Here is a 142,929-nt window from a genome sequence, read left to right as displayed (position 1 = left end):
GTTCACCAGTTAACTAGCAGAGCTTTGTGTGTTACCACCTCCAGCTGTTGATCAGAGGGATAGTGTGAACCTGCTGGCAACAAATGAAATCTCCGGCCTGCTTATGCATGAGCATGATGCAAAACAAGGCAGGGAGCTTCTTGTAGAAGTATTGCTCCATTTAGGGCACCAGCTCTGGTGATGTCGGATTATTGTGTCTAATCAATCCATGTGAAATATTGAATTACTTGTAGATTAGTGTGTGAATGGAGTAAATGGTATTTGTAACACTGAATTCGGTATCAAGAGGCGGCAGCGGTGTGTGTATTAGAGATCATAAAGATGTGCTTTGCTTCACATTTAGATTCTCTCTCCCTTTTTTTCCCCCAGACTAATAGAGATTAAACTCGCACATAATGCAGCCTCTGGGACTTGGAGAAACTGTGATATTTCAGACCAACTCATTCTGCATTCTGCAATCATCATTTCAATCTACAGACAGGCTGCGTTTCGTCTGCAAGGCCGACCAGGACAGCTAGTGTTATGTCTATTTTACTCTTTCATTGTCTGCTAAGGCATCTGTCCATCCCTGACTATTTGAATCTCCAGATGGATGAATGCAATTAGAGGTGATATGCTTAAAATAAAAATACATGTCAACACATTGTCCTCTAAAGCATTAGTGTTCACGTGTTGCCTCCATCTTTTCTGCCTGAGTGGTTTTGTCTCCATCCGGACCATGCAACATGGACCATTGAGTTTCTCTCATTAAAGTGAGGACGGCAACTATTTCTCCTTTTGTCTGCATCCACATAATAATTTGCATGTTCTCCCACAGTCCAAAAACATGCAATATGGGGATTAGGTAAATTGGACACTCTAAATTGACCGTGGGAGTGTGAGTGGGTGGTTGTTTGTCTCAATATGTGTCCATGTGATGGACTGGCGTCCTGTCCAGGGTGTACCCCGCATATATCGCGCAATGTCAGCTGAGATTGGCACAGCTCCCGCCCGTGACCCTCCTGTGGAGGATAAAGCGGTAAAAAATGGATGGATAATAATCCATTTTATTTATAAGCCCCTTTTGGACACTCAAGGACACTTTAACAGAGACAAAGCAATGAAACAACAGACAGCAGGACGACTCAGTAAACAGGAAATGGAATAGTGAAATGACAGAGAGAAAGCTATTTTGAACAGGTGAGTTTTGAGTGTGGATTTGAAGAGGGGGGAGAGAGTCAATGTTTACATTGTATATACAAATTTAGTACCCCATGGCTGTTCAAATTCATTTTTGAATGCTATTACATATATATATTTTCTTTTACTTTTCATGCTGAAAAAACAAATGTTGCATCAGTAATACATATTCAACATTTGCATTGTAACCTTGGAAACCTGAGTTAGATTGAATGGTTTCTCCCAGCCAGTGGAAAAGAAAGCCAGGGACCAGAGTGAGAGGAAGTGATGCGTAGGCCTGTCATCGTGTGTAGTTTCCCTCTCTCTGGGGAGCCACTTAAACACACATCTGAACCAGACAGCAGTTTTTAGGGAAGGAGGCAAGCAGTGGGTTCTAAACTATGGTTTGGGAGCAGTCATTTACACACCAGCAACACACAAGTTAAAATCAAATGACTTAAATGTACACAGCTCAAATTCATAGTTGCATTTTTTGTGGGCTTCTCTAGATCAATTGCATTTCTTGGAGGCAACATCACAGAGATGTAAACAATGTTTTCATTTTCAAGGGCAACCAGCACCCAATTATTATTTTTTTTTTTTAGGCAGTATACAGGGGCAATGTTCCGGTTTGTTACAGTCCTGTTTTCTTTAAAGAGAAAACAAAAGATTGACGTGCTGCTCTACATTTCCTGATGTACGGATGATTGGTTATTACAAATATGTTTGGCGTCCTCAGAAACCGTCCTTGGCTGAGATTATGATCCGCTGCCGATGCTACTTTCTGTTAACGCTGCTTTCACCCAAGAGCCAAGTGGGGTTTTATACGAAGGAGGTTCCTGTTTTAAATGTATCCCCCTGTTGTTTGTTGAAGCAGGTTTTCTTCAGTGGCTTTTAAGAGCTCTTGAGTTTTTTGCTGAAAAAGCTACTTGCTAAAGAAAATAAGCAGAGAAGTTATGGAGTCAAATCAATAAGTTGAAAGATTCTCAAATGCTCTTGAGTACTGGAAGGAACTGCGGAGTCAGGTGATATTTTTTATTGCTTAGAAAGCTTATATTACTAGAAGTAGCACTTTTCATATACAAGCAGGCATTTGATCCATTGTTAATACAAGAGAATTTAAAGGAGGGTTTATTGGCAGAAATTGAATATACTACTACTACTGTAATAGTTTGGTTTCCGTGGCCTTTCGTCCTTGATTTATGGAGGCCGCTATCATGAGCCAACATGTTTCTACAGCAAACTTTGAAGTGGATGCTTACTATATCAAATGTGGTGAATGGCTTCTTCGCCCACATTAACTCAACACATTAAAACAATGAAGAAGAGAGCGCAAACAGCAGAGACAGTGGGAAAGAAGAAATAGCTGCGAGTGTTTACATCCTCTCTGGTTTCGTAATTTGTTATTATATAACTTGTTTGTTGCACTCTGCAGTCTCGCCAACATTTAGAAGTCACATATTTCTACATGTGTGATTCCCTGCACTATTGTGTCACGACGTACAAAACAGTAAACATGACTCTCTTTGTTTTCTTCGTAGGTAAATACGTGTACCAGCCCATGACTAACGTGTGCCAGCTCCCTAGCACCACTGTGCCACCTGCTGGCTCAGAGTACAATAACACCATTGACCTGTCCATCTCGCTGGCTGAGCGCTTCCTGAAGCTTGCCCCCTGCTTCCAGTCCCCACCCCACTTGGAGTCGCCTAAATACTGTGTCATCGCTGACCTGTTCGTGGACGACTACGTTGTCAAACGCATCAGCGGCAAGATGTGCTACGTGCAGCGCCCCCCGCCTCCCTTACCAGAACCGCCTCGTCCTGCCACCCCTACCCCACCTACTCCGGCCACGTCTCAGAATCCCCATAATCCACCTCAATCTTGGCAACCGGTCAAACCAACGCTGCCAACCCAACATACAACTGCCCCTGCTCCTGTGCAGCCTGTCAAGCAAGTGCACAGTGAACACAAACACCCTTCCCCTGTGGATAAAATCAAAGGCCCCAAAATGGACCACTGCTTCTCTCCATCCAGCTCAGAAGACTCTGGCATCAATGCGCTTGGTCTGCACTACTTGGAGTCGTGCGAGGAGGAGAGTGAGGAAGAGGATGACGATGAGTTGAGCTCAGATGGAAACTCCAGCCCCAGCAGCCTCTGGGATCAAGACGAGTGCTCCGTGCTGTCTCCCTCCAAGTCCATGATAGAGATCATTGAAAAGATCGAAACAACTGTGTAACTGTCATAATATCAACATGGTCACTTACTGTCCAGAGATTTCATTAACACGGACCAGCCACTAATGTTTTTGGATTTGAATTCTGTTTTCCCGCAGGTGGTCGAGGACTGTACGTCACACAGCCTCTGCTCTGTCCACATATCCTGCATGGAGTGAATATTTACAACTTATTACAGAGCACAAGCATATGAAGCACACACACACACACACACACACACAGTGGCCCAAATCGACCACATCCGCATGGTTGTTACACAGTGAAAAATCCGAAAATGCAAAAGAATCTATAACGAGTGTGAGCTACTATTAGCTAAATTATGGGCGAACAGAGAAATTAGGAGCAGGTTTCATGATGAAAATCAGCAGTTATGTCATTTTTAGGGTTCTGGCAATCAGACTTTACTCTGAATCAACATTCATGTGGCAGAGAAGCGCACCATTTCTTGTTCTCCGGTCAGCGGCTCCACCCACACATTAGTAACTCTGACAGTTCAGCATAATCACCGCAAGGACAGCTACCTCTCATCGGCCCAAAGCACATCGACCTTTTAACCTGTTAATTACTGAACTCCGAGCTGCTGTGAAGAGTCTGCATTTATCACGTTAATAAAGAAAAAAAAAGTGTGTGTGCACTTTAGTGACACCAACACGAGGAGTAGTTAGTTAGGACAGTGTTTGACAATCAAGGATTACACAGAAGCACATTCCTATAATGTACCTGCCACTGAGGACCAGAGGACCAGATCAACCATATTGATCTGACCTTTTTTTTTTGTTGCCCCGGGTCGAGTTGAACTGGACTGGAGTGCCGTTTAATGTTAAATGGAGCGTAAAGCAAAACATGACTTTTATTGACCTCTATTAGCAGCCAAGAAACTAATTAACATGGACGTGTCTCTGGCACAGCTACAGTAACAACATGAAGAGACGAGTAAAACACCCAGAAAAGAGGGACTATATTGAATATTTACATATAAACTTTTTAAATCATATAACTGCATTGTTATTTGCTTTTGGGGCTTGAGTGGTAAACAATGGCGGCTTAAAGGGGATTCTGGGAGAAGTGTTTCAACTAGGTTAGACTTATGCCGTGTTTCCACTACATGGTCCGAGCTCGCCTCGCCTCGCCTCGCCACGGTTTGGTTGTGTTTCCATTACAATATAGTACCTCCTCAACGTGGGTGGAATCATCGCAGCGCGGCTGCATGAAACTGCCGTTCGTTTTACACATGCGCACACAAACAATAACTACTGAATCATTAGAATCAGTTAATTAAAAAGATTAGTTCAGTACTTCTGACACAGTCACTGAATACAGGGACAGGGCTCGTCGGTCAGGGTCTCCTGCTTTCAGCAGTGCTGTCGCTAAATACACCAGACTCCTCCGTTAAATGATGAGATTTTAGACATTTCCTTGGTAATTGTTGGAGATTAACCCACGTTTTCATGATAGCCACTGACCTATCAGTGGCCAGCAGTCTGACGACATCACACATAGTGTCAGCTTAGCTCGGTTGGAATCTCACCAGAGCAGGTACTTAAAAGTACCAGGTACTATCGCTAATGGAAATACAAAATAGCCGTGCCGTGCCGTGCTGAGGCAAGGCGAGGCGAGGTGAGGCGTGCCATGCTAGTGGAAAAGGGGCTTTAATGTCACAGTTATTGTGTACTATGGGCTGGGAAATTCACATAATACACCTTTACAAGAAGATAACAGTAGGTATGGAATAGGATGTTATAGGTGTTTTGATGTTGTGATGGACATAATGTTATACGCTCAAATATCCAATTAGTGAACCAGCCCATGATTAGTGAGGTAGTCAAATGAAGCTGGGCTGGCTCTTCTTTGTTTTATTTTATACTCTGTGTTTAAAGACTTATTTCCTGCAGAGATAACATCAAAGTTCACAGATATGTATTGCCACAATGCTATAAGCACTAGATGTAACGAGAAAATGATTTTTGCATGACTGCGTTCAGTCCCTCATTTATACATATATATATATATAAATATATATATACAATCTGTTTTAACAAGTCTGTATTCAAAGAGCACAAATCCTGTATCTGCTAAAATCCACTCAAAATGTTTGACATTCAGTGACGGCACATGGCATTACAATGAAATCAGTCTCTCCTAATGCAGTTAAATATGTCTTACGTTCCTATTATTGTTATATTATTTTCATATGAATAAATCCTAATGAAAGTCCTTTCCCCTCCCTTGATTTGAAATGTGTGGACGTTTTCTACAAAGAGAAAGTTTAACCCGTCTTCCCCCTGCTGACTCAGAGATGACTAATAGTCCACAGAGGTTTGGTGAAGCAAAGTGAAATGAGACATACACTCAAACTGAATCACTACAGTCGCTGTTGTTGCTCGTCTCCTCGGGAATGTCTTAAAGAATGTCCTTTATTTCTTTTCGTTTGTGTCGGCAACAGCTGTGTCCCGAGGTGTTATGTTTTTGGGTTCATCCCAGAACATGATACCTCAGGAATTTTTTAGCCTCTTGAATATTAAAGCAATTTTTCAGTCAACAAACTTCATGTTATATGAGTCTGGAAAAAGAAAATAGACTGAGAACTGTCAGCAGTGACTCTGAACTGTGGGTTGCTTTTTTTGTCACCTCCTTTGTAACCTTAACTCTGCTGCACAGGCTCAGAATAATCAGTTTTTAACAGAAAAACAAGACAGGAAAGGTGTTAGGATGACCTGTACCTTTATTTATTATTGCATACACACCTAAAGAAACAAATAATAAATAAAGCATTGGTTGCAGTCACACGGCCGCGCCTTTGACTCTGATTGACTTATTGATTCACACTTACGACAGGTAAAGTTCCCTGAGTCTCCAAACAGTCTTCTCGGGCCAGGGACTCCCTGGAGTCTTCAGGTCTTGTCCACTCTGGTGTCTGGAGCAGCTAATTTTCTTAAGAGATCAGGCAAATGCCATTCTCACCTTAACATCCAGCACCGATTGATTTCCCCTTGCTGCTACTTTTCTCCCACGTTGTGTCTATCGATTCTTTGTAGCCCAACAGTGTGAAGAGAAAATCCAAGGCTGGGATGAAATCTGTTTATATATAAACACCTATTCTGCTTGGTGATAAAGAGGCGTGAGCAGTGAGGAGAGGAGAGGAGAAGAGATTTTCAAAAGTACTTGTGTTAAAGAAATTCAGGAAGAAAGAATAAATACACTGCAATGACATCACTGTAGAGACTCTTGTCATTGAGCAATAGAAAATGTAAAAGTCTTGTAAGAACTCACTTGAAGGTTTGAACATTCATATTTAAAAAAATGATGTAATATTCAGGTTTTGGGCGAGGTTTTATGTTCTGTGACGGGGGAAGGAGGATATTTGTTAATTTCTCATTTTCTTATCTTTTTTTTCTTTTGAGAAGAGACGAGAAGAGGAAATCGTGCAAACGTGTACGGAGGTAGTGCAGACAGGGGCACACCAAAGGAGGCTCAATTAAAAGAATGATGATGCAAGCACATGTAAAATATTTGGATGGACTGTGTGTGTGTGTGCGCACGCGCTCAGCTGCAAGTATTTCATTTTTTAATAATACATTTTTTAGACGCTACAGACAGATTTCATGAAGAGATAGTGTGACTGTTAATACCTTACAGAGTCGTTTAGTTGGCAGTCACCTTGAGCAGTGGAGATATCTCACTCTCACGCATCCACACACACACACACAGGTTTGCACAGCTCTTCCTTGTAGGACACTGCATTGGCTTTCATTCATTTAAACAAAGCGTTAATCCTAACCTTAACCTCAACCACAATTCAAATCTTAGCCATAAACAACAAATCAGGGTGTAGGACATCATTATGACCAGGTTTCGGTCTCCATGAGGACTACTGGTCCTTACAAGGTCAGTGTTTATGCCAGAAAAAGTCCTAACGTGGTAACAAATTACAATTGCGAACACTCACCAAATCAAAAATTGTCATACGACAGCACAAGTCACACAGGCTGCAGAGAGAGATGTTTTGGGTGTGCACAAACACATTTACCTTCTGAGGAAGTTTACTTTTAATTCCATACAAATGCATTTCCTCTCCAGAGGCAAATTATTAGACGAGCAAAGCCCAAACACCCGCAGGAGATTTTAGGAGACAAAATAAAAACACGTATTACGAGCAGCAGTAGGAGGAATTGCATCATTCACAGACTTGTCTCTCAAATATGTCTTCTCCACCTTCAAGCTCCAGTGCATAGTTTCTGCCTCTTTCTCTCTGTAAAAGAAATGTTTGTTTTAAACATTTTTATTGATTCAAGACTTTTGACAATCCTCTCCAAGTGTTTAGAGAGCAGGCCTAAACTGAAGTATGTTATTGTTTCGTATCCATGTGGTTGTTATTTCCCATTTTGCCTCATTAGGCTCCACAGAGCACACAGTGATACTGCAAATAGCACGAGCCAGTGATAGTGATTCATGACTAACATGAGTAATTGTGTTGTGGGTATGTGCCATTTATTAGGCCCGTTTTGTCAGCACTTCGGTATATGTGAAGGACTTTGTGAAATATAATGGCCTGTGTTAAAATAGCAAAACAGACTAAAACACTACAATTACTTTGTGAAATCCTATTCACATCCCACAATATATGACCCTTGCAGTACTGCACCAATCATTTCATTCACACAGAAGGAGCTGGCTATACCTCCACATTCCCTGTCTGAGCGCCTGCAGCAGCTTCACAACTGTTTTATTTTTTTGGTAGCTTGTTATTGCTACTTTTTCCAGACTTACAAACCCTATAGTTTCAAATCCATAGAACCTGATTTAAATCTTTCTGCTGTGTGGCACTGGATGCATCAATTAATCCATAACAAAGATGGTGCCTTGAGTTTGAAAATAATAATGTTTAATTACCCACTTAAGCAGTTGTTCGGAAAGGGAGGCGCCCCAGAGTCGTGAATGAAATACTGCTGAACATTGTGAACTGAACGAAACCCAGCATCTTTATCTATTTCTGTGATATTATTAAAGGAGATGCAGGTAAAAAATGGGCTAAATAAAGGGAGTGGTGAGCTCTCTTTTCATATCAAAAATCGTATTGTATTCTTGAAACCACGTACTCTTATATTTTTGTTAAAAAAAAAAATTCACCCAGGCGTTGCCAAATAAAGGATGTTTAGGGGTTCACACACTCGGTGTTGAGTGAAAGAAGCAAACAAACAAACATCAGTCAGACACATGTGGAGCCCGTCTTCCTCCTCCTCCTCCTCCTCCTCCTCCTCCTCCTCCTCCTCCTCCTCCTCCTCAAGATGTAATGATGGAGACATCCCCTTATGTGCATCCACAAAAAATAGGGAAACTGAAAACAATCATATTAACTCATATTACATAATAATATTTGGTATTGTTACACATGTTCTGCTATTTAGCTGCAGGCTAAATGTGTTGTTCACCCACGAGTAAAATCATTCGGTGTGCAGTGGTTTTTCCACTATTGATGCTTATAATATATATTATTTAATACAGTTGTGGAACAAGCTGATGCCTGTCTTCTTCAAATTGTGTGCGATACCTTTAGGCCAGGTTGAAAAAGACGGGGTTTCTATTTTAACTTCAAAATTGTTGGGAACCTGAACGTTAAGGAGTTAATGTATTCATAGTGTCAGTGTTCACATGAAAGAAATCCATACTAGCTCCCTACAGGAAATCAGCACTGTATTGCAGCTATACTGTATAGCTTCCTCGTATAGCTGCACTCCAATCTGAATCATTCCGAGATGAACTTCAACAGCAGCACTGCCTTTCAATGGAGCATTTAAATATCCAATTTACAGCATACTATCTGTTTGATTGGCCCGATGCAGGTGATGCGCACGGTAAAATGGGGGGAACTGGCAGGTTCGCGGCTAAACAATCAGACACATGGCTCCTCCACGGGCTTTCCTCGCTGGGTGATAGGTTTCTGATAAACTGTAAAAATGCAAGTGTGTCACCTGGAGTGCAGCTCTGCACTCAGCGCCTGTAAAATATTCATTACTTTTCCTCTGTCACTGTCTGCCCTCGTGTTTGAGATGAATTTGGAGCACTTTTCCCTTTTAGACACAGAGTGTGCATGACTTCCTGCCAGCGAACTCCATTCGATTTTAAGTCTTGATACGCTGCACTGTGCTGTATGTTTATGCAATGAAAATAACTCAGATTGGTATACCTTAATGTGATTAATTGGCTTTGTTGCTTTTGATTAGTCTGTATTAGCGGAGGATTCTTTAGTTGGAGGAAAATACCAGCAAAGAAAGGATCACATAAAACTGCAACACCCCCTGAATGTTTAAAATATCAGATTTTCCACTTCTCACTTATGCATGGTTTTGATGGAAAGGATCACTCACAATGATCCTGTATTAAATTTGATTTTTACTTTGTTTCTCAGTAAATCTATAGTATTTTTCTTCTCTGCCATTTCATGGTTTTGAGTTGACAGTGGCCATTAGCAGAGCAGCAGTTTTTTCTGGGCACCCAGTGAAGGACTGGATCCATCTTAATCACATAAGAGTCAGAGGATGTCAAGGATACTCCTCCAGTGTCTGCTTTTATGTTCGTAAACCTCTCCTAAAAAATATGATTTCTGTCTCTTATCATTTTTTTCAAAAACAGGACAAATGGAACATTAACATCTGTTTTGTTATCTGTCTTATTATCTGCAGTTTGTACAAAAACAAGTTTAGTCCTGTCTTCTAAGACCAGAATCTTTGCTTCCAAGTGTGCTGTGTAGCTACTAAACCATCCAACACATGTGTGCTGCTTATCCTTTGAGAGTCACAGGGGTAGACTGAGCCACTCTTAGCTGACATTGGACAAGAAGCAGGATAAACCCAGCCTGTCACAGGGCCAACATACAGAGACAACCATTTAAGCTGAAATGTACACATATGCTAACTTTTTTTTAACATTTTAATTGTAATACTGAATGTGATAAAAAAAAAGGGATTATTTTTTATTATTTGTATCCACATCTCACTGACAAAACCACACAAACATCAAGAGAAAGGTCCTTAGAGTTTAAGCCACTTAGTTGAGAACCCAATCAAGTGTGCAGTGGGGGATTTACAATCACTTGACTTATAATAAAGTACAGGGTACAATTCTAAATCATGCCACGACTTGCACACACCAAGAACCCACGTCCAGACTACAGAGAAATTACAGATGTGTCATTAAGCATTAAGAGGCTGCAACATCATAAAACTCTACATTCACAAGATGTCATGCCTCCGCTCTCTCATATCACTCTGGACAGATGTGACTGTCATCTGCCAGAGTATTTCATAATGCTGCCTCTCAAAAATTGGATTGTTCTCCTTTGTTTAATACTTTCCAAAGGGTTGCCCAAAATAGAGGTAGAGAACTGGGACAGCACTGGACCCAGATTGCTTCGAGCAGATATGAGAGAACGAATATGGGACATACACTCTCTCAGTGTAAATGCCTGCTGTCCATCGAGCATGACAAATATTGGTTTAGGGGCAAATGTTGCATTATGAAGTTTTAGCCATTATGCCACACTCGGTCAAGCTCCATTAATGGTGTTGCCAGATCTTGAAGGGAAATGTTGTCCTCGAAAAACACAGCATGGTCCAAGTCAACGATGAAAAGTGCCGAAAGGTTTTAAGGACTTTCGACTCTTTGTACTTTCCTTATACAGAGTTTCTAAAATATCACTGTGTTTAGTGTTCCACCTAACAGCACACGGTAATTGCTTGTTTCACAGGTGATTGGTGTTGTTATTTCAATCACGGCTCTATGAGGCTATTCTTGGGCGTTCTGTTTATTTTCATTTTGGATGGCTAAAGTGACAGCACACCCACGCCAGCCTCTGAATAAGATATAAATGGAGGACATTGCCCCTACACCAACACGCAGTGACAGTGTGGAAGAGAAATGAGAGTTGCTTTGCTCTCAATAGAATAGAATAAAATCTCTTTGTTGTTATTGTATGAAAAATAAAAATAAAGCATTTATCAAAAAAAAGAATAAATGGTATAATTTAAAACGAAGCAAACACGTTCTCAAACATTCACCCTGTGTAACGTTAGCAGGTATGCACCGCAACACAATGTGTTCATGAGCACATTATTACAAAGAAACACACCACACAATATCCGAGTGTTTCCACTCATAACACATACAGATGTCCACAGACGGAAACAGACAAGCCAAACAAGACAGTTAAGGGAGCGACGGAAAGAAGCTGCACAACAACAGCAGCTCTGCTCTATGAAATCTGACAGACTCATTTGTGTGTGTGTGTGTGTGTGGCAGAGAGGTATAAGAGTGGGTGAGGAATGTCCCACAGACACATCTGATTAAGCAGTGTGTAAATGGACCGGCTTGCTGGACCAGATGAGGACCAGCAGATGGTTTTCCACACCTAAATGTTGTATTTTGCTGTAATACAACCCCCCCCCCCCCCCCCCACAAAAAAGATCCTGCCTGTAACATCACATGCCCCCCTGCTATGGTCCCATTTTCACTGCCTCCACTAACACTATTACCATGTAAATGACAGCTGCTCCCTTTCGCCCATGGGTGCCGACGGCTGCAGCAGGCCACCATTTTCTCAGTGCATTGATGTTATTTTCATTGTTGTGTTGTGGGAATATGTGGGGGTGGCTGTTTCTTGTTGTGAGGTCAGCTTGACTTGAGTTATGGTTTGAATATCAGAGGTCCTTAAGTTGTGTAGAGAGTCAAACCAGAGGCAGCAGTAAACTGAGGAGTCGCTTCCTCAAGGACACAGGTTTTGTGTCTTCTGTATCGCAGAAGTCACGCAGGAGACAGTCTTCTTGCTCTGTTTAATGTAAAGTGGGACTAAACAGAAACATTCAACCAAGAGTGGAGGAGTATGTTTCTATAGTGCAGCCAATTCCATTTGCTTTTCAAGCGATTTCTTTAGCACAAACACTACACAGTATTTCAGGCAGGTTGAAGAGCAGCTTAATGCTGTGAAGTCTCCAGTCATACGTATGCAACATACAATCATTCTGCATTGTCAGGTCAGGACTCAAGGCAGGACTCAAATGCAGAGGAAGTACTTGGTAATCACACTTTATTGCCTCTGATTTTAGTGAGAGCCTCTTCCCAACGACAAAATAATCAGGCACAATGAAACAATGCTATGATAAACAAAATCCCTATCAATGAGGCTAGACTACATATAACGTAATAGGTTCTACGTAACAAAATGTATCAACAAAAAACCTCACTTGAAACAAGGAACACAGAATCAGAACCATGGCAAAGAGCGAAAAACAAGGCTATGGCGTGGACAAGGAAGCTCTGGCACTAGACTAAAGGAAACGCAGACGCTAAATACACATGAGGGTGGGGCCACAGCTGGAAACAATCAGGCAATCAAGGGAAACATCAGACTGGTGACACATGGAGGAAAGGCAAGCGACCTGAAACGAGAGGAGAGTTACTCTTTCAAAATAAAACACAGGAAGTCACAAGACAAAGACAGGACAGGCCTCACTGCGGTGTGACATGCATACAGTTATTTTTGATTTCACCGTGTTTAACACAGCTAATTTGTCTTCATTTCCTACTTCACTTCCTGATTCTCTTGCTCGATGTTAACAGCAGTTACAATAAATGATATTGATTGCTGAGTATTAGGCTTAATTTAGTCAAATGCTGCAATGCTCTCTGAACCAAAGCAAGCATTGGGCTGAAAAGAAGCTACAATATACATTAACTCTTTCCAATATGAAAGCCAAAAGCATGTGTAACATCCGTCCATTCATCCATCCATCCATCCATCCATCCATTTTCTACTGCTGTACAGTGTGTAACTGCCACTTTTGTACAAGTTAGGTAATAAACAGACAGCCGTACAGCAAGAACCTTGCTGTACTTGTACCTATATTTCTGCTATTACTTGTTGTGTTTGCAACTTTCAACACACACATACTCACATACCTCTTCCTTGCAACAACTGCAAACAACTATGTAGCGCAGCGGTGTCAAATTTAATTACAGAGTGGGCCAAAATTAAAAACTGTGTTCAAGTCGAGGGCCAGATGAGGTCCAATAACAAAAAGTTGTGCATTTCCATTTGTCTTGCCTGATTTTCTCTGCTGTATTTCAGTAGAATAGCACATACAGGCCTGTAGTCACATGTGTCCACATGAGCTGCAACTAACGATCATTTTCATCATCGATTAATCTGTCCATTATTTTTACAATTATTCAAGTAATCGTTTGGTCCATAAAAAATGTCAGAAAACGTTAAAAGATGTTGATCAGTGTTGTTTGTCAAACCTGGAAATGATGATGTTCTCGAATTTGTCCACAAACCAAAATGATTCAGTTGTTAATGATTTCTTTGTAATGTGGAGCAAAGAAACCAGATAATATTCACATTTAAGGAGCTGAAACAATCAGAAATCTTGAAAAAAGCTTCAAACCGATTAATCAAAAATAGGTGACAATTAATTTAGTTATCGATTAATCAAGAATTTTTTTCAGCTCTAGTGTCTTCGCTTCTTAATAATTGGCTGTACTCAATCATTTTACTAGATGCATGAAGCTAAAAGAGAGAAGGCCAAATAGAAATGTGTGCTCTGTGTTTTCAAAGTCCGCATTTAATTAATTAATTAATTAATTAATTAATTTATTTATTTATTTATTTATTTTACTGGCCGAGGTAACGTGATAAGTGTGGTACTAATCAGTGAATCAGTGGAGAAAAAAAAGCAGGAAAGACGTCTTTTCTCGTGGGCCAAATACAACTGCATGGTGGGCCGGATGTGGCCCGCGGGTCTTGAGTTTGACAGCTGTGATGTAGAGGGACAATGAGTCAAGCGGTTTAGGTAACAGGAGATACAATACCATACATTTTACCCAGCAAATGCCTCTTCACTGCTCCGAGCTTTATGTGGCTTCCCTAAATTATTTAAGAGACAGCAGTCAACTGCAAGGAAACCCATCAGACTCTCTTCTATGGCCCATGAGCCCAAGAAGAGGAAGGCAAGGCACAAGGGTAGCTGGGGCAGCACTGCCGGAAATAGCATGGCAGAGAAAATCTGGCTGCAGTGGCTTTGTTTACATGGCTGGTATCTGGTTCAGACATCTGTGCTTCAAATGAAGCTGGTGATGGCAGAATAGTGGAGACAAGGTCTCCAAACAGATGTGCGAATATAGAAACGGTTTCTCTCTCAGGTGGTGCAGGAGCACAGAGGACAGATGTGCGGCCAAAGAACATTTCAGAGAGGTGAGCACAGCAGGGGCCAACTGAAAGCCGCTCAGCCATTGTTTCAAACTCTGTCACCTCTGTGGCTGCACACACACACACACACACACACACACACACACACACACTTTATCTGTGTAAAGTGCCAGTTCATCATTTTTCCCACCCTCAGGCATGACCAATCAACCCAGAGAGGAATGATTGATGATCATAAAGTCTTGTCTCTCCTGCTCCCAGCACCTTACCTTTGTAATCCATCTGTTATCCTGCAAATCCATGTGTACAGAACTTTACAGTCTATCTTTTTTCTTTAGAACCCATAGCACAGCACATGGAGTATATTTGTACTTTACAGGGATATATCTATCTATCTATGCAAGAACAACAGGTCTACAGAGCTCATAGAAATAACCTACTAATGTCATGCTAAGATTTAGAAAGCATAATTGAAGCCACTACACAAAACACATGAAACTCCATACTGTTTCTGAAGAGCTATGTGATCATAGCATGGTACTATATGTGTGAGTGACAGGCACAGTGGGTTGTTCACATCCGGTCTGCTGTTCTTTTAAAGGAATATAAATTCCTTTGTGGGACTAACATACCTGGTTATGCGATTCATAGTCTGATTACTCCTACAATTATATGATTAGGCGAGTGGTTCTCTATTATTTTCTGTCATGCCCCCCCAGAGGACAGAAATGTTTTCACGCCCCCCCAAATTGAAATACTATTGAGAACCTGATTCTGATTATTTATCTGTAAAAACCACTGAATAAGTTGTCCTGCCCTGCCTCTCACGCCACCCCTGATATCTCACCGCCCCACTACTTGAGAAGTACTATATGTTGTCCAAAATCTTTCCAAAAAGTCATAATATAGTATGTCGTCCAAAATCACTCAAAAAAGTCATAGTATAGTATGTCGTCCAAATCAGTCAAAAAAGTCATAGTATAGTATGTCGTCCAAAATCGGTCAAAAAAGTCATAGTATAGTATGTTGTCCAAATTCAGTCAAAAAGTCATAGTATAGTATGTCGTCCAAAATCACTCAAAAAAGTCATAGTATAGTATGTCGTCCCAGATCACTCAAAAAAGTCATAGTATAGTATGTCTTCCAAATTCAGTCAAAAAGTCATAGTATAGTATGTCGTCCAAAATCACTCAAAAACGTCATAGTATAGTATGTCGTCCAAAATCACTCAAAATAGTCATAGTATAGTATGTCATCCAAAATCATTGAAAAAAGTCACAGTATAGTATGTTGTCCAAAATCACTCAAAAAAGTCATAGTATAGTATGTCGTCCAAAATGTGACAAAAAGTCATAGTATGGAATGTCGGCCAAAATGAGACAAAAAAATCATAGTACAGTATGTCGTCCAAAATGAGACAAAAAAGTCATAGTATAGTATCTCGTCCAAAATGTGACTAAAAAAGTCATAGTATAGTATGTCGTCCAAATTCGGTCAAAAAAGTCATAGTATAGTATGTCGTCCAAAATCACTCAAAAAAGTCATAGTATAGTATGTCGTCCAAAATGTGACAAAAAAGTCATAGTATAGTATCTCGTCCAAAATGTGACAAAAAAATCATAGTATAGTATGTCGTCCAAACTCGCTCAAAAAAGCCATAGTATAGTATGTCGTCCAAAATCACTCAAAAAAGTCATAGAATAGTATGTCTTCCAAAATGAGACAAAAAAGTCATGGTATAGTATGTCGTCCAAAATGACACAAAAAAGTCATAGTATAGTATATCGTCCAAAATGTGACAAAAAAGTCATAGTATAGTCCGTCGTCCAAAATCAGTCAAAAAAGTCATAGTATAGTATGTCGTCCAAAATGAGACAAAAAGTCATAGTATAGTATGTCGTCCAAAATCACTCAAAAAAAGTCATAGTATAGTGTGTAGTCCAAAATCAGTCACGAAAATCATAGTATAGTATGTCGTCCAAAATGAGACGAAAAAGTCATAGTATAGTATGTCGTCCAAAATGAGAGAAAAAAGTCACAGTATAGTATGTCGTCCAAAATCAGTCAAAAAAGTCATAGTATAGTATGTTGTCTAAAATCAGTCCAAAAAGTCATAGTATAGTATGTCGTCTAAAATCAGTCAAAAAAGTCATAGTATAGTATGTTGTCCAAAATCGCTCAAAAAAGCCATAGAATAGTATGTCGTCCAAAATCACTCAAAAAAGTCATAGAATAGTATGTCGTCCAAATTCGGTCAAAAAAGTCATAGTATAGTATGTCGTCCAAATGAGACAAAAAAGTAATAGTATAGTATGTCGTCCAAAATGACTCAAAAAAGTCATAGTATAGTATGTCGTCCAAAATCAGTCAAAAAATTCATAGTATAGTATGTCGTCCAAAATCACTCAAAAAAGTCATAGTATAGTATGTCGTCCAAAATCAGTCAAAAAGTCATAGTATGGAATGTCGGCCAAAATGAGACAAAAAAATCATAGTACAGTATGTCGTCCAAAATGAGACAAAAAAGTCATAGTATAGTATCTCGTCCAAAATGTGACTAAAAAAGTCATAGTATAGTATGTCGTCCAAATTCGGTCAAAAAAGTCATAGTATAGTATGTCGTCCAAAATCGCTCAAAAAAGTCATAGTATAGTATGTCGTCCAAAATGTGACAAAAAAGTCATAGTATAGTATCTCGTCCAAAATGTGACAAAAAAATCATAGTATAGTATGTCGTCCAAACTCGCTCAAAAAAGCCATAGTATAGTATGTCGTCCAAAATCACTCAAAAAAGTCATAGAATAGTATGTCTTCCAAAATGAGACAAAAAAGTCATGGTATAGTATGTCGTCCAAAATGACACAAAAAAGTCATAGTATAGTACATCGTCCAAAATGTGACAAAAAAGTCATAGTATAGTACGTCGTCCAAAATCAGTCAAAAAAGTCATAGTATAGTATGTCGTCCAAAATGAGACAAAAAGTCATAGTATAGTATGTCGTCCAAAATCACTCAAAAAAAGTCATAGTATAGTGTGTAGTCCAAAATCAGTCACGAAAATCATAGTATAGTATGTTGTCCAAAATGAGACGAAAAAGTCATAGTATAGTATGTCGTCCAAAATGAGAGAAAAAAGTCACAGTATAGTATGTCGTCCAAAATCAGTCAAAAAAGTCATAGTATAGTATGTTGTCTAAAATCAGTCAAAAAAGTCATAGTATAGTATGTCGTCTAAAATCAGTCAAAAAAGTCATAGTATAGTATGTCGTCCAAAATGAGACAAAAAGTCATAGTATAGTATGTCGTCCAAAATCACTCAAAAAAAGTCATAGTATAGTGTGTAGTCCAAAATCAGTCACGAAAATCATAGTATAGTATGTCGTCCAAAATGAGACGAAAAAGTCATAGTATAGTATGTCGTCCAAAATGAGAGAAAAAAGTCACAGTATAGTATGTCGTCCAAAATCAGTCAAAAAAGTCATAGTATAGTATGTTGTCTAAAATCAGTCCAAAAAGTCATAGTATAGTATGTCGTCTAAAATCAGTCAAAAAAGTCATAGTATAGTATGTTGTCCAAAATCGCTCAAAAAAGCCATAGAATAGTATGTCGTCCAAAATCACTCAAAAAAGTCATAGAATAGTATGTCGTCCAAATTCGGTCAAAAAAGTCATAGTATAGTATGTCGTCCAAATGAGACAAAAAAGTAATAGTATAGTATGTCGTCCAAAATGACTCAAAAAAGTCATAGTATAGTATGTCGTCCAAAATCAGTCAAAAAATTCATAGTATAGTATGTCGTCCAAAATCACTCAAAAAAGTCATAGTATAGTATGTCGTCCAAAATCAGTCAAAAAGTCATAGTATGGAATGTCGGCCAAAATGAGACAAAAAAATCATAGTACAGTATGTCGTCCAAAATGAGACAAAAAAGTCATAGTATAGTATCTCGTCCAAAATGTGACTAAAAAAGTCATAGTATAGTATGTCGTCCAAATTCGGTCAAAAAAGTCATAGTATAGTATGTCGTCCAAAATCGCTCAAAAAAGTCATAGTATAGTATGTCGTCCAAAATGTGACAAAAAAGTCATAGTATAGTATCTCGTCCAAAATGTGACAAAAAAATCATAGTATAGTATGTCGTCCAAACTCGCTCAAAAAAGCCATAGTATAGTATGTCGTCCAAAATCACTCAAAAAAGTCATAGAATAGTATGTCTTCCAAAATGAGACAAAAAAGTCATGGTATAGTATGTCGTCCAAAATGACACAAAAAAGTCATAGTATAGTACATCGTCCAAAATGTGACAAAAAAGTCATAGTATAGTACGTCGTCCAAAATCAGTCAAAAAAGTCATAGTATAGTATGTCGTCCAAAATGAGACAAAAAGTCATAGTATAGTATGTCGTCCAAAATCACTCAAAAAAAGTCATAGTATAGTGTGTAGTCCAAAATCAGTCACGAAAATCATAGTATAGTATGTTGTCCAAAATGAGACGAAAAAGTCATAGTATAGTATGTCGTCCAAAATGAGAGAAAAAAGTCACAGTATAGTATGTCGTCCAAAATCAGTCAAAAAAGTCATAGTATAGTATGTTGTCTAAAATCAGTCAAAAAAGTCATAGTATAGTATGTCGTCTAAAATCAGTCAAAAAAGTCATAGTATAGTATGTCGTCCAAAATCACTCAAAAAAGTCATAGAATAGTATGTCTTCCAAAATGACACAAAAAAGTCATAGTGTAGTATGTCATCCAAAAGCACTCAAAAAAGTCATAGTATAGTATGTCTTCCAAAATGAGACAAAAAAGTCATAGTATAGTATGTCTTCCAAAATGAGACAACAAAGTCATAGTATAGTATGTCGTCCAAAATGTGACAAAAAAGTCATAGTATAGTATGTCGTCTTAAATGAGACAAAAAAGTCAAAGTATAGTATGTCGTCCAAAATGTGACAAAAAAGTCATAGTATAGTATGTCGTCTTAAATGAGACAAAAAAGTCAAAGTATAGTATGTCGTCCAAAATCACTCAAAAAAGTCATGGTATAGTATGTCGTCCAAAATGTGACAAAAAAGTCATAGTATAGTATGTCGTCCAAATTCGGTCAAAAAAGTCATAGTATAGTATGTCGTCCAAAATCACTCAAAAAAGTCATAGTATAGTATGTCGTCCAAAATGTGACAAAAAAGTCATAGTATAGTATCTCGTCCAAAATGTGACAAAAAAATCATAGTATAGTATGTCGTCCAAACTCGCTCAAAAAAGCCATAGTATAGTATGTCGTCCAAAATCACTCAAAAAAGTCATAGAATAGTATGTCTTCCAAAATGAGACAAAAAAGTCATGGTATAGTATGTCGTCCAAAATGACACAAAAAAGTCATAGTATAGTATATCGTCCAAAATGTGACAAAAAAGTCATAGTATAGTACGTCGCCAAAATCAGTCAAAAAAGTCATAGTATAGTATGTCGTCCAAAATGAGACAAAAAGTCATAGTATAGTATGTCGTCCAAAATCACTCAAAAAAAGTCATAGTATAGTGTGTAGTCCAAAATCAGTCACGAAAATCATAGTATAGTATGTTGTCCAAAATGAGACGAAAAAGTCATAGTATAGTATGTCGTCCAAAATGAGAGAAAAAAGTCACAGTATAGTATGTCGTCCAAAATCAGTCAAAAAAGTCATAGTATAGTATGTTGTCTAAAATCAGTCAAAAAAGTCATAGTATAGTATGTCGTCTAAAATCAGTCAAAAAAGTCATAGTATAGTATGTCGTCCAAAATCACTCAAAAAAGTCATAGAATAGTATGTCTTCCAAAATGAGACAAAAAAGTCATAGTGTAGTATGTCATCCAAAAGCACTCAAAAAAGTCATAGTATAGTATGTCTTCCAAAATGAGACAAAAAAGTCATAGTATAGTATGTCTTCCAAAATGAGACAACAAAGTCATAGTATAGTATGTCGTCCAAAATGTGACAAAAAAGTCATAGTATAGTATGTCGTCTTAAATGAGACAAAAAAGTCAAAGTATAGTATGTCGTCCAAAATCACTCAAAAAAGTCATGGTATAGTATGTCGTCCAAAATGAGACAAAAAAGTCATAGTATAGTATATCGTCCAAAATGTGACAAAAAAGTCATAGTATAGTATGTCGTCCAAAATGAGACAAAAAAATCATAGTATAGTATGTTGTCCAAAATGAGACAAAAAAGTCATAGTATAGTATCTCGTCCAAAATGTGACTAAAAAAGTCATAGTATAGTATGTCGTCCAAATTCGGTCAAAAAAGTCATAGTATAGTATGTCGTCCAAAATCACTCAAAAAAGTCATAGAATAGTATGTCTTCCAAAATGAGACAAAAAAGTCATAGTATAGTATGTCGAGTAAATGAATCAAAAAAGTCATAGTATAGTATGTCGTCCAAAATCACTCAAAAAAGTCATAGTATAGTATGTCTTCCAAAATGAGACAAAAAAGTCATAGTATAGCATGTCTTCCAAAATGAGACAAAAAAGTCATAGTATAGTATGTTGTCCAAAATGTGACAAAAAAGTCATAGTATAGCATGTCGTCCAAAATCACTCAAAAAAGTCATAGTATAGTATGTCGTCCAAAATCACTCAAAAAAGTCATGGTATAGTATGTCGTCCAAAATGAGACAAAAAAGTCATAGTATAGTATATCGTCCAAAATGTGACAAAAAAGTCATAGTATAGTACGTCGTCCAAAATCAGTCAAAAAATCATAGTATAGTATGTCGTCCAAAATGAGACAAAAAAATCATAGTACAGTATGTCGTCCAAAATGAGACAAAAAAGTCATAGTATAGTATCTCGTCCAAAATGTGACTAAAAAAGTCATAGTATAGTATGTCGTCCAAATTCGGTCAAAAATGTCATAGTATAGTATGTCATCCAAAATCGCTAAAAAAGTCATAGTAAAGTATGTCGTCCAAAATTTGACAAAAAAGTCATAGTATAGTATCTCTTCCAAAATGTGACAAAAAAAGTCATGTCGTCCAAAATGTGACAAAAAATTCATAGTATAGTATGTCGTCCAAAATCAGTCAAAAAAGTCATAGTATAGTATGTCGTCCAAATTCGGTCAAAAAAGTCATAGTATAGTATGTCATCCAAAATTTGACAAAAAAGTCATAGTATAGTATCTCGTCCAAAATGTGACAAAAAAAGTCATGTCGTCCAAAATGTGACAAAAAAGTCATAGTATAGTATGTTGTCCAAACTCGCTCAAAAAAGCCATAGTATAGTATGTCGTCCAAAATCACTCAAAAAAGTCATAGAATAGTATGTCTTCCAAAATGAGACAAAAAATTCATAGTATAGTATGTCGTCCAAAATCAGTCAAAAAAGTCATAGTATAGTATGTCGTCCAAATTCGGTCAAAAAAGTCATAGAATAGTTTGTCGTCCAAAATCACTCAAAAAAGTCATAGTATAGTATGTCGTCCAAGATCACTCAAAAAAGTCATAGTATAGTATGTCGTCCAAGATCACTCAAAAAAGTCATAGTATAGTATGTCGTCCAAAATGAGACAAAAAAGTCATAGTATAGTATGTCGTCCAAAATGTGACAAAAAAGTCATAGTATAGTATGTCGTCTTAAATGAGACAAAAAAGTCATAGTATAGTATGTCGTCCAAAATCAGTCAAAAAAGTCATAGTATAGTATGTCGTCCAAATTCGGTCAAAAAAGTCATAGTATAGTATGTAGTCCAAAATCAGTCAAAAAAGTCAAAGTATAGTATGTCGTCCTAAATCACTCAAAAAAGTCATAGTATAGTATGTCGTCCAAAATGAGACGAAAAATTCATAGTATAGTATGTTGTCCAAAATCAGTCAAAAAAGTCATAGTATAGTATGTCGTCCAAAATCACTCAAAAAAGTCATAGTATAGTATGTCGTCCAAAATCAGTCAAAAAACTCATAGTATAGTATGTCGTCCAAAATCAGTCACAAAAGTCATAGTATAGTATGTTGTCCAAAATCAGTCAAAAAAGTCATAGTATAGTATGTCGTCCAAAATGAGACGAAAAAGTCATAGTATAGTATGTCGTCCTACATCAGTAAAAAAAGTCGCAGTTTAGCTCACTCGGTTGTGCTGTTGCCCCATGTTGAACTTCCAGTTCTCACTGCAGGCGGCACTGGTTCAAATCCCACATCAGGCAGCTCTTCCATTCACACTCTCTCTCACCACTCTACTATTGATTAAAGGCAATTAAAAACCTGAAAAAAAACGAGAAGTCATAGTATGCCTGTTTTATGTCGTCCAAAATGAGACAAAAAAGTCATAGTATAGTATGTCGTCTTAAATGAGACAAAAAAGTCATAGTATAGTATGTTGTCCAAAATCACTCAAAAAAGTCATAGTATAGTATGTCGTCCAAAATGAGACGAAAAAGTCATGGTATAGCATGTCGTCCAAAATCACTCAAAAAAGTCATAGTATAGTATGTCGTCCATAATGAGTCAAAAAGTCATAGTATAGTATGTCTTCCAAAATGAGACAAAAAATTCATAGTATAGTATGTCGTCCAAAATCAGTCACGAAAATCATAGTATAGTATGCTAGTCCAAAATGAGACGAAAAAGTCATAGTATAGTATGTCGTCCAAAATGAGAGAAAAAAGTCACAGTATAGTATGTCGTCCGAAATCAGTCAAAAAAGTCATAGTATAGTATGTTGTCTAAAATCAGTCAAAAAAGTCATAGTATAGTATGTCGTCTAAAATCAGTCAAAAAAGTCATAGTATAGTATGTCGTCCAAAATCACTCAAAAAAGTCATAAAATAGTATGTCTTCCAAAATGAGACAAAAAATTCATAGTATAGTATGTCGTCCAAAATCACTCAAAAAAGTCATAGTATAGTATGTCGTCCAAATTCGGTCAAAAAAGTCATAGTATAGTATGTCGTCCAAAATCACTCAAAAAAGTCATAGTATAGTATGACGTCCAAGATCACTCAAAAAAGTCATAGTATAGTATGTCGTCCTGCATCAGTAAAGAAAGTTGCAGTTTAGCTCACTCGGTTGTGCTGCTGCCCCATGTTGAACCTCCAGTTCTCACTGCAGGCGGCACTGGTTCAAGTCCCACATCAGGCAGCTCTTCCTGCATGTCATTCACACTCTCTCTCACCACTCTACTATTGATTAAAAGCAATAAAACGCCTGTAAAAAAAGGAAAAGTCATAGTATGACTGTTTTATGTCGTCCAAAATCACTCAAAAAGTCATAGTATAGTATGTCGTCCAAAATCACTCAAAAAAGTCAAAGTATAGTATGTCGTCCAAAATCACTCAAAAAATTCATAGTATAGTATGTCGTCTAAAATCAGTCAAAAAAGTCATAGAACAGTATGTCGTCTTAAATGAGACAAAAAAGTCATAGTATAGTATGTCGTTCAAAATCACTCAAAAAAGTCATAGTATAGTATGTTGTCCAAAATCAGTCAAAAAAGTCATAGTATAGAATGTCTTCCAAAATGAGACGAAAAAGTCATAGTATAGTATGTCGTTCAAAATCACTCAAAAAAGTCATAGTATAGTATGTCGTCCAAAATCTGTCAAAAAAGTCATAGTATAGAATGTCGTCCAAAATCACTCCAAAAAGTCATAGTATAGTATGTCGTCCAAAATGAGACGAAAAAGTCATAGTATAGTACGTCATCCATAATCAATCAAAAAAGTCATAGTATAGTATGTCGTCCAAAATCAGTAAAAAAAAGTCATAGTATAGTATGTCGTCCAAAATCACTCAAAAAAGTCATAGTATAGTGTGTCGTCCAAAATCAGTCGCGAAAATCATAGTATAGTATGTTGTCCAAAATCAGTCAAAAAAGTCATAGTATAGTATGTCGTCCAAAATCAGTAAAAAAAAAATCATAGTATAGTATGTTGTCCAAAATCAGTCAAAAAAGTCATAGTATAGTATGTCGTCCAAAATCAGTAAAAAAAAAATCATAGTATAGTATGTCGTCCAAAATTAGTCAAAAAGTCATAGTATAGTATGTCGTCCAAAATCAGTAAAAAAAGTCATAGTACAGTATGTCGTCCAAAATGAGTCAAAAAGTCATAGTATAGTATGTCGTCCAAAATGAGACGAAAAAGTCATAGTATAGTATGTCGTCCAAAATGAGTCAAAAAGTCATAGTATAGTAAGTCGTCCAAAATGAGACGAAAAAGTCATGGTATAGCATGTCGTCCAAAATCACTCCAAAAAGTCATAGTATAGTATGTCGTCCAAAATGAGTCAAAAAGTCATAGTATAGTATGTTGTCCAAAATCACTCAAAAAAATCATAGTAAAGTATGTTGTCCAAAATCAGTCAAAAAAGTCATAGTATAGTATGTTGTCCAAAATCATTCAAAAAAGTCATAGTAGAGTATGTTGTCCAAAATGAGAGAAAAAAGTCATAGTATAGTATGTCGTCCAAAATCAGTCAAAAAAGTCATAGTATAGTATGTCGTCCAAAATCAGTCAAAAAAGTCATAGTATAGTATGTCGTCCAAAATCAGTCAAAAAAGTCATAGTATAGTATGTAGTCCAAAATCAGTCAAAAAAGTCTTAGTATAGTATGTCGTCCAAAATGAGACAAAAAAGTCGTAGTATAATATGATGTCCAAAATCCCTCAAAAAAGTCATATTATAGCAGTGGTTCTCTATTATTTTCTGTCATGCCCCCCCAGAGGACAAAAGTGTTTTCAGGCCCCCCCCCCCCAAATTGAAATACTACTGAGAACCTGATAAATTTTATTTATTTATCTGTATAAACCACTGTATGAGTTGTCCTGCCCCCCCCCCCCCACACCTCACCGCGCCCGCCCCACAATTTGAGAAGGACTGTATTAGTCGGACTGCTGTCGGACTTGGTGTTCAGCGAATGCACCAAAATTTCCTCTCAGAAGTAGAAGGAGACGACGTATAAACTGCAGTACGGCGGTGTCTTCCTTCGGACAACATAGCAACCACACAAATCATGTTCGATTTTCTTTGATTTTCTGGTCAACAGGATACTGATTCAATACGCACTAGCTTATAGAGAGATACAGCGTCACTGACAGAGGCATAGTCGGACGTACACGGCCAATAAATTGATTTTCTTCTCCACATGTATACTTTGACTCGGCCTGTCTTAGGCACTATGGCCTTAGCTTGATTAAACTGTGCATGGAAATGTACTGAGTCTGACAATAAATGGAGAAAGCAGCATACTGGTTACATAATGGTTTTGCATGTTTAATCACAGAAAACATTATTCCCCAGTCCATATTGTAACTGCACTGAGCGGATGTAGCATTTATTCAGGCTAATGCTAACTAAGTGTCAGAGCAACAGGATTTGTGCCATTATGCCCCATGATCAATTCATCCAGGCAGAGAGACGGGGGAAGGTAGATGGATTTCCTTGTTTCTTATGGCATCATCTTGTGAATGCTCTTGATTAGTGCATGAATTAGACAGTTGACCTTTTCTGTTTTACACATTGCCCCTTTAAACGGCTCAACACCTGTCCACACACATAAGTAGACAAATGGCTGCATTTCAGCTAGGTTTCTTTTCATCATGCTACTCACAAACTGCAGATAAAAAAAGCTATTTTATTTTATTTATTCAACTTAAATTGCAACAAACACACCAGTAATTTTGTCAAATAAAAGAAAGGTTTTTATTGATGTTACAGTGCAGTAAGTCTTTACATACATGCATTTTAACATTGATAATACGTGTAAAAACGTGACGATCATTGTAAGTTATGTTTCCCTTAAGTTGGGAAGCTGAAAATCCAGATGCTAACTTCAGCATTGTGATGAGTTGAGTGTGTAGCAGTGATCCATCTCTGTCCTCCACAGGATCTTAAGTGATCCACTAAAATTCTCTCTAATTAACCTGGCCCCACACAGTGTCATTGCCTGCCAAAATGGCAATTGTGTGACGACAGCTTCCAGAGCACTATGGAATAATTACATTTGAACACAAAATGACATCACAAAATTCATAATTGAAGTCACACCTGCGCACACGTACACACAATGTGCTGTCAGTGTATCCTTTACAACTGACAAAAAGAAGATGTCTGGAGGCTTCTATTATTCTTTTCCATCTTCTTCTTCTCAGTTTGCGTCCATCCTGTCAAGCCTCTCATCTGCGTTCCTCACAACGGGCTGTGTGAGAGTGCATATTGCGAAGGTTGCTGTAATGTGAAGCAGCAAATTCTGTCCCTGAGTGACCGTTGGCTGAAAATTTACACACTTAATGATAACCAAAGTGTTTCAGTCTGTGTTGGAATGCAGAATGTTTTCTCATCCCTCTCTGACTGCTGACTCACATGGCTCACAACGCAGCTGCTCTGAGAGAGAAATCTGTTAGACAGGAAAAGACACCTTCCCCTTATTTATCTGTCTCTCTAATGTGTCTCCTTTAATTAAAACCCCAGTATGTAATGCTGTATGTGTTGGCATGTGATCTAATTTCTTTAATAAGTCATGGAGATTTGCTCTGGATGATAAGGTTCACAAATTGCAGCAAGGCTATTTTTCCTGCTGAAATGTCAGACTCGTTTTGTTATGTGGTTGACATCTTGCATTGCCTGTGCTCATTGCAGAGAACAGACACATGGGACCATTGTTAGCGCTGTCTCAATTTGTCTCTCACATCATTATAGGCAGACTGGAGCTGCAAAAGTACAGCTAAATAAAAAACAGCCAGGACGAGGAAGCCACATAAAAGTGTTTAGTGTATAAATCCTGGAAATCCTTACACCTCGTCGAAGTAGGTGCAGAAAACATCTTATGTGAAAATAAATATGAAAATCATCTCCTCACACTCCATTACCCGATTTAATTTCCCATTGTCTTTAGCTGCGAGTCTCTTAGATTTATTCTCTCATTCTGCACCATCATGCATCATTACAGATGTTGTAATAAACCTCCCAGCATCTCTCTGTCTTTCATTTACTTTCTCATCCATGGCTTGAAAAAAAAACTGGTGTTTTTATGTTGTGCTGCAGACATTATGGGCAACACCAGGCCTATTACTTTATACCAACAAATAGGGGGCTGACTCCAGCTGTTTTCTTTTTGCCTTCCTCTGCCACCCACGATGGTTTTAGATGCTCACTAATGAAGAAAAAAATAACAAGAACCAGGAAGTCAGTAAATGAGAAATGATTTCCAAAGAAATTAGTTTTTCTTTCTTCGCAAACACCATGGTACAGTAAAGAAACCTTTTGGATAATTCATGTTTACACATTTTGGGCATTGTTTTTGCTTAACTATGATATTACAGTGTACACACCAAGTCAAAACCCCAGATTTGAAAATGGTGCAACATCACTACAAACTAATATATTGGGGCAAGAAACATGAGCAATCAGTTGATCAGACAATTTATAAAATAGGCAATGCTGTAGCCAGATTATCAGATTATCTAACTCACTGTTTTTGGAAGTTAAACTCCAAAGTGACTAGACCTGTAACGTCAGTGATAATCCCTCATCGCCCGGGGAAACTGTGTCACTGCACAACTATGATAAATACACTAGGTCAAAGATGAGCCATGAGTTCAGTGTGTAAAATGTAATACATGTTTCCAGTCATAATTTTAATGTTTTTGTTTTTTTCTTCGTTTCCTCTTTTAAAACATATCTCCCAGAGATTAAGTTCACATACACAGCTAATTTGCAGCAGCAGATATCTATCAAAGCTAATGCCCATGAGATTTAGGAGGACATGTTCATTGACAGTTACAAATGATTATCACCCAGATGTTTACCAGCAGCATCTTGGTTGTCTCTTGGTTGAGGCAGACTGTCAGGTCTGATAGCTTTCAGATGAAGAACACAGCATATAAATAAGGTTACATTATTTCTTTTCACAGACATCAAACAAAGGCAGAATAACAACAACAACAAAGAAAAATCACCAAACGATGCAGTTGGAGGAAATCAGGGTGAAGCCGAGCTCTGTGAAACATAATAAAGCTGTTGCGAAAAGGTACAGTATGGTGACTGGTGTGTGGGTGATAGTGTCACATTAGGATTGTACATTTAACATCAAATGAGCTCACTGCTCGTCATCCATCTCACCAACTGCAAAAAGACAACAACACGATGATTGGAGTTGGGGGAAGAGAGACAGGCTGATGAACAGCTGATTGTGGCATTGACAATCAGCGAGAAAGTGACAACGTGACAGCAGCAAGTACCTAAATGAAACCATGATCCAAGCGTGCAGTAGAGTAAACGCCTCCCTGACTGAACATACACTCCAGCTTCAGTTAGTGAAAATGGCATATTCTAAAATCAACCGTGTTGCTATTATATATATTTATATATATGTATATATATATATATATGTATATATATATATATATATACATATATATATATATGTATATATATATATATATATATATATATATATACATATACATATACATACATATATATATAGTAAATTGATAATATTAACAGCAGACATTTACTGTGGTACTGTCATATCATTATATCCATTTTACATATATATAGGCTACCTAGGCTATAGGTGTATATATATATATATATATATATATATAAAAATATATCATGTATAAATGTATAAATATATATTTCCATTGACCCATGATGCCAAGCACTGCATGGTTTAACCTTCCTGATTCCTTTCTTGCGTGGTTGCAAATTGCCGTGTCATTACATCTGCGGTGTCAAAACAGTTCTCTGCTTTCACTACGGGGGATTTGGGTATAAAAAGGTGACACACAAAGGCAAACTGAACTGTCCTTGGGGGGAGGAATCACACATTTTTATTGCTGAGTCTCTGCACCCTGCTCCCTTTAATGTTGCAGGTGACTGATATTCACCTGTCAAACTTACAGCTTGTCCTTTTCTTCTTCAAAAGTGACACGGGAAGTGTGCGCTCATCACTCTTTTTTTCCTGCAGTGCTCAGATGTTGTCTGATTTTTTTGCATCCCATGACGCTGACACTTGCAAAGCAGGGCTCGGCGTTAAGGAACAGAATCTCTGAGTCATAGCTTAGTGAAAGCCTTGGAAGGATATCATTAGCAGCTGCTGTAAATGTCATGTCAATAGAAGAGAAAACTGACATTAGAAGAAAAGGCAGGGGGGTAGTTGCCAGTATTAAGTACTGTGCTTGCGCAGTTTAATTAGTGCATTCAGGACTGCATGCTGTTGCAAAATAAAGCCATGTCGGTGACGTTCATTCTATTGTTGGCAAAAAAAAAACACACACCATGTACTCAGATTTACCCTGCTAACCTCTATGCTCTCACAACTTTCCTTTACAAAATCATCAGACAGTTCAATCATGAAGCTGACACTTTGAGGTTAAAGAGGAAGTCGTCTGTGGATGAACTGAAGAATGCAGATGAATTGGCAACAGAACTTAAGGTACAGAGGAACAGCAGGTACCACAGGCCCCAGTCCTCTCAGCTGGCTACGCTCCTGCATCTTCTTTGCAACAATTCAAAAGCAGCTTGCACAAATTAGACCCATGGGGAGAGAGAACAGACCAACGTGCAGCAAAATACCGTCGAACGCTGCTGCACCTTGTACCTGAGAGGGAGGAAGGGGACACTGAGCACATGAGGTGTTCAAGCATATGAATTAGTGAATGAGAGACAAGATGTTTCTCTATTGTGAGCCCTCCTCTCACTAGGAAATGATCTTGGAATTGCATTTATCTGTACTAATGTAAGAGCTTGGTAGTCGAGCATACCTATTCAAGAATTATCAAATGTTCTGTCTGTCTGTCTGTCTGTCTAGTTACAAAGGTGACAAAGATAGAGCCACAAAGGAAGAGACAAGCAGGTATCACCTTAGGAGCAACTGTGCAGCCTCTTCAGCGTTGTAGATCACAGGTGTTGTGTTCTGGAGTTACAGAAATGGCACACATCAGTGCAGACTGGCAGGGTGAACTGGCAGGTGTTGTCTTCGGGGAGTTGCATTAGCAAGCATGAGTTGCTGCGTGTGAAGTGGATTTGAGAAAAAGAACAAACCCTAATTTTGTCAACGCCTGCCTCTTTGTATTTATCGTGGTTCAATCTAGTGTAGTGAATTAAAAAACATACAAAACGCCTGCACAGCGCCCAGCTGCGTGTTAGTGTGTGCTGTTCAGTGGCATTTAGCTCATCCATTCTTTTGCTGTCATACAGGAGAACCTAAGTGGATAATGTGAAAGCAAAGTGCCTCTGAAGAGTCAGGGTTTGGTTTGATTTATTCCCAGCTACAGCAGAAACAGGGTGGTGCAACATGGTGGACTGATCCGAAGGGCTCATCACAAGGCAATAAAGCCAAACTAATTCTTGGTATCAAGTGATTATACACTATTAAATGAAACATATTAATGAAAATAATATTCCGTTTCTGCTAATAGATCCATCATATATCCTACACACTGAAACTCTAAACTGGATTTTAGACACCCATTGTATTTATCCATCATTGGACATTATGCAGTGAGATGGTGGATGAATGATCACTATGTCATGTCACGTCACGTTTTTGAACCATTCACATGAGTTGACGACATTATAATGAACAATTATAGCATATAATTAAATATACTGTATGTGCTGACAGGCTGACATGCAGGTCAAACTGGGGAGAGACTGGTGCACACTACAGCACTTTCTTCTCCTCTCAGTGCCCGTCTGTGATAAATGGCTTTCAGAGTGACTGGTCACAACAAGGCTGCAATGTCAACCCATTTCATGTGAGAGAAACAAGGGCACTGAGGCACTGGGGTTTGTTTTAAGGGGGGCACACCGGCATCACTGTCATGAAAAAAGCACTGTGTATTAAACACATACTGCAAATCAATTAGCATTAGGGATGTACTAAAAATATTGCAGTACTCCACTGCATGATATTATCTTGATTCTTTGAAGCACTGTATCTGTTAAGCTTTAGGTTCTGACTGGAGCATAAAACATAAAACAATTAAAGAAATGATAACGGTTACTTATTTTGTCTTAAAGGTAGAGTTGGAGATCCTGGAAAACTGTTGGAGCAAGCTTTTTTGAATTATAACATCCAAGCCCCTTTCTTCAGACTTCCCTCTGAAGCTACGTCTCCAGAGCACAGGAACGTGCAACAAACACATATTCACAAACACCTTTCGCAGATGGCAGTTTGATTGATGCATCACCATCCAATTCATTGATTCGGGCCGTTCAGTATGATTCCATAGCTGACTGACATTTTTAATTTACGGTGGTGAGAGGAGTGGTGAGGTATACTGATGACATCATCAACATACGGAAGTGCCGATCCGCTTCGCAGAGCCCAGGAAAACAAAAAAACCCTATTTTCTCAGCAGTGGCTGAACTGTTTGTTCTGAAACGTTAGGGTTTCATAAACGAGGTAATGACGCAGATACACACACAAACGCAGCGTTAATTGGATATCGCCTTTAAAAGACACCTGGCAAATGTTTGGAGGCAAAAGGAGGAAGTGGAGTTTTCAGGCCTGTGTTTATAGGGAGGTACAGTGGGAGGTCCTATCACATCTACTTCCTGGATACCTGGATGTTGAGGATAAACCTGTATTTTTTTTACAGTACAATTTTAATAATGACATAGTAAATCGTGATTTAGTGAGAATGAATAGTTTGACAGCCCAAATTATTGTCAACTAAAGGTCAGAGTAGGGCTCTGACCTTTAGTTGACAATATATTGCCTTGCATCACATCTCCAGATTCTTGCCAAAACTCTAATAAGAATACCGTGGACATGTTTGTTGATTCAAGAGGCCCTAGTTTAACCTTACCTGTTTGTCTGTCTGCCGTGTCAACGCGTTGCCACCTGAGGGGCTTCTCCTAAGCACTGTATCTGGCCTCCCACTGGGATTAGACAGATATAACAGATGCAACATCAGCCCTCAGCTCTCTCTCTCTGACTCTTTCTCCCTCTCATACTCACAAACACGCAAAGACAGTGAGCAGGCATAACGGCAGCAAGGGACAACTAGTTCCTGCCTGGGAGGAGGGGGGGTAGAGTCTTGCGTAATATGCTTTTAACACAACACTGAGTGGATGAATTTTTAATACCAGGCAAGAGAGAGGGAGAGAGGGGGAGAGAGAGAGAGAATTATCAAAATTAAGTATTTATTCTGTGCTGTTGCTTAGGCAGAGAGACAGAGATCCTACAGCAGCCCGGCATCCAGCATGGTACACAGGATAAGTACAGCTGTACACGATATGGATGAATGGGTCTGCGAGATACGGGGATGGAAAGATGGAGACCCCAGAACGAGAGGAATACTCGAAGAACGGCAAGAGAGTGAGGTGGAGAGAGTTTGCATGACTGAGTGAGCAGGAATAACTATGAGCAGTGTCAACACTGTGCTGGGGAACCTGAGGGAAACAAAGCCCAAATTTTCCACAGTGCAAAAAAAACATGCACAGACTCGTCTACCACACTGTTAGGCTGAGAGAAAATGTGATAATGAAATGAGAGCAAGAGAGAGAGAGAGAAATATATTAGCAAATAACACCGCATAATCTTTAACGGCTGTTTTGACTGAGAAATGTGTGTGAGATACTTGACCTGCGTGTATAAGACAGCAGCACATGGTGGTGATCACCTTTCATGATACAACAAAAAGGCATCAGGACAAGAAACTGAAAATGACATTCTGTGAATGTTAGGCACTAAAGGGCAGAGATAAGGTGGCGTGCAGGTTTCACATAGTGTGTGTGCAAAATAATCAAAAATCACATTTACTGCTTTGCGTATTTTATGTTGACGCCTTGTTGTTTTCACTCCCAGGAGAGCTTTATTCACAGCACACATAATATTTAGATGGATAGGACTTGCAACTATTTACAGCCTGGCAGGAGGGCCTCGTACACGGGGTGGTGGAAATAAATCTTTTTACCAAATTCAGCAAAAAATACTTTGTTTTTGGCAAGAAAAGATAGATATTAAAATGTGTCTCATAAAAATGTTATTTTTAGAGACCTGAATTTTTGGAAGCTTTCATTAACACAATATAACACACAATGAGGCTTTCTCTAAGTGTTTGTTTTTACTCTCATCAGACCACAGGAAAACATACAGAAAAAGTAATGTATTAAATGACCAGTAAATGTTGTACTTAGATACACATTTTGTGTTTTTTGGTCACTGATGGCTGATCAGCGTATGCGGAATAACTAGATTATTCATTTAAAACGCAAGGACTCTACCAAGGACTTAAACTAAATTGTTGCTGAATGTCGGCAAAATAATTTTACATTATACATTATAAATAATGATTATGTGAAAGGTTTTAATGCAGCTCACGCACATTCAGCTCATAAGGACAGAACATTCCTGTGAATGCATTCACCTTAGGGCATAGAAAATATAAAAATATATACAATTACTTAATAAACCCTTAAATGAAATATATTCAATTGTATCTTTTTCAAGTTGCATGTGGAGAGACTTGTGAAGAAGCTGAGGCTAAAATTGGGTTGTTTTGCTGCGACTCTTTTTGTCAGTGTTGGATTATGGAGATCTTTTGTATACGAATGCTTCTGCTCAATGTCCTCGGAAGCTTGACACTGTTTACCATGCATCCCTGAGGTTTATTACGAATAAGTGTCAAAACACCATTGCGAGTTATACTCTTCTTGGGTGGGATGGCCTGTGCTGGCCACCCGAAGGATCAGTCACTGGTAAACTTTCATACTCTATAAGGCAGGGGTCACCAACCTTTTTGAGACCGAGAGCTACCTGAAGGGTAGAGAATAATATGGAGGGCTACCATATTAACATTTTATGCAATTTACCATTTAAATGATGAATATTATGCATTTAATTGCATACACATTAAATCCAGTGCTTACTCCTAATGATTATCACAGTTTTTATAAACAATATCAGGACATTTTACTCAGTGATCATTTGGATACATGCAAGTGAGGTGAAGTGAAATGAGCCCACGGGCACCTCGCTGGCTGCTCGCGGGCTACCAAGTGCCCGCGGGCACCACGTTGGTGACCACTGCTATAAGGTAATACTCAGAAAACTGCCTACCTACACTGAGAAGTGCTCCTTTCTCTGTCTGTTCCATATGCCGTCACATGGTTGGTGTAGTGATAGGAAGACTCGGGTTCGAGCCCTGGTTGGAACAAGGGCCTTTCAGCATGGAGTTTGCATGTTCTCCCTGTGTGTGCGTGGGTTTCCTCCGGGTTCTCCAGCTTCCTCTCACAGTCCAAAAACATGAAATATGGGGATTAGGTCACTCTTAATTGACCGTAGGTGTCAATGGTCGTTTGTCTCTATGTGTGGTCCTGCAATGGACTGGAGAACTGTCCATGGTGTACCCCGCCTATCACCCTATGTCAGCTGAGATTGGCACAGCCCCCCCTGCGAGGATAAAGCGGTAGATAATGGATGGATGGATGTTCCATATGCTTTTGTCCATTCTGCACCTTTTGCATGGAATATGCTGCAGAAAGACTGCAAACTAACTGATTTAATTTCATTGAACACTTTCAAATCCAACCTGAGAGCTCTTGCACTTGTTTTTCATAATCTGCGTGTGCCTATCTCGGCCAGGACCCCCTTGGAAAAGAGTTTAAATAAAAAAACAACATACATATACCCTGAAGGTGAAAGAGCACTTCAGCTCTGTTTTGCCTTTAACGACTGGTTATTCTTCATCTTCCTCTCTTAATCCTCTTCTTCAGGGTGCATGCTGGTTTACTTTCACAGAGTCATTGTTGATGTGATTATGAACACCTGAACAAAATGGCTACCATGCAAAGACCCCATTTAGTTTTTTTCATACTGGTATTCTGCCTTACTTGTAAAGATTTTCTTTATTTTTGATTACTGTCTTAAAAAAACAACGACTTACATCAAGCTCCATGAATCACAGGCAATCACACTTCATCAGGGTTCTACTACTGATTCACTAACATGCATCGGGGCTTTACTGCATACATGCAACTTGTGCCAGGAGGACTAAAAATAGAAGAATGTGTGAATTAGCAACACATTTCCCTGTTGCTGGCTTGAAAACAATAGCAGGAACCAGAGAAATAAAGCATACATAAAACATCTTCAGATGTCAGAGAAAAACCTGCGTGCAGAAACCAGCTGGTGGGATGAATCCCACTGGGAATTCTATCTACCCTCTACCATTCTCGTGATTTTCCTCTCAGCATCACTGTTTCCTTCGCCACAACTTCAGAGAGAATAAGATGACAGAAAACAACCACACAGGCTGTTTGCCTAAAACTTCAAGGCAGTGGGTATCAATGAAATTCATGCGTTGTAGCCTCTGTAGTCTTTGTGAGCGTCGAGTGTTTGGTGCTGATGGAAGCCTTAAAAATGACAGATGGGCGATGAGAAGCTGGCTATCTTCAGCTTATGTAGCTTTACTGTATGAAGGGCAGAGAACTGGAATGTGATGAGGATTGTCGATTAGCACAAGTTGCTCTCTGTTGCTAATCCTCATCGCTCCCAGTAGAGGGACAGCGGTGATTAATGATAATTCAGACTGTCACTTATTGCTCATTCTATGACAACAGGACAAACTACATTTAAATATCATGAATTAACCTGGCGGTGAAATTCCTTCTGAGCTGCCTTTGACAGTTATTAATGGGCGATAAGTTATTCCAACACCTGCCATTCCCTGATAACTAGTCAAACTGGCATCTGCTGAGGAGACTTGTGAGAGAGAAATCATCACAGGTGAAGCACAATGGCAGACATTTAACTTTTAATGATGTCACATGATGGATTAACCACATTTCACACGTTAAAACATGTTTTTGTTTTTTTTAAAATCTGACCTACTTCTAATTAAATACCATGACACATTACACACAATCAGAAAAATCATGATCCACCTGTGAATAGGTTCTCATATTTATTCATAGTAGTTATGTGGAAGACATTCATAAACTGCTCTATTCAAACCAAATAAATTATTTAAAAAAAAAAACTGAATTTAGATTAATACACCTTTGAAGCCTCATTTAATACTGATCTGCTTTTGTAATCCCACTCGTTAGTGAATGGAAAAGGGAGATAAATTATATTATATTACACTGCATTGTTCAGTTTATTTGTACTCTAAGTTATATATTTTCTCTCTTTCTGTCACAGCTGGAGAGTGGCAGTGGTATCCTGGAGCATCAAACATGTTTTTATACAAACCCAGGGAGCATATCTTCATGCTGACTTTGCTGGTAGCAGAAATAAATTCAGAGGCCCATCAGTCAGAGAGATAGGTGTGATATTTCTTCCTCCACAGTTTCACACTGAGACTATAAACTGATCTCTGCCACCAGGGGAACAAAGCAGATTTAGCAGACAGTACAAAAGCAGCTGCACAATGCTGGGGCACAATCACTGCAATCTGTGGAGCCGTGTACTTTATTATACATCTGTGTTAATCAGGATTTGAGGAGATCGCCTCACAATGTGGCACATAAAGTCATGATGCCGTCACCCCTAAGAATCTGAACTCCCTTTGTGACGCCTCCAGATTTGTAATTTGGCCGGTGCCATGTTGACATTTTACAAATATTCCATCCATCCATCTTCGCTTTATCCTCTACACAAGGGTCGCAGGGGGCACTGTGCCAATCTCAGCTGACATCCTGGACAGGTCCAAAGAGATAAACATAGATATATCCACATAGAGAGAAACAATCATCCACTCATGGGGAGAACATGCAAACTCCATGCAGAAGGGTTTGCAAAATATTATGTGTGCACATTTTATTGTCTATTCTCCTCGAAATGGGAAATCATGTGCTATTAAAGTACACCCAAAATTAGCAATTGAGACCATTAACTTCTCAGGAAACTGTTTTCCAATAGACTGCCATTCAAAGTGACTTATTTCTACAACCAGTGGAGTTTCCCCCTGGTGGCTATTCATTATATTTTTTTCTTTCTTCTGCAGTGGCTTCCTCAGGTGAACTGGAAGACTACGTCCACACTTTATGCACGGTGTATGTCTCTAACGACACAACACACTGTGCGCAGTACTGTTCTGTCACATGTTTAGTTTGACCTACGCTGATGAGGAGACATGTCAAAGTCATCTTAAGACACCAGCAGGTCCTTAGCTTCCTCTTCCTTTCTTGTAGATAAGTTGTGACAGATGGACCCCAGAGGTGTGTGAGCTGCCATCCAGTCCTCGTCTGGCCCATGACGGACCCTGAGGCAAAGGCTGTCACCAGCAGAGCACACTTCTTGCTCTTGGCGGCGGTTTCCATTGGGATGAGGCAAGTTAATGGGTATATTATCAGATCAGTGTCTTCAGCCTGACACAGGCTGAGCCGCCAGCACATCTGATTTGACCTTTTCCCACCTGCTCTCAAGATGAACGACCAGGAGCTCCACACAAATAGAGTCACAGGAGGTCATGGATAGTGTATATTACAGTTTATATTGAATAACAAAAAGGTGAAAGCGGGAAGGGAATTTGATTTATGTGACACAATTCAGTTTCCAAGCTCTGTCAGTTTTAGTTTACGTTTTGCAGAATTTTCCACGTTGCTGGATTGATTGTTTAGAAAACAAACTCTGCTATTCAGAATACTGAATTGTAAATTGTTGAAGTTGTTTTAGTTGTTTCACTCTTTTCCTGTTTTTGTGCCAAAAAAAAAACGTGTCTGCATATTTGTTGTGTAGTTTTGAAATTTACATCTGTCCTAGGACTCCAAATGGTAAATAGCTTCTTGGCTAACTCTGGCATAGTGGTTGTCAATGCACACTGTCCCTGTTCAACTAAACTGATAAACAAAATAACATTTAAAGGGTCACAGCGGTGATTACGATTCACTCAGAGGGGACCGTGAATTCACCAGTTTCCATGGAAATCCGTCCAGAGGCATTTCACCAAATACAGCAACCTGCTGGTGTAACTACACAACAAATCACACATTTACTTTTCAAAGTTACAACAGGGCTGAACAGCAGCAGCAGCAGCAGGACCCTGAGACTTCAGGAACTGTCCCAGTTCCACTAATTGAGATTCAGTTTTTAATGAACATAATAGCAGCATTTATTCAAATCTTTCAGAAGAAAATCCTTCACAGTAAAATATAAACATCCATTACCAGCTCTGTACACCAAGAAATGCATCATTTCCCTTCACCAGAGAGACCCCAGAGGAAATTAGACTTGTTTATTGTTGTGCACTAATAGATAAGCATAATCATCACCATTGAAAGAGAGGTGTGTGTAGAGGCTCAAAACTAATTTTTATCTGTGAATAGTCATCTCCAAAATAGAGCTCTTCTATAATTTCGAAAGCCATATGCACACCATTAGTATGCACAATGAGGTGCACTTCATCCTTGCACACAGGGAGCAAATTAACTTCAAGCATTGTCTCTAGTGTTGTTGTGCAATGGTGGACACTGAGGATAAGTGCTGTGTTTCTGCAGCTGGTAACAGACTCAGGGAGGGACAGTGTGGCTGTAAATGTATACATATTTATCCCTGTATACAGTCGGTTGTTTCGGCAGAGAGGCACTATCCTTTAAAAAAAAATCTGTTTTCCAAATGCCATCCTGGAAAGTCATGGAGCATATGAATGCTGGAAACATGTTCCTCAAAACCTCAGACGATGACAGCTTAATGTCCTCTGTGACAGCTAATTTGGCTGTGTGGGAGTGAGAGAGACAGAGAGAGAGAGAGCGTTAGAGAGAGAGAGAGAGCTGCCAGGGTGTTTATTTCCCTCAGAATAATCAACATATCAGATCAGGTGGTGGGGAGACTCATTTTCAGGGGTGAGTTTTCTTTCGTGCCGACGGTAATGGCTGTTAGAGGTTGCACAAGATCACATGCCAGCGGTGTGCGAGTTTGACAGTTCTTCGCACAAGCCAGTGCGTAACATTTGGAATTGTTTATTGGCAAAATGGAATTTAATATTGTTTATATATGTGCATAATTGTGTTATCATTTTGGTTTGCCCCTTTTATATGTACTGGAGGAAAGGAACTTGCTTTACAGAGGCCTTATACCTCCCTGTCTTTCTACAGTGGCTCATGTTTTGTATGACTAAATATGATTGAATTACTTCAATTGGCTTTAAAAACTGTCGTTGAGCGTAATAACAAAAGCCAAATTTAGTATAATTTCATAATCATAGATGTTATTATTGTTATGCAGATGACACATAGCTTTATTTATCTAAGAGGCCGGATGAAATAAATCAGAAAATGTCTCAGAGACATTAAGTCCTGGATGACCTGTAACTTTCTACTTTTAAACTCAGAACTGAGGTCATTATAACTTTCCAACCACATTGTCACTTTAGATGACATTACCAGGGCTTTCAGTTCCACCTTGGAGTTATTATTGACCAGGACATGTCTTCATGACAGCCTTCTTCCACCTGCGGAACATGATGAAAACTAGAAACATTCTGTTCTTAAAGGACGCTGAAAAACGTGCTCATGCTCTAGATTAGATTACTGTAACTCCTTATTATCAGGATGTTCCAACAAGTGTGTTAAAACCCTTCAGTGTATTCAAAAAGCTGCAGCAGGAGTTCTGACAGGAACTAGAAAGAGAGAACATATAACTCCAGTGTTCGCTTCTCTACACTGGCTCCCCGTACAGTTTAGAATCCAATTTAAAATCCTCCTCCTTAATGATCTGAAAGAACTAGTTTTATCTTATCATCCTCACAGCTCACTTTGGTCCCAAAATACAGGCTTACTTGTGGTTCCCAGAGTCTGTAAGAACAGAATGGGAGGCAGAGCTTTCAGCTGCTCTCCTGTGGAACAAGCTCCCAGGGGGTTGTCCAGTTTATTGAGCAAACAGTGTAAAGACTTATTATTGACAAAATGTGAAAGCTGGTTAATGTCACAGCTCCAGTCAAAGCTGTAGATAGTGTTGCGGAGATTTGATTATCAAGTGAGATGACCAAGGATGGAGTCAGTGGACATAAGGAGATGTTAACAGTTGGGCATCCTCTGTCATTCTGCCGGTGAATCCCAGAGTTATAGTATATGTAAGGTTTGGGAGAAAAGAGCGAGAGGAGAGAGATACTGCTGATTCCTAGAGTCGACCTTGGGAAGAGCTGCGTAGATGAGATATCGGTCCTCTGTCCCAGTTGTGTTATGTACAACAAACATATAATGAGGCCCACTCATTACAGAGAGTTGCAGCAGGCCTTGTCCTAAGTTAGTTAGGTTTGTGCTTTTAACATAACAAGCTATGTCATCTCTCTCCATCTCATTTTTAGTTAATCATTCACTGTTATATGGTTTTAAATATGTAAGGCTACTTTTATTGTTTTTCCAAGAGACGAGTTCAAACAGAGTATATAATACTGTCTGAGGCTAGTTCCAAAAAATAGATACCAGACACCACCTTATATTATCACTAGTTTATATAAGACACAACATCCATTGTGTGCGTGACAAGATTAGATTGATTAGAATCCAATATCATCAGTGTTTCCACAGGTAAAAAAGAGGTGAGCTGTGACATTATTGTGCTTGTTTTGAATCACACCGAATCCCTTGGCATTTGCAGTGGCTGTCATATTTATTAACACCTCACACACAGCCTGGTGTCACTGCTGCCTTGAGTGGAAATACGTGGATATATGAAATACAGTGGAAGCCTTAAATAAGAAGGTGATAACAAACAAACCTAATAAAACACACTTCTTTGACTGCGGTTGACGCGCTGTAGTGTCACTTACAGAGAATTCTTTAAAATGTGTACTGTATTAATGAAGAGGTGTGAACCATGGATCATGTTGTTTTGGTTTCCCGACCAGCTGGTCGAGCAGAGCAGCATTTATCAGTTAAAGACGTGTTTTTCGAGACTCAAAAATGCACAATGTACAGACTAATGGGCACATTGGCTGGAAGTGATGGGGGAGGAATGGAGCTACATAAATGTGGAAAACATTTGGGTGGATTTCTGGTAATGGGACGGGCAATAGGTCATAACAGGTGTGTTTCATTGCCAATTTGTTTGTATAATAGTTTTTTATTGGGTTACAAAGGTTTTTTTTTTTGAAAGACTGAGTTGTTGAGAGGGCCAGGGATTGTGACAAAGGTTTATTCTACTATTCTACTGTCATTATTGTTATCGATTTTTGTTTAATAGAATGAAAAAAAGGTATTTTTTCCCCAAAAATTAGTTGAGGTCCAAATTATATTATAAGTCCAAATGGGAACATAAATGAAAGGTAATATGGTAAGATATTAGGTATAAGGTAATATAACAATTCAATCTTTTTCAAATGGCTTTTCATTGACTATACTGAATAACAAAAAAAATATTTTGCTTTCAAGTTTTGTTATAAAAATGTATATTTTATTCTTTGCTAGAGATTTGAATGAAATGACATCTAATTATTGATGTCATTATTGTATTATTATATTATTATGGGCTAACTATTGTAACTCAGGTTTGAAAGGTGCTCTATAATTAGAAATATTGCTAAAATGGTACATTTTTATTATCATTATTATAAAAACCTCATATAAAATATATAACAGGTTTAAAGAAATAACAATAGAGAGGGTGGTTTTAGAGGTCAGTCCACATGGGAACACTTCACCTCATTCAGTCGCTCAAGGCACCGTCAGTTTAACAGTCATTGACCAAAAATGATGAAAGCCAAGAGTAATTGGCTTCACAGCAGCCCTGAATGTCACAGTTGTCACAGCACTAGTGCAAACCACTTCACCTCAAGACTGGAGGAGCCCAGGGACTGTGTGAAGGTGATGGAAGGACAGTGTCTGATTCCCCCTGCAAACCTGGTAACAAGTTAGATTAATGTCAGTATGCACGACAGAAACACTCACACACAATGCACAATCAGTAATCAGTATCCTCTTTGTAGACTTTCTGTACATTTCGCCTTCCTGTACGTTAACCCTCATTAAAACCCTGGATGGTCTCATTACTCCGCTCTCACGGGGCCTGCGAGGATTTACATTATCCTTCATATAGTGAGGAATAATCAAGAGTAGCACGGCTCTCTGAGCTCTCGTTCCAACCCTGGATCAAATGTACATCCAGGAAATCCATGCAGCTGCAGATACATTTACTCAACTATACAGTATGTGACTTATAAATATAGAGCTGCACCAATGATATGGATAAGTGCACTGCGAATGCACAATATTCTACAGCTTCTATAATGTCATGGTATTATGGTGTTGTCAGATGCTTTTTTTTTTTTTCCTCAGCGTGAATTCAATTATTCATATCAAGGCAGAGGGGGAACTTTGAGGGATGCAGTCTCACAGTCAGTGGCTGAACTCATGCAGGCTACTGTGTGTGCTGATCATGAGCCCTGATCTGATGCCTGGATTATGAAGTTATAGCACTAAATCTTTTTAATATTATAATGCTGTATTCTTTCAACATGACCGACTGCCTCGAAAAGTCATGTGTGACACAAGCGAACGACCCATAACACATACAGTATACGTTATTATTACTCTGTGGCTTTGCAGTGATTTTGAGGGGATTGACGAATAAAAACGAAGACTGTTGAGTGTGGGAGACAGTGAGGTCAGGGAACTGCTGCACTCCCCGACTTGCGTGGGAGACACTTGTGTGGGCCCTTTCATGACTCATGACTCAAAAAATGCTGATTTATTCCTTCAAGAAACTAATAATTAACCTGAAATGAATAATGAACTCAAATATGTGACGACGACGCTGGTATATTAGTGATTAAATCAAGTGCAGCCTTGTCCCTGGACAACACAGCCAACGTGTTCTGTAAAGTAACTATCATGCAAGGTTCACTGAGTGCAAGTCAGCATGAAAACAAGTTGACACCCTAGAGCCAAAGAGAACAAAGCCACTATAGAAAAGCAACAAAATAAGGACTCTCCTAATACGAATGACTTTTAGCTTTCAAATGTCAACGCACACACCAACGTATCCAGAACTCTCCCTTTAAAATAGGCTTCCTTAACCAGGCCTGAAGAGGAATGCACAAGAACATCTGACAGTATTCCTCCAAGGCCGTAATAATAATATTAGGTCCTGGTGGAAGCACTTTTTAATTGCTTAGTCATGGCCGGAGTACTGTGAGAAGCATTTTACCTTGCAATCCGACTTCGCAGCAGAAGCTGGAAGGTCAAACACTTAAAGACAAAGAAATTCAAAGAGTCCCAACAGATCCACCTCTTCATTAAAAACTGTTTACCTAATGTTTTCCAGCAGTCCGGAAGGAAGTAAAATGGGAATGTTTAAACACTGTGAAATCCTCTTCAGCATCCTAAACCCATTTAGGAAGCATGTTGTCGCATCCTCATGAGCCAGATTGTGTTGCTAAATGTCATGGTAACAACCTTGCTGAGCAGGGTGCAGCCGCCCTGTGACACAGCTTCCTTTCTGACTTTCATCATTAAACGGCACATATGGGCACGGGGCTTTGAAAAGCCTGCCACTGTTGAGCACTATGGAAAGAAAGGCTCTTTTCATTTAGTGATCTACTGGAGATGATTTGCATTCAGGGATTTTGCTTGCTCTGTGTGATGTTCAACAGGCTAAGCTGCTCCAGAGAGCCTGCTCATCTCATCTGCATTGGTGATTGATGGCAGCTGATTGTCCCCTTGAACTTGCAGGGCGGAAGAGTTCAGAGCGCTGGATGCACTGTGATGTAAGGAGGGAGGGAGGGAGTGAGGGAGGGAGGGAGGGCAGGAAACAGGGTGGCCTCAAGGAGGACAAGCTCTTTAGCAGATGATCACGCAATCAGCCAGGGATGACTTTCGAAAAGGCTTGATTGTAGCCCGCTTTGATAACAGTTATTCAGAAATCTTCAAAATATGACTGTAAACACAAAACAGATCTATCATTCTATCATTAAGTACAATCATTGAACAGCCCTTTAAGAGCATGTTGTATAATTCTGTTGAGGCACGATGTATAGTCACACACAGGGAGAGTGTTTTCACATTTGTGGCATCAGTTCAGGAGTGAAGACATGGCAAATGTTCCCCTTAAAAATTACCTTTTCATGCTCTGTAAAAAGGTGTGATCCCTCCTTAAGTGTTTTCAGTAAACATAATTACAAAAATGTTGTAGTACTGCGGAGCAACATGGACAGTTGGTGGTGCTACTGTAATGCATCACAAAACAACAACGCCCCAACAAAGAAGAGTGTTAGAAGTCAACATCAATTCATTCATTCATTCATCTTCTACTGCTTTATCCTCCACATGAGGGTCGCGGGGGTGCCAATTGGTGCCAATCCCAGCTGACATAGGACAAAAGGACGGGTTGCCAGTGCATCACCGGGCAGTAAACATCTATGTTAAAATTTTGTTTTGCAAAGATTTAATCAGGAAGAAACTGCATTTTGACACATTGAAAGGATCTCAAGGTTACACAGGTTAGTGTTTACCTGCAACAAAACCTCCACATTATTCCTGCCAAATGTTGACCAAAAAGGTTCATGTTCTGGGATTTAGTGCTGGGGACAAAACTGAAGCATTCTACAGAAAAATGTTCGCAGGTATAAAGCCAAGACAGCGAGTCACCAAGTGTAACTGTCTTAAACATTACAAGCAGAGGACCAAATATACAATAACAGAGACGAATAGAAAACAACATCCTGTATTATCATTTCTGTCTGATGCTGGCTTTCTGCTGAGAACAGTCATTATCTGTTCTATTCTACAGGGGAGTGCTGTCTCTCTCAGTCCATATGATTTATTTGTCAGAACTATCTACCATCACATGATCTTCCTGAGCAGATAATTTAACAGTACTTTGCTCGTTTGTTATGGAACTGTTGAACCTTTCCACGATTCAGTTTTTCTGTGTCACAACAATATACATTTTATGTGAAAGGGAACCAATATTTTAAATCTTAAAAACAACTCACTGCAGAGACGTAAAGTTAAACGTCCTTTGATTCACAGCACATTGCTCATGTCCTTCTGTGTGCTACAGAATATTCAGTCCAAAACTAACACTAAAAAGTGCAGCTTCACATAATGTGCCAATTTTTAAATCTGTGTATAAAATTAGACACACTTGTGCAATATAGCAGCTGTTATCTTAAAGCTGTTTTAATCAACGGGGCCAAATTAACTATGGATAAGATAAGTGCATGTATTACGAAAGGTCTCGCCTGCATTCATGAATGCAATCTCAGAGAAATATCACACATTTCAGTCGGCCGTGATGTCCCCGACCTGCCCAGCATTAAACAGCACAGACACAAAGTTATGACAAGCCGATGAAAAGAGCAGAAACACAGCAGCTGAGGAGCCACATATTTCCCCCAAGACTCAGCAGAGACCAAACATTCATCAGGTGGAGAGAAACCTGACTCCAGATGAATGCAAATGCTGCTCTACGTCTGCCTAATCTATCAATGTGAAGCTCGTTCCTTTGATATAGAATACATGTGGTACACCACATTAACTTATGTTGCCTTGTATGCAGTTTGTGGCTCCGCCCCCAAGTGGCCAAAACAACAAATGAAATCTCTCTTCATCCGACATATAATAGTCATCAGAATAAAACCTTCACAAAAGTAGTGCTGTCTGAATGGTGTGACTATTACATATTCTACTGTGTTATATAACATAAGCCTTTTTTTATGAGGAGGAAAGAGAACCCTGAGGCAGTGCGATTACAAGCCTTGACAATAGTTCTCATACTATTCCGCTGTGATGTGTAGGGGAAAAAAAGTGCAGCTGGAAAACAAGAAATTGTAGCTGTGCAGGTAAAATGCATGGGTATTTTGTAGTTTTGACCTATTAAACACTCAAATTATGTCATGTCAAGGGTCACATGGTGGAATGGTGGGTTAGCATTGTAACTGATGGCAGAATATCTTACAATAAGCTATTCAAAATTACACACTAGAACTGCAATCACAATCAGTATAGTGCCAATTTTAAGTAGGCGTCAGTTTTCTCTCACATTTTGCGGGAACAGAATAACCTTTATTCTACAAATTAAATGTGAATCCAGAAGGGGTGTTTAACTGTTTTTGAGTAGAAATACAGCAATTGTGTTATACTAAAAGGGCTACAACCACCTGTCTACAAAAAACAAACAAAACCACAAACAAAAGACTATATCTGTACGTATCGATAATGTCATAATAACATGTTGTAAAACACCTGGGTGAAAACGTGTTTTGTTGTAAATTGAAGGCTCAATTAAACTGAGATTTGAAATAGTTTATAAATAATTATCATTCCCCACTGATTGTCTTTAAATTGGTACAAATGGATCTCTTTACGTGTTAGGTCACATCTAGTATGTGTGATCAACTAAGAAAGGGGATCCACTGAGGGCGGATACGTCAGCAGCTGCTTGTAGATGCAAATAGGAATCATAAAGCGTGAGGGATCATCAGTGCAATCAGCCATATTTTTTTTCCACCAAGCCTTTCCCTCCACTGTACGATATCGCTGTAATTAAATTCACCGCTGTGGAGTGGAGGATACCTTTAAATCCTGCAGCAGAGGAAGATAAGCTCAGCCCACAGACTTGGTGTTCTCCTAATACTGTTTACTGATAGATAAAAAAAAAAGAAAAAGAACCCTGCAGAATGCAAAACTTGACAGTCACTTTCGATTCACACTTGACAGACAAAGCTACCTCAATTACTCCTCATTTTGTGCAAAGACACTCGCTGACATCGACTGCTGACAAGAGAAAAAAGTCGTCTCTGTCCTGAAACTGCATTGATATTCCAGTGGCTCTCTAACTGGGGGTCAGGTCCCTCTGGGGTGAAAGGGTTAGTGTTGGTGTTGGCTGAAATATGGAGTGAAGCCACGTTAAAGGTCCGGTGTTTAATATTTAGTAGCATCTAAATTGTGAGACAGGGCTGAAGAGTGCAAATGCACTCCTCCACCCGTTTGTCAGGAACCTAGTGGGCTTTGCAAGCCAGAAATAATGTAAACACTCTGTCACAACTCTCCCCACTGTCTCACGCTATCTGCCAATTTCCTCCTTTTTTGTTGGTTCATGCATCAAATTTATGTGGGTGCAACTAATCCCAGCCCCTTGCTTTAAATCACTTTATTCAATATAGCTTAAAAAAAATATAGGCAAATATAGTGATAGGTTCTCCAAGATGTTATTCACTGGGCCTTTAACTGATTATTTATTTATGTATATGACTTATGGAAAATGTAAAAAAAGACTGCGCTGATGTTGCTTTATTTCACTAAATGCATCAACGATAATTTACTAGTAGTTGTTTCCCCTATCAATGGAATTAAGTGATTGAAAAAAGGTGGTATCACTAAGGCCTGCAATGACAGCTCATTTTGCTGATTAGGGCGTCTGAGCAGAACTGTAGGACGCGGGTTCTTGTGGTGGAAGTCCGTCCTCCACTCTGAGTCAGGCACATCATCTTGACTGCATTCGCTCTTTGAATTATGCATGCCAGCTATCCGCATGCATCAGCAACGGATGCACAAGCCTGGCATAGCACTTTTCCTCACAGCCAGACTGCAGACACCCCATCTGCACCCATCAACACTCAAAAAAAAAAGAAAAAACACTAAAGCAGCACTGCTGCAGCATCACATTAAAAGTTCAGCCTTCAATAGCCCCGTAGCAGAAGTGGACACTGCCTCCCAAGCGTTTCTGTTTTTGGAGTATTTTGTCAGCAGTGGATGTCGTGTCAGGAGAGCTACTGTACTCCACTCCCTCACTGTTACAGCATGAGCAGCCCACAGACATGCACACATATGAGAACTGAAACACTGGTGGTTGAGCATCTCATCTCTCTCTGCCTTTGGATGCCAAAGATCACAGAATCATGTTTCGTGCCATCAAAACCACTGAGGTTACAGTGCTTGTGTGCGCTCCTTTATCACAATCTCACGCTGAGGGGCAGAACCTCTCACAACCTCTTCAGATGCTCCTCTACTTGTTTCGTGACTTAGCATAGTTACAGTGTTCTTTCAGATACTAGGATTATGAGCTCTGTGTTTAACCCTTAGTGCTCACGTGGCACGGATCTGTGCCACAGGTGCACCCTTGGAAAACTGCAGTGGGACTAATACACAACTTTTATATGGACATCTCTAGGGGTGTGTGTTTTATAGGTCACATCTTCAGGCTTCTTATGTCTTATGTGTTTAAAATGTGGGAGCAGTGATAATTGTGTGAAAGTCACAAAACTTTGAAATGGGACGTATTTCCAAATTTCACAAATTCTATCTGATTTTTAAACATTTTGGCTCAGGTGTGTTTATATAGTTGGTGAAAATGGAAACAAAAGTCATGTCATCAGATTGCCTATAGGTTGTGCTCTATATTGCACATTCTTATAGCCTCTATAAATACTTTTTAACATAGTAATGGAAAAAAGCAGCCTAAATGCTCTGTGATCTAAGGGTTACAACAGAGGCATAATTCATATGTTATTCTTTTACACCAGTCCAAATAGATCTGACAGTCATGCATCCACAGCTGCCACGCATTACCTGTATGCCACAAACCGAAGGACTCGTTAGCGTCAGGAGTCTCTGCTCTCACTGGTCTTTTTTATAGTTGCATCACGTATTAAACAACGGACAGAACAACTGATAGGAATTGATGGAACCACAGTGTTTTTTTTTTCCATGGCTCACACTGGCTTCAAACAGCCTGCCGCTGTCAAATACATAAGAGCTACACTAATGTAAGAATCCCACAGAGCAATGTAAATGCAGAAGAGTATGTTACGCCGGAATAAAACATGTTATTAACACTACATTGAGTGTTACTCTCACAAGACCTGCAGACAAATGGACGCAGTTGAGAACTGACAAGAGTTATATCTGAGGGAAGTTAAAGCTTCAGAAGAAGCAGTCCATTATCTGTAATCATTGGGGAGGCTATTTCGAAACAAGACCTTTAAACCACAACCCACCCCTCCGGAGACCGTCTACCCACTAATAAACTGGCTTTTCAATTAGCACCTATCAGACATTACAACGATAACACCAAACCAATTACACACTGTGCTGCAGATAACTCGTAATCCACTTAATATGTCTGATTTGATTTCTTCTTCTCCCTCCTCCTCCATCATTTTGCTGGCCTGGAGCTTTTTTGTTCTCCGACCAGAACAAGGTATCGCTTTGAAATATCAGCGCGGAAGGCACCTCTATGATAACAGGCCAACCAATCATCTGGACTTCCTGATAGTGTGTTTTCATGTAGGTGTATGGGTGTCAACAAAGTAAAACATGACCACATGCACACAGACACACACATCACTGTGCTCTTTGTGTTTTTCCTCTCACTAATTACACCAGCTTTAACCTTTAATCTTCACACCCTCGGTTTGAGACTGCAACTTGATGTCTTTTTTTTTTTCTTTTTTTTGGGCTGAATTAAAATCACAGTTATTGTTAAGAATGCATCAAATGTTGTGTTTTAATTGACCTGACTGCACACGAACTATATCGTACATCTGCAGTATTATACACATGTTCTTGTAGACTGTTATATTTGATTCATTGATGCTTGTTCATCTAAAACAATTAAACATTTAAAATGGCATCTTTTGCTGGGTTTTTATGACACAATACTTATTATCACCTTTTTGAATCTTGCACCTGGCAAATACTCTAAAAACTAAACTAAAACTAAGCATTTACAAAAGATAAGAACCAATAAAAACTAACAAACCCGCTCTGAAAACTAATTAAAACTAAAACTAATGAAAAATCACAAGCTATTTTAACCTTGGTCTTGAGTAATGGCTTCAGTTTGCGATGTGTTACTATTCTGTCTTGCAAAGCACATACATAAAATGAATAAGAGCTTTGAAGATTTAAAACTATGGGATATTATTTGTACTTTCATGGAAATGAAAAATGGCCCTTTTATTGACTGATGTAAAGGATTGCCATTAGTGTCGTTCCGTCACCCCAAACATGGGGTGCTGGGGAAAAGATGAAATGAGGAGCAGCAAAGTCGAATTACATGTAGTAGACTGAGTGTCTGCAGCAATTACTCTGACGTTGATTTGGCTTTGACAGATTACAGAGAATTACTGCTAATGATGCCACAAAGCCAGATCAGCTATCTAGAGGACTTTTTAGACCAAGCACCACCTGAGAAAATATTCAGCTCTTGAAGTAACACCATTATCGCCTACGTTAAAATACAGTGGGCAGATTTAGTCACAATAAGATAATTTGCTATCTCATCATCCTTCTCTTCCTCATATATACAGTATACTTCACACACTGGTAGAGTGAAATTAGATTAAGATGGAGCGAGAGATAAGGTAATTATTATTTAATATTTTGGTCATTTGTTTCATTTTCTACACACTCAAAATTACCCAGCTCTAGTCCGATCACATACCCCAGTATGTACAGTAGAACAGTATTTCTGACTTTCTTCCATGGACCACCAGAGGAAGCGCACATACTACTGGTGGTACATGTACCACAGTTTTAGAACCATGGATCTGAAGCATGGGTGTCAAACTCAAATGACCTGGGGGCCAACAAGTGTCTAGTCTGGTCAAGAGGGGGCCGGTCTAGAGTCTAGGGTCGGCAATATCATCTTAAATTATAACGCCATATTCCACTATAATATCACAATAAAGATATTCATAGTGATATTTCACAGAATTCCAAAGTAAAAGTGCTTGTTTTGATATGAAACAATGTATACTTCACAACAGAAACATATTTATGATACAAAAGAAATCTATTTTTATATAAAAAACAGAAATAAATCAAAATGTACGTAAATAAAATGGTAGACATTTGTAATTTAAACATTACACAAGATTATATATGTGTTATTTAATGTTAAGAAGAGGAGGTTGTGGGCCATTTTTTCATTATAACATGATATCAAGAGTGGGCCTCGTGTAATTGATTGGGGGGCTGCATGTGGACCACAGGCCGCCAGTTTGACACCTCTGATCTAGAGCCTTCACTGACAGAAGAAAGAGCAGAACATCAGCTGCTTTGTTTAAATCAAACCAGTACTGCAGTTGGGCAATCAGATGCAGCAAGCAAATCAAAACAGTTCTTTAGAGACCGACACGGTCCACCAGATGTGAGACAAATTTCCCCGGTGCATCATACAGTCCACAAATCAATCACAATTTGCATCAAAATTAAATTTCAATGGAATCTTTCTCTCACTGCACGTTCCCCCCTTTTTAGGAAAGTCATTTTTGCTTCAGGGTGATTTGTACGAATGGGTAGGGGAGGAAAATAGATGTGTTTATCAAATATGGCAACTTGTTAATGGACTTTGACAAAGCCATTGGCGGTCCTTATTTAGATGCAGATGACTTCCTCCATACTGGCTTCCTCTGTCATTCTTACAGCCGCCTGTCAGGAAATAGAGGAAAAAGCGCCCTCCTCTTTCCACAGACTGACAATCAATATGCTGTCTCTCTTTCTCTCTCTCTCTCTCTCTCTCTCTATATATATACTGTATATATATATATATATATATATATACATATATATATACATATGAGACTGACTGCCTGTATAAAATCACCATTAATGCAGCAGAGATCAAATCATTTCCCAGCTAAACTGCTCAATGACTGTAAAACCACAGGTCATTGTTGTCACGGCGTCTAAGAAAAATGGGGATAGTTGGCTGAGGGGAACAATGAAAAGTCTAAAAATGGGAGTGTTTCATTTCATCTAGCACCGTATCACACAAAAGCACAGCTGCCACTCCTAAACTCGCAGCCTGGTGGAACGAGCAGATGGAATAATGTCTGTACTTGACATTATACACCATGACGTTCAACAAATATATCAGCAGAAAATGTAAGCTATTTCGTATTCAATTACTGTATTGCTTACAGGATAAATTTGAGGCCTGCAGGAGCTGATAAGCATAAAACCAGAATATTGAAAGTGCGGAGCTTTTCTGAATTTAAAAAAAAAAACAACTGCCAGCATAGTGTGTGTCTGTGTGCGTGTGTGTGTGTGTGCGTACTTGTATTTGTTGCCACTTTAGGGCCTTTACTGGCATAAACACTGACCTTGTCAGTACCAGCAGTCCTCATGGGGACCAAAACCTGGTCTTAATGTGGCAGAACTTCATTTCTAAAGGAAATGGTTCAGTTTGGGTTACCAATCTCCTGAGGGTGTCGAATAATTTCCTCTCCTCTGGATTTGTATGGAATTAAAAGTAAACTTCCTCAGAAGGTAAATGTGTTTGTGCACACATTACAAGAAACAAAGAGTGAAGCTGAAAACATCTCTGTCTGCAGCCTGTGTGACTAGTTTTTTGATTTGGTGTGTGTGTGTTCAGCTGTATTTGTTAACATTTTAGAACTTTCATGGAGACCAAAACCTGGTCATAATGATGTCCTACACCCTGATTTGGAAGATACGGGTTAAGTTTATGGCTAAGATTCGAATTGTGGTTGAGGTTAAGGTTAGGATTAATGCTTTGTTCAAATGAATGTATGCCAATGCAGTGTGTGACATTTGCATTTTGAGCTTTTTAAAGTAGAGTTTTATTTATTATTTATACTTTGCAGCAGTGCAGTGTGGCACTGATTATTTGGGTTAGCTAATCAACATGAAAAATAATCTGCAATCATATTTATTATGATATTTTTCATAAAGAATACTCCCTCTCCACATGAGTCAAAACATTTTGCTTTATGAGCTGGTACACTTTTATATTTTAGCCACCACACTGATTTTATATTTATCATTTCTTGAACTGAAACAAGGAGGTGTAGTGGCTCACACTGTTGCCTCACAGCAATAAGGTCTAGATTTGCAACCTGATCCGACTGAGGGCCTTTCTGTGTGGAGTTTGCATGTTCGCTCCATGTGTGCGTAGGTTTTCCTCCCACAGTCCTCCCAAAATGCAGAGGTTAATTGGACACTCTAAATTGAATGTATGTGTGAGTGAAAGGGTGAATGAGCGACCTCCTGTCCACGGTGTACCCCGCCTTTTGCCTTATGTCAACTGGCACCCCGCAACCCTCATGTGGAGGATAAAGAGGTAGAAAATGGATGAACGGATGATTAGCTGCAGCACTCATATCAGTTGTAAAAAAGAAAAAATATATATATCAGACAATAACAAACTAAGAGTTTGTTTTCCTCGTTTTGAGCAGTTCCTTAAAAACACAATCCTAAAGACCAAGTGGGATTTCTCCACCATTTGTCTCTGAATAATTAGACTCAAATCCTTTGGGCCTTGGCTTTGACGATCTTATATGGAAGCAAAAATAAACACAACAAATGGAGTCCTTTAATGAGGCTTAAAATTACTTTTGTGCTTAAGATGCGTTGACAAAGATTAATCTCCGGCGCTGTCATGGCTTCAAATCCTCAGTGTCTCTGTATTTCAGAGGAGAGATTAACAGAAATTCACCAGGGAAGATGATAAGTGGTTCTTCAAGTTAACATTGGGACTGAAAGCCTGCTTTATAACCTTTTGTACCAACACTGGAAGAGAACGCATCTCTAAGCAGCGTCCTTCAGATTCTGAGAAACAAATGATCAGTGACATGACGTGAACGTCTCCAGTCTAGATTCATTCCATCCACAGTCAGCGGTGATGGACTGGCAGACTGGCACATCTTTTATTTGATTTAATGGATGGTTATGAATCATTGTGTTCTGAGAGCAAAATATTAACGTCATATTGACTCTGAGACATGAATGAAGCAAACAGATACACAGACGTTTGTCAGTGGCAGCATCATGAGAGATGTGTGTTACTTTAAGAAGTGAGAACTGTGAGGATGCACCAGCACATCTGAAGAAAGTGTGCAACTGGGAAAGAATTCAATGCAATATGCAAGCTATAGTTCAGGCAGTCAACCGGAGCAGCATTTTAATATCCATCAGATACGCCCCACATACACTCACTCTCAATTTAGAGGGCTATTTAAGCAACATTTCCAAAGATTGCTACTGCCACTGCTATTGCTCCTGCCATTGCTACTATATGCTACGATGCTATTTTCGTGAAATTACATTTTGATTGGGGCTTCAAAAATAAAGAAATACTTCATCTTTAGTCACATCAATTACCACATTATCTTTAGCATCAGGACTTTGAAAAAATTGTGCAAGAAACTGAGTCTGTTTGGAAGAAAGAATCCCACAGACTGGGAGAAAATAGTTTATAAATGTCTGGTATAGTGGTTACACATGTGTAAATGTTAAATGTAAGAACAATACATTTCAGGCTGTTCATGAAAAATGTGGAGTTCTTGTTGTTTATAGGTGATTATCCTATTTTACATCTCCAGCCTACTTAAGATAAAAAGATAAAAGCTCCCTGAGACTAAACTAAAACTAAACATTTAAACTAATAAAAACTAGCAAACATGCTCCGAAAAAAAGAATTAAAACTAACACTTTTAAAAAACAAAAAGTCAAAACTAAATAAAAACTAGAACTAATGAAAAATCCCAAACTATTATAACCTTGGCTTCTCATCACTTCCGTGTATCTTACTGATGAAAAGTAGCACAGAAACATGAAGCTCACACATTAAACGCTGGCTGTATGAATATATCTGCGATAAAGGGTTGTGTCAGGACCTTGTCGCAGCAGCCGTGACAGAGGGGAGGTGACTGCTCTATCCATCTGGCTGCATAATGAGCTCGGAGTGAGACACAGGGTTACTAATAGGGACATGTCATACGGTACATACAGCAGTGTGCGGAAAACAAACGGTGCAGTTGTTGTTAATACAAGGAAGGGGCCCCGACATTTCTTTTTGAGTGTTTCCTTTTTATTATTCTCTTTCTCACTTACTGTCACAGTGCACTGCGATATGTCTCTCAACAAAATTGCTCTAATTGTGGGACTTGCTTTTCTGGGCCCACTTTGTGAGCGAGGTGTCTATGGAGCTGAACCACTTAAGTGCAGTAGTTCATTGATATTCATGAGGGAAGAACGTGCAAAAGTGGTGGGCGCTCTTTGAAGGTGTATCACGTTCCCTATTAAATGAAATGTTACAGTTGGGGGAAGCCTCTGACACTGAGAGCTTTACTATAGGCTGCAACCTACAGTAAAACCTAGGTCAAGGTTATTCTAATTAACAAAAACTAAAACTAAAATTGAAAAACATTTTGTTAACTGATTTAAAAAAAAATCTAAAACTAAAACTAAAATTGTGGTAAAAATGTATTATTTCATACATAATCCTTTTGGGTTCATATGAAGTGTATTTATTTTTTCTCTGCCAGCAATTTTGAAAGGCTGTATTTTCATTCATAATATAATGTTTTCAATTTTGTTTTTGTTTACAATGTGGGACACAAGGCTATAAGTTAAACATAACATTATTGGGTTGAGTTAGTTCATCTAAGTGAATCAAACCTTAAGTCTTTTATTGGGTTTATTGTTGAGATTGAGCTTCCTGAGACTCCTGGCTCATAAGCAATGTGATGTGTCTTATGAGGGTTATTTATTATTATTTACGTTGTCATGTTCATGTGTGTCTTTAGTCTGTTGGCTACTTGGTTTTTACCTGACACACTAACTGCACCCAACCTCAGCAGTATGACGCACATTTTCTTGTAGACTGTTATATTTGATTGATGGTTGTTCATATGTCCTAATACATTTTTAAAATTGCATCTTTTGTTGGGGTTTTTTTGACAAAATATTTATTATGACCGTTTTGCATCTTGCACCTGGCAAATACTCCATATTACAAAAAACTAACTAATAAAGACTAAACTTAAACTTAAACTTAAACTATTATAAACTAGCAAACCCGCTCTAAAAACGAATTAAAACTAACTCTAAAACTAAAAGTCAAAACTAATTAAAAACTAAACCTAATGAAAAATCCCAAACTACATTACGTCACCAAATTTACATAAAAGACACAAAGACACACAGTAACGTTAAATCTGTCATGTCACTGATCATACATCATTGATAACGATTAACTATTTTGTAGGTGCTTTACTTATGTCCTGTTTTACAAACTGAGAGTATGTTTTGCATCTTCTACCGCTTTATCCTTCACATGAGGGCTGCGGGGGTCGCTGGCGCTAGTGCCACCTGACATAGGGCGAATGACAGGGGAGCAATTAAAAAAATATTATTAACATGGGACAAAATAAAGTCACCTAACATGAAGTGGATCAGAAATAGAATAAACTGGAGATACTTTACCACAAAGCGTACTCGTCCTTGTCCTTATACTACACTTACTTTTAATTCCTGACTGCACTGTGACATTTTAGAATTTAAAGCACTTTACGGATATCAGCCCACAGAGTTTTCTGACAGAGAGTTATTTGACAGCATAATCTTTGAATAACATACTGTTTAGAAGTGCCTTACATTTACAGCTTGGAAAGTTCACAACAGCAAAATAATATTGGTAAAATATAATACAACTACAATTCAATGATTAAAAGTGCATTTGCACCCCATATTAGGCAGTGATGTATTGCTGTACATATACAGAGGGGAAAGCAATGATTTGTATGACACAAGAAAGAACCCCAACCTTGTTCAAAGTACATTTTATACAAGCTACTTTTTATTTTTTTTTACTTTGAGTACATTTTAGACCAGTACTTTTAATTGTACCTAAGTTAATTTGATAAAATTAGTGGTACTTTTACTTGAGTAGAATATTTCAGTAATCATTCCACTCCTGTACATATACTATATTTTTATTTTTTTAATTTTTTTAATGTGAAATATTTTAATAAATAAAATAAATAAATAACAGGGGACTCCTCAAGATGGTATAACTAACCGTGATAAAATGAATGAAAGAATGAATGTAAGAAACAGGTGCAACATCCAGGTAACTCAAAGTTTTATGTACAATAGTCGCAGTACTGATGACGACCGATAGGGGGCAGTAAAAAGCAGAGCAGAGAGGAAAAGATTGTTGTAGCTCCCACTCATTTAGCACATGTGCCATTAAGCTAATTCATTTTAGTAGCGAACAGAAAACACATTAACACACTTGGCATTCATTCACAATAACACAAAATGTCACTTTTTGTACGCAACAAACGTAGCTACAGGAAGCGGAAAGTGCCGTTGCTTAGCAACCAGGCGGGTCAAACAACCGTGAGCAGCATCTGAGGAGTTTGAGAACGTGGCATATTTTCGACTCAGTCAATTAGCATTTCAGCGCTTTGAGATAAAAAAAAATAACGAACACTTTAAAGTTGACAGGTTAAACAAATGGCAGGAAAGAAGAAAGAAGCGAGTTTGCAGGTAGAACAGCACACACACACACACACACACACACACACACACCTTTAGTAATGTAAACATTTACATTGGTTTTCTTTTGCAGGCGTCTGTCACAAACCAGGAACAGTGGGAGGAAATGCTTGCAACCAAAGGTTTAACTGGTAAGATCAGTCAAAAGTTGTGTTTTTTTGTTTAAACTATGAAAGTGAATCATGAGCATCACATCAAAACATCAGCCAAATACTGTCTGTGAATTAGCTTTTTTTCGCATTTAGTTAGAGTTCAGAACCAATTCAATTTATCGTTACACAACGTTCTCCAATCACAATATAACAAATGTTTAGTCTAACATTCAAAATACATATACATAAGTTATACATCAGGTAATGTTTAGACCAATAAATTAAATCAATAAAGAAAATGTTTGTCTTCATTATACTTATATACTGGATACCATGTTTGTTCCCCACCACGACACCACAGAAAATCACTGTAAGTCAATACCTACTTAGTAATAAAACAGATTCCGATTGCGATTATTAAAAAAAAACAAAAAAACACATAAAGATCAACCATTTAGAAGGTTCTCAGTTATTATCTATTAAATTGTAAAGTCTTGCAGCAGTATTCTTCTTTATTAATTTCAAGTGCCAAAATATAATGATATAGTTCCTTGAGAAGGATGAAGTTTGGCTCAGTTTTTAGGAATCTGTTCTTACGCAAAAAATATTATGAGTGTATTTCTTGAAATTATACCAAAACTGATATTTTCTTTTGTCAGTGTGGGGAATCTGTCAAACTAAGGGAATTAACCGGTCAGGTAGATCTTTCCAAAACATCTGCAAATGTAAATCTAAATGTTCTTTTGTTCACATGTGTTCCTGCCAGAAGGTACAGTTGTTATCATCGATCAAATGAAGAATTTTAAAGTGCACTTCCTTTGCAGTGAGTGGAATTGGAAACCTTTTTTGGTTAATAAAGGCTTTCTAAGCTGCAGATCCAATTTTCTTTTAAAAACCAGTTTTAAGACATCATGATTATAGGCTGTTGGATTGCTCGTAGGTCTGAGTGTGAGCTCTGACAATAATTTATTGTATGCTGCTGCTGCCCCACTGTGTTCACTGCAGTAACTGCAGATGAAATGCTTGGACCAGTCTGTCCTTGTTCCCTGTCTCTCACACACAAACAATTGTTTGTCTTTTTACAGTTGTCGATGTTTACCAGCAGTGGTGTGGTCCCTGCCGCGCTGTCGTCAGCCTGCTGCGCAAAATAAAAAACGAGCTGGGTGATGACCTGTTACATTTTGCTACAGTAAGGAAAAGACAGTGTATGTGAAAGTGAACAAGTTCAATTTGAAATGAATTTAAATTGTGAGGCAGCATCTGTGTGTGTGTTTGTGTGTGATGCAGGCCGAGGCAGACAGCATTGATGCTTTGGAAAGGTATCGAGGGAAATGTGAGCCCACTTTCCTGATCTATGCGGTAAGTATGTGTGTGTGTGTGTGTGTGTGTGTGTAACTGTATGTTTAAGATTAAGCATATACATTTGTCCAGGTAAAATAGTAAAATATTTTCTGGCTCTTACTCTCACATGTATATGTTTTTAGGGGGGGAAGTATGACTATAAAACATTAGGGGTGGGAATCATAGGGTACTTCACGATACGATACGAGATACATGGTCCACGATACCAATAATATCACGATACAGCGATTCTGTCATAATCAATATATCTCAAGATAATGATATAGTGATACTATCACAATATTTGTCTTAACTGAAGAAAACAAAATGTCTGTGAAAAGTGCAGGATTTCTCTATTTATTCACAACAAAGAGAATAAAGTGCATAAAGTCTATGTATTGAATGTTGATGGTGCATCTCTTAACATCATTTCTCCACCATTATCAGCAAGGAGACATGAAGTAGCGACGGCCGGCAACTGAAACTGGCAGTGACTGTTTACTTTAGATCAGTGTTTCCCAACCCCGGTCCTCAGGGAACACTGTCCTGCACGTTTTAGATGTTGCCCTGCTCCAACACACCTGATTGGTCAGCTCGTCATCAAGCTCTGCAGAAGCCTGATAACGAGCTGTTCATCTGAATCAGGTGTGTTGCCCTGCTCCAGCACACCTGATTTAAATGGTCAGCTCATCAGCAAGCACCGCAGAAACCTGATAACGACGAAGGAAACCTCTAAAACATGCAGGGCAGTGGGTCCCCAGGACCAGGATTGAGAAACCCTGCTTTAGAGCACCTTCATTTGTTAATTAAAATATTGACATTTCCCCTGGGGGCCACACGGTGGTGTAGTGGTTAGCACTCTCGCCTTGCAGCGAGAAGACCCAGGTTCGAGCCCCGGTTGGAACAAGGGCCTTTCTGCATGGAGTTTGCATGTTCTCCCCGTGTGTGCGTGGGTTCTCTCCGGGTTCTCCGGCTTCCTCCCACAGTCCAAAAACATGCAATGTGGGGATTAGGTAAATTGAACACTCTAAATTGACCATAGGAGTGAGTGTGAAAGTGAATGGTTGTTTGTCTCTATCTGTGTGTGGCCCTGCGATGGACTGGCGAACTGTCCAGGGTGTACCCCGCCTATCGCCCAATGTAGCTGAGATTGGCACAGCACCCCCCGCGACCCTCTGACAGAGGATAAAGCGGTAGATGATGACTGACTGACTGACATTTCCCCTGGTGTACTGATTATCTCATTGCACCAGGAAGGATATCTATCGCCAAATCAATAATCTGACCCACCCCTATAAAACATACAAAGAACAAGTGAGAATAAATTATACTGTGAGCAGCTGTACTAGAGAATTAATATATATATAGTATATATAAACTTTAATTTATCCTGTTTATTTATATAAAGCATAAACTACATGTTTTGTTTCACTCATTAACATACATTAGTGCAGTTTGTTGATTAAAATTCAAAATAGAAGAGATGCACTCAAAGTTCACCTTCAGGCCCTGCACTGGTACGAACCAGCAAGTCATTTATTTGTAATACCTGTTTCATACGACAAAATGACACAGTAAACTAACTCTGTACCTATAAAGAGTATTATTTATGCCGACTGGACAGGGCGGGGAGCTGGTGGCGGTGCTGCGAGGAGCCAACGCTCCTCTGCTCCAGAGAATGATTTTAGAGGAACTGAGCAAAGAGAAGTTGGTTCTGGAGCACGGTGGTGAACGTAAAGTGGTGAGCACTAAAACACACACTCACACACATATTCTTATTTTAAAGCAAATCATATAAAAGTAGGTTTTTTTTGACTTGTCCTGTATAAACATATCAGGTGTTAATGAAATGAATAGTGTCTCTCTTCTACCTAAATAATGCAGCAAACCATCAGAATAATATAAAGACCCAGAGCCGGAAGCAACTAAATATAAATCACTCAAAGTTAACTTAATTATTTACAGAATGTATTGATGCTGATGCTCAACTAGTCAAGTAATCAGTCTTTGGGGGGGGGGGCTTAACATTTTCCACAATTTCTTTTTATGAAAAACATTTAGCTGATAGTAGAAGTATTAACATAAGTAACCAGTCATAGATCATTCATGAAAGAGTTGATGCTTACGAGTGTTTACAGACTACAGCCATGTCTATTATCTTTTTTCTTTTTGTGTGTGTGTGTGTATGAGGTTAAAGACGACGGTCTGGTGAATGATGAAGAAGAGGAGGAGGCGCCTCAGCAGTCAGAAAATGAAGAAAGCATAACAGGTACGATGGAGTTCAACTTCTTAACCCTCAACAAAATGAAAACTGAAATTATTTTCATTTTTATTTTTATTTTAGTTCTTCTGACCTGTTAGATGATTCATTCTGTCACGCAGCTGTAAGGAAACTTTGTGTGATTATGGACAACACCTTTAAACTTAGAATAAGAATAAGAGAAATAAGCTCAGTAGTGAAAACAAGATTCTTTCAATTTTGTCCCCTTGCAAAGGTGAAGGCCTATATTCCCTCAAAAGACTGAGAGAGAGAGCAATTCAACCTTTCTTTTCAGACACTTACATGTTCTCCAAAATGCTGCTGCTCGCCCTCTGACAGGGACAAAACACTGGCCTCTTTACACGGGCTCCCTGTCTATTTTCCTATTACCTGCTTTTAAATGTCTCAATGGCCTGGCACCTGTGTACCTGACAGAGCTCTTGAAGCCACACACTCCAGGCAGATCTCTGAGGTCAGCTGACCGGCTGCTCTAACACATGCATAGATCACGGCTACAAAACAGGGGAGATCCAAATGTAATGGAACAGCATTCGTTTACATGCGAGGGCTGTCCAGAACCTCAAGCAATTAAAAAAAAACAACAAAGATATATCTCTTGCTTGGCAAGTCATGGAGTATTCTAATTTATTTTTCTATTGTTATTTGATTTCATCCTCCACTAATTGTTCTCCCCCTCTCTCTTGCACACTCCTGCTCCTGGTCTCTCCTCCTCTCTTGTCTCCCACCTCTTTTTGCCCCACCCCCGTTTTGGTTTTATTATGGAGGCATAGTCTGTCCTAGCTTGCCATCTGAATTTCATTGTTTTGTTTTTGTTTGTATTTTATCGTTTTGTTCTTTTGCTGTCAGTTTCTTGTTCACTCTTCCTCTTGTTCTATCGCTTTCCTCAAGTTTTATTGTTGATATGTTGATTTGTTGTCTCTGGCTCTCATCTCTTCTTGTTACTCTTTCTCTCTTTTTTTTCTACCCATCCTTTCTGTCCCCCACCTCTCCTTCATCCCCTATTTTCCCTCTCATCCCAACCGGCCGAGGCAGATGCTGCAGATCTTTGAGTCTGGTTCTGCGAAGAAATTTCTCCCTGTTAAAGAGAGTTTTTTTCTCTCCACTGTTGCCTAGTGTTTGCTCATTGTAAATAATAAGCCTTTTTATTTGTTATTCATCACTTGCTCTGCTCTCCTCTCCCATAGTTCCTGTCAGTAGATCCTACACAGTCGCCATCATCAAACCAGATGTCGTTGCTCATGGCAAAGCAAATGAGATTATTATGAAGGTACACGGAGACAAGAAACTGCTCACAGTCTGTGAGGTTTTGCTCGTTGAGGTGTGGTAACTTCCTGCTGATATTATTTCATCATGCTGACGTTATTCCCCCCCTCGCTAGATTCAAGATGCAGGGTTTGAGATTCTGGCCCACGAGGAGCGCACACTGACTGAGGCCGAGGCTCGAGATTTTTACCAGCACAAAGCAGCAGAGGTATGATGTCGTGAACTGAAGCATATGAGCATATGAAACGCTAACAAAGAGGAGGTATCATATTTATGTTGTACTCACGCAGTATGTTCAATGTAGACTTGTAAAGACTGTACATCTGACACATCCAGACAGTGGGTGTGATGAACTCTTTGTGTTTGTGCAGTTAGAATCCTCTGTGAACATCCTAATGTGAGAGAAGAGACAAAACAGAGCAACAATCATTTCAATTAGGTTGCATTACATCACACATCCATCTGAATATCTGCACAGGCTTCAAAATGGAGCCTTTTATTTTCCTATCTGTCTTTTATATAATCATTTTTCCTCGTTTCCCTGCCTCCTATATTCACTTTATTGACTGAATTATCCACATAACCTCACAGTAAGAGTAAGAGCCAGAATTCAATCAAACACTGACTGATGTAAAAGGACTTCAGTGCAAATCACATGCTATATATCTGTGTCTTCCTGTCTCTGTATGTGATTATGTGTATAGGCTTGCTTTGAAGACTTGGTGGAGTTTATGTCCAGTGGTCCCTCCCATATTCTGGTACTGTCTCAGGCGGAGGCCTCTGCCAACGTTGTTCCAGCGTGGCGTGAGTTCATCGGCCCAGCAGACATCGAGGAAGCCATAAGAGAAAAGCCAGACAGGTTTGTAACTTGAAATTGTTCATAAAATAGAAAAAAAAATCACAATTCAAAAAGAGAGTATAGGTATGATTAAAATGTTATTCTCGTGTCTTTACATAAACAGACATTTGTTTATAGAGCTATGTATTCGTGCAACAGTGTGCAACAATCTCAATCTAAAAATCTGGAAAGGAGAACGAACAGCACATTCTGGCTCGCTCCGTCAGACACACCCAAACATTATGTTTCTCTCTGGTTGAGCACCAGCAGAGCAGCCATCTGCTCTCCTCTCCTTACTCCCCTCTGGCTTCCTGCAGCTTACGGGCACAGTACGGCACACAGCCACTGTTCAATGCAGTGCACGGCAGTGAGGACAGCGACCAGGCCAGCAGGGAGCTCGCCTTCTTCTTCCCCAACTTTAGCACGGCCTTGGTAAAGAAGCAGGATGGGGAGGAAGAGCGTGTGGAGAGGACACTGGCTCTAATCCGGCCTGACGTTGCCAGAGAAAACAGAGGTGGGGCCCGCGCCAAATGGACAAGTGAACACGTGTGTGAACACGGACACACACTACAGAAAATCACTTTCTTGATAGAATTTAGCAACCATCTATATCCTATATGAATACTGTGAATCAATCTCAGGGACTGGGTTGTTTTGGGTTGCCAAATGAATTAGCTGAATTTAGTTTTCTAGCCTTTTGCTCTACATGCTTTAAATTACAATTAAAATGCTGTGATGCATTTGTTATATATACACTATGTGGACAAAAATATTTGGCCACACCTGTTAAGTATTGAATACAGGTGTTTTAATCAGGCTTTTGACTAGGCCTTTTATCTCCAATGAACGGTTAGGTCTAAACGCCTCTGCACACCAAGACATCTCGGACAATGCTATGCTTCGATGGCCCGTTTCTACTCCAACATGACTGTGCCCCAGTGCACAAAGCAAGAACTATAAAGACAAGTTTGGTGCAGAAGAACTTGACTGGCCCACAAAGAGCCCTGACCTCAACCCCATCGAGCACCTTTGGGATGAACTGGAACAGAGATTGAGATTTAAAAATATTGAGGAACGTCTTCCAAGAAGTGTGGAAGCTGTGGCTGCATAACAGGGACCAACTCAGTCTTGGATATGTCATTACAGTCCCTGTTGGTGTAATGTGAGGCGTCCCCATAGTGTCCATATAGTGTATATCTCTGAAATGTCTGGTTTACCTGTTCTAAATAATATTAGTGGTAACAGAAATGGCAGTCAAACAAAATCAGATTTCGATTTCAAGTGTGAGATGGGTCACAATGGTTTGTCATCTTTAAAAAGTTGGGTTTTTATTTAAAACTTTTGGGAGCCACTCACATGTCTGTGGTTCTGCAGAAGACGTCCTGGCCCACATTCACAATTCAGGATTCTCAGTGGCTCTTCAAAGAGAGGTGATGTTAACAGAGGAGCAGGTCAGACAGTTTTACGCCCAGCATATTGATGAGGACTACTTCCCTGCACTGATGAAGAGTATGACCAGGTAACTTCCATTTGATATTAAAGAATCGTTCGACTAATATTATGCTACTGGGGAAGTTTATTCTTTTTGTGTTTGTGTGTATCTACAGTGGACCAGTGCTTGCTCTGGCTCTAGCCAGGACAGGGGCTGTACAATCCTGGAGGAGCATGCTTGGCCCTTCTGATGTTAATAAAGCCAAAGAGGAGAATCCTGACTGGTGAGTGGTTTGTAGCTGGCCTGTCAGATTAATGAACATTTGTGCTTTAAAAAAAAAAAGGGAAATGCTTGTATTTTTATACTGACATTCGCACATGAAGAAAAAAAGCATTATTCATATTTGTATTTCTGGTTCCTGCAACTTTCATTACTCAGTCTGAGGGCCCAGTTTGCTTTGGAGAATGAGCCCATCAACCAGCTCCATGGCAGTGCAAGCCACGAAGAGGCAGAGCGAGAGATCGACTTCTTCTTCCCTCACCAGCGAACACTGGCAGTCATCAAACCAGATGCAATGGAGGATCACAAAGGTCATTTGGAACAAAATGGAGATGTTCAAAATGACCCTTGTTTATAAAGATAATGATAAGATCTAATTTCCTTTTTTATTTATTTCCTCTATCAGAAAAGATATTAGAGGAAATCCACTCTAGCGGTTTCTCTGTAACACAGCTGAAGGAGACGGTGCTGTCGAAGGAAATGGCTGAGGAGTTTTACAAAGAGCACAGGGGGAAGCCTTTCTTCGAGCAGCTGGTGGAATTAATGTGCCGGTTAGTTTCACATGTCGTTAAATTCATCCCCCAGTCCCAGGAGTCAGACAAAGTGACCACAAGTGACCCACTACGATTTTAATCAGAACTTTTAACAGTCATCATTGCACCTCATATTCAAGGCAGCGGCAGGAAAGTGGCCAGGAAGTCCATCTCAGTCAATTTCATCCTTTGTTCCACAGCACATGTAGATTTTTAGAGTTATTTCACGCTCCGATTAGATCCTTTACCTGCTAGTTACACAACTGCCCAGACACAGTGGGTGGAGATAATGGTGCAGCTGACACTCTTTCTCAGCCTAAGCTTGGGTTTAAACTTAACTGTACTTTTATATAAATTTTCAATTATTTGTTGGCATTTCTGCCTTCATTAGAAAGTCAGAGATCCCAGGAAATGAGAGGAGAGTGACAGAGTGAGAGTGAGAGTGAGAGAGAGAGAGAGAGAGAGAGAGAGAGAGAGAGAGAGAGATGGGGACTGACATTAGACAATGGTCCTGAGCCAACTGCTGACGAAGGACATTTCAGGGTGCAGTTAGTTGCAGTCACTGGTCACTGCGGAAAGAAAACACTCAATCTTTATCACTTTGTCTCAGACAACGCAGTTCAATCATTCACATATTATTAAAATGAGAAGGCTGGTAGATCACTCTTTCATACTGAGTTTGACATGCATTGGCCCAAATGCATCAGTCATGTCATACTGGTTAACACATACCAGCCATCAGCTATATATATATGTATATAACATACAGTGCACTAACAATTTTTGGATAGCGGTGAATTTGTGGTAATACCACCTTATTTCTACTGCAATTTCCAACTTGGTGATTTAAAAAAAATGGAGATATTATTACAGTAATACCATTTTTTTTCCTTGCAAATAGCTTGGTAATGGAAATTTATATAGAATATTATCATTATAATACCTTCACATGATAAAGTTGAAATCAATCCTCCCTTAAAGTGTATCACACATACGTTTTCCTTTTATATACTACTATACCATAAAAATAAGATGGTATTACCAAAATATGGCGTCACTTCGTTATTACCACAAATGTTAAAACCGTCACTGTAATGTAAAATGTTACAATTTTGTATGTTAAATGAACATCTTTGGTTGTTTTAGGGGGCCCTGCATGATGCTTGTCTTGACTAAAGAAAATGCCGTGGAAGAGTGGAGGGCCATGATGGGACCGACTGACCCCACCCAAGCTAAGGTGTCATCCCCAAAGTCTCTGAGGGCTCGCTTTGCCTCTGACATCCTCCACAACTCAGTCCACGGTGCCTCAGATGAGCAGCATGCAGATGAGAAGATACTTTTTATCTTCGGTGAAATCGACACAGATGAGAAGCCCAACCATGATGGAACCGTTTTAGGTAATCACACGACGTATGATATAAATAACACATTTCCCTGTTACAGATACAGCCAGAGAGAGATAGGAAATAAAACAAAGATCAATTTCTTTTCAGCAAAAGAGCAGTCAGGCAACACTGCCAGTGAAAACACAGTCGTCTCAAGATCTGTAGATCAGAATGAAGACATGCCTGATGACCATCACCAGAACGGTATGCAAGGATAACAGTGTCACTGATGTATCAGGTGACCAAATTAAAGGACATGATTCAACATCAAGTCTGATTCACATAGTCAGATGTTCGTCAGAAGAGCATGGATTAAACAACACAACATGAAAAACTCAGTCTTTTATCCTTATTATTAATAATAATAATAATAATAATAATAATAATAATCATCATTATTATTTTTTATAATTTACTTGCAAACAAATTGACAACAGCTTTGAATAAAAACATTGCTGCTGCCTCAGAATGCTTTGATTACAAGTAATCAACCAACTGAATTACACAAAACCATTAAAATATGAGGTAAAATATTTTACATAACTTTTTTATTTTTAATCCTCTACCTACCTCAAAATGTCGTCTTTCATGATGAAAGACGTTGAATTTGACAGTTTATAGTCTAATAAAGTGCCAGTACAAGCATCAAGTGCAATTTTGGCATTTACTTTATGATGATTTACTAAATCATTGTTTACAGACACTACGGCCAAAATGACTTGTTATATTTGACAGATTATAACTCACTGTTGAGAGTGAATACAATCAGTAAAATGGAGTTTTCACTTGCCAAAAATGTATTATAGCTCCTCATCATTTGGGGAAATAGTTATTTCTGGCTCCAAATGACTTCACAAGGGTTGTATTAGAAAGGATTATAGCCCACTCAGTTTTGTTTGCTTAACAGATTTCCTATAAATGGCCAGTACAGAACACTAAACAGCATTTTTTGCACTTGCCTCTGGAAGTTCCTTGATTGATTAGATTCAGGGTTATTGTTATTATACAGAAAAGTTGATAGAATTTTCCTCCTTTATATTGCAGGTGACCCACACAGTTCAAACACTAGCAGTCCACAGACAGGAGAGAATGACGAGCACTCAACCTGAATCAGCACAACTCAACTTATCTTTTTTTTTATGTGATCTTTCTCCAACATTGTAAGAGTGATACAATATGTCTTTTTATTAACTAAACAAATCAAGTTTATCAGGTCACATGGTCAACTACTGCTATGCTGTGATAATTTAAGCAGAAGTGATAAGGCTGGAGTATTAATGGCTTTTATCCGTGAGCATAATAATGATGAATGATGCATTAATAGCTTTGTTTACCAATTAAGAGTTGCATGTGTTAAGTATTTTATTCATTTGTTCATCTTCTACCACTTCATCTGGCTAGAAGATAGCAGGTGCCAATCCAAGCTGACATAGGGCGAAAGGCGGGAACACCCTGGGCAGGTCAATTTAGGCTGTCCAATTTGCCTAATCCCCAAATCTGCATGTTTTTGGACAGTGTGAGGAGACTAGAGACCCCAGAGAAATAAACTATTTTATTGCATAATTCAAATAATGGACTGCTTAACTTATACTTTCTTGACACTTCCATAAAAAGTAGTGTGAAAAGAAAAAGAAGAAGAAAAAAAACAACCTTTCAAATGTACGCCCAGTAATCCTAGTGGGCTGCCAGGTTTTCCAAAGATTATCAAAGCAGTCTTGAGTTACATTTACTTATTTTCTCTTATATATAGGTTTATTAGACTGTTATTTTACATTATAGAACAGAGGCAGAACAAAGTAAGTTTACATCTGTCATGATAAGTGAAAGTAATAATTCAGTTATCTGCTGAAATAATCAACCACGCGAGTTTGTCCAGTCATGTTGTGATGTTGTCCGGAATTGTTCTCAGTCGGAGTGTCGTCCCAGACCTCAGCAGCCTCCAGTAGGTCGCTTTCGTCTATGTCGTCATCTGCAGTGAAAGATCTCTGAAACATCTCTATGATGCTCCTCTGTTTCGGGTCCTGAACAAATCCATATTATCAGTTTAGAGATGCAATCATTTGACATGTATAATAAGCTCTGAACGCTCAAGTATCAGTGTGTACATGTGGTAATGTACAGTACCTTCGAGTGAAAGCTGGCACTGACTGCCTTGTCTGAGAGGTTCGACTCAGAAAGACCCACTTGCTCCAAGACATTCATTTTTTGTTGGATCATTGGCCTGCATCAATGCATAAATTAAACGTTTGGAACAGAGCAAACACATTTAAATTCCCCATTTCTTACACATACACACATGGACTAGACATTCCACATTGACATGTCTGGCTTACTAACCAGCAGCAGAGGGAGGATGGATGACTGTTATGGAAGGAAACAGACTGAATACCCATGGTGACTGAACATGTTGTCATTGACACATACCACAGGTGATCGTCAGCAGTTCCCTTAGCAACCAGGTAGTGAATGTTCACATTGCTGGTCTGTCCAATACGGTGCACCCGGTCCTCTGCCTGAATGAGAATCTGAAGGGGGAAAAGAAAATCATTTATTAAACAATGATAGCAAAATCATCTGAGGTTTATCAGTGTCAATATAAGACATTAAGAAATGAATCATTATTTTTTCAGACTTATAATTCAAGTGCTGTCAGTTGAATCTGACACACCATTAAGAGATTCCCTCTGGATTCGTCCCCTTGTACTCCCCAATTTTAGAATGGTCACCTTGCCTGTATTGTGATCCATGTCATATCTTCCCATCACTACCAGCTCCACTGGAGAGTGTGGAGGTGTGGACAAGCTCCTGACAGACACAGGTAGACTTATTTTCCCATGTGAAAATGTTATTTTGGGGGGGTGCTGTCAACTCTCAAATTGGAAAAAAAGGGGAAAACTGGCTGCCAAACAGAATGAAATTCTATTCTATACTAATTATGGAGTGCGAACAGTACTTTTCTCCTCATTTGCCCCTGACCGCTCACCGCTCACAGGAATACAGTTTCCTACACATTACCGTCAACAAACAGTGTCACTCAGGGCGGAAGCTGCAGATGCACAGCCTTGATGTTGTTGTTTTTTAAAAAGCCATTCGATGGCAGAAAAATATGAGAACAAATGGAGAGATACAATGATACATCATACTGGGATATAAAGCTATAATCACGAATATGTTGGCAGAATATTACACAACTGGGAAACAGAGAATAGCAGTCGTCACATGAATAATAATAAATCACAATTCACTTATAATTTAAGCTGAATTTTTGACTGCAATGAACTCAGAGAGAAATAAGTCTTTAGCTGCTAAATGCTAATGCTGTTACTTTCCTCACCAGCCACTCTATTTTACATTGGCATATCTCAGTCTTTATGTAAACACTATATAAAGACCTGGATGGAGGAGATGAACTGGGCTGGAACCGAATAGGAATATATTGTGTTCCTGATAAATTAATTTGAACAAATGTTAACAGATGCTGTGATGATGTGTCGTGGCTTACTCCGGGGTTCCAGAACAGCTCAGCAAAGATCACCAGGTCTGCAGAGTGCAGGGTCAGACCCATGTTAGCTGCAGTGATGGACAGTACAGCCACACAGGCTTTGGCCGTGAACTGGAATGTCTCGCACAGCTGCTGCCGCTCAGCTGATGGGGTGGCCCCATCGATACGAATGAAGAAGACGCCCTGTGGAGAACAAGTGAAAGGACATTTTGATTTACCAACAATTAACCCTCAAAACACCTTCCAAGCTGAATATTTTGTACAACTTAGACTTAGACATCCTTTTATTGTCATTGCACAGAAAACACAGCAGTGAAACTGGCAACGAAATTGTGTTGCTTGGCAACTGGAAAAAACAATAACACAGCATTGAATTGTGAGGTAGTTACTGTAAACTATGATTCAAGAAAAAATAAATAAGTGTATATGTATATAAATATATATATAAAAGTAGTGCAGTAGTTTGTAAAGAGTGACATCTGTATGTCCGACTGACCTTTTTCCCAAGTTCAGAGGTGATGTGATTCAGGACTAACTTATGATGTGCGAACACGAGAAACTTCTCCCTCCCACACTCCAGCATGTCTGTGATGTACTCCCTGCCGGTGACAAAAACAAAACACGGCTCTCTATTATGTTAAAGAACCACTTTAAAAACATCATCAATGTCGTCGTCATCGTCTCCATTCCAGTGCAATCACAAGATTCGGATTCATTTTCCATTTTCAACTCACAGTCCCACCGATCCTGAGACAATTCAACGTCACTGTTCCTCGCCATTACGGCTCATGCACTTACATAATAGCTTGTAACTTGGCTTCAGCTGTGTGGTTATAGAAAACGAGGAGGGCGTCCTTCTCCTCCGTTTTCTGAAAAAAGAGATAAGGAACAACCGGAGATAAGAACTGACAAGAGCATACTGTTTGATATGATAAGACTGCCATTAGTCTGAGAAGCAGTGTGATTGTGCCAGTCAAGCTCAGCATCTCGTTCCCACCCGACTGCATAATCACTTTTAAAAAAGGGCTTATAAACCAACTTTTTGGTTGATAAGTCCTTTGTGCTTGTGTGAGGCCACAGCAAGGTTCCTCAAACTTTTATTAACAGTGCTGCTTTGTAATTTGAAATTCAGAATACGATTCTATTTTCATTTTGAGGAAATATCAGGCTGTGCATGCTGCTGAAGGATTCACATTCTAACATGACATGACTAAATGCAAAACACTTCCATTTTCACATGTGTAACCTACATTGCGATGCCCCTTGGCCAACTCGTTGGCAGCAGCCGACAGAGCTGCTTTCAAGCGAGCGTTAATCCCGTCTATGGTCACCGTGACAACTTTGCGCTGTTTAGCGGGAAGCTGGGACAGGACCTCGGACTTCAGACGCCGCAACATCAGACACTCTTGCAGCAACAGCTTCAACTCCCCAAGATTAGACGAGCCGGAATAGTCCCAGCCCCAATTTGTCTAGAGAGGAGTGGAAGGAGAAAGACGTGGAGGAAGTAAATAACAAAATAATGGATAACACTGGGAGTAAGAGGTGGACAGACACATTATTCTCCTTAGGAGGCTAAAGGAAACACGGAGCACAGCACACAACATGGAGGGCTGGAAATGTTCGATTTAGAAAAAGCTGGAAATACATCAAATCATCTTAGAGCTGGAACTAATGATTATTTTCATAATCGATTAATCTGTCGATTATTTTCGTGATTAATCGTTTGGTCCATAAAATATCAGAAAACCTTAAAAAATGTTGATCGGTGTTCGTCAAACCTGGAAATGATGAAGATCTCAAATGTCTTGTTTTGTCCACAAACCAAAATCATTAACTTTGAATGATTTCTTTGTTATCCAGAGCAGAGAAATTAAGAAAATACTCACATTTAAGAAGCTTAAACAATCGGGAATCTTGTTTTAATCATGAAAAAAGCTTCAAACCAATCAATCAATTATCAAAATTGTCGTCGATTAATTTATTAATCAATTAATAATCGATTAATTGTTTCAGCTCTACTTACATGTCTGTTTTCATCAAAGTAAATCCTGGACCTATAGATGGGATTGAAAACCCAGACTGTTGACTCAAATGTGTAATTTCGGTGCAAAATCTTGATAGATTTGACAAAGTAAAAATGTAATTTACCTTTAAAATCTGCTCTGTATTGATCTCATTAAAATAGCAGAAATAAATACATTCCCTAGTGTTTAAAGATATAAAAGCCATTTCAGTGACATTCAGTGAGACTGCTAAAGTGCACAACTTTACCTCTGCAACCATATTGCCCCCTGCTCGTCAGCAAAGCTGTCAAATGTCCTCAACCTACAGTCGTGCACACACTTGATATCCCCTTTGAAAAGCTGCAGACTATGCAATAATGCAAGGTATGTAGATTAATATTGATTCATCCCTCATCTGAAATTGTCTGTGGTGTTAAAGGTGTCCTGGAAGGACTCCTCAAAGTACCTGTTTGGCATTACAGTAGCGCACCCCAAACTCATGGAAGCGAGGGAAGAGTGAAGGTCTGACGGCCAGAATCTGGGTGTAGAGCTCCGAGGGCCTGGACATGGCAGGAGTCCCAGACAGAAGAATCACCCTCTTTGCTGCCTGAGGACATAAAAATCACTGATCACACCGCTCCTAAGGGAGTTTAGGTGTCGGAGCAAGAAAGTAAACACAACCAAGAGAAATAGAAACAAACCACAAGTTAAAATGCTGCAATGTTTTTGGCTTCTGCTTTTCTTTGTAATGAATTCAAATCTAAAACACTGCCAACTCTGAGCTAAACCTGCTGGCCCACCACAATTCAGCTCAGCAAGCCTGTTACTTACAGACTCAGGAACGACACACTTCAACAAATATTAAAAGACAAATTTAATTATCTACTGGTATAAATCCAACATCTGGTTTGCATGAAAGTGTAATCAATTGGTCAATTGTAAAGCCGACTGTGAAGCCGACCTTTACACAGAATCTCAATACCTGAAATAAAATCTGCTTCTGTGACATTTTCAGAGGGAAAATGTGAATATACTTCTGTGAACTGATTCACTTGGGTGATTCGATTACCTGCTTCTTTGGATATTTTTCAGATGAGTCAGGTTTTTCGTAACAAGTAAACATATTAGTTATTTGGCTTTGGTCGTAAAACACAAGTTTCGCTGAAAGAGAAGAAAAAAAAAAAAAAGCACCTTGAGTATGACCATAGCTGCCTTACAGCGAGCTGTCTTTATGTTCTTCAGAAAATGAGACTCATCCTGCAAAGAATGACAAAAAGAGTTTGTTTTACAGAACAGTTGGTTTTTAGAGGTCAAACCTGCGTCTAATAGGCTTGAGTCAACAGATGGAAATGAATGAGGATTCGGGAGGCACATGTAAATAAACAGAACCACCGCACAGCTGACCATGATGAGAATGTTGAAGGGCTTTCCAGGCAGCTGCTTGTCCATCCTGCTCAGCAGGTCGTAGCTGATGATGTTGACCAAACCAGAGCGCAGGTTGTCTTTGGCCTTCACCACCACATTAATGCTGTCAGGACTCAGGGAAGGGAGCCAACGTCTGAAGGCCTACAGAAATTCATAACACTGGCGTCAGAGATGCAGAGCGAGAAAGAGCTCAGAGACCAACTATTGGTTTAAATGTCACATACCAAGTGCTACTAACACAGCGCTTCTTGAATAAACAGTCAATCACATGGTTTGGAAAAAAATGTTTCCGAAAGCCAAAAATGTTTCTGACGACCTGAGTTATATCGGCTGTGCTTTGCAGCAGAACTGCCCAAGGGCTCAAGACTAACCCGAGCAGATAAGAGCCAGGCCAGACAGAGCAAGTGTCCTTTAATAGGACAACATCCAGTGAATAAACTCTGTTCTGTGGTTCCAGCTTCTGATTGGGGGACTCTTTTCTGATCCAAGATATCTATTTAGAGAACAGACTGTCTCATCCTGTCAAGAGACAGACGGCCAAATACAGCTCTTCTGAGAATGCAGCACTCTTAGAGCAGCCTGTTATGCTACTGCAAGTGAAGCAGAAAATAGATGCTACAGCACATAACACACACACACACACACACACATAGAAAAAAAGACGCCAAAGATGAACTCTGAATTTAGTATTGGTGATACTGTAGAGGAAAAACAGCGAAAAAGAGAAGCACAAACATTTCAAGGAGTGTGTGGGCGACACAGTGGATATGTGGCGATAAAGTGTGTGTGTACCAAAAGTGTTAAAAGTAATGCAAAGCATAAACCATGGTCCAAAAACAGGGAAAACAATCTATTACTCAACTGAAAAAAAAATATCAAATAAACAGTTAATGATCGATTGATCTGCTGTTTTCTTCGTCAGACTCAGGCATGTGCAGTAACACACTACAGACAGAACAATGCATAGATGAATTGAGAAACTAAATGGGAAATATCTTGTTCGGAAAAGCAGGTATCAATTGAAGGGAATTAGAAGAGCAGCAAAATAAATAAGCTGCATTAGCATCTCCATCATCAATCAATGGTCCACAATTCAAGTTACACATCTGCTCCCACGAGACAGATAAATGGAAGCCTGAAATTCAATACTACCCTCCTTCTTACGGAAGACGGAGCACCTCGCAGAGTGCAAGCAGTCCATAGGGAACAGTATTAGCATTCCTCAAATGCAGAGAGCTTTAAAGAGAAAGTGGCATGATAATGTGTGGAGCATTGCCTTTTTTTTTCCAGAGGAGATGAGAAGGATATTATTCAGACAGTGCCTTGCTGATTTAATGTAGACTGATAATGACACCATTAATCAAAGTGATAAGTCCCTAACACTTAGAAAGTAATGACTTCTCCTAGGCACAACAGTTTGGATGAATGTCATTACCTCAGCCCAGGTGAATCGTACAGAGGAGGGAGCCACCACCATCAAGGGCCACTCGTTCCTGTAGTAAGCTGCGATGCAAATGGCCTGCACGGTCTTTCCCAGGCCCATGTCGTCGGCCAGCAGGAGACGGCCTTGTTTAAACACTGCAAAACTACAGGGACACGGACAAAAAGGGGCACACAAATATTGATGATTATTAAAGCTGTTGCAGTTATTGACACATGCACCACAGAGTCAAACTCATCAAGAAGGGAAATGATGGCAGCAGACACTTAGTCCAGCCGCAGTGGATCACACAAAGTAAATAACTGGTTCTTATAGAGGCAGTTTTTATCCAGACACATCAATCACCGGTATCAGTTCAGCGGAGAGGCTGCTTTGCTGATGGCACCTGTGGCAGCGCGAGCGTGTTCCTGTCATATCAGCTGCTGAAGCGGAGACGTCAGATGTGTCTCTGCACTTTAATGTGCATGATTCTTAACTTCTGCTCAGCTTTGCCTGTTTAATGCATGTTTTCCCAGTTTAAGAGTCTAAGGAATCTGTCTTCTGTGCTTTTTTTTTTTTTTCTCCCCTTGCACCGCAGCTATGTGGTGTGCAGCACCGCAGGCAGAACAGCTAATAACAGAAGGAAGAGAAATAGCTTATTTTGTAATGATTAAGTTTGAGGTTGGGTTCTGTCGCACTGGTTGGGCTTTTTTTTTTAATCTTTGAGCATTAACTTGCCTGGAAAAATAAACAACAGGCTATCAGAGATACAAGTCCAGCTTATGTTAACAGCGTGACTGTTTAAGTCCCAGTGACATGAATGGTTTGTTATGGAGTTATTGGCTATACCATGCAGATAGAGCACTAGTGGCTGTTCAAAGACACCTACTTGACTCCCTCCCTCTGGAAGGGCATAAGGCTGTGTGTGAGCGAGGGGTCGATGCTGGAGAGGTCTGCCTCAGGGATGGCTAAAGATCTGGCGTCAGTCCCTTCAAAACTGGCAGAGAAGGCCTGGATTAGTGCCCTGGGCAGAGGCTCCACCTCCACTGCTGTTATCCCACTGAGGAGATCCACTGGGTATGGAACATAGCATGGTCAGACAAGATGGAAAATGTAACAGAGACACACATAGAGATAAACCTGCTAACAAAAAAAAAAAAAAAAAAAAAAAGGCACTCACTCAGTCTCTTGTAATCCTCAAGTGAAAAGCTCCATTTTCTTGTTTTCATGTCTACCAACAACAACAAAATCCAACATTTAGAACTTGCAAAGCATAAAAAACACAATGACAGGTTGAACAGAAAAACAACATTGATTAAATGAAGTAACTCTGACCATAGTTCTTTGTTGGCATTTGCTTGAACGCTGCAACGACATCAATATGATAACCAACGTCAACCTCGAACTTTGTCGGAGTCACCAGGATGCACTGGCCCTGCAGAACGGCTTCAGGTTTCTGCCAGCCATTGCACAGCTTCAGCAGTGCCCCCAGCGCTGCACCGTCACGAGGACGGCAGGTGGCTGCAGTGAAGTCCAAAGCTTCCATTCCTTCTAGAGGCTTCAAAGAAACGGAAGCAATAGAGGCAGCTTGCTCCACTGCAACACAGGGTCAAGATGAGATGCAGCAGCAATTCAAGACAAGACAAATACTAATACTGAGGCAGAAATAAGTACATGTTCCTATGAATATTTTCCTAATCTACACACTTAGCTGTCGATAGTCCTCCAGACTGAAGTCCCACTTCTTTGTGGCAGGGTCTAAAATAGCGCAGAAACATAACACTTTAATTCAAGAGATTGTTCTTAATACTGCTAAAGATAAAAAAACAAACAAAAAACAAGGGTACTTCACATGTTCACCAAGATGCTACAATGCTGCAGCTTTGGCCAGTAGATAGAATACGTGTTATGTTGTTTATACAGTGATACGTTCAGCATTTTATACTTATGTGTATACATATACTTATATTCTATGTGTTTAAGTGTTCCTCTCAATTCAAAAAGTAGTATCTGAGGTGGTTTACCCCATGGGAGCAAAGTGTGGCTATAGAAGGCACTGACCATCAAGAGTCAAATAACAGTAACTTACCATAACTCTTGGAAGGGATGGATTTGAAAACGGCAATAAGCTCTGCATGGTAGCCCACTTCTATTCTGAAGCGGTCCTCTGCGTGAGGTACACATTTCCCTCTCACTGAGATGGCAGGCTTTTTCGCAGCTGGAGCGTTCAGAGGTGAGGGGTTTGAGGGAAGCTGCACCGCTGAGCTTTGGACCGGTTTGCTTGTTGCTTGCTTGTAGAATGAGCCAGATGCACCGGCAGAGCTGCTGGAGCCGAGGTTAGGTTTGGGCTGAGCTGATTTGCCAAACGCCTTTCCTACACTGAACAAGACGGGGCTGCTCACTTGCTGAGTCTTTGTCTGAGGAAGTGGGTCAATAACTTGGATCTACCAGGGAAGACAGTAAAAGGTGTTAGGGTGAACGATAACCTGTGTTTCACACATGAAAGCCTCAATGCCACTTGTTTGGGTTCAATTTCAATAGCCAACCTTGAGAATCTACAGATATTGATATCAGTCCAATAGAGTCTTATTTAATCAAAACATAAGTTGACTGTATCATATTTGTGCTCATGCATTTACCACCTACTAACCTCACACGACAGCAGTGGTCACATGACATGACAGCAGAGGCTCACAGCCATTACTACAGCCCCAGTGCTTATTGAAGCTTTATGTAATATTTAAAAGGGCTACAATTCAGCTAGTTTTATAAAGGAACTGCACACATATCTGCTCAGTTTATAGAGGGTTAGATTAGATGACGGTACAAGGGCTGAACAACTAATCATTTTTAAATTAATGGTTGCAAATGAAAACGATGCAATATAATTCGGTTCTGTTGTGTCTACTGTGTAAACTATAAAATGCAACACATACATGTTGGAGACAGACTTCTCATCCTTTCAATAGAAAATACAGTAGTTTACTGTTTTGATGAAAAATTGCACCAAATATTGTCCATAAATCGTTCAGCCCTAGACTGAACACTAAACCTCACCTGTCTTGAAGAAGCAGAGTTACACAGACTGCTCTGGTTGACGTGGTTGTCTTTACTAGATGACTTTTGATGTGTTGGGCCTTGATTCTGGCAGCTAGATCCATGTGGTTGTTTTTGAGGCGGTGGAACGTGCCTCGGAGCTGAAGTGCTGTTGAAGCCTGCTGAAGTACTGGTGCTTCCAGCCTCTGCAAGTCTCTGGGCTCGTCTCTCCAAAGCCCTCCGCCGGTTCTCCTCAATCTTTCGCTGCTGCTCTGCAGTCAGCTGATGAGACATGCTGCCGTTTACCAGTTATAGCAGTTAGCAAAGACACCGCCAGACACACCGGGTCAGAGCGCGTCAATTCGTCCAGCTAACAACAAAAACAAGTGATCCATGTGGACACTGAGACGCCGGAGCCCACCAGGTTACTGCACTGCTAACGACAGCAGCTACCGCGGTTAGCCTGGACGTCAACAGCCAACAAAAGTCAACCCGGAAGCGTCACGGTGGCGACACAATCACGCGTGGAAGAGCAGGTACTGAATACAGTGTGTTCCGCAGACGATAACGAAAGTTGTTGATGTTTGTACGATTAACTCGTAGTTAATGTAGTTACTGCTGGTTGAATATTCGGTATCTGCCGCGCCGGAAGTGACGTAGAAAAACGCAGCCAGAAAAAATAGCCAACGGCTGTCTCTCAATGCCTACGTATGGAAGGATGTATGCGAAATACTTGGGAAGTATGAGTACATAAAGTACGTAAAGTGAGTGAAGTGAATTTTACATTTAATTTACGTAGATTTTTACACTCAGAGGTGTATTTATTTTATCTTCAATTTCTGGGCAGGGGGGAAATTAAAAGGGCCCTCAATCAATTTCATGTGGCCCTCCACTGAATATAAACTCATAAATATTATGTCAGACTTTTAATTCACAAATTAATTTTGCATCATTGATACATTTGTTTATTGTAAACTATTTATTGTTCCATGTCAAAACAAACACTTTTATTTTGAAATTCTATTAAATACCCTCACAAATATCATTATTGTTATATAATGGTCACGTCTGACCAGACTTGATGCTCAGTGGCCCCCAGGTCATTTGAGTTTGAGACCCCTGCACTAGAGGGTACTTTCCTGTGCATCTGCAGTTTATGTCCATTAGGGCACCCCCTCCCCACAATTGAAATTTGAATTGGAAAATTGCAAACTCTCAATGTGTTTAACTCATACAGCATGTGTTTGTGATGCGGTCTTAAATAAACCTTAGACCTTTTTCACAGCAGACATTTGTTGACATTGTCAAACGTAGGTTTAACCCGTTCCATCCACTCTAGGTTTAAGAGAGCCAGGCTTGTGGTATTGTAAATGTAAGTGTAGGTCACACTAAATACTTGACATTTCAACCTGTTACACATGTTTTCTGTATTTTCTGGATGTGTTCCAATGAAGTGATTGAGAAATAATTATACTGTTTGGTCGTGATAGTGTTGCTAAAACAACAAATGACACTGAACAGTGCTGTAGATGTCACCTTTGACTGAATGATTCATTCTATGGTGCAAGCGAGAGCATAATAACACACTATGTTGGCATGTCTGTACTGTCTCCCAATGTATTTTAGAATACAATTCTGCTTTTTACTTATAAAGCCTTGAATGGTCTTGCCCCATCGTACCTCAGTGGACTTTTACATCCACATTCACTGTCATGATCACTGAGGTCTGCATGAAAATCTCTTCTTGTGGAACCTAGGTTGACCTTGTTTCTGTGTTTTTTAATTCCCTTTTAATTGTTTTTTTGTTTTATTTAATCATGCCTTTAGTTTACATTATTTCATATCCTGTCTGTTTCTATGTATTTATGCGCGGTGCAGCACTGGTCAACTCCGTTGTTTTTAAATGTGCTATATGGAAATAAATCTGGACTGGATTGGATGTATATGTTTGACCCTGTGTGTGTGTGTGCATGGGTCTTGGTGCACAGTTTTAGTAATGAGTTGGCTGCTTGCATCACTGTGCGCTGGTGACGTGTGGCGTCTGGGAGCTGTCCCAGGAATAATGGTGCTGAAGCTGCAGCATCGATTCAGCAGCCAATGATCGCAGGAGAATCCGGGGCTACGGATGCTTTCACCCGGAGCAGGACGGTCCGACACTCTGCTTGGATTTTAACCGAGGTGTACGTTAACCCATCGGCTTGTTCCTGGCACATGGGGACTCCATAATTTGGGACGTATGGCTTCATATAGATATGCCAGCAACCTGCAGTCTGGCTAGATACCCATAATAATAAAAAAAAAAATCCTGAAACTGTGAATATAGAAAACGCTGTCGCTGACCAGGTAAGACAGATTTCGCCTCCTAACATGGCACACCATCGATTGACTTCATTTGCTTTGAAATCCTCGCAAAGACACCGAGAGTATAATCTGAGCTGTGCTGCTTTAAATCAGGCTTTCGCTCTTGTCAGAAGGCAATTTTGAATGTTAAGATTGGGCGCTGACATTTGGTTTCGTAGTGTGTTTGAATCGACCAAAGGCGGATTTGATTGTGGGTTTGTGCGCTCGCCGTGAATCTGGAGGGAGAAGCTTAGTTTATGTTGTATAGCGCAGGCAGACTGTGACAGTGGGCACTGAGTGAACGGGCCACAGCCTTTTTATTACTTCAATGCACATTACCATCAGTCTAACATTTGACTTTTTCCTTGTAGCTGCTACATTCGCTGAACTTAATGGCTTCAGACACTTGTTTGCATCGATGGGATTTATTTGCCTTTTGGATTTTGGAGGACAATAAAAGTCAGATGCTACAGTTAAACTAAAGGAAAAAGACCCTCCTCCAGCCTTTACACACAATCCCACAGCGTATATGAAGGAGTGCTTTCTCATGACGGGGACACATACAGTGCATGCTGTTTTCTTCCAGCAGCACCTTTGCACGGTGCCGTGACTTTCTGGCCGCAGATAGCTCGATGCAGCGCAGCCGGGGAATGTTGAAGAGCCGCTGCTGCGTCCTGCTCGGTGACCTGAGGCTGCTGCTGCTCGGGCCACCACCACCGCCGACATCGCTGACCCCGATGAGCGGCCAAACCGCGGAGAGCCATGAGACAGGCGTCGCCGTTCCCGACAACAACAACACGTTAACGCGGAGCCACCAGCGCTCAGGGGACCGGACTGCCTCACCTGCGCCGGGGGCCACGGGGCCATCGGGTGGAGAGCGACCAGCGGCGGGCTGGGTGGATGCTGCAGAGCTGTCGGCCGCCCTGCGCGTCTGCAGCAGCTCGTCCGACGACTGCTCCAAAGGCAAACTGGAGGAGAGGTTCTCCCTTACCAGTTACACGGAGAGTGGCTTCAGGACGCCCGTGTGCAGAATCTGCTTCCAGGGACCAGAACATGTAAGTCAAGGGAAATAATGCTTTCAATGTAAAAATGAGGTACTGGTGTCATGAAGTGCAACATCTGTGTTTTAGAATGAACTCTAAGGGCCAGGTGATCTAATCATCCTTTCTGGCTGAACAACTGTTCTGTGCAGGCTTTCTGTGCTGATGATTTACTGGCAGTGGCTTGCGCTGACATTTCAGGGGGCAGGGGCCTAAGTGAAAAAAGGGCACCCCCTCATAAATATTGGATGGGGAAAAACTGTGCAGTAGCAAATGTAGGATTTATTCAATTACATTCAGTTCAATTCAATTAAAAATAACCTCAGCTGCTCACAGAGCAGTCATAAAATACATTTAATTAAAACAAGTTAAGAAAAACAAACAAAACACAATGTCAACGAGTATTAAACAAATTTAAGTGCATACTTGAAGTGTGGATATGGATATAAAGGCAAATAAGTAAATAAAAGCAGTACTTTAACACTGCAGTAGAGTAAGGTGTTTTGCAAAATAACTCTGTAAAACATGACTGATCCCACAGATGTTACAGTTCAAAAGCAATTTTTGGGCATTATAGTCATATTTCCAAAATCAGTGGCACATGTCAGTCTGACATTTATCTAAAGTGAGTGGGACAGTGGTAATGGTAAAGGTAATGTGCACATGTGTAGGAACCATCCGTCCTGTAACATCTGTTATATACAGGCTTTCTTGTTTTGAGGATTTACTGGTCAATCCTTTCCCAATCCTTAAGGAGAACCTTTTGAACCCTGCACTTGACCATGAGGAGAGAGCCATAGCTAGTTGTGGGGGGGTTGCAAAAACAACCCATTATAGCCAAATGCTATATGAATTGGCTTCATATGCAAGAGAAGTCAAGACAAAATATTAAAACAGTAATAATAATGTGCACAGAGTCAGCCACACTGTGAAGCCTTCACATCTTAGGCCATAGAGTGATGATAGCGTCACACAACATCAATCAGGAGAGGAAGAATGGGAAGCAAGCCGACTTAAGTGTGTGCAGCAATAAATAATATTAAACGATAACAGCGTAGCAGGGACTTAACAATTTGCAGACATTAGTTACACTGTTTGACAGAGCCTTTGACACCACAATGACAAATACAGTATGTCACACCTCGCCAACTATAATGGAAGTAGAGCACTTTTAAAATGTGAAGCAAGAGCGAGATAGCTGAGGTGCAGGACAAATCCAGAAGGCTGTACTCACAGTTGTCTTTTCTTTGCCCAAGCACCAGATTTTGATGATCATTTCATGGTTGTTGCACACAGTATGTCCTAAAATCTGCCTTTGTTTCATCAACTCATTATTCTCACAACGATTGTGTGCATCAATCCACCTCTGAGCTCAGCGTTTGTAATTATTACTGACATGGGTCTAGTTATGAAATTTGAAGACGAGGCCTCATCCTTGTTCTTTTTCACAGAAAGTCAGTGCACTCTGCAGTGCATACAAAGTACTGATTTGAGAATGTGCAGTGTTTCCCATGGTCTCCTCCAGCTCAGCTCATCAATGCATCTTGCAGCTAGTCAATAGCATTTGATTTTATGTCATCCCATCATTATGCAAGTTCTTATCTATCACCAGCTCTCCTTTTTCTGCCACTGCTGCTGTTAGTTTGGATAAAGTCCAGATATGGATCTGCTGAGGTGTAAATGGACACAAGGAGAATGAGTGGACTGTCTTGTGTGTGTCACTGTGCGACACAGGCACCAGGGACATTAGTTATCATCTATTCTCCTCTTCTATTAGCCTCCAGGATGTCACATAGACGGAGGTAGCCATTATGTGATGCGACAGTCCATCTTCAAAACACTATCTCCCCCAAGGCTGAGAAACTCAAGAGTAAATAAGGGAGGAAGTTATAAAAAAATAATCTACTTTAATAAGACTATATGGTAATCAAGTACATATTTACATTTTTGTGCCATTTTCCCTTTGTCTCTATGTAATACTTACTGTGTATTTATGCTTCCGTGCTTTTACATATAAATACTCCTTTTCGCTTCTCTTGTCATGAATCGATGCTAAATCGAGTGGATTGCTTCCAAAAACAATAAGAAAATGCTGTGCAAGTGAACGCAAACATAGGGTTGTTTTTTTTTTGGCAACGTCTGGGCATTTTGCTGTTAATGTGTAATGTTAGCATTACATATCTCTCCATGGCCAGTATGGATAAGATAAGAGCCAGGTGTGTAGGCAGCCTTATAACGAGAGACAAGAATCAGAACTGACCCTTCAACCCAGACACACAAAAACTGAGCCATTGCTAGACAAAAAAAAAACATATTTTCATCTTTTGCTTTATTTACTACTTACAGTATGTACTTCAGGTTATTCATTCAGGCTGATTTTCCTAAGCTTTACAGAAATCATGTTTCAGTCAAATTATCACTTGTGGTCAATTTGAGCTTTAGCTTTATTCAAACGTGTGCTTTAATACTTGTTCTTGACCTCTGCTTGAGCCTTTTGTTAGATTGCATAGATTCAAATGATGTATTGCACAACATTTTAAAAGGAATATTTAAAAGGTAAAGTACTATGACAAATCATGGACTATTTCTGCACATGCTGAGGTATTTTTATTTTAAAAGGTGACTATTACACTTTGGGGCCGTCACTGCTCTGTCCTCACTTCAGTGGCACATTGAGAATATGGGAATCCCTGCTACTTAAAAAGAATGCCAGCTTTCTTTTCTAAATCATAACACAGATAATGCACTCCCATGTTGTGTTTTTTGTGCTGCATAATAAGAAGCCTTGAGGGGTCAAGAGAGCATCTTTTTTTTCTAAATGGCCCCACGGTGGCAAGGGACTATGCTTTCGGTAGTACATCATATGCAGGATGGCTCCTTTGCCAGTTATTTTGGAATGAGATATAAACAAGTTATGTAAGCACATAAAATGTCCTGGCTTGGCTGAAGTCTGTAGATAGGAGCTGTGAAGTCTTACACTTGAATTATATACCCCAGTTTCATTTCTATTCAGTCACTTTAAAAGGTCCATTAAGTGTCACCGAAGGCCTAATGGTTCCCGTAAAATTAGCAGTAAGTGGAAAGTCTCCCAGCATATGTTTTATGAGTTCTAATTATAGTTAAATAAATTTAAAACGATCTGACTTTCAAATTCATTTTTAGATGATTAGACGTCTTTTCCCTCTAACTTGTTGAATGTAGTAAAACTAATAAATGAAGCTGTTTCTTTCGGATGACTGCAATATTGCAGGTTGCTGACAAAAATCCTTGTGGCCTCAAATGTTATTGGCTCTTGTAAAAAAACGCTGTCATTCAGCTTGTGTGTGCGCACTAGATTATTATACCACAATTTCCCTTCGTCTGGAGTTAATGGAGTTCACTCGCATCGATTCCACACCCTTAAGAATTGTGTGTGACCATCTCTAATTTAGCCTCATGTCATTATATATACGTTGAACATAGATCCAATTTTCCGAGGAGGAAATTGGGTGCACTGAGGTGTTTTAGGATAATTCGGCACATAGGAATCAATTGACATGACCAAAGTGACCAGATTTATCATCCTCTTCATCCATTTGTTGAGTTATTTGTTTTTGTTGTCCAATAATCATAGCAATTTGATAAACAAAAGGATGTTACCACTTTGTGTGTGGGGGTGTAATGCCGGGTTTGTTATCAGTCTCTCCTGCTCCTTCTCCCTCGTCTCAGTTGTACTGAAGTGATCCAGGTTTTAGCTTTTGGCTGTGATCAGGACAGTCACAGTCAGCAGTCTGAGTCCCCCTGGACAAGGCAGAAGTGTTGGCACACCTGCCAATACACTCCCACCCTGACCATCTGTAGATGGGCCTTTTCTCCTCTAGCTCCCTGCTTTTGACCAGGCTACTTCTCCGTCTTCTCCGTCTGCTTTTGACCAGGCTACTTCTCCGTCTGTCAGAGATGTCAGCAAAATGACACCATGGAGCCTCAGTGCATTTTATAATTTTTGCTAAAACCTCTATGCCATATCCTCATGTTATACAGACACAGTGCGTGCTGTATACTACATTAAACATAGGCTTTGAAACTCAGTGAATTGGTTTATAGAGGTGGAGAGTTTTCAGAAGTGGGCTGACTCATTTATTTATGTTTTGTATTTAATATTCTATAGATCCAAGTTTCTTAAAGGTGGTAAGTCTACATCATCTATATTCCATAAGACAAAACTATTAATGTATTCTAACGATCTTGGAGCCCAAGGCGAGAATATATAGACCCGCCATTTGTTCCACAGGCTGAGTGCGGCATCATAATACGTTGAAATCTGGTGGAGTCATTTCCAGTTTTGGACAGTTGCACAGAAAGACACATTTGGCATCCTTGTTATCTTGAAGCAGAGGAATGGGAGTGTGCTGCAGCTGTGCAGTGTTTTCTTATCATTGTATAGGAAGTGGGCATCTTATTATTGTATATAATTTGAATATGTACCCGCAGGTGGGGACATGCGCTCATTACAAACAACAGTGGTCTGCTGTTGTCTGTATAAAAGCACATGGCACAACCATGAACAATGTCGAGTGCAACACTTTTAATTCATGTATTTGGGTGTTAAACTGCACTGTCCAAGTGGATTTGGATTCTCTATTGCTTTTCCAGTTTTTAATTCTGTAACTAGTTAATTTTACCCATGAAGATCAACACAGGATCTTTAAGTGTCTTATATTGCTAAAGTATTGCCTTCCATGTCAAAAGAATTATTTCATGACTTTATACAGATTTTTTGTGAAACTTCAAAACTCCACCGTAGCTGTTGAAAAGATGTTGGTCAAGTTTAAATCTAAGGCTGATAAATCTAAGATTTTTCACATAAAAACATCAACCATTTGAGCATCTTTTCAGGTGATATTGCTTCGCTCAAATGCTTCTCAAAAACAGACCTCGAACAACTTTGAAATGCTGAAGTGAAGGTCTGGTTTTGTAAGCTAAGCTACCTCTTCAAAATCTCTGGGCTTCCGCTTCCCGCTGGTTTAACACAATCATCTACATTATCCCTAGATCTTCAAGCGAGCAACAATATCTTCTGTAATAACTGTCCAATATGTTGGATCTGGTTTAAAAGTGATGGATGGAATATTAGTGAAATGCAGGGCAGCCAAACACACAGGATGTTAGATCAGATCAGCTGCAGACAGAGACTAAGTGTTTCTTCAACATTTAAATGAGCTCTGTGCAGTGTAAGCGCTGCAGTAACAATAACAGTGTAATCATTTACAGCATTGTTGTGGTTTTACTCTCTAATCCTACACGTTTCAATGATGCAAGTAATCCAGCATATTTGTTTTGGGCTTTCTGCAATGCTAAGGGTTCATTTCACACCTGAACTGATGTTCTGCCAATACATAGCTGTGTGTTTTGTACTTAAGATGCATGCTTGCCAGTACTCAACGCTCTGAGAAAATCAGTGATCCAGCACAAAAAAACTGCAACGAAATACAAATGTGTGTGTATAGTGTGTCCTGCAGTATATTGTATGTGTAAGAAATAACTGCTTTGGGGGAAATACAAGCAGAAAGCCAAGGATCATCAATCACTGGTTGGTGACAGCACATATGTCTTCTTATTATCCGGCTCTTAGTCTTGCGCAGTTACAATAAGATTTTATTTTTCACTGTTTGATATTTTTTGTTTGAGTGAAGTTTTTGTGCTGTTGCTCAAAAGTGCAGGATGGGTATTTTTGCTGCTTCCTGTTTCTTTCTTTTGCTTCAGAGTGAGAGCTCTACTGACTGTCAAACAAATATCTGGAGAAAAAAAAGGTTTTGCTAAGAAGTTTCAAACACTTACGGCATTGCTTGTAGTGACTGTGTGACTTTGCGTCTCTCCTGCAGGGGGAGCTCCTGAGCCCATGTCGGTGCTGCGGGTCAGTGCGCTGCACGCACCAGCCCTGCCTCATCAAGTGGATCAGTGAGAGGGGGTCATGGGCCTGTGAGCTCTGCTACTACAAATATCAGGTCATTGCCATCAGCACCAAGAACCCTCTACAGGTGAGCTGAAAGAGTAAAAAAAAAAAAACACAGTTGAAAAGGTTCAGATAAGAAACTAAGGATTATAAAGAAATTGCAGTATACTTTTTAAATCTACCAAACACTGGCAAGTCAATTCCCACATTAGTCACTGAGTGCTATTATGTCTGCATGCAAAAAAAGAAACTGGATCCCGTATGCAGAGCCAGAAGCAGATAGCAAAAAAAGTTCCCGAAAAAAAAAAATGTTGAGTTCCTTTGCACACACACACATTAAAACAGGGGATTATGAGAGTGACAGGATGATATGTTTGCTGTGCTGAACCAGAGAGATCAGAGTGATGTAAGCAGCGAGACTGTCGTTACAGGAATGGAATTTGAACCAGGGTCAAACCAAAAGCAGACCTAGAGTATGTGGACCTGAAGCAAAGGGAGACTAGGGTTAGTCTTCTGCAGAAGACACAGAGAATGAAGGAGTGGCAAACTGCAGAGTCATTATAATTCATTCATCTCACTCGTCTTCTACCACTGTATCCTTCACATGAGGGTCATAGGGGACGCTCGAGCCAATCCCAGCTGTCATGGGGCAAAAGGTGGGGTTTCCAGTCCATCACAGGGACACAGAAACAAACAACCATCCACTCTCACACCTACAGTCAATTTATAATGTCCAGTTTACCTAATTTCCATATTGCATGTTTTTGGACTGGGGGAGGAAGCTGGAGAACACACACACACACGCAAACTCCATGCAGAAAGCAATGCCCTTGTTCCGACCAGTGTTTGGAACAATGTTTTGATGAATCATCAGGAAAATTATTAGGGTTCCTAAGTGAAGGTGAATCAAGTCACTCATTTCAATCCATTTTTAGTTCACATATCAACATTGGTGGTTAAAATAAAACTGTCAAATAACACAATTTCCAGTTTAGGTCTGAACATATGTTAAATAACTTCACGCAGGTCTTTTCTGTCATCTGATCCCTCCAACAGAAAGATTACAGATAAAGAAGATAAAGAAAAATGTTCTTTGTTTCAGATCATTTTGAGTGGAAGTTATTTTTACCATAGATTTGTGCTTGAGAATTTAGATTTTGTGTTTAATATACTGCTTCTAATATAAGCAGTATCATTCCCTGGCCCTGAAGGCTTTTTCTTTTGTTTCAGTTGAATTGTTTGGAAATGGCCTGATTAAATTAAGATGATGTTTAAATCTTCATCTTTATGTGTTCTCCCCTGTTTCCCAATTATTAAAAAAAGAAGAAAGAAAACAGTCAGAGATACAGAAACTGATCTTGCCTGTGGTCTCTGTCCTGTTGCAGTGGCAGGCTATCTCCCTGACAGTGATAGAGAAAGTGCAGATAGCAGCAGCCATCTTGGGCTCACTGTTCCTGATGGCCAGTATCTCCTGGCTGGTGTGGTCGTCCTTTAGCCCGTCGGCCCGCTGGCAGCGACAAGATCTGCTTTTCCAGATCTGCTACGGCATGTACGGCTTCATGGATGTCGTGTGCATCGGTGAGCTGGTTTTCTTCCTCTTTAAAAGTCTGCACTTTTTTTATGCTGACATTATTACAGGTATATTGTGTTTTCATCCAGCAGAGTAAACATAATGTCATAGCTGTTCAGCAGAGTCAATACTTATATCCTCCAGCTGTGTGCAAAGTGTTGTGGACGCCATTGATAGTTTACACTATTGACATTTAACGCAACTAGTCTACGCCATTTAACCAATATTGGGTGTCTAGAAACTCATATTTCAATTTTTGAGTGCAGGATTGTTTGAGCTTTCTTTTTTAATATATGCTGCACACACCTGTGTCTGTGTGTGCTTTGCAGCAACTGAAGTGTTTTATTTGCATTCATTAAAATGCATTTCACTTTTTAATAAAAGCTGCAGTGTCACTGTCATGCACACACTGACGACCATTGTGTACTGATATACAACCCAAAGGGGCGAAAAACAAACAAACAAAAAAAACATTTTAATCATCTTCTCATCTTCTAAACCTTTTGTGTGGGAGTCCAAATTGAAACTTGAAGCCAGCTGTCGGCCTCTGGAGCCCGAGGGGCCCTCGGGTTTCGGATGGCTGTGTGATGGCATTTCACATAATAAAAATAAAAAAAAACATAACTGCCTCTGCGTCAGGATGAGAGTAGGAGATTGATTGTCCCCGGTTTGGTGCCGATGATCGACCGTGGTGTCATAAATTCACTGCATTTTTACAGATCTTAGCTTGTCACCTGGCAGATTTTCAGTGCAGATACCTCACTTTGAATGAATATGAAGAGAAAAGACTGGAATCTATTAAAAAAAAAAAAACTCAAATAGAGAGGAAATTAAGTCCATATGATCAGTAATTAGCGTTGATTGCAACATGTAAAGCTTATTTAATTCATATTAGAGAAAACTATTATGCTATAACCCAAATGATGCTTTGTTATTTGTAGTCTGTGAGAGAATATAGCCTCTACATACAGTAGCAACACTTATTTTAACCACTCTGACTTAGCATTTATTGTATTTCTATCGCCATTAAATAAATTATTCATGAAAGAATGTTTTATAACTTCTCCTAAGACGTATTTTACATATGCAACTGTTTTACACTATGCTCTTGTTATTATCCGATTGTATAGAACAACTGTAAACAAATACATCACTAAACACTTTTAAATGTTTACATCAGCTTTAAAATGTGAAATGGAGGTCTGAAATAAAGTGCAACAGTGTGTGCTTAATAAATAAATCCAAACCTTATATTCCCTCTATGTGGCGTTAACGCTGTAAAACATTTGGTTTTAAGAACCCAATGTCACAGATTGATTTCATTGTTTCATATACACAGTTCAATGAGCACAAATCAATAAGTAATTTGAAACCTTGATAAGATGTTATCGAACGACCCCAGAGAACAGATGCATCACTTTAGATCACCTTAATTTGAAAATGGTGAGTGTCTTTGTGTCATAAGTTGTGTCATGTGTGTAGTGTTTTTGTTGTTTTGCTTTTGTTTTAAATAAGATCCTATCTTGGGGTTATAATGCAATGCTGTTAAAGATTTTATTTCTCTCTCTGTTTCATCCTCTGCTAGTACATTATACAGGCTTGATCTCTTTGTTGCTCTGATCTCAACAGCTCTAATTGTCCACGAGGGACCTTCCGTGTTTCGTATCTTCCACCGGTGGCAGGCGGTGAACCAGCAGTGGAAGGTCTTGAATTATAATAAGTCAATGGACAGCGATGACCTGAAGAATACCACTGTGGACAGGACTGTGTCCCAGCCCACCGAGGGCTATCAGACTGGGATAGGAGTGTCCACCTCCACCTCCTCCCTGATGGTGGTAGCCTCCACAGCCGCCGGCTCCACTTCCACAGATGTGGTGACAACCACAGGAGGACTGGGAACGCACGTAGATCCCAACAGTGGCAGCGCAGTGTCGGACCCACACTGTTCCTACAACATCCTCCACCTCCTCAGCCAACTGAGGCAGCCGGAGCCACGCAGCCAATCCAGCAATAGTTCACGAGAGCTGGTCATGCGAGTTACTACAGTCTAAAAGAGGAAAATAAGGCCTTATGTCACACGGACGTGAAAGATTTACAAACCAGCTGACAGTTGAGAAGAAAAAAACAACAACCCTAACTGCACTGGATTAATACAATGTTCTTGTTTGTTTCAAAATGCATCTCTGCTGTCCTTACGTGGATTGAATAAAAGTCAAAATTGTTTGATTTTCAGAATTGCTTGGAAAGTTGTGTTTTTATTTGACATATAATTTATAGTACGAGTGGGACGAGCACGGTGAAGCGATAACATGTTCAAAGGTCATTTCAATAACGACTAAAAGCTTCTAACAGCATCATTAGTGACAGAACCTTTAACCATGCTTCATCCTACTTCATACATTTTTAATGTTTTGCTGGGATGTGTGTGTGTGTGTGTGTGTGTGTGTCAGGAAAAACAAACATGAATGTTGGAATGTACATTTATGAAGAGAAACACTTTTCTCCGGAAAAGGACAAAGCTTTTGTCTGTGTGATCATTTACTGTCTCACACAAAGTGGAGCTGCAGGTATCACATCAAATATATCAGCTATAAATCAAAAAAAACAGCAGTGGGTTTTGTTGATTGCAGTCATTTGAGGCGTTGCAAGGTGCCAACGCACAAGACTCACATGCCATCCTACAATTATATTAAACAGAACTGATGCAGTTTTGTTTTGTTTTTAAGTATAGGCTTTTTGTCAGCTGTCTTTGACAAGCACTCAGCTGCCACTGGGCGAGTTTGTTGATTGTATTTTGCAAAATCTTTGAGCAATTTGTTCTTTTTGGAACACCTTGTCTCTAAACAACACTTTCTTTTTTCCCCCAGTGTTTCTAACAATGCACCTGAGCATTAGAGAGGAATAAAAACGATAATAAGGACCTTCATCAGCCAGTCCGCTTAAATACTCCTGCTACTTTATCCACACATGAAAACATTTCTGTGCTCCAAAGCACCACAGTGTCACTTGCACTCCATTATGCACATATTCATGTTCACATTTGGCTCACAGAGCCAGAGATTTTCCCCCATCCCTCGGCTCTCAGACTAAGATATGCTCTTTGATATTTAACTCCATGTCCATGAAAGATCAGTTTTATCCCAGGGGACAGCACATCTCTAAAGCGTGTTGTGGGAGGGAAGAAACATTGGTATAAAAACCTGCTCATAGCTGGGTGGGGATGGAAGAGGGCGTCTTATTGATGCAAGTCCTTTTATTCATAATTTCAAGAGGCTGACACTGTGGAGGTGAAACTGCACACTTTCCCGCAGTTTTCTCCTTCAGTTTCCTGAAAATCGTTTTGATGATAATATTATTTTACTGCTATTATCGTGCTATGAATATTATTACAAGGCAACACGGATGATAGCGTGGAGCAGAAGAAGAAGCTCTGCCTCTGAGCGCTTTCCAACATGCTTTGAATTAAAACACATCATTAGCGTCAGTATACTTGGGATAGAAATGAGCCACATTAATTCAAGTGATGCTTGTGTGTAATGTTGACATTTTTCATTCCTGTAGGTTTTTGCTTTGCAGCTTCTTCATATCTAATATATGAAGACTATCTGATATACATGGTAATAATTTCATTGCAGCATTTAGGGAAGTCAGGAAGTCAAAAATTCAGCTGTCAAAATGCATAAACACAAATTCTTAGTATTAAAATAGCTTGTTTTGCAACCCTGCTAGACCTCATCATAAGCAAATGCCAGTGAGTACAGTATCTGCAGAGAATCAGGTGGTGCCATGACTTTCTGCTGAATTATTTAAGACATGAAGTGCTGATATCAATGGGTGGGAGCCGCACGTATATGGAGCCCACTCGCAAAGAACTGCAAGGTTGCAGCGAGTTCATCGTCAAGCACGCTCGCCTCGGTTTTCTTCACACCTTGTCTCTTTAAATATAAAAGCACATACAGCACACCTGACTGTGATGAAACTCAAGTCGACAGAAAACAACCAGACGGATAAAAATGTGTCACCCGAATCTCCTCAGTGTGGTTTAACATGAGACACATGCAGTTTAAATACTTAAACTTAGTTGCACATGTTGAGATGTATGTATCTGTGTCCCGTTTGTCGCGGGAGCATGAGATCTAACAGGACATGCGATTAAATTATAATTTAAAACAATTAACCAACCCCTATTGACACAATTTTCATACATTTTTCAAACATTCTCAGTATACAGTCACTAGAAAATCTCAACACTAAACTCGCTATACTGGAACAATGTGTAACTTCAAGATAAAACAAACCAAACATCGAAATTTTGCCTCCAGCTTACGACATTTTAGTTAAAGCAAAATAACAGAGGCACTGCAAAGCTTGAATGTGTGGGAAAGTCGTGTTTCAGTGGGGTTGCCGTTCTGCCTGCTTGTCACTCCATCGTAATAAAACCATCGTATACACCACTTTCATCTGCAGAGAACTGACCCAAAAATTGGATTTCTACAGGACGCTGAACCTTTGAAAGTAGAAAGAATTGCATATACAGTATTGGCAAGTTGCAGGTCATCTGAAGTCAGTCTGCCATAACACGCAGCAATTGACTCGCTGCACATTTGTGTTAGGGTGAAAAGAAATTTTAATTGGTATTATAAAGTCCACGTAGGCAGCAATGGTTGAGGCGGCTATAGCAGACTGATTCTTGTTTGTTTGTGTGCCCACTTGTTCCTGTTCAGGGTGAGAGGCTACTGAATTCTGATGCTGCATTCACAGAGTAAACCACCACTGAAAAACAGGCAGTGTGGGCAGTGTAGACGTTCCACTAACCCTTACTTTAACCACTTCCTCAGTCAGAAATTAGATTTCTGCCTCATTGGGACCAGGAATTTGTCCCCATGAGGACTAATTTTTTATAGCTTGTGTTCTCCCCCTGGTGGTTTATTCCTGTACTGCACTTGGGGACTTTCCTACACAATTATTTGTTTACAGTAAGTGTATCAACTTTCTTTACACAACAGCAGCACATTTTACAAGAGTGAACAGCAATGTAATGGTCTGAAACAGGGAGTGGTGTGGGGGTGAGATGCACTGGCTTACTTACTCAAAAACAGGCAGAGGTCAAACGTACGAGGAAATCAGTCCAACGAGGCAAACAGATCCAAATAACGGCAGGCAAAGAATCCAGAGGTCAGTCTACAAACAGGTCAGATCCCAGTAGACTGGAAAACTGGAAATGCGGGAGAGCTTGGCATAAACACAAGACAATCTGGCAGCGGTAAGGTGGTCGAGAGCTGGTATAAATACAGGAGAACTAACGAGCTGCAGGTGAGGAGAAGGGCCGTGGAACCACAGGTGCGGGGAATGAGCTGATTGCAGTTGAGGGCAGGACCTGAAAGGACAGGAGAGTTAGTGATGAGGCATACAAATAATCAGAAACAACTGAGGTACTGTGAACTGTTACATTTGGAAAAGTAAGCGTTTTGGCAGAAATGTTCAACGTTTTCCTAATATTGATACATTTTTACTCAGAGCCACTTTACTGTATGGAGAATAAAAACATTCTCTCCCTTTTGTGCAACCCAGCAGTTACTGTACATGCAGTAAAACGTGCAGTATTTGCAGTTGTAAACAAGAATGTGTTCATAATCTGTCCTGCCTGGTTAAATAAATGTTTTGTTTTTACAGCGGTGGACTGGAAGGTATACATTTATACTGGTGATAAAATATCGGATATCAGCATTTATATCCCAACATGTAACAGTGTCATAAATGTAAAACTTGTAAACCGGGGCCTCCGCACAGTTCCTCCACCTGGATGCAGCTAACATTTTAAAAAGTGTTGCTCAGGGAAAAGACTCAATTTGCCAGACTCTCTCTCTCTCTCTCTCTCTCTCTCTCTCGCTCTCTCTCTCTCTCTCTCTCTCGCCCACTTGCACACTCAGCATTTCCTCAGAAATTCACACACACACAGACACATTAGCAGTTAAGTGGATGAATCCCTGCATTTCTGGGACGTTCCTGCTGACAGTCACACAGTGTCGTGGCCTGATTAAAAGGCAGCTCTCAATCTAAATATACTCTCTGGCTCTAAAGCTCTCCCTTGTTGAACTCTCTTGTTTGCAGTGGTACTGATTTTACACTGTATGTTGTGTAAATCTTAAAAGCTTATTATATCCTTGGAAGGTTTGAGGAGATTCTCTGCAATAATACTTATTTAGGCCCCTTTGCCCCGAGCAGAGCTTCAAAGACACTTTTCCATCTCACTGGATTCTGGGCTCACCTCTCTGCCTCTCTCCACCTAGTTCGCTCTTCCTTCAGTTCCACAACAGTGTCTTATCACCAGCTGTTCCTGGACCATTCCTCTCTGTGGGCTGCAGGTCAGAGTCTGGCAGATGATGATGGATGCTGGTGTTTTCCTGAAGGGGTTTTCTCCAATTCTGCCCACCTTCCTTCTCAGGATCTGCTTGGCAGCTGGCTCCTGTGCCACTCTGTGCCACAGCGCATCATTACGGATTGCGTCAGTCCACCTGGTGTTAAATACATGTCTCAGACAGGTGTTAAACTTCTGCTGCAATATCTTTTCCTCCAGATTTCTGAACTGTGAAGTATGTAAATGACTGGATCTAGCAGTTTATTAAGATTCGCCATCTGGAAGTATGGATGGCTGCAATACATATACATACAATAACCCATTTTTGGAAAGAACTGGAACGAGCACATGAGAGATTGATGACATGATCCTGTGTTACGTTTTTGGGAGAAGAGCAGTGAGTGCTGGAGGAGAATAATTGTTGAGGATTTGAAAAAAGATTGCTCATTAATTGTGTAGTTGTGGAGAGTCAGGGCACTGAAGTGAGAGAGTGCAGTGCAATAGTAAGTTCAGGGAGGATGGTTATTATGGATCTTACAGGCTCTGTTAGTGGTTTGGTGAATTCTTTGTGGAGACGGTATGATACGGACGATAGAATAATGGTTGCGCTTCATGGTTAAATTATGAATATGTTTTTTTGATAAGTGAGCTGTGAATCAATGAACGCAGCAAGGCATTCATAAGTGCTGTGTGCTGGTTCATTTTTGATATGCAAAAATGATTGGGGTCAGTCAAGGATAAAGAGGAGTTTGGTGATTAGATTTCATCAAGTCATGTAAGGATCAAAGATCAGAGGAAAGTGTTTCAGGGTTTTTAAACCCAAACTTAAAACATATTTATTCTGAATGACTTTTAATACCCAGTAGTGGCAGTTTTATTCTGTTTATTCTTTTAATTCTTGTTATTCACTTTTTATTCTTTTGTATTGTCTTTAATGCTTTTATTTTGTAAAACACCTGTGGGTTGTTGTAAAGCGCTATAGAAATAAAGTGCACTACATAAAAGCATATGAAAGACAATTAGAGTGTTTATACACATTGAGAATATAATTAACATATAATAGTACACAAAATGCTGCCTTGTGGTACTTGAAATGGGGGGAAATGTTACATAACCATTTGTTTACCTCATGGGACCTGTTTGATTAAAGGTATCAATTGAGTATTTTCCTCATTAGCACAAACAATATTGTGTAACTAAAAGGAATGGATAATTACAGTAAAAAGAAGTTGGAATGCAACACTAATTCGTCCCTGAGTGAAATTTTTTTTCATTTTTTTGTTATGGTTGAAGTCCTTGATCAGCTGTAAAGAAAAAACAACAACAACTAACAGTGCATTCAGACTTTTCACCATCTGAAAAGTGTCCCTCACAATGTTTTCATCAAAGCATTTGCTTTGCATGCTTATAAATACTGGAGTTAAATGAAGCATAAAGTTCACGTCATCAGGAGGAGGAGGAGGACGAGGAGAGGACACATCTCTGCCCTTGACTCATTAAAAAAAAAATGAATAAAAATCATAGAGGCATGAAAAGACAAGACAGATCATCTGTAATAATCTTCAGTGTCTGAGAGGAAAAATGTCCTTCAAACGTAAATGAAAAATTGATTGGCTATGAAAACTAAGTGTGTGCTGCAGCATCTACACTGTGGTGCCATTGAATGCAGAGAGCCTGTAAAGGAAGAAGATTATACTAAAACATGGCTTCACACAAATTATCATTGCACCTGAAACAATACGGACTGGTATTAAATGAGCCCCTTAACAGATTAGAAATGCCTGGTCTTACTTGAAGAGGGGCTCAGTGAAGACTTTTAATGATGTGATGATGTCAGGGGTTTCATTTATTTGAAAATACTGCTGCTGAATCACAGTACACAGTACACAGTATTTTTTTTTTTTTACCTAACTGCACACTAACTATATCCAACCTCAGCAGTATTATGCACATTTTGCACTTCAGTCTACTTTTTGTAGACTGTTAAATTTGATTCAGGGATGGTTGTTCATCTGTCCTCATACAATAGAACACTTATTATGACCTTTTTGAATCTTGCACTTGGTAAATACTCCATATTACAAAAAACTAACACTGAAATTAATATATAAAAACTAGCAAACCCGCTCGAAAAACTAATTAAAATGAAATAACTTTAAAAACAAAAAGCCAAAACGAAATAAAAACGAAAAACTAAAGGAAAATCCCAAACTATTATAACCTTGGGTTACAGTAAACAGATTTACAATTGACACAAATCCACAATAAAATGATACAGTAACCTATTAACCCTGTAAATGGATGGAGAGTCATTTACTGTGAATGTTATTCTATACAGTACATACAGAAATGTTGGAGGCTATACTGTGACTGATGGAGTGTAGATTTTCTGGATAGTTGCTGCAGTGAAATTCCAACATGACATGTGTGCACGGTGCACGGTGTGGAGACATAAACAAGAGAAGTAAGTGTGAGGGCCATGCTCTCTCTCCATGTAAGGATGTGGAGCAGCGCGGCACGTGCGCCGGTGAAGCTGCTGCTGTTTGGAGACAATGAGTTATGTGACACGGTGTTCTTCGTCTCACTGGACAGACAGACAGACTGATGGACTCCCGCACCCTGTTAGTATTCATGTCACTGCTGCGTTTTAATTCCTTTTATATATATATATATATATATATATTCGGCGCTGTGTTTGTTCAGTGCAGCTGCTTTCTCAGCAACACCATAAACATCGCTCTACTCACCCAGTGAGAAGTCCCCCGCGCATGCACGCGCACGCAGCGCGCGACCGAGTCCGTTGGGAATAAAACGGGCGGCCCCCTCGTCATCCAGCTGCTGACCCAGACTCACATCTGTGATACGGATACTTTAAGATGATTATCTGTTAGTTCACAGACTCTGGGAATTATACTTGAATTTCCTGACAGTCTGAAGTCGCAACTTTGGAAATATACATGCTGTTTCCTGCGGTGAGTGCTCTTTATTTTGACTTTTAAAGGGTTTTTATCAATGCTGTTTAAAGTTTATGTGATTCACACACGTTACTGTAAGATATCTCTCGCCTGTTTCTCCCCTAAAGACTGTAAAAGTGACGCGTAAATAACAACAAGTTAAATTATCCATAGTTCTGTATGGGATAAGCAAAAATAAAATGTCTGAACTTGGATTAAAAAATGTGATTGTTTAATTTTATGGCTTTTTTGGTCACAGTATTGGACCACACTGTTTGATGTGTCGTTCATAAATATTATTTTAAAGTTATGGCTGGTGCAAACGTTATATACTGCATATATACTGTCAGGATAGTATGATTAAAGTATTGTTTGCATATATTGTTTTAAGGAAGAGCAAGAAATGTAAATTTACAGTATATGCATGCACTACATGAAAAAGAAATAAAAGAAACAAGAACTGTGCAACAGAAACTAAAATATTGCAAAACATTACAGACTTTAAAACACAGATGTTAAAGAATAAGTGAAATAAAAATACTCATGTAAAGTACAAGTACCTCCATATACAGTAGAAACTTCAGTAACTCCCATCTGTTACTGTCCACCACTGCAGGGGCGTTTAAGAGGCTTTGAGGGCCCCAGGCAAAGGGGGACAAGGGGTCATACATCAGTTCAAAGCAATTAAAGTTAATGGCTTTGGGCCCAGTCACAAGTTTTACAAACATAGTGTCATTGAGGGCTCTTGTACAAACTGATGATCTCATGTTCTCTGCTGTCAAAGAGTTTTCACTGAGCCATCAGTCTAAGAAGTGTTTAGTTTGTTTATTGCTTTTTGATGATGGGATTTGAGGAGATTTTCTATTTGTAGTCGATGTGCTCCTCACCTGCATTTAACATTCCTGTGCTTATGCTTTTTATGATTGCGTGTGTCAGAATCTTTTGATTGCTTAGTTAGTTTTCAAAGGTCCACCACTAATTGTCTTGCACAATGACAATAAAGGCTTTGTTGTATCTAACGTTCTAATCCAGAGCTGTCAAATTCAAATGACCTGGGGCCAATAAGTGACTCGTCTGGTAAAGAGGGGACCGGTCTAAAGAAAAAAAACAGTGGGTGGACAACATGATCTTAAATTATAACACAATATTCCATCATAATTTAATTAATTTAAAAAAGTAAAGTTAAAGTGTTTGTTTTGATATGAAACAATAAACTTCACAATACAAATATATTTATGGTGCTAAATAAAAAATCTTTTATCATAAAAAACCCAGAAATAAATCTGTAATTAAAACATTACACAAGCTTATATATGTGTTATTTAATGTTTGGAAGAGGAGGTTGTGAGCCATTTTTTCATTATAACATGATATTAAGAGTGGGCCTTGTGTAACTGATTAGGGGGCTGCATGTGGCCCACGGCCGCCAGTTCGACACCTCTGTTCTAGTCGGTTTCCACCAAACCAATCAGGTCTTCTTTGGATGTTATTTTCTTACCCGCAAAATCATTCAGGCCCACAAACAGTTTTTTTTTTTTTTATTGTGCTTTGAGGTTCCTGACATGAAATACTTTGCCCCCCCCCCAACCCAACCCAACCCAGGATTTAAGCTTCAGTGAGCAGGTGGAATCCAACAACCACCATTTTTATCTTGGCCACAATTCAAATCCTTTTTTTTTTTCTTTCTTGTGTGTGGTTACACACTGACATTGTTTAAAACAACGATAAACATTCCTAAACTCTGCGGAGACGCCTTCTGTGAAGGCTCACTTGTTTGACAGCTATTTCCTGCATTTAAAGCGAGCTTCAGAGTTAAAAGTGTGCCTTCAGTATGTGTGTGTGGTATCGTAATGCTGTACCCCTCTGCCTCGTCTTTTTAGGGGTTGCCGGGGAAAATGGAGATGATTTCAGGGTTCATTTTTCTATGCATTCTCCAAGCTGCTATCTCTCAAGGTGTGGGCCCTCGTGGGCCCAGGCTTATACCTGGGAGAGGGGACAGTCCAGGACCGACTCCGCCCCCACCGAGACCCTCAGGTTGTGAGAGTGAGTTCCTCATCAATTTACCTGCACAAAGAAAGTGTGATTATAATATCATGTTTCAATATGCACATAAGCGTTTAGACCAGCGTTTAAAACATATTTCATGAGTAAAAGTGCACAACTGTAAACAACAAACTGAACTAAATATTAAAGTAAAAGTACTAATTATGCAGCATTGTTCTTGTTAGCCTTGGTCGAGGCAGATGGCCGTGCACTCTGAGTCCGGTTCTGTCAGAGATTTCTTCTCTCCACTGTCACTAAGTGCTTTCTCATTGTGTAAACTGTTGTAAGGTAATTGTAAGGTCTTGAACTTGTAAACCATGTAAAGTGCCTTGAGATAATTGACATTAATTGTTAGACACATTGTTTAATAGCAGGTTGAAAATGGAGTTGTTTAATCTGCAAATGCATCACAATATATAAACTGTTCATATGTTATAAATACACTTTTTTCACAGTAATATTAGTTATAAGAAGTAAGGATAAGAGGCAAATTCATGAACGCTAGAACCAGGAAAAGTCCAACATTTATGCTTGAAGAACGACATTAATAGTCACTAATTAGAATATTAGTCATGTCGTAAATAAAGCTATAGAATAATTGTTGTAGAATAAAAATTACAATAAAGACATGCAGTAGAAGTATAAAGATTTTAGTCAAGTTAAGTACAAGTACCTCAAATTTGTTCTTAAAATGATTGTGCATAACTTTTAATTGTAGATTACGCCTATCAGTGCCACATGACTCCCTGTGCTGCACACAGGAAGTGATATATTTCATGTCAAGAAAGAACAACATTGTACTAGTAAAGCAAGAGGGCTGGAGTATGACTGCAAATACAAAGAGGTTACAAAGACAAAGACTGCAGCTTTATGTCTAATCGTAGAATAAATGCACTTGTGTTCCATGGCTGCATGTAATACATACATACTGTACAGAGTTAAGGTACTTGCACTGAAATTCCTTCTCTCTCCTGCATCAGAGATTGTCAACTGTCCCATCAAGTTATACTTCACCATCGACACCTCAGAGACCATTGCCTTACAGGAGTCCCCGCCTGGTATTCTGGTGGAAAACATCAAAGAGTTCACCAAGATCTTTGCCCAGAAGCTGGCTGATGAGGAGTACAAGGGCCAGATCCAGATCAGCTGGTCCATAGGAGGCCTACATTTCTCCCAGACGCAGATCGTCTTCAGCCAGTTCACCACCAGGGAGAACTTCATCAGGAACCTCGGCGGGATCACGTACCTAGGGAAAGGCACCTACATCGACTGCGCCCTGAAAAACATGACGCACCAAGTGACTCATCACTACTCGGGGAGCAGCGCAGTGCTTTTCGCGGTGGTCATCACTGACGGCCATGTGACAGGAAGTCCATGTGGGGGGATCAAGACGATGGCAGAGAAGGCTCGTGAGGGAGGGATCAAGGTTTTCTCAGTGGCAGCATCCAGGAACATCGATGATTTAGGGATGAGAGAGATAGCCAGCTCTCCCTCTGAAGTTTACCGTGACGACTACATAGCTGTAGACATTGTTGATGGGCGGCCAAAAATAAAGACAGACTCCATTGATCGTATCATAGAAACCATGGTGATGTATTCTTTCTTGTCTTTATCTGTGTATTTTTTGACTTTTCGGTCATTTTCACTCACTGCTGTATTCTCTTTGCAGAAATATCAAGCATATTTACAGGTAGGAAAGATTATGGGTACACTAGCTTTGTTTCAAAACAAGAAATACACCCAGTGTTGTCATGTGTTGAATCCAATTTTTTCATCTTTATCCTGTAGTGTTATGAACATAAATGCTTTGAGACTCCCGGGAAACTTGGATCGACAGGTCCTCGAGGTCCAAAAGTGAGTAATAACACCGGAAATGGAAATGTGCATGTACATGTACATTTAAATTTAAGTGTTAAGTGTGTTTTTTTTCCAAATTTCAATATTTCTTGTTATTTCCAGGGTGTTAAAGGAGACAGAGGTAAAGTTGGGCGAGGAGGTGAAAAGGGTAGACAGGTACATTGACATTTATCTGAACATCTCTAGAGACTCTGTTTTAAGCGACTTTATCATCACTTTAAAGCTGTATATTTTTTATATTTCAGGGTGATCCTGGTATTGAAGGTCCAATAGGACAACCTGGTCCAAAGGTTTGTTCTGGTTGAAGAGTTTTGCACTTTGTAGACCTTTTCTTTTTCTAACAATAACATGTCTGCTCTTGTACAGGGAGATGTTGGCTCTCAAGGTGATAAGGTGAGAGAACATTTTTATATATTCCTGTTGTGACATTCGTCGTTGAAATTGAAAGATGTTTCATTTGGATTAATGGCTCGGTTTTATCTCATCAGGGGGAAATGGGTTCAACTGGAGCGACGGTAAGTGATTATTTTAATGTTTGACTCCATGTATGGTTCCCTTTGTGTATACTACTACACTCAGTACTGTGAAACTGTGGGTCATTTTCTGTCTTCACTGACTGCCATACACTCAGGGTGTGGCGGGAGTTCCTGGCAGGGATGGAACTGACGGCCAAAAGGTGAGTAAATGTACAGCAGTATATAGACATATGATATTGGTATATATATGTAGACATGATATGATATGATATATGTGTGAAATCTTCAGGGTAAAATTGGCCGAATCGGAGCTCCTGGTTGCAAAGGTGATCTGGGTGAAAAGGTGAGTTGTGTAGTCATTTGTCTCAATGTGCTTGTACGAAGGTGATACATTCTGTCATTGTTAAGATCAGTACTCATCTTATTTGGTCATCTTTATTAAAAAAAGAATATGGTTGGTCCATTTTACAAACCCTTCAGCATCAGTGTTGTAAAATATTAGTTTATGCTCTGCTGATATTGTGCATAAGGGTTTTCTTGTGTCTCAAAGGGACCTGATGGATATTCAGGAGAAGTTGGTGACACAGGGTTACCTGGTGACCAAGGAGCAAAGGTATGTGTTTAATATCTTCTCCCCGGAAACAAGCAAAAGGGAAATATTCAGTTGATTTCTATCAGCCATGTTAATGGCTCAGGAGTTGGTACACTGCAGATGTTGTTTATGTGGTTGTGTGAGTCTGTCAGTCCAACACTCAGGTCCAGACTTAAATATTTACAATAAGAGAAGAGATTCCCATGAGAATTAAGTAAAGACAGACCAACATTAGTTTTCCCACTGTGGTCAGAAAAGTAAAGATTTAGGATTTTAAAATCTTTAAAAAGATTTTTTTTTTAAACGAATGATACCATATCGTAAAACCATGAAGACTTGTTGTCATCCATTCCCAGTGTTGAGTTGTCTATTAAAACAGCTGTTGTATAAAACAGCTGAGCAACATTTTGTGCCAGGAAAAGTGTTTTTCTGTAGCCTGCTTCAAGGTCTCTTGAGTGCGACCTCTGCACAGCAGCCATTTTGACTTCTTTTAGCAGGAAAAGCGCAGTTGTTAGAGATCACATTGACAACAAGTATGTTCAGATCAGTAAGTCAGGACATTGTGAACCAGCAACTGAGGAAGGAGATTTTCCTACTTTTACCCATCAAACCTGTACAAGTTAATGTCTTTAAATCTGTCATCTAGGGAGACATTGGCCTACCTGGGAAGTCTGGCCCCCTTGGACCTGCGGGTGATCAAGGACCAAAGGTGACCTTCAAATTAAATCACAACAGAAAACATGGTCAAAACATTAATGTTTGTTTTACTTTGAAAGCCTGATTTTTTTTCCCCCTTCTTGTTAGGGTGAAATAGGAAATTCTGGAGTCCCAGGGCCTCCAGGAAACAAGGGACCTCCAGTACAGAAGACATTTTTATTCCTTATTTCATCATTATAAATATTTCTATTATGTTGTGGTAAGTTGTTGCAAAGCTGACTCTGAAAACAAACACTTTCACAGGGACTTGAAGGCTTACTTGGACCTAAAGGCGAAGAGGTATAGCAAACACTTTAAGGCATGCATTCATTCATTTATTTACTTACTTACTGTTTTTGCCATAGTTTGTTATAAGTTTGTCTGAAATGTGATGAAGGGAAGGAGAGGAGCCTCCGGAGCAAAGGGAGCACCAGGACCCGATGGACTAAAAGGAGAGAAGGTAAGTACAGAGTCAGAGAAAGCTGTGTGTATATACAGTATGTGAACTGAGCTTACATACATGTATATTCATTTTATTTACACATATATAATAGTAAATATAAATGTATGCAAGTCGGATGTCAAATGAATGATCATGAACATGGTAAAAGGAGCTTGTGTTGATGGCCTCGCGGCCAACTAACAATGTCATTAGGAACTCACCAGAAATGTAAGCTGCATGAAACAAGTCCAAGGAGACAAGGAGTGAAATCTCTCAGTTACTCCTCCAAACAGACATCAATATTGTTTTACAAGGCAGAAAAATGTGCCTCTATGTAGCTCAAGGTCATTTCCAGACCAGATTCCTCTGATAAGTTTCTCAGTTGCTGTTGTGTTTTGGTTTACATTAGTTGAAGAATAATGGCGTGGTGCACATCCTGACACATTCATTTATTTTTCCAGGGAGACCGAGGTCCACTGGGAGGCAGAGGTCGTCCAGGGGAAGAAGGATTTAAGGGTGCAAAGGTGAGGGGATCATGAAGTGGGTGGACTTTGGCATTAAAGATGAGTCAGCAGCTTCCCTTGTAAAGCTTCCAGTACAAATGTGCTCATGCACTTCATTCTGAGTACAGTCTGTTATCATTAAAACACATTTTCCAGAGAAACTGTAAAAAAAACATTTATCCGGTAACATGTTTTGCCAAATTCACAAGAATAAGTAAGTCAGAGATGATGTCCAGCAATGTTTTTTTTCTCTCTCTCTTTTCTAGGGAGACCAAGGACTACCAGGGCCGAGGGGTCAGCCAGGAGAACCAGGGCCCTCCGGTGCAAATGTACGTAATTCTTTATCAGCTTTACTAGTGTTGTAAATGATGCTTCACACAATATCCTACATAACATCTTTCATTGGATGCCATTTTCTGTGGTTGCAGGGCACCAGGGGAAACCCAGGAGATCCTGGACCAAGGGGGGACTCTGGATCCCAGGGACCAAAGGTAGGCAAATAGTTCGATGTTTGAGATGATCAAATTCAGCAAAGAAATTGCAATGTTTGTTTTGTTTTTTTCTCTAAAAGGGAGACCAGGGAAGAGAAGGATTCAGCTATCCTGGATCGAGAGGACCCACTGTAATGTTTTCCGTTTACCTCATGCTATTTCTACGTTCCTGCTTTACATGTCTTTATCTGAGTCTTACCTCATCTGCAGGGAGAGAGAGGTGAACCAGGCAGCAGAGGGCCGAGAGGGGGCAGAGGTGAATGTGGCCCCAAAGGAGAACCTGGAGACAAAGGACAATCAGGAGAAGATGTAAGAAAGAAAATGCAACAAACAAATATGTAGTCATAAATAAACAAGATCAGAATAGAAGTCAGTGTAGTTCTGGAGCATCAGAGTTCCCGTGCAAACGGTCTACTGCTAAATGTTGAAAATGTTTTTTCAACAGCAGATTAACCAAATCTTTCAAATAAACGTTAAGCTCTCGTACAATTAACTGTTTTATTGCCCCATGATTTGACGTTAGACTGAATTTTTCGGACTATTACAGTTGCAAAATGACTTTGATGTTCAATGGTTAATTTTGTAAGCTCAAACAGAATGCATCATTCCAACAATAACAATGTAGGCGGTTCTCAGGAAGTCACACACTGCAATCTCCCATCTTTTCAGAACCAGTCATCAGTTGGGTAGTTCCAAAAAAAGATATTAATGAGTAGTTTTGTCTTAGAAACACGGGCCTTGTCTTCGCCTTTGGATTTCGGCTTTTAGGTCCTGTATCAGCTATTGAAGAAGGCAGTGTATCAGCTGATGAAACCGAAAACATGCTCGACTACACACACACTACTCTCTGTAATCTGAGTGAAATGATCAAATGTGTAGAACAAACCTTGAATTTATATTAAGAATAAAGCTTCTGACGATACTAGATTTAGTTTTAGGGGTCATATTTGGCAGATTATACCTCACCTAGTACTTTTTACCTGTTGAAATACCCCTAAAGGACCAATACAACACATAAAATTTACATTTCCACTTGTCAAAATATGATTGCAGCTCCAACTTTGTAAGCTATGGTTTTTTTTTCTGGCTCAAAATGTCCCGATTTCATTCATGAGGGTAATATTTGGCAGATTATACCTCATCCTGGTGTTGTGTGTGACCAAGTATGTAGTGTATGTAGTGCAGTTATCACAGTAACAGTAACAGTAACAGTGTAGAATGTTTTTCCTTTAGGGACAACCAGGTGAGCAAGGTGAGCCTGGAGAACGTGGACAGAGAGGAGATCCTGGAACTGATGTAAGCAACAACACAAGTTACTCAAATAATTCTTTTTGCATTCATATTTTGAGATTCAACTGCACTGCTGCGTCTGTTTCTGTGTGAGTGCAGGGGGACCCGGGGCCTGCGGGTGATCCTGGGCTTACTGTGAGTAAACATTACTGTCTTGTTTATACTACATCATGTAAACTTCCATGGTCTTGTTGCGCTTAACTTGCATACATGTCATTGCAGGACTGTGATGTCATGACCTACGTTAGGGAGACGTGTGGTTGTTGTGGTAAGCAAATACCGTCACCATGACACAGACACGGTGCAGTCGATGCATCAAACACAAGTTCCTTATCTTGTCTTTGCCTCAGACTGTGAGAAGCGCTGCGGAGCTCTGGACGTCGTGTTTGTCATTGATAGTTCGGAGAGCGTTGGGCTGACAAACTTCACCCTGGAAAAGAACTTTGTTATCAACACCATCAACAGGCTGGGCTCCATGGCCAGCGACCCCGCTTCACCAACCGGTACAGCTGAGCAAAAACACAGCACACAGAAACACAGCCATCCCCCGTAAATCCTTCTGCAGATGTGGTATCAAATGACCAGCAGAGGTTGCCATAATAGATTAACTGTTTCCAAAAACTGAATCATTTAATCCACCAATGAATAAAGAGTGAACTATTTGGAAAGGCCCCCATGTTAGCCCACTACTTTTCATAAACACTGAGAAATAACATAGCACAGATTGTGAATGTCAGATTGGTAATTTAAGTGTAAATACTTGAATGTACTGTATCTTCAGTGATTTTTCATTAATTTTGAACCAAACATTTTTAACATATGCGGTCTTCCAGGTCGTAATATTACTCTATATTAATGTATATAGAGTGTAAGAAATGAAGGACTCTGACTTTCCCAAGAGCATCAGGGAACTATGTTGGCCTTTACTTACCAGAAAGGACGTTGTTCTTTTTCTGTGCGAGAAATAGTAAGCTTCCACTTCAAAACGTGAAACACATGCTGTTAAGGCTACAGTAGAAACATGGCAACCATGGCCCGTACCTAAAGCCTAAAATGCTTATTCTAAAGCTATGAAAACCAAATGCTTTTTTATTTTAAAGCATTTTAACACTTGACCAAACCTACTTACGAGTAGTATATTCAGTTTCTGCTACATGTTACACACTGGACCTTTTCAACTCATTCATGCATATCACTTATTGTATTTGCTCTTTCAGGCACAAGAGTCGGAGTTGTACAGTTCAGTCACAACGGGACCTTTGAGGCCATTCGCCTCGATGACCCCAACATAAACTCCATGTCCACTTTTAAAACGGCGGTGAAGAAACTACAGTGGATCGCTGGGGGCACCTTCACGCCATCGGCTCTCAAGTTTGCCTACGATACCCTCATCAAGGACAGCAAGAGAGCCAGAGCCAAAGTTTCCGTGGTGGTGATCACAGACGGTCGCTTTGACCCGCGCGACGACGAGGATCTGCTGCAGTACCTTTGTGATGACGACAATGTGGTGGTGAACGCCATTGGAGTTGGCGACATGTTTAAGAAGACGCAGGATGATGAGATCCTGGGGTCAATAGCATGTGGCAAGAAGGAACGTGTCACTGGGATGAAGAGCTACATTGATTTGGTGGCTGAGGACTTCATAGAAACGATGGAGACTGTGCTCTGTCCAGGTAAAGCCTCTACCAGTGCACTCAGCAGGATTTCAAATATTCATCCTTCTGACCTTTTGTCTAACGTGTGCCCTTTGGTTTCATCTTCCAGAGCCAGTCATTGTGTGCCCTGATTTGCCCTGCAAAAGTGGTAGGTGTCAGTCATACCTAGAATCTTCTTGCATGTTCAGAGTTTAAATGTGTTGCAGCTCTGTGAGGTTTTTTTCTCTCTCATCTCATAGAACCTGACATAGCTCATTGCGTTAACCGGCCTGTGGATTTGGTGTTTTTACTCGACGGCTCAGAGCGCCTTGGGACTGAGAACTTCCGTCTTGTTCGTGAGTTTGTGCAGAAAGTGGCAGACGAACTGGGACTCGCCCGGACCAAGAGCGACCGCATGCGGGCTCGTTTGGCACTAATGGAATTCGGCAAGGAGAACGAGAACCACATAGCCTTCCCTCTCACACACGACCCTGCCATCATCGCTGACGGGATTGGACGCCTGCCTTATATGGATTCCTCCTCGAGTGTGGGGCCTGCCATCATTCACGCCATTGACAATGTACTGGGTAAAGGAAATGCTCGCCTGACGAGACGCAATGCAGAGATTTCGTTTGTTTTCATCACAGACGGCATCACTGACAGCATAAACCTGGAGGAGGCGGTTAGTGCCATGCGAGGGGCACAAGTCGTCTCTACCGTGTTAGCCACCGGAAGTGACGTTGACCAAGAAGTCCTCATGAAGTTGGCTATGGGTGACCGGCACGCCATCTTTAAAGGAAAAGAGTTTTCTGATCTTTCCCAGTCCGGTTTGTTTGACCACTTTATCCAGTGGGTATGTTAAAGTGAGACCATGTGGACATAAATATCATGACGGTGCTACTGCTGATGATCTTGCATTTTTTTAACAGGAATTCCACTGTGCACTGTACAGTTTTCAAATGTCACTGCAACTGTATTCATCCTCAGTATTTTGTTATACAAATACATAGCACAAGTTGAACTTTTTCAACAGTTAACAGTTAAGCTTTACTGATCAAAGATAATAAACTTGCAGTTTGCAGGATGCCAGAGTGCTGTTTTCTATTAAGTAAAAGGTTTCGAGTGCAGTTAAATGTCAACATTGCAAGGACTGACTCTATCCAACATGACAGTGTATTACAATGGAATGATATAATTCATAAAATGTACATATGAGACTGACATTTCTCGCATAACACAGGCCTAAACATTCTTGTTTACATTCTACGTGAAGCCTTTTGACACAGTACTAATCTGCAGTACTGCACACCCAATATTACCAGTTTCAAAGTTAAAACCAAGTGGGAGGCAAAACAATGGATGGCTGTAGTGGTTTTGGTCTGGTTGGGCTGAAAGAGTGCATTCTTCTCATTTCTCTCTCCATGTCCACTGCAGACTCTCCCATTGCCTCCCCCGTTACATCATGTCCAGCTGCACAGGAAGAGAGGGAAAAAGTTAAGGATCAGGGAGTTTATATCACAAGTCTCCATAGACCCCAACTTATTATCAGACACAGGCATACAGTATACTGGACTGGAATTGACAGGAAATGGCTTTTACATGGGTGAGGAAGACATGGGTGAGGAAGACATGATTTAAAAATTAAAAATGTGTTCACATGAATACTAACCAAGTCATCAACATCTCCTGCATCTTCAGCTGGAGGCGCAGCAGTCTCCTCTTTCTTCTCCTCAGCAACGAGAAACTAAGAAAGTATGATTCAGTCAGTAACAGACAGTCACAAGATCACCTTCATTTACAAATATTCACTCACTCGTTCCTAAGTAGTTAATCTAGGTTATTTTTAAGTCACCTGATTAGCCTCGTTTTTGGACACAGTGCTCCCCTCGACCTCGTCCTTGCTGATCAGACTGATAGTATCTGTTCAACAACAAGTTTAGAATTACATCCAGTGAGAACTACTTCAGGACACTTGTAATTCAGGCCACAGGACATTTTTAAACATTAGTCAGCTCCCATTTTTGCAGTAATCACATTTTTTTTTTTGCACAAAGCTATGCAAACATTTCATCTCCTCCCAAGGGAGGAGCAATTTGTGAGAAAATGAGTACAATCCTGCAGCACCAAGTGAAGAAGCTTATCATACTGAACCTTGAACAAGCAGGTCCCAGAAGACCTCTAACCCTCTGCTTGGGATGCTCCTTTTCAAGGACTGGAGGTAGCTGTTGTACAGGTCAGCATTCCCTAGCTGAATTGCAAAAGAGATGCAAGAATCAAAATCTATTTATAAGTCTCCTAAAAGCTCACATCTATATGCAGACAGACACATAAACTTAATCACACAAGAACTGGCCTCAATTCAAGTCTTATCACAAGCTGCTCAAGTTGACGCTCGGTGCACATCTAAATATTGTTTTTCAAAACAGACTCTAACATCAGAATCCCCCCACATCTCCCTTAATTTCCCAAATGCAAGATAGTGAATGTTTATTTACCTTAACCGACTGCTCTCTAAAAGCCTGGATACAGGTGATGCTCTTCATGTAGTACTGTGTGTTCTTGTTGCTAAGCAACTGCTCTATCCTGCCAGTCAGTTGCTGACAGACTGTGAAGGACACAGAGGCCACCACAACCCAACAAAGAGAAACACATTTACAAGAACTGAACATGAGTCATGACAGTCAACGAGCCACGTTTCCCAAAACAAAAAAAACAAAAACCACATAACAGGCAAACTGGACCTCACCTTCTCCAAATGGAAGTCTCTTCAGCTTGATGAGAGTGCAGAAGTCTCGGGGTGGATCGACACTTCCCACCTGGTTAAGTGTTTAATATGATTCATTACTTAAGTGAGATGGAAATTTTACAGCATGCCAGTTCAAACAAATGGCAAAGTACTTCTTTGGTTTTGATATTCTCTGCAGTTCTCGCCCCCGATTCTTACCGAAGTCACAGAGCCTTCAGCAATGTTGGCCAGATTAAATTCCTCTTCTTCTTCTTCTTCATCTGCTTTTGCCTTCTTACTATCCGGCTCCTCAGAGCTGTAAATCACAAAGGGGTCAGTGAGATATTGTTTTTTGTTATTAGTAAAATCTCAAACCACAATCAAAAAGTCTTCTCTGTAAGATTTAAGGTTCCTTACAGACATGGTACTATCAGCCATCCTGAGCTATCCGATTGCATGCAAACCAGATCCAATACGTGGTCAGATGTGATAAAAAACAAATCCCACCCAGAGGAGGTTTGGGGAAGCATTCCTGAGCATGTGTTGGTTCTTTGGCAATGGTTAAAATATTATTTCATTTACAGCAGCATAAGTTGACAGACATGCAACACACGCACAAACAAACATTGACAACAGACACACCGGTACACGCAGGCTGGTTAAAACCACAATTTGTTCACACAAACAGAAACTATGTCTATGTATTTGAATACAGCGTGATCAGATCACATGTGGTCATAGGAGATACACCCAGGACACATTTTACTTCCAAGTGTTAACAGTCATACTCAACCCTGTCCACTGTGATTGAATCAATCAGGACAGATGTTAATACCAGTGCTGAATGGGGCCTCAGAAACACAGCACCACAGTGACTCAAACTTACTTTTTGCCAAAAATCTGAGCACTCGTCTTTGGCTTCTTTTTTTTCTCCACTTCTGTAAGAGGAAACTTCCTCTTTATCTCCTCTAGTGGAGCTTGGCGACGTTCAGTAATGACCTCAGGGGGCTCGAGAGCTGCCTTCAGCCACGGCTCCATGGGGGGAAGTGGGGTGCCGGGGTTCACTGCCCGATGATGCAGACACTGATGCAAATGTTTGGAAAATGAAGTGAGATAGACGGTGACTGGTTGGAAATCATCAGCTTTTTGGGTGGTGATGCTACAGTGAAGCATTACGTCGTCTGTGTGGTATGTCTGAAATACTAACACTGCACTGCTTTTACCTGGTAGTGCCTCTGGAAGTGAGGGTTGGGAATGTGGTGGACCTTAAACAGGTCGTTACTTTCTCCATTTTCATCTTCCTCCACTAACATCATGGAGTCAATGAGAGAGTCCACAGCAGACAGCTGAGTGTCTAAAAAAAACACATGCCAGTCAACGGTCCATCTCTCACTGTAGAAACTAGATAAACTCTACATCATCTACATTCAGATTTGCACCACTAGTGAGCAATGGTCATCTGTAATTAAGGACAATTTTGAGGTACCTAATATTTAGTTTTATTGACATTTATACTAGCTTGTATATACTTTTCTTGGGCTAGTGTCTTATATCTAGTGACTTTTCAGGGGGCAATGCACTTTTTACTTCACATTTATGTAACAGCTGATGATAATTTAATTTTCAACTCAACATTTTACATATAAAACATGTATACGAGTTCATAAAATGCTGCTACACTTATATTCAGGTGAGTCAGACAACACTATCAATAATGTACTTTTAGATAAGACTTTGAATCCATGAATCATCCTTGTAATGGAGGGTTTTTTTTCCCCTGTGATATTAGAATTTAAACTTCTTTGAGAAAATCTCATTAACTTGTGCCGTTCTTGATGTTTACTAGTGAAGCAAGGTAGACATGCTGATGTGTGCCATCCACAGGCAAACGTCAGCATGAAGTGCAGTAATGTTATCATTCTGAGGCAGCTTTTACTTTCTGTGCCTGTAGGAGGCAACAAAGGTTACGTTTACATAAGCAGGTCGTGACAGCCGCTGTCTGACACTGAAAAAGAAAATCCCAATTGCAAAGCAACTTCTACTGATTATGAGAAAGTACCATAAAGGGTTGCTTCATATTGAGAAAGAGAGAGATCTTTTGAAGCGTTAACATTATTACAAATGTAACAAATTTGAATAGATAGGACACAAAAACAACTGTACCTGATGGAGTGAACTTTTTGTTGTTCTCGAGAGAAGGAAAGGTAAATTGCCTGAGGTCTTCTGTGAAGGGCAGTTGGATGTACATCAGACACTATGGAGGGTGACAGACGGACCATTACCTCTATGCTATTTCAAACAAGTTTAGTGAGTAAACGGCACATTTTGGAGTTGATAATCTCACCTCGTAGTTCTGCTTGATACAAGGAAAAGCTGCTCCTACTTGAGGGTTGCAGCGCCGGTCATAGGCATAACGCACGATGGCCACCATTTGGAGTTCGTCCAGTGCTTGAATGACGGCCGACAGTGCCACTCCAGCAGGCTGTACGGACAATGTAGAGTTAGACACGAATGACATCATCAGCGTGTACTCACTAGCACTCTATGTACTGTATGTGCAGTTCTCTCCAGTCTCACCTCATCATCCTTGGGAGCAAACATCTTGATGACCTGATTTCCCACCAGCCTATGACGTTGTACCTTCATGCAGACATTTCCATTGTAAAGTTTAGGTTTAAAGGTTTTAAAGCTTAGGTTTTTTTTCCTATTTTTGTCCTATTATTTTTAGATGCCATGTTTGATCACATTGTTACAGGAAAAAAAAAGTGAATACCATCTCTTGTTTGGCAAAACCCAGAACAGCGAAGCACTTCCCATCGTGTTTATACTTCATCTGCTCTTGATCCACTTTGGAGAAGGGAACAATGTCACTTCCATAACGAAAACCTACAAACCAAGAAGTGAACGATGAATGAATCGATCGCAGCGCATAGTTGTACCACAACGTGAGCGTCCCCTAACCTTGAATGATGTCATCCTTTTGCACCTCGGTCTCATTGTCATCGTCCAGACAATACACAGTCTCCCTCTTCACGTCGTCTTTCTGGTTGGTTTGAGCATCAACTGTGATCCACGACTTCTTCAGGTTCTCTTCGGTCACCTGTACAATACCATAGGTAGTATTAGTGGATGAGAAAACCTGTGCTTCACTAACAAGGCTGTGTGCATGTGTTTATGGTGAACACCCCACACTCTGGAAGCTCTACTGTTTATTATTCCTGAGTCTTTGCAGCCTTTTAGCCAAATCTAAATATGTAATACTCATTCAATAAAGCTATATAACAAACATGTTAAAGATACTCATCTACTGTACTTAAAATCAACTTACTGCTTTGTATCCAACAATACGGATGGCCAGAGAGCTGCCAATTGTAAGCTGGCAGGGCCAGGCCATGGGTCTCCTCTCAATACGCTTGAACATGTGCAGCTGTTCAAGTGCGTTCCTACGGTGAGAGAAATCCAAGTCACATGACACCATCCAAAAAGAGTATTACTCACATTTATATGCAGAAAGAACGATGAAACAAAAGCCAGAACAGAGTGTTCTGACCTGTATGTATAAATTTCATCCAGTCCGTCCTCCTCATCCAGACTTAACATGATGTGTTTCATCATATCCAGGCTCTCCTTCTGTTGCTGTGACAGACCTTTCCCTGTGCCTGGGTGACTAGGGCCTCCGTTATCTCCATCCCCTCCATCCTGCTCGTCATCTTTTACAGGGAAAGGCAAACTGGCAATTCAAAGGATCACAGTCAATCCACATTTAAGAAATCCTATAATTATCAATCAAAAGTCATCATATGCCAGTAACATAGCCTATAGAAAATTAAAGCACATTTTACCCAGTGACTTCTTAAAAATGAAGGCAAAGATATGCAAGATAAAACTTGATGTGTGCACTACAACATTTGTGTATCACATAAAGCAACACGTGTTTGTTTTGAAATTTCACACTCATCCTTACAAGAACTGTAAAGTGATGCCAGCTTGTTTCAGGTTTCCAGTAATAACATCCAGCTGGTCTGCACTGGACTGGCTGTTGAGGTCAGTCAGGAGGGCGATGTTGAGACGTTCGTACTTCTTCCCCCTGACAAAAAAAACAAACAGTCACAATAGTTGACATTTTGATTTAGTGCAATGAATTTAGTGATGAGATACAAACAGTTTCTTACTGTGTTTCTGTTTTAAGGAGATCCATGCAGACGACAAGAGCATCCAGCCCTGATAAGGAACGGTTAAGGTGTCTTCTCTTTTCTCTATATCATCTATAGGACACCCATTGATCCTTGAACTGAACTCCGAGCTATTTCACAGTCCCAACTTTGACTTTGGGATCTAAAACATATCACCAACACATTCATGATTTTGTCCCACCAAATAGAATCCAGGACTCGAATAGTCATGTATAACAATGTCACTAAACTGATTTATATTTACTGATAAGGCCATGGAAAAAATAGATAAAAAGTGGAATTTCCAATCAAAATGTTTACCAGAGATATCCATAATTACCTCAAGTTGTTTTTGTAAAAGTGCTGAAGAATTCAAATCTCATATTCATCCTTGCTCTCCATCCACAAAGCCAATTTCAATTATTCAGCCTATTTAGACTTAGAAATATACATTTTGTACACTGCATTTAGGCACTTAAATGGAGCTGTGCAATTCTTAAATGTTATACATTAAACAATTCCTGCTCTGACAAACGTCTGCGTTGCAAAGATATGTTCAAGCCTAGGAGATTATGTACGATAGCATGAAGAGCACAATACAGATTGAAGCCTCTATCATACTAAATGTAAAAATGTATCATTACGGTATTATTATCATTATTTGCATATTAACAAATTATTACACTATACAACATAAAGGTACCATAATTAGAGGTAGAAATTGGGTGATAAATAATGAAATTAACAAACTGATAGATTCAATGGATACAATCTGCCTGTTGACTCTCTGGATGAATTTGAGTTTCTATTTCCTCCAACAAATCAAAATCAGCCAACAAGAGGTGGCGATGGATGGTGATGTTCTGGTACTGGCCGTCCTTGGACAGAGGGTTTTTAGTGGAATCCGTGCCAAACAGAACAAGAGCCAGTTCTTCCTTCGTCTCAGCAAAAACCTGTTAGACAGAAAAATATGCTAAGGACTTGTGTCCAGCATGTATGATCTTTGTGTTCATTTTTGTAAAACCTACCTGACGTTGGACAAACTTCTGGATGACTTTTTTCGCGAGTTCAAAGGGCGACTCTTCACCCGGTGCGGAGTTGGACATGGAGAAGCCCACATCCATGCACAGCACCAGCGCTGACTACAAATAACAAATTGACATAAAACTGTTTTTTATCCTCATGCGTCTTGTGTGGCTCAGCACATTAGAGGTTATAAATACAAGAAAGCCATTTAAGGTTCATTTTATAGTCTTGTAAATTTTAGTTCCAATACCAACTTTCACCACAGGTCACAGGACTTTCCTGTTTGAATAGGAGTTAATTCTACTGTATGGCTACAGCACTTAACCAGACAATAACAGTCAACTAAATTAATCACCAATCATGAACATCAATTTAGATTAGATTTCATTTTACTTAAAACTGTTTATGTTTCCAACACTAATTTAGGTTGATTCTAATATTCATGCAAAATATATATTACACAAATGTAATATGTGTGCTGTTTAGACATGTTCGTGATATTGACAGTGATAGTGTTACAATTTTTTATTGGTATAGGTCACATGACATAAGCAGTAATGCAGTTATGTATGGCAAGCCTTTTTAACATTTAGTCACCAAGTTTGACTGTAATTGCTATTACAGATATCCGTTTCATTGCAACAAGTAGGAATTGTAGTTGTAGATATCTGTGGTGTTGTTCTGACAAGTCAAAACTACAGCTCCAGATATCTGCAATTCAGGGGTTTACTAATGTAACTTTTGCCATTCTATGTACATAATTATGGCTATCTGGAACTTAATTGGAGATATCTAAAAAGGACAATGTTAATATCTTCAATTCATTTTGAACTTAAATTTTGACCAGTCATAATGACTTTGCAGATATCTGAAACTGTAATTTTGACTAGCAAGCAGTGCCAGCTATAGGCACAGGCTACTGTATATATACAGTCATTTATGGCGCCATCCACTGGAGGAGCACCGGAAGACCAGAAAGAAGAAGAAAAATACGGTGCCTAACTGAAGGAGCCATACATGTAAGTTTTGCTTATTCATTATGTGTTGATTTAATGCTGGAATTGCTGCGCACTTGGGATTGGCACATGGGTGATGGGTGTGTCACTATGGGGAGTACGTGGCAATAAATGACTGCCCCGGTTAATAACGTTAAATGTTCCCCGGTTGCTGGTTGTCAGTCATGCCATAGGGTGAGCACGGTGGAGTGAAAGCTTTTGTTGACCGAATCAATGCGTAGTTTCGTATTCTGTGTATTATTTCCCTATTTTTTAACAGCGCGAGTATAATGACAATGGTATGGAGTTTAATGTGCAACGGGTTTAATAAAAGAGTGACAGAGCCACAGAGAATTATATGCGTTCTTGTGCGCGTCAACACTAAACTCCTGCTTGTTTTTGAAATTATGTAATATCGATCGGCCGCTATACTTACTTTGCTTAATAAATGAACATACCTAAATGAAACGAGAGTGTGACATGTTTACATGATCTGTAATGTAACAGTGTTTTATCCATAGTTACTATTTGTACTACCATTTACTACTATTAATTACTATATTGCGTCCCGGCAAGCCGCAGGATCACTGTACATGGCCAAGCCTTGAACACTGTAGACAAGTTCATATACCTGGGCAGCACCTTGTGACGACAGTCAAACATAGACGTGTCACCACTCTCCTCTATGCCTGTGAGACTTGGACGGTTAACCACCTTCACACAACATGTTCACGCAGACTGATGAGAATCCAGTGGCAGGATCACATCCCCGACACGGAGGTCCTGTCTCGTGCTAAAAATGACCAGCATACATACCCTCTTGGACAAGGCCCGAACAAGATGGACAGGAAACGTCCGACGCATGCCCGAACAGTTCGGTAAAGTTGGAAAGATTGACAGATTTCTTCAGACTTTCCGGTTCAATAACGTGTAAACGAAACGTTCTATAAACATAAGCGTGGTCTCATCCCAATCAAAATTGTGTACTCAATGAGCGACAGTAAAATTTTCATCTAAGTGATCTGAATTCCGCGCTGGAAGAATAATATGTGTCTCTATGTGCAGCGGCAGCGAGAAGGGTGTGAGGCGAATACCCAGGGACAGTCTGAAAAGTGCGTCGCTAAAAAGACAAACATCAACTCAACTCAAATCAAGTTCACTGCTCTTAATTGTAGTGTTACAAAAACCAACACAGACAAAGATGACCTTCCCGTGGTCACAATACAGCTCTTATTTTGGACAAAAATGCTTTTAAATAATTTTGGTGAATTTTATTTCAAATAATATTTAATAACTTTGCCCCTGTACATTGTAAAGTCACCAAAATTGTTTAAAAGCATCTTTGTCCAAAATAAGTGTTGTAGTGTGAACATGGGAGGGTCATCTTTGTGTGAGGTGACTTTGTTGACTCTACAACGTATACAGTAGCAAAAGTTATTGCCGCTGCACATAGAGACACATGTTATTCTTCCAGCGCGGAATTCAGGTCACTTGGATGACAATGTTACTGTGGCTCATGAGTACACAGTTGTGATTGTGAAGAGACCACGCTTGTGTTTATAGAACGTTTCGTTTACACGTTATTGAACCGGAAATTACGAATCTGTCAATATCTTTCCAACTTTACCGAACTGTTAACTTTTTCATAAAAACTAGCTTTTGAGTGTTGGTTGACAGTGGACGGAGGAGACGGGAGGGGAGCACCAAATCCACATCTCGTCTAGGGCATAAACATACATAGAGCCGACCTTGCTAGTAAGAATGACATGATATCGGTAGTGAATATCCCGTCTATCGATTTGAAATGTTAAAAGGGCTTAAGTTATGACATATTCAGATTCAGGTGAGAATTTATTGATGGTCCCTATGAGAAAGCACCGTGATTACGATCGTGTATCTAGGTTCTGGAGTGAATATCTCTCTTACATTATCGGTTGTTGTTTAAACTAAACACAGTGTGTGTGTGTGTGTGTGTGTGTGAATATTCAACACGATGAGAGACTGAGAGCGTTTGATTCTCAGGTGTAAACCTCAAGTTCGAACAAGTGAACATGTCTCAGCATGCCGCCGACTCATCTGAAATTCAAAGCACCTACGAAACCGCCAAATAAACATAAACAAACAAGAATAAACCCCTACAACGCTGCGTGACGTGACAACGTCATGTATTTAGTGAGAAATGTTGCAAACAGCAAACTTACTTTGTTCCGTGCCATTTTCGGTTTCCCTCTGTTAAAAGCTCCGTGTCACTCTATTATGGATCCGACGGGCAACTGTGAAGGGCGCGGACTGTTCCGCAAGTTGTCTCTCAGCAAATTTTACGCTACGTCGTTCAAAAGAACTCTGTATTTGTCCGTCAAAATACTGTTGTATATGCGGACAGGTGTCATGCTGTCACAACGTTAATATTTGCTTCCTTGCGACAACCCCGCTTTTTGGTGATCTGTTAAAAGAGCTGCCAACATTGATGTAGGTCCAACGCCCCCCAGCGTTTCATGTGGCACTGTGCAGGAAAGTCTGGATTTGTCAAGTTTAATTTCAAGTGAAAACGTGATTATTGATTAAAAACCAATGAATTGAAAAGGTAATAATATTAATTAGGATAATAATATTAATAATGATGATAATAATAGAAATAATAATGATAATAAATACTGAATGTAAAATAACAATAATAATATATACTATACTGTAATATACAGAGCCAACAGCAGTAGACTACACACTCCCCCAAAAAATGTTTTAATTTAAATTTGATTTCATACGATTACTGTATACATTGATCTGGGCAGAGCTCGTCTCTTGGATTCTGTATTTTCCACACTGCTGAGCTTGCAATGAAGCATATGGATTTTCTTCAGGAGCCATTCCAGGATGTCAATTATCAGATCTCAAAGTACACATCACTAAACATTTCTGTGTGTGTGCACCAGTATGTGCTGACCTGCGACCTGAGACTGTGCGGCCACAGTAAATTAAGACCTGCTGCAAGAGGCTCTTTTACACCATGAAAAAAAAATAAGCACATTATTGCAATGTAATTGTTCAACACTTTATTTCATTGGTGTGATTCCATACTCTGCACCATGTGGATTCACGACATGCAATGTGGAAGACAAACCACAACCACTGATTAATTTTTTTTACCTATAAATAAGTAAATGTAAATCTTTCACCCCACCAGGTCAAACCATTAACATCCAGATCAACATATATTTAAACCATCTAATTCAATTTGCTGTGTTTACCAGTCAGTCAATAATAACTGTCTGTAACACTTTTATTTCAAAGTGCCAGGGTATAAAACTACTGCTACAAGAATTTCCGAAACTAGACTTAAATATTTAAAATAAATTAAAGCAACATTCAAAATATTGACTTTATCAAAAAATGTAACAGGAACTTTCAGGTAGAAAAGACAGACAACTTCAGTTTACCTGTGTGATCCGAAATTGTGAAGACAACACAAATAGTTTAATATCACAAACATATGTTTTGATTTGATGACTTTGAGAAAAGATAAACTCATGAAAGAAGTGGTTGTCTTGTCAGACTGTGCTGACTATGGCTTCCTCCATCCCTCCCAGTCTCTGTGCCTTAAGCACTCAATTTTAAGTTCTCCATCAAGTACAGAGCACATAGCACCGGAGACATGGCAGTTTATTTATAATTAGCCTAAAGGCCCAAAAACCAACAAGTACTCACATGTTAGAATACTTCCTGGTCCCTGTTTTAGATGAAACACAAAGAACTTGAGGATGAACCATGTAAACATGATATCATACAGAATAGGAACTATTCTATATATTTTCTTATTGTCAACAAACATCTGAAAAGACAAAATCCAAAAAAAGACAAAAAAAGAGTGACACTAACAATCAAGACTAATATATAGTTCAATCCTCTGACATGTTTCTTCACTTCATACAGTTACAGCTCTGTTTCTGAAAAAAGAAAATCACTAAAGTGCGAAATGTACATTATTAATATGAAACTGAGCTCTTGAAACATGTCATGATAATTTACGTGTCCAGCTATTAAGGGAAGACCTACACTAATGTTTATTACCCATTAAGAAAGTTTTACACCTTCAGTCTTCGGGTGGATTTTGTTGACGATAGGAAAATAAACTGTGTGGCTCGTCAGATTTGCTATACAGCCATAAGTTCATGAATCGATCGCAATAACTTTGCATGAAAGACATTGGTTAATATGTTTTTTGATGTCAGTGCACAGTGTCTACATACATTTAAATACAGATATTTACAGATGAAGTAGAACGTGAGTTTCCACAGACAGTTAATGAACACTGTATGAATCATGATTTATATTTATAAACAAATTGTTTTGACTCGGCTGTTTGGTCATCTAAGGCGAGCTGTGATGACCTTATCAACCTGGAAGTAGAAAAAAAGACCTCCCAGTAGTAGTAGTATCTCTTTAGGACAGTTCAGGCAGTACAGAGGGAGTAGCTCCTCTATGATTTCCCGTTTTCCTTTTTTTATAACAAGAAATGTGTGTCTGTGGGAGCTTAGAGTAAAATTTCCGTAAGCTTAAGATACCACTTTCATCTATCTGTTAACCTTTAGTCTTTAATCGTTATTTGCGATTAACATGAATGTCCTGGCACTTGTGTGGCATCTATTACTGAACCAAACTTGCATGTTGAAATTCAGTTTAATTATTTAAAGCACTTTGAAGCAACGCCCAATATGTGCCTTGGCCCTCGGCATCAGCCTGCTTCACACTGATGATGTCTGAGCGAGTTCACTGTGAGCCTTGCTCTGAAGTGTCCCAGAAACAGTGTCAGAGTCGAGCAGCTCCACTATGCTATAGGGCGAACAATCCTCCAGTCCCAGCTTCCCACAGGCCCAGCCACAGAAGCCTTTCTCCAGATCTCGAACTACCTGCCACCACTCACTAAAAGCCCAGGACACCTGCACCACAGCCGAGTACAGAGCAAGAGACAGCGCCATGGGCATGATGAGCATCGGGTAGAAGATGATGAGGAAGGGGCATATTGTAATCTTGTGCCAGAACGTCCGTTCCTCATTATACACCAGAAAGACATTGTACCAGGTAAGGGTGCCATAGTAGAAGGAAGTGATGAAGGAGAGGAGAAAAACCAAAGGGGCACAGGAGATGCTCCACAGCACAATGTGGGGTCCCTCGCCCACACCTAAGCCGCAGGTGCATTTAGAGCCTTCTCCTGCTTCACACTCTGCATCGAGACGCTCTTTTGACCTGGCCAAGTCCCTGATTTCTTTCTCTGTCAGAGTGACATGTATGTCAACCACCTGACCTTTCTTCTTGCCCCGGGTGATGGTGCCTGTCAAGGTCACATAACGGCTGTCTGGAGGAAGGTTCCATCCACCACCTGTTAAGAGATAATATAAAATAAAAAAAGTTTTCTCGCTGTCCTCATCTGTGTGTCCTCTTAATTATGCTCTAAATAATATTATACCACAGCAGGGCCATGGTGACTGTGGGACAGTGCACCTGCAGCACTCCAGTATTAGTGTGTAGTGTACTTAAGTGTAGAGATGTAGTTAACACAGATTAAGTAATTCTTTTTGATTAATTCTTTATTTACAGGGGTAGAGTTCTATTTTCTGAATGTGGTTGTACGAAGGATTGACACATTGTCAGAACTGACATACTTCCCCTAGTGTGACACTGAGCGCACCACTGTCCCCAAGAACCAGCTTTGGACATGTGCACATGCTCTTACTGATAATATGGCTGCCAGCAGTGACACAAGGATTAAAACTGATTTTAGCCATTTCACAAAGGCCTCCCCAAATAAAATCTATGCCTGCTAAAGTCTGATATCTTAACATGTTGCGACTTTTTCTAGCTGTTAGCCTCTTAGGTCACAGGGTCACAGGACTTGATAGTCTACTGTTGTGTCACTAGGGGTGGCAATCACAGCGTACCTCACGATATGATACAATACGCGATACATGATCTGTGATACATGGTTCACGATACCAATAATATCACGAAACCATTCTGTGATAATCAATATATTGCAAGACAATCATAAAGCGATACATCCTGATAATTGTCTAACTGAAGACAAAACAACGGCCGTGAACAGTTAAGCGTGCTGGATTTCTCTATTTATTCACAAGATAGAGAACAAAGTGCATAAAGTCTATGTATTGAGCGTGGATGAGGCATCTCTTAACGCAGCTTTCTTCGTCAATTTTCCTGCTGTATACTCCCTCTTCTTCAGCCAGGTAACTTCCGCCCAAGTTGCCCTCATTCATTTGAGCAGCACTCAAGGATTTCAGACACCAAAGACACTAAATAGTACATTTTAACTTGATGGTGGCTGCAGCAGTGGATTAACAAGTCCTATGTGCAGTAAAATGAAACCACTTACTGTATTTGCTCTATGGGTTTTGATTCTTCAGCTTCCATTTAGAAAAGGCTGTCTAACTGTGAGATGGAGCAGCACATATGTCTTTAATAAAGCAGACTTAAGCAGGCGTACACTTTTTTTCCCAGTTGGCAGGCCTGTTTTCAGTGAGAGCAAGTGCCCATGTCTCAGGCTGGTTCTTACATACACTGGCGCACTCAGCAAAGTCACTGCTGACAATGTGTCAGTACCTCATACAACCATACTTCAAAAAACCTTAAATATGCCTTTCAGTGCATTATGACATCCCCTTGTTTGTAGAAATCAAGAAAACATGACTGAATTGTTGAAATGGGACATGTGGAGTGTCAAAATAAAACAAAATGACAGCTGTCTGTCTCACCGTCGCTTGTGGGCGTGCAAAGGAACTTAGCTCCTTCCTCAGTGCTCCTCTCTGCTCCCTCCTCGCCGCTTTGGTCCTCTCCGGGCCCTCGCTCCGCATCAGAGCGGTAGACAATGATGGACTCTGGACGCAAGTCTTTCTTCTTCCTCCTCTTCCTCCTTATAGAGGGTGCCACTTCTCCATCGTCTACATGATTCCCTGACACGTCTGATCTTCGGGAGATCGTCTGAGGGCTGCCCTCTCCTTCAGTTTGCGATTCCTCTACCTGTGCCATCACCTGATCCAGTAAACTGTTTTTGACTCTTGTGCTGTTTTTGACTCTTTGTGTTTTTTCATCTAGAGACTAGTGACATCTGGAGTGGCACAAACAATGTCACCCATTGTGTTCAGGAGGTTGATTCCAGTCTGATGAAGACTTCCAGCTGGAATGCAAAGTGACACAGAATCAGAGATACAGAGAAAGAGGGAGAGCTATTAAAAGCATGTTTGTTTTTAGAATCCCAATAATCCTGCGTGTTTGTATCCTGGCCTACATCTTGCTCAGTCATCTATTCTGTAGTGATGAGGAATAATAGCATCCACATAGTGACACATTATTATTGACCAAATGGCAGCACAGTACCCATCAAACAGACAGAGATCAAATCGTTGCAGACAGATGGCAAACAAATCGTGATGGATTTGTTCTAAACTAGGATGTTGCCTTAATTACCTATTTTCTGCATGACAGAGCACCGACAAGCGTCGAGCTCCCATCACTTTGCACACACAATGACACAAACACTGCTCCGATCACAGGCGGATCGAGCCTTTTTTAATCCAGAGAAATAATGCGTAATATAAAAAGAGAAGATGGATGAAATCGAAAAAGCAGCCCATTCTTCTCACAGCTGATCTCCTCCCATTTAAATCCCACCCATGTCCGCTCTTTGTCTGCGGACGGCATCCGGCGAACAAATATATACGGTGACTATATTTGAAACAAATCATTTCTCTTACCTTAAACAGACTGGACGTGCGCCGATAAGTAAACTAGTGCCGCGAAAGCGCATAAATAATCAGTACATTTAGCTGACACACTGCAGGAGAAGCACACGCATCTCAGCGCTGTGTTTCAGCCGCTACAGATGCGTTACGCAAAATGACTTCCAGAATAGCACTAAACCCGCCTCTCTAACCTCTGTCGCACCAATCCCATGACTGACCCCACCATCAGGATCCCACTGCGTTCAAGAGGGGGAATCATGAAATAAAATAGTCACATTTGATTACATTTATATAAAGAATAATTATACTGTGACTGTAGCCTACTAATTGAATGCCAATTGGCTACTTTTGTGAGCACATAAATACTAAGTTAAATTAAAAGACAATATAAACAATTAATAAACACAATTGATAAAAACGAATTGAGACAGAAATTACATAATTTGGCTTATTAAACTTTGTCTTTCCTCACAAGCTATTGACAGTAGACAGCCTTTGACAGCATCAGTTTGTATTTGAGTGCGCGAATTTTTGGATCTTTATGGTATATACATTGAAACGGCCAAAGGCGACCTACCTCACAAAGTGTACATATACCGATCCTAAATAACAAATAACATTTAGTTATATCCACGTTTATGGAAAAAAATATATACTCATAACATCACACAAGACCCGTTTCGCCTTACCGTAACCATTCAAACAAATGCGCTCACAAACTTTATAGGGCAACAGGTTTACGATAAGCAGCTGACTTGACGCCATGGTTGTTGTAAAATGGACGAAGAGGTTCCCCTGAGCAGCATTGACAGTCTTCTCTGTCATTTTGGTGTGTTTGTTTTTTATTTTATTGATGCTTAATTGTTGTACTTTTGTTTTGTAATGTGATATTTGTAAAGGTTAAATGTTTGGTATCATCACAAGTTTAGCTAACAGCCAGTAGTATTAGCAAGCTAGCTACTGACAGCCTAAGCTAATTAAAGTAGACAAGATAATTAGTATTTTTTATTTTACAGGTCTTCAAATTCGGCAGCTTTCTCAAAAGAAGAATGAATACAACCAACAAATTGAAGGTATGACCATAAAAACGAGACAGTGAAACAACAAACTATCCTCAATTAAATTAGCTGTTAGTTAGCTGTGTTAGTGTTAAATGTTGTACCTGACTTGTTTATGAATGTCTTGATAGTGTGCAGAGCTCACATTGCTGAGTGTCGGTCTCGCATTGAAACCCTCAATAAAAATATCAAAGAACTTGAGGAGAAAATCGGGGTGAAGCAGAGCTCTGTGAAACATAATAAAGATGTTGCAAAAAGGTACAGTATGATGACTGGTGGGTGGGTGATAGTGTCACAATAGGATTGTACATTTAACGTAACTATCTTACTTCTTGTCATCCATCTCACTGTAGCTTGAAGGTGACTAACAGCCGGCTCCTCCAGTATGAGAAGATGCTGAAAACAGAACTTGAGCGAAGAAAAGCCAGCTTCAATGATGACAAGTTGGTTCTGTTACTTTTTTGTTCATCACACTCTTTTGCATGCCTTAACCACTGCTGTATTTTTTGCAATCCCACAAGGGAAGTCTTTGAAGAGAGGATTGCAGGCTACAGAAAGATATTCCAGTCACACAAAGAACATTATTGCAAAAACCCTCTGGCTCAAAAGCTGCTTGGGCTGCAGGCTGAAAATGAGGAGATAGAGTGTAGGATCAAAGCTTGTGATGATCAAGTTACGATGAAACAGAAAGAGCTCCACCATCTCACTGGTAATTAGAGAAAGCACTCAGAGTGTGCAAACCTCTGCCAAGGTGGCTCAGATGTCCACATTTGTGTCTGGGAAGGTTAACAATTGTTTTTAAGAATTCCTCAATCAGGATCTAAGTGAGATTATCCACCGGAATTGAATATTCTTCCTTGGGTTGTAATCATCATCCCCAGAAAATGTCATAAAAATCCATACTTTACTTTTTGATCCATGCTTAAAAACAGACAGAAACCAAACAAACAGATGAGGACATAAACATAACCTCCTTGGCAGAGGTAATGACCCTTTAAGATCATCACATCTTACTCTGCTAGGGCTGAACTCTTTACACTTCTTAATGCAGTTGTCTTGTTTTTTTTGTTTGGCCAGATCTAGCAGCCACTCCTAATTCCAGTGAGAAATTACCGGACAGGTATAATTTAATGAATGTAACAAAAATGCAAATCATTTTGTTTTGTTTTTTAACAATAAAGTGGCAGAAAATGAGTGATTCTATTTTTCTTTCCAGTGTATGTGTTGAACTGCCCATACAAGAGCTACAGGAAAAACCAGATCCTCAGATAGAGGACAGTGATTCTGCCATTGACATTGAATGTCTTCATCTCAAGCAAACACAGGTAACACAGGTGCCATAAACCAGTTCTATGTTCATGAAGAGCATTGTATCATAAGTAGTCGATCTGTTAACATGGCCAGTTTTTGCAGACTAAAGAATCTGTAGAAGCAAGTGCTGAAGATATTCAGGCAGAACACCAGGGCCAGGACACAACCACCTGCAGCCCCGAGCCACAAGAACGAAGCAGAGAGTTGAGGTCACTTGAAGAGCAGACTGGTAATTGAACTTTTTTTTTTTATTATTTTAATTTAATTTGATATTTCAGTTATCTTCTTCAATGTTCTCCATGTGCTGGTGTTACAAAAATCATAAGCAAAAAATATGCATTTTTTGCTTCCAGAGGAAAATTTGCCAAATGCGATGCACATCGATGAGAAGGAAAAGGAAACGCAACTACAGGACAAAGTCTTGGTAATGTTTATTTTTCTATTATACCAAGAATGACTTTCAGTGGTCAGTTTTCCCTGGTTTACAAAAAACTTCCCTCTCACTGCCAACTGATACCGACACCTCATCTACCGAGCTGTGGTGTAATCACAGTGAAGTATCGGAGGTTCATGAGTTTATAGAGAGTCTCCACTTTTACATGTTATAATCAGCTGACTCATCATGAGGACTTCTGTCCATGAGAGTGTTTTGTATCGTCTCCATATGAAGTGTTGTTTAGTCTCAAACATTTACAACAGTGACAACAGTTTTAAAGACATACAGTATCTTTATCAGGAGGGAATTCTCAATTTTTTTTCATCCATACTATCCTCTCCCTCTCTCTCTCTCTTAATCTCTCTCTTAGATAATGTATGACCCCTCACTACACCGATGTGCTGTTTCTGAAAAAGAAAATTGTTTAATAAAAAATGATGCCCCTCACTGAAAACTCCTCTCACTTGAAATTCAATATACTGCACATCAAATAATGACACAGCATTATTCATGTCTACACTACAATACTGTTTTAATGGTTTCCATAATTTGGAGACATTTTTATACCCAAGGTGTTTTCTGCATAGGAACAGCAGACTAATGTGTCGGAGATGGAAGAGGCAGTGGAGGTTGGAGATGAAGATCAACCCTCAAGAGAGAAGGACAACAAGAGACACGCTGATTTTTCTCAGTCGCCAGCCACTGCACCTTCCACCCCTTCGTTTTCATTCACGTAAGGGTTTGATCCAACTTGAATTGAAATCACGGTCTATACAACCATTGAAATGTGTCTTTCACGCTTTCACTTCAGTTACAGTCCAACCAGGTCCCCACACACAGCAACATCCGAGACCAAATCTCCAGCTCTCCTGTTCTCTGTCAACTCTGACCCGATCACCCCATGCTTCTCTGGATTTGGGTTTGACATGGGCCCGTCACAGGTTGAGGTGAAAAACAAGCAAAAGAGAACAAGCAATGTTCAAGAAACCTCTTTTTTTAATTATTATTATTGTTATTTTGGAATTAACTCTACTTTTGTCTGCAGGACACGTCTTTTACTTTCACCAACTCTTTGTTCAATGAGAAGGTACCTTCATTTGTTACTGGAACACTTTTTTCATCCAGTATTACTGCAATGACACAGAATGTTGTTGATCTCTTTTCAGAACACTACAGAACCAAAGTCTTCACGTAGTAAGTTTTACGACACCTCATCCCATTTATGTGTTTATATGTGACATCTGTTGCCCATTTTGAATTAACAGCATGCAACCGATTTTGCAGCCCCCGAGTTTCTGTTTGGCCAGTCAGAACAAGGAGAAGACTTTCAGTTTGCCTTCAACTTCATGAGTCCTCAGGCATCTAGCAAAGATAAAAATAAAGACGATTTTCCATTTTCATTCAACTTTTGAGACATTTGTTTAGTCACACATTAACCGAAAATGGTTTCTTCTTAGACCAGTTCTTGATTCATCTGTTCTTGGTTTACGTGAAATTTGCCGCGTGACTTTTTAATAGGCATGTTCTGTTTTAGTCTCTTAAATAGTTCCTTTTTTTTGTAAGAGTGTACATATACCTCAGTTTATTATAAAGTTAATCAGTACTTTGCACACATTTCACATCAGCCTCACAGTTGGATAACATTTTATTAGCAACAAAATAATATACAAATCCATATTTCTTTGCATGCTTCCCTTTTGTGACAGCAGTAGTTATAAAGTTAATCTTACAGTGTAATAAACTGCTCATTGGTATTCATTTTATGATTCTAACACTAACTGTTGAGTTTGAAATAAAAATAAAATTAATACCTCTCTGGTCTCAGGAGTCATTTAGTCACATCTCAGTATGTATTTTACCCATAAATTTGGAGTTTTGATTTAATGTGATTTTGCAGCAAACCACAGAACAAATATAATCTGCTATATATTATATTTACTGAACAAAGATTTAAAATACATAATTCAGTACTTTACAAAAAAAATGTATAACTTTCAGCAAAGCATTGCAATACTTTTCTATGACAACAATTAACATTTAGAGAATAAATTTGAATAGCAAAGAGTGCATGTGAAGCGTTAAAGTGGCAGAAAGGCAGCACAACAGAAGTTCAGATTTTCATCTGCTCATTTGGAGTTCACAGCAGTGTGAGTGCTGGCCTGTGGAATGTTGTTCCACTCCTCCACAGTAGCTTTGTGGATTGTTGGAACTTTACTGGCTGTGGCTTACATTTCCTAATAGGACCATCCACAGCATCCCATAGATGTTTAAATACAGTATACAGTAAATTAAATACAGTATGCAGCATAAAGATGCCTTCAGTGTCTGATAGAATTTGTCCAAAGAGCTGGCAACAAAAAAAGATGGATCCTTTTGTACCACCATACAAACTACTGTACATTAAGAAAAAAATGAACATCAATTTGTATTAGTAGTACAAAAAAGTATGTCTATGTAGATTCTCATTATCCAGGTAATCGTTATCCAAAACAGGCAAGTGTAAAGGGAGCCATTGAGTTGGAAGCAACTGGACTTGAAGTTTTTCTTGTAGACTTTAAACCTCATCCAAGAGGCTTCGTCAGTTCTGAAGGTTTGTGGTGAAACACAGGAAATGTAACCTCTGTGAAAAGTGGGCATTGCTCACTCTAAGCTGCTGGGCTGCTCCAAGGTGTGATAGCCATTTGAGAGTCAATTACAGTTGTTGGAGAGCTTCAGGTTGTTAACAATGATCATCAGAGTGTTAACATTTCATGGGTTACCTGGGTTTGCGACCTGGTCCCCTGCATGGAGTTTGCATGCTCTCCTTGTGTGTGCGTGGGTTTTCTCCGGGTTCTCCGGTTTCCTCCCACAGTCCAAAAACATGCAATATGGGGATAAGGTTAATTGGACACTCTAATTGTGTCCAACTAGTGAAAATGGATGGAATGCCTGTGGTCACAAAAAGTTAATTTATAGATGAAATATCTTCAATGAAAACTTCCAAGTCTCACTTACTACAGACTTTGTTTGAAAAAGGTAATTCTGCGATCATATTTTTGTTAAGTTATCTTTGAACTAACTTAGTTACACATATTTTTTAATGCAGCGATTTGACTTTCCAAAGGCTTATTTAGTACAAAGAAAAAGACCTGTATTGCAAGCACCAAAGAATACCTGAAGAAGTATACTTTTATATTATTTACAACTATAGCCACAATGGTACTGACAACAGGCTGAGATCAATACATGCTTTTAAAGTGTTCAGTCCTGTGAATATACATGGTAGAAGATTGGAAACTCTTGAGAGGTGAAAAAAAACTGCAGGATACAGACTAAAAAGTGCAGAGTATACAGTAGACCTACAGAGATTAGAAGCCAGCATCGATGCTGATGGAGCGTCGAGTCACATGTTCGATCTCTCCTGGGACATATTCACAGAAGCTGGTTTGGTACTTGGCCAACATTTTGAGCATGGGTCGCAGACTGAACCACCACTGGACCTTGGGCATCCGGTGCCTAAAAACCAGTGACACACCGTATATTAACATATCGTTGAGAATACAATTGAAAATGGACGTTATTTGACAAGAACTCTGAATTTGCTCACTCGAAATCAGTCACGGCCTTCAGTTCAGCAATAGGGACGAATGAGATGACCTTCCTTTTGAGGCTGAGCACACAGGCTGTATCTGGTGAGTTGGTGAACACTCGGCCTAGTGGGTTAAACGGTGGAATCATGACATCACTGGGCTTTGACCTGGGTTCCTGAGCAATTGGCTCACATAAACCACGACTTTACACAGCAACTCTACCTTCTTTGAAGTTTTCTTTCAGTTTCGCTGAAATCCACTGGATTGCCCTCACACCCAACTTTGTACCATAATTCCTGTCAAACGGAGAAGGTGCCCCTCCCTGAAGCACAAAAGCAAACCAATTATAGATGCGGTCACATTCTAGAAGGGATGGCCGATAATTATTGCAATTTTTATTTTCATTGCAAGTTTGCACAAACTCACTTTGAGATTTGGGAAATGTTTCTCAGTCCGTCGTTTACGTACAGTTTATTTAACCTAAGGCCTTAGTCTGACTAAGACAGGCAATCGGACAACTAGCATAGTTCGAGTATACATGTGGAGGAGAAAATCGATTTGATGTCTGACTCTTGTATCTTTCTATAAGCTTTACATCACAGAAACACAGACAGCGAATGGGGAGCTGGATCGTGCTGAGGTTCTGTATGTTTTTTACCTGCTGTACATGCTAATTGTGATACAGATTAGATTGAGCATGGCTGTTATGGTTGCTGTGTTGTTTGAAGAAAGATTTCTGGCAGCAATACTGCAGTTTATACGTCGTCTCCTTCTACCTCCGGGTCAACGACCGGGGAGGTCCATTTGGTGCATGCACAGAACGCCAAGTCTGACTCTAGTCAGACTAAGTGTATACATGCAGGCGTAATCAGACTATGAATCGCATTATCCAAGTATGTTAGTCCGATTAAGAAAAGCTCAACTGTAGTCTAAGATAACCAAATTATTGTCATAGTAAGAAATAAATAATCCAATGTTAATCAGTAATTAACGGTATATATTAATTACTGGATTTTAATATATTTAATAAGATCACCTTCTTGGCCACATCGTCCAGCCCTACTTAACATTGGAGTGTCTGTAAATTGCAAAGCTTTGATCAGTCAGACAGTGTATGATCACACAGATGTTCATCACCTGCTGAAGGTGTCCCAACACATTGACTCTGCAGTCGAAGATGCCCTTCCCCTCAGCTGAATACAGCCTATGAATGAAGTCTGTGGTGTAGTTTTCATGGCATTTCTCATTCCTGTTGTGACAGAGAAAGGGATCGAGTAATGTCAAACTACATTCAGTAATATGACATGTACAGAACAGTGCTGAGAGTAATATCTTTTATTCCTAAGCGTGGCAATGTCCCTCTGCTAGTCTGTTCTGTCACTGAAATATATTCATTTTTGACTCATTGCCATGACATTTTGTACATAAAATATGTTACATTACCATGATTTATGACAATTTTTTCTGCAAACTGCTTTGTGTTTAGAAAACATTCACAAGACGGTGTCGAAACACCTGACTGTTAAGTACTGAGTAGTGATACACACGTCATTCACTATATTAGACAACATGATGGCAGCAAAAGCACAGATGGAATACAGATTAAAAGATAAAAAAAACGCTTATGTACCTCAGTACTAGGCCCCGCTGGACATCCTTCTTCATCTTTTCAGCTAAATGTTCCACATTGGTCTGTCAAAAGATACGATTAATTAAAAGCCGCAAACATTACAGCTGAAGGAGAAGGCACAGCACAAGCCTTTAGTTTGGTTCTCACCTTCAGGTCGTGGATATTGAAGGGGTCCTCAAAGATGTAGGCTGCATCAGCACCCACAGCTATGGCCGTCGAGGTTGCGAGATAGCCACAGTATCCACCCATGGTCTCCACCACAAACACTCTTCTCTTGGTCCCACTGGCAGACTGCTTGATCTTGTCACAGCCCTAACCAGTGACGTGAAATTAGGTCAAAGTGTAGATGAACTCTTAGATGTTTACTTACTCCTAAGTAACCCTCACCTACACTGCACTGTCACAGTCAAGCCTCTTTGAAAAGCAAAAGAAGAGCAGAAAAGAGCAGCTTTTCGACCGCGTACATACTGTATGTCCATTTATTTTCATATTGGATCGTACCAGAGTGTCTCGTTTAATAAATCAGAATGAACTAAATGAAAATATTGTCATTTAGGCAGTGTCAACTCATATGTGCCTCTAAAAGGGAACACAGTTTACAACATTGGCATCATATGCTACTGGAAAAACCTATGGTATCGCCCCCTGATGGCTACTGAATGAATTGCTACTTACTTGGTTACTCACCCTTAAAATGGTAGACTATGTCAACATTTTATGTACAGTATGATCTAAACCTTTTATCAGACATGGCATTCAAAATTAGAGAGGGTTACTAGAGTACTACTTGTCTCTGTTTTGAAGAGGATTTCAGAGTCTAGTAAAGTGTTTGCCCATATTATTCCCAAATCATCAACGCTGATGTGCCACCTGCTCAGTGTTACCTCCATGGCAGCGTTGACTGCAGTGTCTGCTCCCAGGCTGAAGTCAGGTCCGGGCACATTGTTGCTGATGGTGGCAGGGATCACACACATGGGGATGCAGAGCTTCTCATAGAGATTCTGAGCTTCATACAGCTGCAGCACACCTTTGTAGCCCTTTAAATGTCATCAAGCAAAGCACTGAAAACCACTCTTATCTCAACACAGACACATTGACTGTTCAGCAACCACACGTAACTGATACCTTACCTCAAACCCTCCGATTACAAGCAGAGCTGAGATGTTAAACTTGGTAATGGTTGCCACAATCTTCTCCATGTGCTTGTCTGGAAGAGTCCTGAAGGAGGGAAGAGAATCGAAAAAAAAACAACATTAAAATCACTCAAAAGGACACATGTCAAGGTTATGTGTTAGCCACAGGCAGGTGTGATACAGCATTTTTCTTTAGATAACAACTAGATTGCACCGATTAAAAAAGTGGAGAGGAAGTTAAAAGAGATGCCGGTGAGGATACTGTAGGATACTGTACTGCAGTCAAGGTTAGCTAATGGTCTCTCTCTCCCTCTCTCTTACACTTTGTCGGCGGATATTTAACTTAAATGTTTCTACGACCAGTTATCATCGCCTTGTCGTCTAACACTCCACTGTTGCTGCTGCAGACACACTATCACTTTCAGTCTCTAATGGCATAGGTTCCGTGTTTATAAATATAAAAGAGATGGTCGAACAATTATGGAAGTATGCGTCTAAGTGCATGAGCACAGTGTAATACCAGGTATAAGTGCACCTCTGTGTAAACTGCGTTTTATCAACTTTCTGTGAGTGGCAGCCCACATTCTCCCAATGATTTGAATTGGGATTGCAGTAACAGTTGCAAATGCTAAAGGTCGCTGTTGTACATATTTTAGATGTATTGCCTTTAAGAATGAATCCATTTATCTTATAGAAATTAAAGGGTTATGTCGCTTACCTTTTGGTTCCTAGCAGGGAGCCACCTTGGCCTGTCCATCCCGCCACTTTGTGCCATTCCATCTCAAAAAGCTGGACAAAGACAGCAGTCAGAATAGAACAGATTCATCTGGGATATGATAAGATAAGAAGATAAATGGACTTACTGATTCATTGGCAAGTCCTTGAAATCCATCTTGGACCCCATAGACCCTGTGTCCATGGGCCAGCGCTAATCTTACAGCTGATCTCACTGCCGAATTCATCCCTGGAGCAGGAGCACCCACATTCATGATAGCCAAAGTGAAATTGCTCTGTGGAAACATGAGTCAGATATATGAATAAGCACATATTTGTGAGTATATAGTATGTGTGAGCATGGTGCTGTGTGTTTATGGTTGTCAGAGACTCACCTTCAACTGGGCAGGTTTTTGGAAGGCAAGAAGTTTGTAGATGTTCCAATTGTTCTCAAAACTCCTGCAAAAGCATGATCGGTTTTAGCTTTGTCTTGTTTTTCATTGGCTAAGAAACGTCAAATTTAATCACCAAAACCAGATTCTATTAATATTTAATATAAAGGAATAAGTATCAGCTCTCACCCTCCGCGCAGTTTCACAGCTTCTTCAAACCTCTTCTCATTCATGGCCTTCTGTACCAGCTTTGTCTGAAAGTTGAAAAATACAGCAACGCTGCTGTTTCAGGTTCATGTCCATCAACAACAATAAAAGAAGAGAGGAGAGAGAAACTCACCATCTCCACACATTCCATTAGAGGAAGACGAACAGCATGGTTACCCGACAGGCCAATGACACAGGCCGGCGTGTCAGGAGAGGCCTCTAATAAGGCAACCACTGCCTCCACACCCTGCTTGGTGCTCTGAAAAAAAGGGTGCGTTAATATGGTGGAGATTTGATACAAGCAAGGAACAAATAACAACATTTTTATTTTTAACTGGTCTGACTTTCCGATGCTGGCGTGTTTGTGTGCTCCAGTGAGCGACAGTGAGAAAAGAAAAGAGTGAATCAAAGCTCTACTTTAGATGTTAAACATTAGAAAAAATACAGTAAATCATGTGAACACACTGTGTTACAATGCATGACCTCATTAGTGCAAAAATAAAAAATGCAATTGCTGCAAATCAGATGACCTCAGCTGAAGGGGCGGTCCTGTATGTGTCCATGCATGCCCAGGGATGTGACTATATGTATCCTCAAACCACTACAGAATAGAGTTGGGTTATCTGAAGATGCTTTCAGGTTGGATTGGGAGTGTGCAGGCCTGTTCTAGCCACAGTCAGCTCATGATCAGGGGCTTCAATTATAAAACTGAGCGTAGAAAGTGCTTATGCACATACATATTCTGATTTATAAAACCATGCGCATGCAGATTCCACTTTCCCAGTTTTCACAATGAACTTGCAATTCAAGCGCCGCTTTTGTGAGCTTCAGGTAACGCCCATAGTTGCCCATGAAATGCCCCAGATTGATCGGGAGTGACTGGAAAGTCATGGTAAATGCAGAGAGAACAGGGAAGAAGAGGAAGTTGACACAGAAATCAAAAAGTATTGAATTGGACACACAAAAGGCATCAGAGTGTTGTTGATTAGGCAGACAAATGATCTGTGACACGACAAAGATGAGCTCAACTCATCAACAACACAAACAGATTACAATCTGTCAGTAATCCCATTTGGTTAATCTCATCAACATCTATGGTACTTTCCTATCTGTGCTGAAAGTGGTAGCTGACAAACTGTATTTACATTTTTGACTGATGTGTTCAGTAGTTATTACAACCTTTGAAGAATGTTTTAAGCACTGAACCGAGGCAAAAGACTTCCCAATGCTGGCATAAACAGTTTGTGCAGTGTTTAACATTAAGACGTGATTTTCCTACTATATTACAGTTAGTAAACCACAATTTGTACAGTGTCATACAAAATAAATAATATAAAAGTTTAGGGTAAGGAAAAATCTTGAGTCTAAGATGCATCTTTACTCGTAGATTCCCCATCTCATAAACTATAATGTTCAAACTCACCAGAATTCTGTCAAACGCTGAGGGAGTTCCACCTCGCTGAACATGGCCGAGTACGGTCAGTCTGGTGTCATAACCCAGTCGATTCACCACCAGCTACAAACAGACATTAAAGCATTTCAGTGTGTTGCGGCTTTATTATTCACTAGGATGACACATTAGTCGGGCTGAGAGAAAAAAAAATGAGTCTGTAATACATGACAGCAAGTTTCAGGATGACTGAAAGGCTGATATTTACTTACATCTTTCACATATGTCGCTGAGATGGGGTTTCCTTGTCTGTCGATGGCTCCTTCTGCGATGATTATAATGTTGAGCCTTGATCCCTTTAAACGGCTCTGAAGGTACACGACACAGACGCATTAACTGATCCTGCTTCTAAGTACTGAATTAAATCTCGATGGCAGAAATGCTTGTAGGCCTCACATATAGCATAGTCTAGCTTTAATGTCTTACATTCTCCAGACGGGTACACATTTGGTCCTCCCAGCCTTCATGAGGAGGAGCCTCTGGAATAAAGAGCCAGTCTGCCCCAGACGCCAAAGCTGACACCAAGGCTAGATACCTGGAGTAACAGCAAACACTTTATAGTGGCAGTGTATAAATGACACCAAACTAGGTCAGAGTGTCACTCACCCACAGTGTCGACCCATGACTTCCATCACAAAAGTGCGCTGGTGGCTGTGGGATGGAGACAAGAGAGTGAAACGACATAAAGTTTTGCAGCAACTACAGGAGCATTCAAACTGTTTTCAGCCTGCAGTCGTGTATGGCGATGCTAAGATACAAGTCTGTGCAAGCTCAGACAAACTATGCCAAACAGACTTGAATGGAGGAGTTGGGTGATTGTCAAAACTACTTGGCATTGAGGACTGCATTCCTTCCTCTTTATAGTTAAGATGAGCTTATGTATCAAGTAACAACTTTGACCAGTATTAATCGAATACGTTTTTTTACAAAACAGCAACAAATATGTCCATGATCATTTCTCTGATCCCAAAGCGACGTCTCCAGCTAGCATCTTTTGTCCAAACAACAATTCCAAACCCGTAGATTAGGTTTTCTATCATATATCAAACAAATCCTCACATTTAAGACAGTTTGGATTAAGTTTGACATACAGGATGAGGAAACATATTACTGCTATAAATATTGCTGTGTTCTTTTTGTATCTTTATGTACTGTAACCTATTTAATACATTTTACTTTCATCGGTGACCTAAGGATCATCAGTCTGACCTCTGTGCGGTGGTCATGATGGCATCCACTATCTCCATGATGCGGTGCAGCGCAGAGTCCGCCCCGATGGTCATGTCAGTGCCACAGAAGTCGTTGTCAATGGAGCCCACGAGCCCCACAATGTTCAAGTGGTCGTGCTCCTTGGCCATAACGTCTGTGATGCGTCCTAAAATAGTACACAGACACACAGCGGTTCACTCTTACTCAAATGTAAAATTGAATGAAATTGCGTTTTTTTTTGTTTTTTTTTTTATTTATGGAAAAAAACACTGTACCTTTCGCTACGAGCTCCTCCAACAAACCGCTCCACTCATTGCGGAAGATGTTGGCTCCGGTGAGGCTGCCGTCTCCACCGCAAACACACAGGTTGGTGATGCCTTTTTTTACCAGGTTGAAGGCTGCTGCAAGTCTTCCCTCTCGCGTCGTGAAGACTTTGCATCGTGCGCTACCAATCACGGTTCCACCCTAGAGCACAGATGTTGTATATTGTCAAATAAGGCAGACAGAACATTGTAGCCTGATCTGTCACCTAAAAAAAACCTAAACTGCTACCACAAATTCTCTATCCATCTATCTATCTGGATCTATCAGGAAGCATTTAAACAGGGCCACGGTCACAAGATAATTAAGTGATTTAAACACTAACCATTTGGCCAGTGTTACAAAAAGCAGGCCTTAACACACAAATCCAATACCAAATTCCCACTGGACCAGTGGGAGCTTGTTTAAACACCATTCACTCTGAGGTCAAATGATTCTGCAAATGCACATGGGTTTTTAATCGCCTTCGGCTTTGATCAACACTAATGACAACAAAAGGACAAGCTAAATTTGTGTGCTTCATTTTTGGCAGCGACACAAATTCTTGCACCTTTTTTGCAGTTCTATGCTATGTTGTGGATTCATGTTCCGGCTGTTAGTTTAGCAGGCAGCGATGAATGTTTGTGGTGACTGGTGACTTTACTTTTCACAGCTTGGGACAACACTCAATATATTTATTTCATCAGTTGCGTCAACTGAAAGATTCACTGAGAGAGAGGTACCCAGAAAACAAGAACATCACAATGGGAATGGGGTTATTTGCCATTTTTAAAGCGGGTTCACCTGGGTTCAAAAATCCCAAGTATACCTGATCATTTTGGGAAGGAGGAGGCTAAGACACATCACACCATTGGCACTATCAGTAATAGAGATGGTCCAATTTCTTGTCCAATACGATAAACTAGAGTATCTATTGATACGGATGTCAGTCTGATACAGTTCTGTTACATATTTTAAATGACTAAGCTGTTTGTGGCCTGGTGACAGTTAACCCCAAGCTGTGTGACAGGAAAGCAGATGAGCAGTATGAATGTGTGAGTGAATGGGTCTGAATGGCAAAACTGTAGTGTAAAACCCTTTGAGTGAAATTAAAATATAGACCATTAGTCATAACAACCTTGCTCACACTGTGTAATAAACACTCGAGGAAGCATTTAGCTGATATTTAGTATCATAGTTTTGTATATTGGATTTTACTTTTCATCCCCCAATATCCCATCCAATGATTTCAACCAGTAATGGGATCGATACTGAATATCATATCTGCTCATTTCTAATTAGCAATGAAATGCAATGTCAGTGGGACTGCTTTTAACTTTATTTTGAATACTGCAGGTATTCTGGCACGCTTATAAACTATGAGCACATGCAGCAAGAGTGCTTACCCGGTTATTACCAGAATAAGACAGGCAGGTAAAGAACAGATCAGAGGAGATGGATGAAAAAATACAGTTCATTTAAAAACCATCAAGAGAAAGATTTCAGGCAATGACAGTACCAACAAAGTACTTCAATTAAAAGCACATCAGGGATTTTACGCGGCAAATATTTAATTAACAATGTTCCACTAATGTGCTTCCAGCATGACTTGCTTCTGGGAAACCTGATTTAAAACAAACAGCATAACATTTGTGTTTCTCCTACAAAGACGAGTCAAAAGTATGAAAATGGCCTAACATGACTCCTTACCAGTTGGATGATGTTGGTCACACTGTGCCAGTGGGCCAGTTTGATGTTCTCTCCCCCATCCACCAGGCCCTGGTATCCCTGAAAAACACAGATTCACACAGCTAATCCCAGCCCAACGTAATGTGTGTATTTATTGTGGCGACAAACACACATATAAACAGCTTGTGTACCTCGTTAATAAGATAGACCTTGGCTCCCACATAAATGCCCATCCGTGCCACAGCACGGACAGCTGCATTCATCCCTGTTGCACAAGAACAACAAGACTGAAAAACCTGAACCCTGAGTCAAATTTATTGTTACACACATGTAGCTGCACCACAGACCAGCATGGAAAGCAACAACTGAGGTCGACATGACTTCATTGTCAGCTTTTGGGTAAAGGTATAACCGCCAGTTTTCACTTTGCACACATAGTTAGGCAACAGCTACACTGAATGACAACACACAAAAGAAGTACTGGCATCTAATAACATTGTAAGAACCAAACAATATAGTACTAGCATGATAAGTAATGATTTTTTTGTTACAAGTACATTACTTAATTTAAATTAGGGCTGAAACGATGATTCGATTATGAATTGATTACTAATTGATTACTAAATGAATCGTCAACTATATTGAGGGTTTTTTAACAACTACAACAAGCTTGTCAGCTTCTTAAATGTGAATATGTTTCTGGTTTCTATGCTCCATATAACAAAGAAATCATTAGACGTATTGGTTTGTGGACAAAACAAGACATCATCATTTCCAGGTTTGGTGTAAACACCGGTCAACATTTTTCAAGAGTTTACAGACCATATGAAAATAAAAATAGCAGCAATAGCTGAACACACATATATATATATATATATATATACATATATATATATGGGCATAAATGGGTTATTACCATCTTACAACAAAGGGTAGAAAAATGCTATTATCAGACCTACTCTACAGGTGATTAGGAAATACTCAAAGTTGTAGTAACAGTAGTACAATATAGCGATATGTAGCAATACCTGACATTTAAAATCAGTTACGCAGACCTAACCTGATAAAGACACCATAAAACACGAACATGTAACCAAACAGATAAGACAGGCAGCAGAAAGCACAGCACACATGTTGGGGTCAGACATCCATTCCTCTCTGTGTATACAGAGCAGTTGTTTTCCCCCTGCTCACGTTAACACGTCGCACCAAGCTCGCATTACACGTGTAACATGCACCTGAAGGCTACAACATGCACTATAATGCAGTCTTTAAGGTCACCTTGTGCATCTCCGCCGCTGGTCAGAACCGCTAAGGCTTTCCCGGCTCCCGTCATCTTCAGCTTCTCCAAGTCCACCGTGGCCATTTTTGCTCTGTCACTCCAAAAACCACCAAACGGTGCGAATAAAAATAGTAAAAATGGTTTCTAAAAGAGAAACACAGTATTGTGTACGTGCTGTGACACTTCCTCGTTGACAGCAGCCTGGACCCTGACACACCGCACCCACACTGACACTTCCCCCCTTCTCCAAATCCCGACTCCGCCCCCGTTCACATACGAGCTCACTCACTGTGCGTTTGTTTTACAAACCGGGAAAGTCCGGCGCCTTATTTGTCTCTCGTGCCTCTCTCCTTAATACACAATACTTGTCCCTACTCGAGAGCCCCGCCCACTTGAGCAACGCCGAAGAGGTGGCAGGAGGAAAAGGCTCACAGCACGTAGCACACGTATTACAGTCATCCTCCACTCCGGAAGAAAACTTATTTTCATCATCATCAACGTGTGACATGAAAGACAAAAAACTGCATTTGATTTAACTCGGTGAATCTTTACGTTATATATTAAGTAAAAGCCTAACTCTTTTGTTAGACGCTCCTCTACATTTATTATTAAACAAAATGTAGCATTATCGTGTACTAACATTCTGCAATGATATTGAACCAGTATCAGTCCAATATTGGTCAAAATCACTGGATCAGATATCAGACATAAAAGTGTAAAATCCCATCCAATCCAAAAATCCCATATATCGCATGCTTCACCATACACAGACAGTAAAAGTGTAAATAAAACAACGGTAGTTTAGCGGAGTTATGTTGTGAGATATTTATTTCTTCTTTATGGGAGAAGAATATTTGTTAAACAGTTGGAGAATTGTGACTTTGAAATAGCTTGAAAGGGCCAGCATAAAATAGATATTAGCCACTTAATTAAAGGTGCACCTAGTTAAATCTATGACCGCTACAGTTTAAGATATCTTTTAAATATACTTACCACCTTTTCTTGCAGACAGCCTTTTCTGGCTGGAAACAAAAGTTTGTAGACGTTC

The 142,929-nt window shown here is 39.8% G+C and overlaps 9 protein-coding genes across 16 annotated transcripts in view; 5 read left to right on the top strand and 4 right to left on the bottom strand.

Moving 5' to 3' along the window:
- zgc:162707 (UPF0524 protein C3orf70 homolog B) overlaps positions 1 to 4,841 on the top strand; it is a 12,469-nt gene extending 7,628 nt beyond the window's left edge. The window contains exon 2 of the mRNA XM_058622881.1: positions 2,700 to 4,841. Coding sequence (XP_058478864.1) covers positions 2,700 to 3,394 — 695 coding nt within the window. The 3' untranslated portion in view covers positions 3,395 to 4,841. The remainder of the gene's footprint in view (positions 1 to 2,699) is intronic.
- A 52,746-nt stretch (positions 4,842 to 57,587) lies between these two features.
- nme9 (NME/NM23 family member 9) lies at positions 57,588 to 68,713 on the top strand. The gene is made up of 17 exons (XM_058622677.1): positions 57,588 to 57,772; positions 57,855 to 57,912; positions 58,959 to 59,062; positions 59,161 to 59,232; positions 60,839 to 60,955; positions 61,405 to 61,483; positions 62,680 to 62,762; positions 62,874 to 62,966; positions 63,463 to 63,617; positions 63,914 to 64,110; positions 64,971 to 65,115; positions 65,204 to 65,311; positions 65,467 to 65,618; positions 65,714 to 65,858; positions 66,987 to 67,237; positions 67,334 to 67,429; positions 68,270 to 68,713. The coding sequence occupies exons 1-17, from the start codon at positions 57,740 to 57,742 to the stop codon at positions 68,332 to 68,334; spliced, it is 1,953 nt and encodes a 650-aa protein (XP_058478660.1). The 5' UTR covers positions 57,588 to 57,739; the 3' UTR covers positions 68,335 to 68,713.
- A 49-nt stretch (positions 68,714 to 68,762) lies between these two features.
- smarcal1 (SWI/SNF related, matrix associated, actin dependent regulator of chromatin, subfamily a-like 1) lies at positions 68,763 to 78,905 on the bottom strand. Its single transcript, XM_058622676.1, has 17 exons — positions 78,633 to 78,905; positions 77,665 to 78,019; positions 77,283 to 77,333; positions 76,911 to 77,171; positions 76,756 to 76,806; positions 76,465 to 76,648; positions 75,591 to 75,741; positions 74,135 to 74,296; positions 73,922 to 73,987; positions 73,197 to 73,337; positions 71,978 to 72,196; positions 71,526 to 71,596; positions 71,224 to 71,326; positions 70,728 to 70,910; positions 69,650 to 69,750; positions 69,350 to 69,446; positions 68,763 to 69,246 (listed from the first exon to the last, which is right to left on the bottom strand). Exons 1-17 carry the CDS (start codon positions 78,903 to 78,905, stop codon positions 69,064 to 69,066), a joined length of 2,652 nt encoding a protein of 883 aa, XP_058478659.1. The 3' UTR covers positions 68,763 to 69,063.
- Positions 78,906 to 79,015: 110 nt separating this feature from the next.
- Positions 79,016 to 91,722, top strand: marchf4b (membrane associated ring-CH-type finger 4b). Of its 4 annotated transcripts, none has more exons than XM_058622679.1 (5): positions 79,016 to 79,147; positions 81,323 to 82,006; positions 87,853 to 88,008; positions 89,309 to 89,501; positions 91,123 to 91,722. In XM_058622679.1, exons 2-5 carry the CDS (start codon positions 81,521 to 81,523, stop codon positions 91,542 to 91,544), a joined length of 1,257 nt encoding a protein of 418 aa, XP_058478662.1. In that variant the 5' UTR covers positions 79,016 to 79,147; positions 81,323 to 81,520; the 3' UTR covers positions 91,545 to 91,722. The 4 variants fall into 4 exon arrangements, with proteins under 4 accessions (XP_058478662.1, XP_058478663.1, XP_058478664.1 ...); XM_058622680.1 differs by having other exon boundaries at positions 79,020 to 79,147; positions 81,541 to 82,006; XM_058622681.1 differs by lacking the exon at positions 79,016 to 79,147 and adding an exon at positions 80,626 to 80,954 and having other exon boundaries at positions 81,541 to 82,006.
- A 6,942-nt stretch (positions 91,723 to 98,664) lies between these two features.
- LOC131448978 (collagen alpha-2(VI) chain-like) lies at positions 98,665 to 109,913 on the top strand. The gene is made up of 29 exons (XM_058621833.1): positions 98,665 to 98,823; positions 100,686 to 100,848; positions 101,220 to 101,222; positions 101,829 to 102,436; positions 102,518 to 102,538; positions 102,637 to 102,702; positions 102,808 to 102,861; positions 102,951 to 102,995; positions 103,072 to 103,098; positions 103,194 to 103,220; positions 103,337 to 103,381; positions 103,471 to 103,524; positions 103,732 to 103,794; positions 104,420 to 104,482; positions 104,578 to 104,631; positions 104,734 to 104,769; positions 104,867 to 104,929; positions 105,373 to 105,435; positions 105,681 to 105,743; positions 105,843 to 105,905; positions 105,986 to 106,036; positions 106,116 to 106,214; positions 107,139 to 107,201; positions 107,295 to 107,330; positions 107,418 to 107,463; positions 107,546 to 107,698; positions 108,413 to 108,868; positions 108,960 to 108,998; positions 109,090 to 109,913. The coding sequence occupies exons 1-29, from the start codon at positions 98,809 to 98,811 to the stop codon at positions 109,689 to 109,691; spliced, it is 3,141 nt and encodes a 1,046-aa protein (XP_058477816.1). The 5' UTR covers positions 98,665 to 98,808; the 3' UTR covers positions 109,692 to 109,913.
- Positions 109,914 to 109,988: 75 nt separating this feature from the next.
- Positions 109,989 to 120,142, bottom strand: xrcc5 (X-ray repair complementing defective repair in Chinese hamster cells 5). 2 transcript variants are annotated; one of them, XM_058621821.1, is made up of 21 exons: positions 119,949 to 120,142; positions 116,755 to 116,868; positions 116,496 to 116,679; positions 115,727 to 115,775; positions 115,519 to 115,641; positions 115,105 to 115,284; positions 114,883 to 114,997; positions 114,516 to 114,654; positions 114,328 to 114,440; positions 114,132 to 114,194; positions 113,899 to 114,036; positions 113,718 to 113,808; positions 112,778 to 112,908; positions 112,441 to 112,637; positions 111,774 to 111,870; positions 111,576 to 111,645; positions 111,325 to 111,434; positions 110,981 to 111,077; positions 110,682 to 110,749; positions 110,499 to 110,573; positions 109,989 to 110,299 (listed from the first exon to the last, which is right to left on the bottom strand). In XM_058621821.1, exons 1-21 carry the CDS (start codon positions 119,961 to 119,963, stop codon positions 110,285 to 110,287), a joined length of 2,184 nt encoding a protein of 727 aa, XP_058477804.1. In that variant the 5' UTR covers positions 119,964 to 120,142; the 3' UTR covers positions 109,989 to 110,284. The 2 variants fall into 2 exon arrangements, with proteins under 2 accessions (XP_058477804.1, XP_058477796.1); XM_058621813.1 differs by lacking the exon at positions 119,949 to 120,142 and adding an exon at positions 118,564 to 118,752.
- A 643-nt stretch (positions 120,143 to 120,785) lies between these two features.
- Positions 120,786 to 125,638, bottom strand: tmem169b (transmembrane protein 169b). Of its 2 annotated transcripts, none has more exons than XM_058616055.1 (3): positions 125,514 to 125,638; positions 124,515 to 124,936; positions 120,786 to 123,124 (listed from the first exon to the last, which is right to left on the bottom strand). In XM_058616055.1, exons 2-3 carry the CDS (start codon positions 124,786 to 124,788, stop codon positions 122,490 to 122,492), a joined length of 909 nt encoding a protein of 302 aa, XP_058472038.1. In that variant the 5' UTR covers positions 124,789 to 124,936; positions 125,514 to 125,638; the 3' UTR covers positions 120,786 to 122,489. The 2 variants fall into 2 exon arrangements, with proteins under 2 accessions (XP_058472038.1, XP_058472048.1); XM_058616065.1 differs by lacking the exon at positions 125,514 to 125,638 and adding an exon at positions 125,227 to 125,372.
- Positions 125,639 to 125,682: 44 nt separating this feature from the next.
- On the top strand, positions 125,683 to 129,943 carry LOC131445145 (FK506-binding protein 5). Of its 2 annotated transcripts, none has more exons than XM_058616042.1 (14): positions 125,683 to 126,330; positions 126,518 to 126,574; positions 126,691 to 126,817; positions 126,913 to 127,002; positions 127,081 to 127,268; positions 127,637 to 127,679; positions 127,776 to 127,884; positions 127,973 to 128,099; positions 128,224 to 128,294; positions 128,900 to 129,039; positions 129,118 to 129,253; positions 129,352 to 129,393; positions 129,473 to 129,500; positions 129,591 to 129,943. In XM_058616042.1, exons 1-14 carry the CDS (start codon positions 126,279 to 126,281, stop codon positions 129,716 to 129,718), a joined length of 1,338 nt encoding a protein of 445 aa, XP_058472025.1. In that variant the 5' UTR covers positions 125,683 to 126,278; the 3' UTR covers positions 129,719 to 129,943. The 2 variants fall into 2 exon arrangements, with proteins under 2 accessions (XP_058472025.1, XP_058472017.1); XM_058616034.1 differs by having other exon boundaries at positions 128,894 to 129,039.
- Positions 129,939 to 142,131, bottom strand: pfkla (phosphofructokinase, liver a). Of its 2 annotated transcripts, XM_058616020.1 has the most exons (23): positions 141,881 to 142,131; positions 140,791 to 140,864; positions 140,621 to 140,698; positions 138,886 to 139,075; positions 138,611 to 138,776; positions 138,008 to 138,052; positions 137,828 to 137,936; positions 137,614 to 137,709; positions 137,375 to 137,467; positions 136,085 to 136,210; positions 135,934 to 135,998; positions 135,748 to 135,811; positions 135,502 to 135,648; positions 135,357 to 135,427; positions 134,636 to 134,723; positions 134,390 to 134,542; positions 133,653 to 133,817; positions 133,506 to 133,567; positions 133,013 to 133,124; positions 132,098 to 132,197; positions 131,893 to 131,998; positions 131,649 to 131,801; positions 129,939 to 131,234 (listed from the first exon to the last, which is right to left on the bottom strand). In XM_058616020.1, exons 1-22 carry the CDS (start codon positions 141,963 to 141,965, stop codon positions 131,654 to 131,656), a joined length of 2,343 nt encoding a protein of 780 aa, XP_058472003.1. In that variant the 5' UTR covers positions 141,966 to 142,131; the 3' UTR covers positions 129,939 to 131,234; positions 131,649 to 131,653. The 2 variants fall into 2 exon arrangements, with proteins under 2 accessions (XP_058472003.1, XP_058471992.1); XM_058616009.1 differs by having other exon boundaries at positions 129,939 to 131,801.
- Between the last annotated feature and the right edge of the window lie 798 nt (positions 142,132 to 142,929).

This window comes from Solea solea, chromosome 2, assembly GCF_958295425.1.
Source record: "Solea solea chromosome 2, fSolSol10.1, whole genome shotgun sequence".
In the NCBI taxonomy this organism is placed as follows: Eukaryota; Metazoa; Chordata; class Actinopteri; order Pleuronectiformes; family Soleidae; genus Solea; species Solea solea.
Note: the sequence above shows the minus strand (reverse complement) of the source record. Positions and strands in the feature narration are given on the sequence as shown.

Bases quoted from the DNA above. Each gene is read 5' to 3' on its own strand.
- marchf4b (XM_058622679.1), top strand. From the start codon at position 81,521: ATGCTGTTTTCTTCCAGCAGCACCTTTGCACGGTGCCGTGACTTTCTG. The intron at 82,007-87,852 runs GTAAGTCAAGGG...TCTCTCCTGCAG, and splicing joins GCTTCCAGGGACCAGAACAT to GGGGAGCTCCTGAGCCCATG. The intron at 88,009-89,308 runs GTGAGCTGAAAG...GTCCTGTTGCAG, and splicing joins GCACCAAGAACCCTCTACAG to TGGCAGGCTATCTCCCTGAC.
- LOC131448978 (XM_058621833.1), top strand. The intron at 102,437-102,517 runs GTGATGTATTCT...TTCTCTTTGCAG, and splicing joins ATCGTATCATAGAAACCATG to AAATATCAAGCATATTTACA. The intron at 103,221-103,336 runs GTAAGTGATTAT...CCATACACTCAG, and splicing joins TGGGTTCAACTGGAGCGACG to GGTGTGGCGGGAGTTCCTGG.
- pfkla (XM_058616009.1), bottom strand. From the start codon at position 141,965: ATGGCCACGGTGGACTTGGAGAAGCTGAAGATGACGGGAGCCGGGAAA. The intron at 134,724-135,356 runs GTAAGCGACATA...TCCCTCCTTCAG, and splicing joins TCCCTGCTAGGAACCAAAAG to GACTCTTCCAGACAAGCACA. The intron at 133,125-133,505 runs GTACATAAGCGT...CTGTCACAACAG, and splicing joins CAGCGGGGCCTAGTACTGAG to GAATGAGAAATGCCATGAAA.
- xrcc5 (XM_058621813.1), bottom strand. From the start codon at position 118,611: ATGCGTCGGACGTTTCCTGTCCATCTTGTTCGGGCCTTGTCCAAGAGG. The intron at 112,909-113,717 runs GTACAGTTGTTT...TGTTTTTTTTAG, and splicing joins CAAAAAGTTCACTCCATCAG to ACACTCAGCTGTCTGCTGTG. The intron at 111,871-112,440 runs GTAAGTTTGAGT...TGTGATTTACAG, and splicing joins GCTCAGATTTTTGGCAAAAA to CTCTGAGGAGCCGGATAGTA.
- nme9 (XM_058622677.1), top strand. From the start codon at position 57,740: ATGGCAGGAAAGAAGAAAGAAGCGAGTTTGCAG. The intron at 65,859-66,986 runs GTTAGTTTCACA...TGGTTGTTTTAG, and splicing joins CTGGTGGAATTAATGTGCCG to GGGGCCCTGCATGATGCTTG. The intron at 67,238-67,333 runs GTAATCACACGA...ATTTCTTTTCAG, and splicing joins CCATGATGGAACCGTTTTAG to CAAAAGAGCAGTCAGGCAAC.
- smarcal1 (XM_058622676.1), bottom strand. From the start codon at position 78,905: ATGTCTCATCAGCTGACTGCAGAGCAGCAGCGAAAGATTGAGGAGAAC. The intron at 71,597-71,977 runs GTAGGTTACACA...CTCTTTTTTCAG, and splicing joins TGGCCAAGGGGCATCGCAAT to AAAACGGAGGAGAAGGACGC. The intron at 71,327-71,525 runs GTAAGTGCATGA...TGTCACCGGCAG, and splicing joins GCCAAGTTACAAGCTATTAT to GGAGTACATCACAGACATGC.
- tmem169b (XM_058616055.1), bottom strand. From the start codon at position 124,788: ATGGCACAGGTAGAGGAATCGCAAACTGAAGGAGAGGGCAGCCCTCAG. The intron at 123,125-124,514 runs GTGAGACAGACA...ATCTCTTAACAG, and splicing joins TTGCACGCCCACAAGCGACG to GTGGTGGATGGAACCTTCCT.
- LOC131445145 (XM_058616034.1), top strand. From the start codon at position 126,279: ATGGACGAAGAGGTTCCCCTGAGCAGCATTGACAGTCTTCTCTGTCAT. The intron at 126,818-126,912 runs GTACAGTATGAT...ATCTCACTGTAG, and splicing joins AATAAAGATGTTGCAAAAAG to CTTGAAGGTGACTAACAGCC. The intron at 127,269-127,636 runs GTAATTAGAGAA...TTGTTTGGCCAG, and splicing joins AGAGCTCCACCATCTCACTG to ATCTAGCAGCCACTCCTAAT.